The following is a 144,179-nucleotide window of genomic DNA, read 5'->3' as shown; positions in this document are numbered from 1 at the left end:
GCTGTGGGAGACATTCGGCAGAGCGCAGGTGGACCTGTTCGCGTCCCAGGAAAACGCTCACTGTCCGAACTTTTTCTCCAAGAGCAGGGATGCGCTGGCCCACGTATGGCCCCGACGCCCCCTCTATGCTTTTCCCCCCGTCTTGTTCCTGCCTCAAGTGCTGGAACGAATCAGGGAAAATGGATGCCCAGTGCTGCTCTTGGCTCCGCTATGGACGAACCAAACCTGGTTCACAGTCCTGATGCAGCTGACCAGCACTGCCCCGTGGCCGATACCGGTGAGGAGAGACCTCCTCTCTCAGGCAAAGGGCTCGATTTGGCATCCTCGCCCGGAGTTATGGTCCCTACATGTGTGGGCCATCAACGGGTACCCGCTAACCTCCCGGAGGGAGTGTTAAACACGATCACGCAGGCTAGGGCCCCGTCTACTAGACAGCTCTACTCCTCGAAATGGTCAGTGTTCTCTACCTAGTGTCAAGCTCAGGGCTTTTCACCTGTAGACTGCGGGGTTACGGAAGTGCTCTCCTTCCTTCAGGAGCTGCTGGATAAGGGTAGAACCCCGTCCACGCTCAAAGTATACGTGGCGGCCATAACGGCGTTTGCAAAACCGACGTCTGGCCAGTCACTGGGGAAAAACGACCTCGTCGTGCGATTCCTCAGGGGAGCTCGGAGGCTGAATCCTTCCAGACCTCCCTCAGTCCCTATGTGGGACCTTTCTACGGTTCTGGAAGCCCTGAAAGGTGCCCCATTCGAGCCAATCCATTTGTCAGACATGAAGCACCTGTCTTTCAAAACGGTATTTCTTGTGGCTCTTGCTTCAATGAAGCGCGTGGGGGACTTACAAGCGCTTTCAATAAGCACGTCCTGTATGGAGTTTGGGCCTAATGACTCAAAAGTCATACTCAAACCAAGGCACGGGTACGTGCCAAAATCCCTCAACACACCGTTCAGGGCCCAGGTTATTTCTCTGTGCGCCCTCCCGGTGAACAATGAGGAGGCGGATGCTAATCTCCTTTGCCCCGTCAGGGCGCTGAGAGCTTATGTGTCCCGCTCGTCTGTCTTCAGGCAGACCGAGCAGCTCTTTGTTTTGTTTGGCGGACGCTCCAAGGGACGGGCCGGATAAAAACAGAGCCTATCCAGATGGATAGTCGATGCCATAGCGCTGGCTCACACTTCTAAGGGCCTGCAGTGTCCTTTGGGTGTCAGAGCGCACTCCACGAGAGGCGTGGCCTCTTCGTGGGCGTGGTCTAGTGGGATTTCCTTGCATGATATCTGTATGGCGGCGGGCTGGGCCTCGCGGTCTACATTTATAAGGTTCTATAACCTAGAGGTTCCCGCCTTACAGGCCAAGCTGCTGTCGGTCTAGAATTCAGTACTATCTGTCCCGCTGCGCCGGCGCAGAATGCTGAGTTTTGATTGAGTATCGCTCACTGATCGATGGAACAGCTCCATGGGTGTTGAATAGCCCGTACTTTTGCCCAGTTCAGGCTGAACGCGTTCACCCTGTCTGCGGGATATACTGTTGACATAACTAGCTCCTATGGGATGCTATTTCATGGGGAATGATGCTGGTAGCCTCTCTTCTCCGACTCTCTGTGAGTCTACGGTGATTATGCACTATATGAGCCCCGGGCTACTGCCCTTGGGACTTTGGTGTCGGATCCCAGTACGCACAGCGTCTTACATTGTGTTCCCCATAGCGTAAGATATTACGCAGTATGAGAGATACTCTCGTAAGAGAACGTACTCGGTTACTAACGTAACCTCGGTTCTCTCTAGAGAGGGAACGAGTACTGCGTATCTTGCCGTGCATACAACAGCGCTGGTTCGCTTCAGCGATGAAAACCAGTTTGTATCAGCCTGTCGAGCGTATTTATAGGCCAAGGCCACGCCAATTCTGGCGGGACGCGACGAAATGGGCGCGAAGCACCCCCATTGGATGTCACGTCACGCAGGGCCTCTCTCGATAGGCTTGCTGCTGTTGCCGCAGGGCAGCCAATAGGCGCGCGAGCCGTCTTGCCTATGTCTGCACGCTGCCGCACAGCGTTTTACATTAATCAAAATTAAAGGATAATTTTTGGCTTCAATATCTCGTGGAAAAGAGGTTTTCCCCATAGCGTAAGATATTACGCAGTACTCGTTCCCTCTCTAGAGAGAACCGAGGTTACGTTAGTAACCGAGTACGTTTTGCAGTTTGTATTCACAGATCCATTTAAAAACATCTGTCCAACAAATCTGTTGTTGTTTTGTCTGTTTCAGAGATACTAAACAGAAAAAAGCATGCCATGCCACAAAAGAAAAAATCTGTTCTGAGTTCCCTTACGCATTGTCCAAAACTAACACAGGAGTCCAGATTTTGTCAACTGGTAACATAACGTCTGTAGCATTAGATGTATTTCCATTCCACCTTAGTTCCTGATCAATCCACATCTATAGAGAGAAAATATACTTCTAAAAACACTTTCACTGAGCTAACATTTTTCCCATTGTAAAATCAAATCATTGCAAACATTTGTTAGAAGTTCAGGATTGCTGCTTTATGAGGCTTTAGGGAAAATACATGTGCCTTTTTTTTCTTTTTGGAAAGGGAACATCAAAAATGTATCTACTTACCATGTTTACCTTCACACGGCAGCTTATTTGCAAGTTTTTCGTATCCTAAACATGGTGACATAATTCATTTTTGTGCATGTTAAAATTATTACATTGAAAAAAATTATATTGACAACAAATAAGTTTGTCATATTATCACATTTGAATTTTCGAACATGAAAAAATACAAAGAAATGATAAAAACACTTACAAAAGACATTGTCTCATACTGCATTGAAGTTATGGTTACGTTGACAGAACAATCATTACCCTGTGGTGCGCTCTTCAATTTCTTAGCAATTATTATATTTGCCAGACATCGACTGTTACATGAATCTGTCAAGACTGTTAGACCAGATAAACAAGTTAGAAACATTTATTTTTAAATTAAAAGGCATTGCAGACGTCAACAAAACATTTGACAATCCTCAAAATTACACTAAAACGTCAATAGAAATACAATAGATTACCAATCGAACACGAAAAGATGAGGAACAACAAAGAGATCCTGCGTTGAAGAACCATTTCAGACACTACCAAAAAAAAGAAAGAAAAGCACTTCTCTTATATTCAAATGTCTCTTATGCATATTGTATGTATATATCTATAGTAGTTTAAGAAACAAATAAGAAACTGATAAACTTTACCTTTGCAAGCCAATTTGAATGAATTATTATATTCTCCCAGAATTTCACAAACTTCAGCTGTCACCTCTTTACATGAACAAGCATCAGTCGTCTTTTTAAAGGCTATGAACTATTTGAATACCGTAAGTACCGAGTACCGAGTAACGGAGTAACGGAGTAACGGAGTACCGAATTCCGTAAAAATAATTCCAGGTTTTTACAGGTTTGTGTTTTTCAAATTTGCGCAGAGAACCTATTTCAATGTTTCCGTTCTCGAGCCACCAAACACTGTGGTTGTGCAGATGAACGGCCAGAACACATTAAAGCAAAGAGTATAGAAGTAACAAGAGACGAAACTCCGTTGCAGTTTTGGTAACAATCGCTAGAGGGCGCAGCTGTCGCTCTGACGCCATTTTGGACTGAACCAACGGTTTTACCGTTAGAACAACTGTACAGCATTATGTCTGGAAATAATTGGAAACAAAGAAAACAGTGTTCTGCTATCAACTGCAACAGCTAGCAGTGTACAACCAATCAACTAGCATTTCAAAGATTCCCCAAAGTACAAAAGAACAAACAAAATCTCATATTAAATTTCATCCCACATTTTGTGTAAACTTTAGTTTTTGAGATTCTGATAAGCCTCTGAAAGGGCTTCACAAGGCTATGAGAACAAAAGCAGTTTGCAGTGCAGCGTCAGCTACTGTACCTCCAGGCCCTTCATTCTCTTCTCAGCCAAACACACCAATTTTCCCTTTACCTCTGTACAGATAAAACGTTGTCAAAATAATTCCAGTTCACATGGCCACACGGAGGAGATAAATAATTCTGTATTATACATTTTTAAGGCCAAACAAGTAATTTGTTGAAGTCAATTTGTAAAGAAAGACTACACGTCTGCGCACATATATATTCAAACTCGGAATATGCACGCCGCCAGTGTTTTTACAGGTTTGTGTTTTTCAAATTTGCGCAGAGAACCTATTTCAATGTTTCCGTTCTCGAGCCACCAAACACTGTGGTTGTGCAGATGAACGGCCAGAACACATTAAAGCAAAGAGTATAGAAGTAACAAGAGACGAAACTCCGTTGCAGTTTTGGTAACAATCGCTAGAGGGCGCAGCTGTCGCTCTGACGCCATTTTGGACTGAACCAACGGTTTTACCGTTAGAACAACTGTACAGCATTATGTCTGGAAATAATTGGAAACAAAGAAAACAGTGTTCTGCTATCAACTGCAACAGCTAGCAGTGTACAACCAATCAACTAGCATTTCAAAGATTCCCCAAAGATCCAGAGAGGTAAAGTAGAAAAGGTTTTTATTAACGTTAAAAGGAGCAGCGTACGTACGTCTCCATACGTAAATAGAGGCATGGAGGTGTACAACAGTGAGTGCAGGGAAGTTGTGTGTGATAAGGAAAAGTGCAAAAACACTCTTGTATACATGGTGAAACTATTCAATAGATTCAGAATCCATCATATTACGGTCCGAAAATCGACAACTCTCACAGCCCAAACAGAAGCGCTACAGATTTTTTTTTAAAAGCTGTCATCTGTATATCTGTACATAAACTCTCTCTTTCTGTATCAAATGTAACATGTGTTGTACAAAGTTTTTATCAGTCAAGATGAATTCAATTATAATAAAACTAAAGACTAAAACATATAGAACAGCTAATATACTTACCATTGCCATTCTATTTGTAGTAAATGTGTGCACTTTACTTGCACAATGTTTGATTTGTTGTGTGTAATGCAGCCAGAAATGATGTGATCTACTTACCATCAACAATTTTATTACTGATCATTTTGTGATGTTCTTCTATTACTATTAAATATTCTCTCTTGACTAATGTGTTGTCCCTTTCACCTACTCACTGCTCATTGTGTTCGGCTTTTTCAATGAATTTGTTAATTATATCATGAGGTACATGGGCTGTTGTTACTGGTGTTGTAAAATTGTGCTGTATGAAAACGTCCTGGTTGCGTATGCAACCCACCGTTCCCTGAAGGAGGGAACGGAGGACGTAGTCGACGCGACTGAAATGGGATCACGCTAGGGAGCCTATCATCTTCGAGTACTATTGAACGAGCCAATGTAATTGGCGTGCGTGATTCGCATCACACACTCCGCCCCCGCGGCGCGGGTATAAATACGGAAGTGGATGCACGCACTAGTTGCTTTTCGCTGAGGAGCCGAGAGTAACCCGGGGTCAGCGGTGGTCCAGCGGTAGTGGCAAGGGGACTACGTCCTCCGTTCCCTCCTTCAGGGAACGGTGGGTTGCATACGCAACCAGGACGTTCCCTTTCAGTCGATAACGTCGGACGTAGTCGACGCGACTGAAATGGGATCAACCATTGAACACGCCACTAACGCTGCCACCTTCCAGTGCCTAAACCAAAGCCTCCTGATGCCCCCGCAAACTTAAGGCGGGGAAGGACAGGGCTTAGGCCAGGGAAGTCACTGCTGTTCCTACAGGACCACTGGGAAAGCGTTCCCCGTACGTTGGAAGGAAGGGACGCTGCGGAAGCCACATCCAACCCGAGGGAGGAAATGTGGAGAATACACATATGAACTGGGCGGAAACCGGGCAGTCTAACATATGGAATGTCACTGGGGTGGCTCCAGCCTAAGACGGGGGGAGACACCCCGGACAGTGACGGCAGAGAGACTCTGCCGAGGGAAGACACGGGCTCACCGCAGGGAGCCGTATCGTGGAAGAATACACATATGGGGTCACAGAAGGGACCGCAACATATGGACCCAGCCTAACACAGGTTCCACACTGCTTACGAGTGGTAGGCCTAACACCAGACGTTCCGCACGTCCGACGTCGGAGGGGTGTGGAGGAACTCAACAGGGTTCAATTTTAAGGGAACTCAACTGGAGTAGAAAGGCGCACGTATCCAGTCCATAGGAGGGGAATGGCGCCGCAAGCCGACACTTGAACCGGGCTCACGGTGAAACTGGCTTCATGAGAAGGGAGCCCACGGGAAGCAGCGGTTCAACTAGGTGTCGTCCAGCCCCCAACTCTAGAATCTGTTTAGCAAAGTATATCGTCAACGCCCAGGCGGAGCACTTTACACTCATCATAGAGGAGCTCAACACCTAAGTGGACATGTTGCATCTCGGAACTTTGCCGAAATGAAGGCAAGCACTAAGTGCAACTTTGCATGGAAACAGCCTTCCCTCTCTGCTGAATTCCAACAGATATTTGAAGAGCTGGTCTGAGGTCTATGACTTGCATTCTGTACACGTCCAAGCGAATCGGACAGAGAAGCCAGGGCTGGATCTGCCTCCTCCAGGGCAGCGCTTGCAGGCTCACCACCTGCTCCTATTACGGGAGAGGTAGGAACCTTGGGCACAATCTGAGCCGGGGTCTCAGCTTGTGAGAGTTAGCCGGCCCAGACTCCAGGCACAATACGTTGACCGAAAGCGAGCAAGTCCCTACCCTCTAGTAGAGACCACGCGAGCAGGAGAACTGATATAACAGAATTTTTAACTCACTACCTGCAGTGGCTCAGGGGCGGTCTCTGCAGTGCAGTCGCACCAGGGACAAGGCCCAAGAGGATAAAGAGGGACACAAGGATTTACAAGACCTTGCTCCTCAGGAACCTGACGATCAGAACGTGCTTCTGCATACTTCTGCAACACGATGAGCGTCGTTTAAACACCGAGGCAACATCATTTTGAGGGTGATTTAGGAAAACAGCCTACTGCAACCCATTTTGCAGGAAAGAGAGCACTGAAGTGATCGAAAGCTTTCAGGATCTCCTCAGGGGAGAAGACGCACTCAACGACTAGGTTCCACTTCTAAAGGCGTAAGCACGCTACCCAATTCTAGGGGGTGCTCGCAGAAGTGATGGTAACTAACACATGTTCTTGTGATAGCCACCTGAACCTCCGCGTTCAGATGTAAGACCGCCCGGAATCTCCGGGGGAAGAACGCGTGTGCCATCGTGCCCCGTCCCCGAAAGAGTTTCCAGGGGAAGTCAGGAAGGCTGTTGAAGGGAACCAGGTCTAGTTGGGCCAATGAGGGGCAACTATGAAGACCTGTTCCTCTCCTGACATGGCACGTAGGTGCAAGTGACGGGCGCAAAAGACAGGAGCATTGCTCAACACAACATGTGAAGATCACTGGGCTTCAGGAGCATTTTCTGCTCAGCACTTGGGTGTGACAAGTTCACTGAGCTTCAGGAGCATTCCTGCTCAACACCTGAGTGTGATAAACTCACCGAGCTTCAGGAGCATTTCTGCTCAACACTTGAGTACGAAGAACCTCACTGAGCGACAGGAGCATTTCTGCTCAGCACTTGAGTGTGACAAGTTCACTGAGCTTCAGGAGCATTACTACTCAACACCTGAGTGTGATAAACTCACTGAGCTTCAGGAGCATTTCTGCTCAACACTTGAGTGCGAGGAACTTCACTGAGCACCAGGAGCATTTCTGCTCAGCACTGCGTGTGATGAATTCACTGAGCTACCTGTGATGGACTCACTGAGCTACAGGAGCATTGCTGCTCAACACCAGAGTGCGATGAACTTCACTGAGTTTCAGGAGCAAATCTGCTCAACATGAAAAGTGATGATTTCACTGACTTGCAGGCGCAAGGCGACCATGAGTCGCAGTCACTTTTAGAAGGCTCACTGGGGTTAAACGCATTTCTGCGGGCCCCTGGGGCCGCTGAGTCCCAGTGTTTGTCCAAGGGTAGTCCGCTCGGTTTACCCAAACACTGGCGGAAAAATAAAACCGGGGGGGGCAACTGAGCGGCCCCGGAATGGTCATGACCCAGCCGGACCCAGGGGATGGAGTCTCCACTTGCCCTGGCTATAACTGTCGTGAGGCTCGATGGCGGCACGATTGAGTAAGCGGGAGGAGTGGAATAAGGCGCCCTCAGAAGCGTCTGACTCCAAGGAGGAGGTGACGGGTGAGTTTGTGACATGCAGGGGAAGCTTGCGCAACGGTCGCAATGTCTAACAACTCGAGGCACGAATGCCCGTGTAGTCGGGGGTCGCCCAGGCCCCCGTTAAAACACGCCCTTTGTACATGGCCGCTCTGTTGAAGAGGGTTTGGCAGCAGACCGGGATGAACTATAGTCACACAGGGTGAGCTGCTCTGCCACGGTCACCTCGGGACTCGATCGTGAAGCTAGCGCTGAAGCGGTCACATATGGAGGGAGCCAAAGGCTGCGATTACCATATACCCCAGGAGCCTCTGAAAGTTCTTTCAGTGGGACCCTTTCTCACTTCAACACCAGCTGAACACATTCTCATTGGAGAGACATGTTGGACCGAGTACCTCTCCAAAACTAGAAAAGAGATACTCAGCCCGTGGGCGAGATTACTCTCTTCCAGTTGACCTGAAGACCCAACGGGCTCTGGAGCACTCGAGGGGAAGGACACTGTACTGATACTCCACCCTTAGACGCAACACACAGGATGGCCTGCGGTGCGGGAGGTAGAGATCTGAAGCACATGTCTTTCAGGTCAAAGCTGCAGACCAATCTTGGGCCAAGATGGTCACGACCCACCACCTAGTAGCACGAAGAACGAGTTTACAACTAGCCTTCGTACCGGCTGGAGGAGCGGCTATATCAAATCCTTCGCCAGCAGGATAAGATAAGCACGCACAAGTCAGGAGCACTGCTCAACACTCGGTGTGATGAATATCACTGAATTTTCAGGAGCACGTCTGCTCAACACCTAATGTGATGACTATCACTGACTTGAGCGGGGTAGCCGAGCCTGAGGTGGGGCAGCAAAGTAGAGAGAGTGGTGTTAGTGTGCTGTGCAACACTTACCTGTCTCCACAAGCGGCAGGGGGCGCGTGAGAAGGCGGATGACCGGGTCCTCGAACGCACCAAGCTGCCTGCTGGCGACCAAGGGGGAGCTGAGGGGTGTAAGGCTATACAGGGTCACACCCGCCAGACTGGCCCTCTTGGGACCCAGGAACAGATGAAATTGCTCTCTCTTTGAAGTGTGGGTACCGCTTGCTCCGCTTTTTTTTTTTTTTTTTTTTTTTTTAGGGAGCCAGCGGCGGAACAGACACACACACAAACAAAGGCTCCACCCGGCCCTCACCCGGGGGGAGGGAGTGATCGTGCCACTCCAAGAGCATCTCATCCATTCCTGGGCGGCCCGCTCCGGAATGCTTTCGCTGTCGCTTGCCACCTGGCTTGGCAGCGCCTGGAGCGGGCTGGGCGTCTCTACTGCGGCCGGCTCCCTGCTGAGGCCTGGGTGGAGGCTGCTGCGGAGGGCCAGCAGGAGCGGCGGCCGGAGAACGCCCACGGCGACGAGCAGGCGGAGGAGCTGCCACCGGCGGCGGGTGGAGGCAGCAGCTGGCCACCGGGGCAGGATGTGCCGGATGACCTCCGTCTGCGCTTGAGCGGCAGAGAACTGTTTGATGCAGTTCTCCACCGCGTCGCCGACCAGCCCAACCTGGGAAATTGGGGAGACCAGGAACCGAACCTTGTCCGCATCCGCCATACCAACCAGGCTGAGCCAACGAAGGGGCTACTGGACCACCAAGGTGGACATCGCCAGACCGATCACGCACGCTACGACACCCGTACCCCGGAGGGTGAGGTCGGATGCAGTGCGGTGCTCACCTATGAGCGCACGGTCTGGATTACCCTCGTGCATGCCATGGGTGCCCTAGCCCATGGCACGCAAGAGGAAGGGGCTTGCCCACAGGCTTTGTAAGCTCTGCCCGTCGGAACGGACGAAACTCACAGGCCCTAGGGGGGAGACGAGGATCCCCCCAAAAGGCAGCGGCCGCCGGACACAGGTGCACCTGTGTCGACAGACCGCTCCAATGGAGGGACACCTCGCAACCCTTCACCGTTCCTCCATCAAGGGTAATGAGGGGGAAAAGCTATTCAGGCAGTTTCTGGCAGAGAAAGATGCTGTTCACCACCTGATAAGCTCTCCATGCATTTCGGGAAAGAAAGGCACTGGGGCGGCGAGCTGAGAACCAGCGCGGCCCGCCCCAAGATACCAAACTCCAGATTCCAACCGAGACTGAACGGGACACGGTGGAGGTTCCACTCGAGCCCGGCAGCCTCGGCGGCCCGTTTCAGCATAGCTGATAATTCTGGATCCGGCTCGGGCAACATTGAACTCCCGGAGGGAGACAATGCAGCCGAGTCATCATCTCCAGAAGTCAGCTCACCCTCTGATGCTGCAATCGGCGTCCTGTCCTCCAGGGGAGCCCCGAGTGAAACCGCTGGCCCACCCATTACAGATGGACCAGCAGACAACACAGGAGGCTCCAGTGGTTGCAGTGGAAGGGAGGAGTGAGGAGCCCACAGGGAATGGTTACCGGGCGGGACATCCAACACTATCCTCCGGTCACCCATCCCACACAGCACCCGAGGGTGGGGCATGGTAATGGGGACTCGCTCTCCGCGAACGAAGGCGAGTCTCGCCCTCAACACTGCGACAGTCATGTTCCCACAGTGAAAACATGAGCTGTCCACAAAAGCTGTCTCAGCGTGCTGTAAGTCCAAACACGTGACACAACAGTTGTGACCATCAGAGAGAGACAGGGAACGACCGCACCCAGAAACGCACGGGCGGAATGACATCTTGAAAAAGACGCAAACGCACCCGTGTTGCTCTTTCAGAAAATAGGACCGTCACCAGTGCCGGAGCACACAGGGAAAAGACCGCGGCAACACTGAACAGAGAACTGAAACAGTGAAGCACTCACTTTTCCGCCCTCTAACCAGCCATCAACACACACAAACATTTAGAAATTTGTTGCTGTTAAAACAGCAGTTGAGAGCTCAAAGCTCGCGATCACCGCTGCACTCGCGCTGTAGAACACCAGCACTGGGAGAGTCTTCCTGAAGAACACCGACACACTCGCTCGTTGTAGACAACAGCACTCTCAGAGACATCAAACGATCGGCTCCGAAGCGAAAGGCAACTAGTGCGTGCATCCACTTCCGTATTTATACCCGCGCCGCGGGGGCGGAGTGTGTGATGCGAATCACGCACGCCAATTACATTGGCTCGGTCAATAGTACTCGAAGATGATAGGCTCCCTAGCATGATCCCATTTCAGTCGCGTCGACTACGTCCGACGTTATCGACTGAAAGGGAACGGGAGTTATCCCTAAAAGTTATTGGGGTAAATAAATAGCCTATTTGACAGCTTCATGCTCTATGCTCATTTTCAAGACGAAATTGTTTAATAAACCGATCCATAAGCATTATTTTGTTGTACATTATTCAACACGCCGTTTTAGATTAGACTATAGAGATATTAAAAACTAGAAACTACTATTTAGTTCCCTTAACCTCTTTTGAATTTGAACCAGTATCGTTCAATTCTATGACAGCTGTGTTGCCTTCAGTCCAAAATGGCGGAGCTGCTGCTCTGCGCATGGGCGCGTTTGTTGCAATGGAACGTTCTGTTGAGTTTCGCCTCTTGTTACTTCTATACTCTTTGATTAAAGGGACACTTCACCTATTTCAACATTAATCTTTATTGAAACTGGGTCATATATACAGTTGAAATGTAAAAGAAATTTTGAATTTGGTGCCTTCTTGACCGAGAAAAGACAAGAACATAACTTAGGGGGGAATTTGTATGTAAGACAACAACAACCACAATGCACCACATTGCACAGCTCCGCAAGCCACACCCACTAATCCAGAGCAGCACCTATGAGGTATCCGCCTATCAGAGAAATTACGGTTACACTTTATTTTGATAGTCACTTTAGACATTCTACTAACTATAAGTAACTTTTCAACTACATGTCAACTAACTGTCATTACAGTATTAGTAGGCTGTAGTAGACTGTCAGTAGACTGTTAGGTTATGGTTAGGTGTTAGGGTTCGGGTTAGGAGAACAAGTTGCCTTGTAGTTGCTAAGTTACTTATAATCAGTAGAATATCTTTGGAGCCTGATTTCTCCTAAGGTTTTTTCTCCATTCTGTCATTGATGGAGTTTTGGTTTCTTGCCACTGTCGCAGGAAGTCCCATATCTTTGTAGAGGGGTTGAAACTACAAACACTCGTTCCTCATTTTTCCAGGAGGTGGGACCCACTCACACTACAGACCTATTACAGATTAGTGGGTGGGACTTCACTCTGAAACTAAAAACTATATCCACCATCTTGTTTGAAATCTAAGCTAACAATCGCTGTGGAGCCAGATATGAAGTTACAACAATGGTGGAAGAACTCAATATGATATGGAAGAAGAGTATTTTGAAAGTCTGATGCTCGAATCAGATGTTCGTGGCTACTTTTGCGAGCCGCAATAAAGCGAAGAGCAGCTGAGGCTGATGGAGGAACAGGAGGCAAAAGATCTGTCGCGGACGAGGAGCCCGGACTGGCTCGAGCTGGGGCGGACTGGTGGTGCATTTGCTCTCGCTGTGCGCTACGGACACAGAGATAGAGTCCGTCTGCTGCAGAGAATCTCAACGATGGCAATTTCTCCTGGACGAAATCTCTGAATCAGACAAGGACACGGACGTTTGTGTTGTGATGTGAATCATCCTAGTTTCGCACCGCATATGTTCTGACTGAATATCCCAGTATCATGCAATAATTCACCTTTTTGAAAGAAATACAAACGAGGAGTAATTCACTAATGAGTTTGCCACCTAACTAGAAGTTTTGTGTGAAATTAATTTCAAACTCTGTAGACGGAAGAGTAATTTCGGTAACACTTTATTTCGATAGTCCACTTTAGACATTCTTTTTATGATGTAACGAGTACATCAGGTGCTATAGGAATTGTTCCTGGTTCTGGGTGACCTAATTTATGCAGCCTAATAATCATTTAACTGATTTGAATAATAGGAATGTACAGTATAGTGTTCTATATGTATGCCAGGTTAAAGAGATTTTTTTTATCTAGATTTAAACTGACAGACTGTGTCTGCCATCCGGACAATGTTAGGAAGATTGTTCCAAAGTTTAGGCGCTAAATAGGAAAAGAATCTACAGCCAGCAGTCGATTTAGATATTCTAGGTATTATCAACTGGCTCAAGAGCTCGCTCAAGTACTGGGGAGCTAAACCATTTAGTGCTTTGTAAGTAATCAGCAATATTTTTAAATTTATACAATGTTTATTAGGGAGCCATTGCAGTGTTGACAGAACCAGGCTAATATGGTCATACTTCCTGGTTCTGGTAAGAACTCTAGCGGCTGTGTTTTGGACCAGCTATAGTTTATTTATCTAAGCGTGCAGGGCAACCACTCATAATAGCCTTACAATAATCTAGCCTTGATGTCATGAACGCATGAACTAATTGTTCAGCATTTGTCATTGAGAGCATATGACGTAATTTAGATATATATTTGAAATGGAAAAATGCAGTTTTGCAGATACTAGACACTTGACTTTCAAATGAAAGATTGGTATAAAAGAGCACACCCAGTTTCCTTACCGACTGCGAAGACTTGAAAGAGGAGCCATTAATTGTTAGACAGTATTCTAGGTTATTACGTGAGGAAGTTTTTTGTCCAATAATTAGAATCTCTTTTCAAATTAGAATTGGAATCTAGAAATTACTAGTCATCCAGATTTTTATATCAGCTATGCATTCCGTTAATTTTGTGAATTGGTAAGTTTCGTCAGGGCGTGAAGAAATATAGAGCTGAGTATCATCAGCATAACAGTGAAAACTAATGCCATGCTTTCTAATGATATCACATTACCGCTGTGCTGCTTGGAAACGTCTGGGGTTGAAGCTTTAGTTTTCGTTAATTTAGCCACTGTTTCAAATAAATACCAACGGTTTTGTTTATTTTCTTCTAATAGGGTTGACAAATAAGCAGATCTAGCAGTTTTTAAGGCCTCTCTGTACGCAATCGTGCTCTTTTTCCATGAAATCCGAAAAAAAAAACTCTCTTACGTGAGGTTCTCTCGTATTGCGTAAGCTAGTTTACGCTACGGGTAAAGTCATCTTTGCTCGAGATATTGAAGCCAAAAATTAACCTTAATTTTGCATTTATTGTCAACGCAGTGCTGGAGCCAGCAGACCTAGAGCAGGCCATCTTGCGTGCACATTGGCTGCCGTGCTGCAACTGCTGCAGCCTACAACTAAGCCTCGCGCAACGTCGTGTCCTCTACGTGTTATAGCCCGTCAAAATGGGGGTGGCTTAGCGCATAAAAGTCAGGCTCGGAGGCTGCGTCACTGATTTCATCATCTTCAGCGAAGCTCTCCACATCGCTGGACTCTGAGAGAAGCCGCCGCCATTGAAACCAGTGACCAGCACGCAGGGGAAAGAGCCTGAGGAAGCCGGCCGTCTTTGCCGCCTTCAGCCTTCCGTACCTGCTATGCCATCCGGCGACGAATATCCTTTTAATGCTATTGCTTTCTGTGAGGTTTCGCCGCTGCGACACTCACTTTCTAAAAGAGCGCGAGGCGTTTTTCTAAAAATGCCTCGCATTTCCTGTGGCTCGTGCAGAGTGACCGCCATGTGATCTGCGCTCTCTGCCTGGGCCCGGAACATGGGAATCGCTTCCACAGTCGACCCTGCGGGCTCGACTCGAGGCCTTCACTGTGGATACTGTCACCCCCCCCTCTGAACCGCGCAAGAAGAAGCGCCGTTCACAGAAGCGAGCGGAGCCTGAGGTCACACTGTAGAGCTCGCAGGGATTACATTACATCCCGCCAGCTTCTCTCTCTCCTTCTCCGCCCCTCCCGGACGCACAGCTGCCAGCTTCGACCCTCACTGCCGCCGCCTCAGGGGACAAAGCTGAAGGAATGGACCCAGGTGACAGCTGTTCCATCCTGACATCGGACACCGAGGAGTGGTTGAGTTCTCATCACTCCGCCTCCTCGATCCTGGAAGGCTATAAAAGCTACTGCAGCGGCGTATTCGGCAGCCAACGAGCCGCTCGCCTGCACACAACCGGCGTTGCTACGGCGACCCAGACAAACCTCTCAAAAGATGGTCAAGTCCCGCCGCGGCCGGACCACCATTGAAACATTTCGCCCTATCAGTCCCCTTAGAAAGGCTACTACAGCGATGTATTCGGCAGCCAACGAGCCGTTAATGAAACCCGCTCACCTGCAAAATCTCAAAAGTACAACGTCTGGTTATCTGGCTCATGCCGTCGTGCTCCAAGTGTAGCAAATGTGCCTACATCTCAGTGTTCACCCCTACACGCAAGCACGTTTCCCCTGTGTCTCTCACACTCACAGAGCTCACTCTCATAAAGCTGTCAAATGCCACTCGAGTGCTAGATGTAGTGAATGTGCCCACAAATCTGTGCTCACACCTACTCGCTGCCCGCTCTGTTACACGGCAACAACAGCCTCACATCAGCCAAGTTATGAATGGAAGTCAAGTGCCCACTCACGAGTGCTCACGCTTACTGACAAAATTTCGCCCCAGGCTCCGCTCGGGCACAATATTATCACAAAACGTTTCCCATTCAAAGCAATCAGGACGCCACAAGTGATACAGCCAGCCATTGCTGTCAGCGAGCCGCCGTATTCGAGATCCGAGGGCGCGCACATGGCTATGAATGTAAGTTACGTGCCCGCTTACGAGCGCTCACGCTTACTAATAAACGCCTGGTGTTGCTCTCGCATCACAAAGTTATCTCAAACGTTCCCCGTTCAAAGCAATAGGGAGGTCACATGTGGAACAGCCAGCCATAGCTGTCAGCGAGCCGCCGTATTCAAGCACTGAGGACGCGCGCGCCGTGCCCATACCTCCGGTTCAGTTTTACGAAGCCCACGAAGTGTGGCGATCGGAACCCGGAGGCTATTCTGCCCATGGCTATGAATGTAATTTACTTGCCCGCTTACGAGCGCTCACGCATCACAAAGAAGGGTATAATGTCTGGTTATCCGCCTCAGGCCGATGGTGTCATAAGTGTAGAAAAGGTGCCCACATCTCAGTGTTCACCCCTACACACAAACACTATACCCGTGTCTCTCGCTCTCACAGAGCCCACTCTCATAAAGCTGGCAAATGCCGCTCGAGTGCTAGATGTAGAGAATGTGCCCACAAATCTGTACTCACACCTACTCGCTACCCGCTCTGTTACACGGCAACAGCCTCGCAGCAGCCAAGTTATGAATGTAAGTCACGTGCCCGCTCACAGGCGCTCATGCTTACTGACAAACACTTCGCCCCAGGCTCCGCTCGCATTAAATATCATCAAAAAATGTTCCCCATTCCCAGTAATCGGGTCATCTCAAGTGATACAGACAGTCACAGCTGTCAGCGAGCCGCCATTCCCGAGATCAGAGGGCGACTTTACGCCGAAATTGCCACACATTGCCACACACATCCGGTTCAGTTTCCCGAGCCCGCGAAGTGCGGCGATCGGAACCCGGAGTCCATTCTGCCCCTAGCTATACATGTAGAAGCAAGGAAGGCTATTCCAGGTGTGTCAGAATGGGTGCTGAGCACAATAAGACAGGACTATTCGCTTCAGTTCGCTCGCAATCCCCCTCTCGCTCTCGAGCATGGACCGAGACGAAAGTGAAATCGGATGTAGCGCATCTACTCTTCGCAGAAATAGCCAAACTGCTGTACAAAGGGGCCCTAGAACCAGTACCTCCTTCTCTGAGCAAGTCAGGCTTTTACAGACGTTATTTTCTCGTACCCAAGAAGGACGGAGATCTAAGACCTATCTTAGATCTGAGATATTTGAACAAAGCTCTCATGAGACGGCCGTTCAAAATGCTCACGCCCGAGCTTCAAATCGAAGCTGGCAGCTGCACGTCCGGGAGGGGCGGAGAAGGAGAGAGAGAAGCTTGCGGGATGTAATGTAATCCTTTGCTTCAAAAGCAAATTCGTCCGAGGGACTGGTTTATCTCTCTCGATCTGAAAGATGCATACTTTCAGATCCCGATAGTCCACCGTCACAGGCCATTCTTGAAATTCGATGGTCGGGCATATCAATACCCCTTCCTCCCGTTCGGCGCGTCTTTGGCACCCCGTACATTTACGAAGTGCATGGATGCGGCTCTCGCCCCCTTGAGAGTGAAAGGGCTGCGAATTCTGAACTATTTGGACGATTGGCTGATCTTAGCACAGTCAGAGATAGAACTGTTATGAAGTCAAGTCAAGTCATCCTCATTTATATAGCGCTTTTAACAATGTAGATTGTTTCAAATCAGCTTTACAGAAAACATAATTTAAGGTAACAGAGATTGGTTTGGTTTTATAGTGGCTCTTGAAAAATGTTTTTTCCAGCTGAAGTTAGTTTTGATTGATTCACTTCCGTCTAAATGATCATTTGTTATTAAATTAGGGGCCGCTAAGACGACACCGTTCTCTCTAAACAGACTTTAAACGTGAACCTGTGATAGACGCTGATGGCGTTCACATGCGCATTAAGAATTGATTATATAGTTATGTGCGTTTGAATATATGTGCGCAGGTTAGTAATTCCTTACAAACCATGCCTAAACAAACTACTTGTTATCTCACAGAACAGTGCTTCTCAGCCATCTGGAAAGCTTGGGCCTCATGGTCAACTGGACCAAGAGTTCATTACTGCCCAGTCAGTAAGTTTCCTTTCTAGGAATAGAACTGGACTCTGTGGCTATGACGGCCCGCCTATCGACACAGCGCGTGCGCCGTGTTCGACACCTGGCCGCGTCTTTCCAGGAGGGCAGCATCACATCTCTGAAGACATTCCAGAGGATGCTAGGCTGTATGGCATCAGCTGCGGCTGTGCTTCAGCTGGGCTTGCTGAGCATGCGCCCACTAGAACGCTGGCTGAATGCCCAAGTGCCTCACCAGGCTTGGGTTTCAGGCTACAGATGAATCAGAGTGACTCAGAGCTGCATTTTGGATCTGCAGCCCTGGTTAGCGGCCGACTGGCACCAGCGGGGAGTGACAATGGGGGCTGTCTCACACCGAAAGGTCATCTCAACGGACGCCTCCAACTTAGGTTTGCCTGTGGTCAGACCAAGAGAGACGCTTCCACATAAGCTGTCTGGAAATGATAGTGGCCGAGAATGCACTCAAACGCTTCCTCCCGTTCATACAGGACCACCATGTGCTAGTCCACTCGTTTCTCCAGGGGAACGGTCCCTGCACCCCCAGACAGTCCAGTTACTGTGGCGCCTTTTCGGCAAAGCGAAAGTCGACCTGTTTGCGTCAAAAGACAATGCTCATTGCCCACTGTTCTTTTCAAAGAACGAGGATGCGCTGGCCCAAATTTGACCCAGCCTCCCACTTTATGCTTTCGCTCCAGTCTCTCTGTTACCACAGGTAATCAAGAGGATCAGGGAAACGCGCCACTCGGTGCTCCTTATATCCCCGCGCTGGGAGAATCAAGCTTGGTTCCCGGAGCTGATGCGGCTGTCTCACACAGCCCCTTGGCCGATTCCAGTGAGGAGAGATCTCCTCTCTCAAGCCCGCGGCTCAATCTGGCATCCCCATCCAGAGCGCTGGTCTCTGCATGTATGGTTAATCAACGGATACCCATTGTCCTGCCAGAAGGAGTGATGAACTCGATTACGCAATCCAGAGCTCCCTCTACGAGGCGGCTTTACGCGTCTAAATGGTCGGTGTTCTCCAAATGGTGTGCTGATAGAGCTCTAGACCCACGAACGTGTGGGGTCCCGGGTTGCTTGGCTTCCTTCAAGAGCTGCTGGATAAGGGGAGGTCCCCATCCACACTTAAAGTTTATGTGGCGGCCGTTGCAGCGTTCGCTGAGTCAACGTGCGGTCAGTCAGTAGGAAGAAACGAGCTTGTCATCCGCTTCCTTAGATGAGCCAGACGGATGAATCCCCCGCGACCCCCGTCGGTCCCATACGGGATCTTTCATTGGTCCTGGTGGCCCTGAAAGCTTTCCCCTTTGAACCGATAGACTCCGTGGACCTAAAGTACCTCTCGCTCAAAACCGTTTTGTTGACAGCTTTATCGTCAGTCAAACGCGTGGGGGATTTACATGTGCTATCTGTTAGTGCTGCGTGTCTTGAGTTCGGGTCAAACTACTCTAAAGTCATCCTTAAGCCAAGACATGATTATGTCCCTAAAGTGTTGGGCACCCCCTTCAGAGCGCAGGTCATTTCTCTTTTGGCTCTGCCAGCATCCGATAGTGAGAGTGATGTTAATCTCCTCTGCCCCGTCAGGGCACTGAGGGCTTACATTACACACTCCGCCTCTTTCAGGCGTTCGGAACAGCTCTTTGTCTCGTTTGGTGGGCGCACCAAGAGTCTCGCCGCCTCGAAACAGAGCCTGTCCAGATGGATAGTGGAAGCTATCGCATCTGCTTATAAGTCTAAAGGTCTGCAATGCCCCTTGGGCATCAGGGCGCATTCCACCAGAGGCGTGGCCTCGTCGTGGGTTTGGTCCAGCGGAATTTCCATTCAAGACATTTGTGAGGCGGCAGGCTGGGCCTCTCAGTCCACATTTGTTAGGTTTTATTACCTGGAAGTTCCCGCCTTGCAGGCTAGACTTCTGTCAGTGTGAGCGTTGTGTATACTCTGCCCAGATTATCGTGTGCAGACTACTCTCACGCGACGTTAGCTCTCCTGGTTGAGCTGCACTATATGGTGAATAGTTATATGAACCGGCGACGCCGCTCTGTATACCCTGTATGTGCTTCTAACACGTGATGGCCTGCACTGCTGGCCACCTGTTTCCCACCTGTCTATGTTCCCCGGGAATTCCTGGGACTCATGAAGTGGAGGCTGGGCACGGCGTTGACAATGGGCTCACGTAGCGTAAGCTATCTTACACAATACGAGAGAACCTCTCGTAAGAGAACGTACTCGGAACGTACATACGTAACCTGGTTCTCTCTAGAAGAGGGAACGAGTATTGCGTAACCCGACCGTGCAGGCACCACGAGCGATTTTCGCTTCAGCTGATGATACCAGTGACGCAGCCTACGAGCCTGACTTTTATATGCTAAGCCACCCCCATTTTGGCGGGGCTAAGATGCGTAGAGGGCGCAAAGCGCCCTCATTGGGCGTAACGTCATGCGCGAGGCTCAGTGGTAGGCTGCAGCAGTTCCCGCACAGCAGCCAATGAGCACGCAAGATGGCCTGCTCTAGGTCTGCTGGCTGCTGCACTTCGTTGACAATAAATGCAAAATTAAGGATAATTTTTGGCTTCAATATCTCGAGCAAAGATGACTTTACCCGTAGCGTAAACTAGCTTACACAATACTCGTTCCCTCTTCTAGAGAGAACCGAGGTTATGTATGTAACCGAGTATGTTTTGTTTTCTTCCAGCTGCGCTCCATTTTTCTGGCTGCTCTCTTAAGGGCCTGAGTGTGCTCGTTGTACCATGGTGTTGGACTATTTTCTTAGTCTTCTTTAAGTGCAATGGAGCAACTGTGTCTAAAATTCTGGAAAAGAGAGAGTCAAAAGTTTATGTTGGAATATCAAGTTCTTCAAAGCTATCTGGGATGCTGAAGAGATGAAACTGGGCAGGAATATTATTATTAAAGCAATATTTAGTGGCAAAGTGATAGGTCTAAAATATTTGTAACACGGAGTCGGCTTTGCAGCCTTGGCTAAATGAAGTTTACACAAGACTAGATAGTGATCTGAGATGTCATCACTCTGCTGCAGAATTTCAACAGCATCAACATTGATTCCAGGCGATAATATTAGATCTAGAGTATGATTACAACAATGAGTAGGTCCTGACACGTGTTGTCTAACTCCAGTAGAGTTAAGAATGTCTTTAAATGCCAATCCCAATGCATCTTTTTCATTATCTACTTGTGTATTAAAATCACCAACAATTAGGGCTTTATCTGCAGCCAGTACTATCTCTGATAGAAAATCAGCAAATTCTTTGATAAATCTGTATGGTGCCCTGGTGGCCTATATACAGTAGCCAGCACAAATCTCAAATGTGATTTATAATTTACACTAGATAGTGTTACATTAAGCACCAACTCTTCAAAATAACTATATTTAAAACTAGACTTCTCATTTATTCTGAAGATATTACAATAAATTACAGCAACATCCCCTTTGCCTTTCAGACGAGGCTCATGTTTATAACAGTAATCTTGCTGGGTGGACTCATTTTAAGTAATGTAATCGTCTGGTTTTAGCCAGGTTTCTGTCAAACACAGCACATCTAGGTTATAATCTTCAAGATCAAGCAATCAATAATGATCAAGGCCTCGATCAAGCAATCCATCAAGGAATCTCACCATTGTTGAGATTCATTTGCTGATTCTTAATATCTCTATGTGTGTCTAAAGATTTTCTTTCCAATAATGTTTTTTAAAAATCTAATTCAGAATTTCTGATCTGTTGCATCTTTGTTTCTGGTAGTGATGTTACATTTGACACTGAAGCTTCAAAGCGCATATCGAGTATGCAGCGCAATTTCTCATGAAAGTCCATGCCGGAGCGCGTATTGTTTTTAGAGAAACACGTGATCAACAAAAAATGAAGCCTCACTTTCTTTCCAGTCACGTGAAACTTCACTTTGCGTGTCGGAATGTTTGAACCCAGACCACTACTCTACAGGGTTTTTGGAAATTTAAGTCCATTTATAATTTTTTTTTAATATATATATATATATATTATAAATAAGCCTATAGCCTATGTTACATGATCAAATATTCTGACATATAAACAGCATAGAAACCATGAAATAATTAGACCACCATTTACTTGCATCAAGCAACTATATTTTTATAATTAGTATTAATATAATTGTTACATATAATTTAATTTTAATATAAAAACTTTAATATGTTAATTATATTATCAGAAAACTGAACATTTAACATAGTCAGGCTTTAATTTGTGTTTAATGGATAAAACAACGGAGGTGAAATATGCTGCGCACTCAGGTTTATGGCTGCTATAAATTTGACCTGCCACAAGATGGTGCTGTTTTCGACACTCTTGATGCTTCGAATCTTTTTCCCGGAACAATCAGGGGAAAACATCAGTGCTTCATAAAGCTTTGTTTGCCCATCCCTAGTTTCTGGTTCTCTTTGCAACAAATTATGTGTTTTGATCAACACTATTACAAAGACCACAAACTCACATAAAAAGTCAAGATTCAAACTAAAGCAGACACTGATCACCGTAACGGTGCTCACATATTTTTGCAAAAAAATCAATATCTAAACCTCGGTTAATGCTCAATAGGAACTTCTGTACACATCTGAAAGAAATAAAGTAAATCTGGTTAGTAATAAATGAAGTTGGAGAGATTTAATGTATTTTATCTTCAGTTGATTTCATCTAAGGCAGTGGTTAAAGTCAGGTGTTCATCACTAATGCTCAATCATCACTTAATTAATCACTGAATTGTATCATTAACTTTACAGAATGTTGAAGTAACACTGAATCAGAGTCAGTGTGGGACCATATGTACTAGCAGAGTTAAATTAACACATGGGATTTTGCTGTGCATATTCTTAATCTTAATTTATACTACATTGTTCAATAGTAGTTTCAGGTCTCTGTTAAAGGAATAGTTCAGCTAAAAATGAAAGGTCCCACTTTATAAGAAGTGGCTTTATAGAAGCCGTATGTAAGATTGTGGCCAAAACTGGTACTGCAATCACTTTCAAATTACTGTAGAGTGGTGTATCCCCTCCCTGACTCGAGGTGGCCAGATAGGCTGCAGGATCTAGCAGGAACGTAGGCTGCTACAAGAAGCTTCCAATGGCAAGTGACGAGTCCTACACAGTGATTTTTTTTCTCCTGTTAATTATGTTTATGCTTCAAATGAGAGATGTTTTGCAAAGTAATTATATATCGCAAAAATTTACTAATGCCGATTAGACCAATATAATCGTAAAGATGTACGCTCGTATGTGACAGTACATTGTTAGAACAGTAGCTGTTAGTCTAGCTTTTAACGGTATCTGTCATTAACTTAAGTACAAGCACAAGCCTCTGTCACTGTGTGTAACCGATATCAAAGATACAGCTATTCATTTAGCTGACGGTATAAGTGAAAGCGATCAGCTGTACTTTTTTAACTTACCCTGCAGTACACGTCCATAAAGCTAAAATATGTTATGTGAAAGATTACATGTCATTCTATTATTTTTGGCTGTAGAACTTGCATGATAAACAAGTAGGCTACAAAACGTTCCAAGTGGGACAAATTATTCACATGATAGGCTTCAATGTGCTTTTCATTGGTGTTATGGACGTTAGAAAAAGTTATTTTACCATGGAATTGTGCCTAGTGCTAATGTTGTTTTCCTCAGCGTCTCAGCATAATGACAAAGAAACGGGCTCTGATAATGCATTGCTAATGTTAGCAATGACGACTCGCCGTTTTTATTACCCAAACAATTCCTTACCTTTTCAATTCGATGACCCACCTCCCCCATATTAGCTAACGTAACGTTACTTTGCACGAACATGCATAACTTTGTTCGACTGTCATGAATATTTGAAATGTCCATTTACATCAAGTACAAGTTAGCCAAACATAGATGAATCTTACCTGTCCATGAGAAAATTAGCAACGTTGGCGTCTGTCTTCAAATTCTCCTCCGTTTTAAGCCGTCTCCATCTTTCAACGCGTCCGAAAATTAACTGTAACTCCGCGAATACTTGTCATACAGGCACGAGAGATTTTTCTTTATGAAGCTCTATGAAATTTATCCGATTCCGACACGTTTGTAGCTGCAGCTGTGGTAACTAGAGCAGAGCTGGCAACACTACTAACTTCGTGATTGGTAAATAGGTGGAGGGTGGCGCATCAGACCAAAACACAACATGACAACATCAACATCAGTTGAGGGCTGCAACTTCACTTTTTAAGTGACAATATCCTGGCCGGACTACTGTTGTCAGTGATATAAGTATTTGAAATGAACATGATTTCTTAATGTCTAGTGACATATCAGGGCCATTTTATGTACTTATTGTGTTCAGGTTGTATTGTAAAACACTTTTGCTGTTATTGAGATGTGATACAGATAAGGTTAGGGACAGGTGTGGTGGTATGGGTCGGTTTAAGGGTAGGTTAAGATGTAAGGAAAGGGTCAAATGTGTAATTACAAATGTAATTACATAAATTAATTAAAACTGTAATTACATGCAGGTATTTTCAAAATATAAGTACAATGTAAAAACATGCATGTACACAATAAGTCCATTGTTTCAAATTATTAATTTCATTAAGTACAAAGCCACTTAATATAAAGTGGGACCAAATTGAAAAACAAACAAAACATGCCTCCTTTGAATGCAAACGGAGAAAATATGTCCATATTCATTGTAACTGCAAGGGAAAAACACACTAGTTTAATCTTTACAAAATTCTGTTTGTGTTCCCAAAAGAAAGTCATAAGTTTGGAACGACCAAAGGGTGAATCACGCTTTTACTGCAAATGCCAATAATGGCTCATTTGACCACATCCAAGTCCAGCCAGGCCTTCCTCCAAACAGAGCCGATTCACACGAAAGATCAGAACAGGTGACTGATATTTGCTAACTCATTATGTCAGTGAGGTTTTTTTCCGTGTGTGATAATGAAGGGAACAACAGTGCATTTAATCTTGTTATTATAGCTGCTAGCAGAACAACAGTCAGTCTTCTCAGATTACACACACTTTCCTCTGTAAGAAAACATACTCCTCATTGGAGAGTTGTGTAGATTAGATTTCGCCTCAAGCATGTTCTGTCCAGAGTGTTTAATGTCAACTTAACGATATACAGTAAAATTATGGTTAAATAGTAAATTTCATATATGTATATATGTATATAAGTGTGAAGTATATATACACTTCTCCTTCCTCTCATCCCCGTAATATTTCTCTGAGTCAGTACAGTAAGGTTTCAGCTTATATACACCACTGAACGGCTTTCAACTTCCCTGTAAGTAGCAAAACATGTTGCTTATCTTTAAAATGGAATGTATACCTCATGCTTACACATGGTACAATCCACCTTCCAAATTAAGAAACTTTCCCTCTGTGTATACATTCATGGTACATTTGCGTCAGTTGAAGCATTCCTTTCCTTGTAAAGAACACGCTAACTGTACACATTTGAAGCATCATCATCTTTAGTGGAACATCTCTGCTCAGACAACATGTTACTATCATGAAACAGAAGGATTCACAAAGGTAAAGTAATCAACAGGTTTATTTGCTGAAGTGTCGCAATGATGGAAGCAGGTGAGTAACTGATGAATAAATTAGCCAGTGATCTCAATTCCAGCCAGTTGATAATACCTAGAATATCAAAATCGACTGCTGGCGGTAGATCCTTTTCCTATTTAGCACCAAAACTTCCTAACATTTTCCGAGAAGCAGACACAGTCTGTCAGTTCAAAGCTAGACTAAAAACACATCTCTTTGGCTTAGCATTCACATAACACATTTTAGACTTCTATAATTCAATGTTAGGCTGCATAGATTAGGTCAGCCGGAACCGGGAACACCTCCCATAAATCCTGATGTATTTTGTACTTCATAAGGATGGCATCTACGCTAATATTTGTCTCTCTGTTTATCCCGAGGTTTACCGCAGTCCGCCGGATCCAGGCCACGTCCAGATCTGATGAAGGACCTGCGCCTGGACACGATGACAATGCAGTCCTGAAGTGTCCACTAGTTTCTCCCCTGTGAAGGCCTCCTTCCCTTTACCTCTGTACTGATAAAACATTGTCGGGATAATTCCGATTCACGTGGCTACGCGGAAGCGATAAAAAATCCTCAGAGCCAACAGTCACTGTTTTATGCAAATGACCGGCCGGATCACATTAAAGAATTTTCTGTTAGAATGGTGTCGTGAAAGCGGCCCCTAAGTTAATAACTAATGATTGTTGCGACGGAAGTGAATCAATCAAAACTAACTTTAAATGGACAATAATATTATTCAAGAGCTGCTGTAAAGCCAAAACAATCTCTGTTACTTTCATTTCCTATTATCACTGTGAAGCTGCATTGAAACAGAAGTCCATATTGTTAAAAGCGCTATATAAATGAAGGTGACTTGACTTGAATATAGTGTTCATGATGGATATCTGGATGAGTAATGGTCTTATCTGTTGCAGGTTCTGAAATGGAGATTGAGGAAATGACTGAAGATGGATGGAGGAAGCAGATGACTGAAGGCAAATTGTACTGGCGGGTATCGTCGTGCGGGTAAGGAGTCAGGTAAGTGTTCTTTGAGGAGACCAGACAATGGTGAACTGCAGTGGGAAGAGTTATATAGTGCTAGATGATGATCAGTGAAGATTGATGACAGGTGACAGCGATTTCTGTGATTGGGAAGTGTATGCAGGTGAGGGCATGGGAGGATGATGGGAAATGTAGTGAGGAGGTGGTGACTAGCTGGTGACCATGACAGTTACATTACACACATACCTCTACGCCATATATATAACTCATCCCATATCTCTCATCAGCACACATATACAACATACTCTGACTTGTAAAATACATTATGAAATTATTATAAAAAATTAACAAAGAAAAATAATACTAAAAAATAACATTAAACAGTAAATTTTTAGTCTTTTTTTTAGTAAATTTTATATATATGGACTGTGTACTAGCCTGATAAAGCCGTGGTTGGGATAGCAATAATGTCCTCAGTTTTTGAAAGGAGTTCATGAAGAGAGCGGAAACAAAATCAAAATAAAAAAGTTTTCTGCTTCCACAACTAGTCTAATTAGACATTAAGACAAATTACTTCCAGCAGCCCACCAGAACCCAGGGTCATAACAGCACACAAGTCACAAGAAATGTGGGCGATTTTAAGAGAGACCGCTTTATATAATTAAAGACACTAACAGATACGTTCAACAATTACCCTGTTAAATACCAGTCTCCTTTTAGCAATTCTGTAATTTATTTGGAATAACATGCACTGATGAATCATCCACAACATACAATTTTGATTTAATTACATCATTAGTGTACATCATGGGGTCACAAATTACACCATTTCCTCATGCAGTTTAGATTAAGACACATTAATAATAGTTTGAAGAGGGGATCATCAAAATAATGTATTTGTGTTAGTTGTTACAATTCATGCTTCTATCTTTGAATATAGTGGTTTAATACAATCAAAATGGCATCTCACGTCATCTATCATGCAGTAGTTTACAGATTTAACTGGACTGTTAGAATTACAAGTTATGCTATCCTGTGTGGTTTGCCTTGTATTCATTCATCCCCAAGCTTTTTAAATCTATAATATATAAACTTATTCCAATCATTGCCAGTTTTCTACAGATGACGTGCAGCAAACAGAGCAGATCTGAGAAGTTCTGTTCAAACTACAGTGAAGTGAAGGAGATCTATGGGTCACCGTATAAGTAGTAAAAGTGGTAATCTCCAAAATTAGAATTATGCCAGAAGTCTAGATTATTAACCTTACAAATATCTGTCCGGGTGATACTAATAATGATAATGACATAAATTATGTAGATGCTTAGAAAAAACCCAAAGCAGAATCTGTCTAGGCGGTAAGCAAAGGCCACTTGACTCTTTTTCTCCTCTACTTCTTTATCCAAGTTCTCCAAAAAGTACACTATTTTCTGGAGTGAAGCCACCTCTGAAGCCAGATCACCAGACTTTCTTGTAATCACACCTGTATCTGTAAATGCATACCATATTATTCATGTTATTGCAATGTTAACCTAATAGAGCTTCAATTAAAGGTGGTGCGTTTCATTTCTATGCCACTACTGTCATCAAAAGGAGTTGAAAAAATTATTCACTTAACATCTGCAGCACTTTTGCAGTAAAACAGTTTGGTATGATTACAAATTCCTGTCTTAAAGTTGCCTTAAAGGGGTGGTAAAACATGATTTCACTTTTCTAACTTTAGCTAGTGTGTAATGTTGCTGTTTGAGCATAAACAACATCTGAAAAGTTACAGCGCTCAAAGTTCAAAGCAAAGTGTGATATTTTCTTTAAAAAAAATTAATTTCTATGGACTACAGCAAACATCCTGTTTTGGACTACACGACATTCCTCCGGGTTTGCTGACGTCAACATATCCCATTATTTACATAAACCCCTCCTCCGAGAATACTTAATAAGTGGGGCGAGGCCATTTTATATTGCAGTTTTGGAGACGAGTTGTCGCAATGCCGTCGAAACCCTGCTGTTATTTTCACTGGATTGCAGGTCCACTTTGTTCGGCCTTCCTAGGGACGAGGGAGTTAGGGATCAATGGTTAAAATTTATTTTTAACTCGGTCCCTCATAATTATGACCCAAATCTCGCTCTCTGTGCTGAACATTTTACGGAGGAAAGCTTCCTCAATCTTCACGAGCTCAATGCAGGATTCGCACATCGGCTTGTCCTGAAAGATGGAGCAGTTCCAACTTTAAAAACAGAAGCTTTTGTTTACGGGCCACAACCTGTAAGTATGATTTATTGTTCGTCGATGTGTTTTCCTGTAATAGTTCGTGTTGTTAATTGTACGTTGTAGCAAGGAAGTTAACAAATGACAACGCTGTTTGGCTCTGCTGGTTTGTTAAATTCTCATTCATACTTAACGTTATCCGACAAACACCTAACGTTACAAACTTTTCTCTAAACAGCGAACTTGGAATTAGTGTAAATTATTCTTTGATTAGAGCTTTTATGTTTATCTACATGCTTGTTTATCTACAGGCATGTTAAACATGGTTCTGTGTTTGATTTGGCAGCCGATGTTTAGTGTTCGTTTTGGGTTAATAGTTCTGGCGACAGATATTTGTCTACAATCGTTCTAAAAATACAAAAGTAACGGTGGCATACAGTCAGAAACGGTCACTATAGATACGCAGTCTTTACTCAAAAAAATCCCTTTGAGGAGGACTGTGGTATAATTTGTTAGAACGATTATATGAAATTCTTGTTTATGAAGCTTATTTTTTTGTAATTCTATAATAATTAGTACAATTAAATAACAGCGTATCTAAAAAGTAATGAGAGAACAACAACAAAAAAAAAAACCTTTCTGAAACATCGTTTAACAGCCGTTCTTGAACAGGTTCTGCTCGATCATCTTCACTAACGTTTCCCCGGGTCCGATTGGTTTTATTGACGCCATTGTTTATAATACACCAAAGCACAAAGTACCCTAGCAAACTACCGGTAAAGGTAAGGGGTGTGACGTTTCCAGAAAACGTGCACTAGATTGTAAGCGAATCACAACACACTGGGCCAGCTAACCAGTCTGAGCCCATTGCGTAGTTTTGAGGGACTGGCTTCATAGAACCAGGAAACCATCAGACCGTTTTTACAAAGAGGGACAGAGCAGTGTAGAATAAAGGTAAAATATATGAAAAATAATGCAATTTTTTAAAAACGAAGCATAAACACATGTTACAGTGCACCTCACAAACACAATCAAACTTTCGGAAAAATGCGTTTTACCACCCCTTTAAAGAGCATGTTTGTTTCCTTACGTGCATGAACAATATCTGGACCAGCCTAAACATTTGTTGTGTGTGTGTGTGTGATTTGAGCTGAATAAGCACAATTGTTGTTAGATTTTAATCCTGATACTGAAAAATAATTTTGTCAATCAATTATGCAGATTTCGATCAATTTCCCATTTAAATAGGTAAAAGCTTTATTAGCATAAAAGGTGGATGTATATGAATTGCTGTTGGATAAAATTATTTCTAATGCTGAACACCCCATTTTTGCCCAGAAACAGGACAAATTACAGGAGCAAAATGGGTTGCAAATGGCAATACATGTTGACTTCAAGCCAGTATAGAAAAAAGTCGGCATGAAACAGAAGTTGCGAGAGTCTTTTCTTCCCTATTGTATCAAATATGCTTCTCAAATTAGAACAAATGTAGGGCGGGGCTTGATTTTGTCCATGTGGAATTGATTGGATAGTTTGATGGGTGTGGTTTGCTATTGCTGTGATGTCATATGAGTGACAGGTTGCCCCGCCCTCGAGCCAGTTAACAAGAAAAAACGGATAATTCTTGTTTTTTTTATGGAATATTGCAGTATTTATAATAAACAATCAGGGCCGTGCACATACATTTTGCAGGGCAGGTGCTCAAGTGAAAAAAGGGTATCCCTCTTATAATTATTTATGAAAAAAAGTTAAGTTAAATATTGTTGATCATGTTTTAATGAATTACACTATTGAACACTATAGGGCTGTTATACCAATTAAATGACATCAGTATCAACAAAATCCATCTTACCATTTATCAAAATCCATTTACACTGCAACTACAATTGTCTAAATAATGTAGATAAAGAAATATGAAATGTTGTTAAAAAATTAAATGATACTAATGAAACTAAATCTGCAAGTGGTAATAAGTAAATCATAGAATCAATAATTCAACCGATTTGTTCAAACTGGCTGATGCATTCATGAAAGAAGTCACTGACTTAATTAATGTTTTTTTATGAAGCTTTCATGAGCCTTTGTGTTTCCGGTCATCTCTACCTTTCTCCTGATCCAGGCTGTCATGTTGTGTTTTGCTGTTGTTTGATGGATGAATCTTGGCAGAGTGTCGTCTACACAGAAGGAAGCTGTCCTCTACAGACAGACGTGTCAACACTATAGACGTCAGCATACTCACAACCAGACACACCAGACAGAAGCTGAAGTGATAGTCTGTAGAGGAGGAAACAGAGAACAGGCCATTCACATCATGATCTAATACTAGTCTATCAAAACAATGCCTTTTTAAAGTAATGCTTTATGCATAGACAGTGACATAAACACATTTCTCATAAATGCAGGGTGGAAAAAAGGTCCGATCTTCATAATGTACAGTCAAACCAAAGATTATTCCGACACCAGATATATATTTTTTTACTAGTGGGTGCAGGACACTATAGTTCATTTATGTAGGTGAGGAGAGCAAAATAACGTAAACTGTGGCATATTATACCCAAAAATTCCTCATACAGTGGATTACCAGTAAAATGTACAGGTTAAAATTGAAAAATTAGAATATCGTGAAAAAGTTATAATTTTGATGATTATGGCTTACAGAAATGTAATCAAACCAAAAATGTAATCTTATCAAACCCCCAAATTCAAAATCTCAGAAAATTTGAATATTACATGAAATCAATAAAGAAAAGGATTTTAAATACAGAAATGTTGGCCCTCTGAAAAGTAGGCCTATAATCATGCATATGTATATAGTTATATATACTATTAGTTTCACCTTTTAATTTGAATTACTGAAATACATGAACTGTTGCACGATATTCTAATTTTTCGAGTTTCACCTGTATAAAAATTTGGGAGCAAAAATTATTCTGCTACTTTGACCTGACCATGTTTTGCTGAAGTTTTTTTTTTTTAAATTTAATTTAATTGCTAATTCAATCTTTTTCCACCACAGACTGAACAGAATTAAGCATTAATTAGTAATTGGTTGATCTAAATTGGTATTATATAATTGTGTAGTTAAATTTAACAGCTGACAGATATTCAACATAATTCATCTGTGAGAAAGTCTAACAGAAGGACGGACAAAACCAGTGAAATATCAACTGATTTAATAACTCTGAGTTCTTGTCATATTTTATTACCCCTTTAGTATATACCAACCATAGCAAATAAACTGTGATAATGTGAGAAATGTTGAAACTATCTGTATTATTTATTAAAATATATTTCTGTTTAAAAATACAACCTATAATATTCGACAGGCAATTTTCAGTCCATTTCATTTCACTTTACAAATTAGCTTCCACAAATTCAGTGGTTCAAATTCGACAGAAAATTTCATTTCACAACCGGGAACCTCAGGAATAGCAGTAGATTACCTATTCATATTCGCCAATGCAAGCCCTAAAAATAATGCATAGACAATGCATGAAAATGCAAGCAGGGTTAATGCAATGCATATTTTTTTTTCAATTATTGCAATTCAACGTGCTGTTTTATTTCAATTCCATTTTAAATTAATTTTAACCCATAATACCACCAAAAACTGTGTTTTGTTTAAAATGGAGCAGATTTTCTCTCTCTTTCTCTCTGTTGTTTCACTCACGGAGGAGAGGACTGCACCTGCCCCCGTTGGGCAGGTGATCATTGAGGATGAGGAGGAACATGGTGAAGCTCAGGACCAAGGTGACCTTTAAAGAGTTGCGTTCTCCTCCTTCAAATGGCAGAGCAAAACTCACCAGGTCAGCCAGCATTATTAACACACTGGGCAGGATCAGGGTCACAACAGCACCGAATGAGTTAATAGACAATTCGACCTGTTCAAAGACCAAAAGACATTCATTAACAAACTATTATAGGTTAATATCCTCACTTCACAAGCTAAACCATTACTGTCTGTTTTCTTAGACTGGCATCCCACTAGCTGATTTTTCAGTGTAACTTCTTAAAAATAAAGGAAACAAAAGTTTTGTTTGATTTTTTGCAGCATTGTTGTTGTTGGGGGGGGGGGGGGGGGGGGGTTTATATGATTTCAGTTTACACGATTCTAAGTTTTTATTTGTATTTTAAATTATGTAGATTACTATTACTATTAATAATCATATTAATAATACTTCATAATAATATATGAATTTAAACAATTAATTAAAGCTAGCTGAGGAAGGATCATTTCTGCTTTGAGGGTTCAAGGTAACACTGACAAACTCTCTAAACTCAATACTCTTGATAAGAGGGTTGGAATTGAATAATTCAGTTACTTCGAGATAAACGCGCTCTGATGAATCCACAATTTTGTTGACGCTCAAAACCTGCCATTCTCCTCCCGAACTGGGAACCGTAGACACATTATCAGCAATCTGGAGTTTGAGCTCACAAGCTAGATCAAACAAACAAGAGGACATATTCATTACAAATATAACGCCCACCGGGGCCATTGACTAAAGAGCTGCTGTAGATACACCTTAATCAGGCCATGAGATATTTAAATTAAGTCACTGTCATTACAATCAATGCAAACATGTCTCATTTCTAAGTAAACTTGGCTATTATAGACCATATTTACACAACTCTATGTGCTTGGGGTAAAGCATGGAAAGGCAGGCACATAATACACTTCCTAACAATTATTTTCTTACATTTCTGGCTCCATCCATTGATGGCCACAGGACATGATCCAGTCACAAAGGGATAGCTGAATAGGTTGATTTCACAGCTCACCGTCGTGAACAAAACCACCGCATGGGTCACAGTCCCATCCCTCCTCACCTGCACGTCCTTAGTGTACGGCTCCACGGTCGTATCGACTCTGAGAGTGTAGAAAGAGAGAAAGAGATTATGGCATCTTAACTGCGACAGAAATCAGAGCTTATCTCTCACATCAATCAATAGCTAACATCACCTGATCTCATTTTCTCTTAGCTTTTTTGACAACAAATGTGCTTTATCAACACACAATTACAACAGCCAGAGAAATATTAATATTAAAGAGTCAAGGGTCAAGAGCCCAAAGCAAACACTTACCACCATCATGGTGACTTAAAATGCAACTATTGATTTCATTAAAACGGAAATTAAATAAAGTAAATCTGGTTAGTAATAAGTGAAGCTGGCAATGCTGTTTGTAGAGTTGTGAAATCCTCCTCTGCTGAGATATTCAGAGATTTAACGTCTTATTTTCACTTGAGTTGATTTCATCTAAGACTGTGGCTGGAAGTCAGTTGTAGTTCTTGTGTTTCTCGTTCCTTCAGTCATTCTGCTTGTTAACAGCAGGTGTTCATTACTAATGCTCAATCAAGACTTAATTATCCCATTAACTTCAACACTACTTCAGTGGTACTTTAAAGCTCCAGTAGGTAACTTTTGTAAACAAATATTTGTTAAAACTGTCATTATATCCTGACAGTAGAATATGAGACAGATAATCTGTGAAAAAATCAAGCTCCTCTGGCTCCTCCCAGTGGTCCATTTGCCAATTGCATTAATACACCGCTCCCGGTCAGAAACAACCAATCAGAGCCAGGAGGAATGTCTTAGCTGTGTCAATCACGCTCGTGTACGCGCTGATCACACCCCTCTCTTGCACAGCGCAAGTGTGTACCGTTGTTCAAACTCAAGATTGCCAGTTTGCTGCAGCTGTGCTAATGGCAGAGAAACAACCTAAACTGCCAATTTCTCGAGTGGCACCTGCTCATAAAACAAGGAGGTAAAAGGAAAAAGACCGATGACGATAAACAAGCGAAAAAGAAAGAATTCTTTTTCTTTCTTTCTTTCAAAAAGAAGGCCGTAGTGCCGTCCTGATGAAGGTGTGAGTGTGAGTATCGCGAGATTCAAGCAGAGGTGAGATGTGTTGACAAACTCAACAGAACGTGTTTAACACTGGAGGATCTAACGGACTTTGAAATTTTTATTGACGACTACTATAACCTTCTTTATCAAACCATGGATAATACCGATGTGCTCAAACCAGATTCCAAACCAGATTTCAAAAGAAGAAAGAGAGACTCCGCAACGGACACAAATGACCTGCACAACACAGAAGTTAAGGTTAGTGTGCTGGCTAGCATTAATAAAAAACTGGACATACTGGTCACAATTCACGAGAAGTTAAACGATATGCGGAAAAGTCTTGAATTTGCTCACAGTCAAATCGAAACACTACAACAATCTAATCAGGAGTTTCAAACCACAATAACAACACTTACCCAGCAAATGCAAAATGTCACCACAGAAAACAAACAGATGAAAGAAACAATTCTTGACATCCAAACACGCTCGATGCGCGATAACCTCATCTTCTCATCCCAGAAACATCATCCGATAATCCACAGTTACAGATTGAAAACTTCATGCATTCCCAGCTCAAATTACCTGCAGACGTTGTTCAAAATATTACCTTCCACCGAGTTCATCGTCTCGGCAAACAACAGCAGGACAAAACTCGTCCCATCATTGCAAAATTTGAACACTATCAACAAAAGGAACTGGTTAAAAGCAAAGGAAAACTACTCAAGGACACTCATTTTGGAATGAATGATCAATACCCACGAGAAATAAACGAACAAAGAAAAGTTCTCTATCCCATATTAAAAGAAAACCGAAGAAACAACATACGTGCAGTATTAGCAGTTGATAAACTAAATATAAATGGACAATTATTCCGAAGCCATGAAAAAACACCATGGCTTTTCTGAATAAATATACAATATGCTATATGTATAAATACTTGTATTCTTATTATTATTCTTATTATTTTTTATTTATATATTTTTTCCACACCTCTGTAAAACGTACAAAATCTGTTAGCCCAGCGTCTTGATTATGTGCTCACACTCTCTCTCTGCTTATTTGTTTATCCCCTTATTTGATTATCTGTTCTCTCCACAACTTCTTTTTTTCTCCCTCTTTTCTTTTCTTGTTTGACGGTCTCTTTCTCTCTCTCCCTCTCTCACCCTCTCTTTTTTTTCTTTCTTTTTTACTCCCTTCTTTCAATCTCGGATAAGGCATGTGCCTTTCTTTGCATATTGAGTATTTATGTCTTGACCCTCTCCTTGTCTTTGTCTATATGTGTAAAGTCCTCTTGTCCAGTGTCTGTTTGTTAGTTTTGTATTCATGTACAACACCACTACTACCTCTCAGCTCGACACCAAGCAAAAACATTGGGAAACATCTTATATGAGATATGACACACATTCACTCTATATTGACGAGAAATAACAACCATGCCATATTCCCTCAACCAAAACCCTCTATCCCTTTTTTTTTCCTCTCTTGTAGTTCTTATCATTTCATATGGCTCTTAACCTATACGTGCTAGCCCACAACTCTGATACACTTGACATACATACATGCAACCACAATTGATAACATGGAATATCCGTGGCTTCCGTAATCAAACAAAAAGACTTAAAGTAATAAATCATCAAATTGGGGTCAGATGTTTGCTTCCTTCAAGAAACACACTTAACAGAAATATAATCGCAACATCTTAATTTTAAACAATTTGACAAAATATACTCTTCAACATATAATAGCAAACAAAGAGGTTTCTCTATTTTAATAAATAAGGACATCCATCTTTCTCTAAACCAATCTATCATGGACCCAGATGGTAGATTCATCATCATTAATGTAACTATAATTCATACAACATTTACATTGGCAAATATTTATGGCCCTAACAATGATGATCCTTCTTTCTTTCACAATCTCTCCTCCATATTATCCAATTCAAACAACCTCATCATAGCAGGAGACTTCAATACAGTCATCAATCCCACAATTGACCGCTCAAGCACCTCTGGTAACTTAAGAAACTGGCACTCCACTGACATAATAAAGCAATGTACTAGCAATTGATTTGAGGACCAAGTTTGTAGTCAAAGTACGGGCAGGCCATAGTCAATGTAAAGCATATTCTTGATTTTTCGTCCCTAATGTTCCATAACTGTTTATAATCCGCCGTCATCAGTGGTCCTGTTTACTAGCCTGCGCGTTCACGGCAGGCTCCGCTGTGGGGGAGGAGCTGTAGCGCAGCAGAGAGCAAGGCGGTGGGTCCTGTAAATCGTGCTTCTTCAAATTTTAAGTCAACGTTTTCTCAAAACTCCCTACTGCAGCTTTAGTGTGTACACATATGAACACTGAGCGGTATTAATTTAACATGGGCGTTTTTCTGTGTACTATTACATAAATCTTAGCCGTTTCATTTACGTATGACTGACAAATATGAATCACATTCAGTTTATTAATACAATTACATAAATTTTATCTGTTTCATTTATATATTTCTGAAAAATATGAATCACATTCAGATTATTAATTGGTTTATGTTAAAACTATGTAATACAAATGGATCGAAATTTTATATGTAATTCAAATTCAAATACATAAATCTTATGTTTAGAGAAAAAACATTTTTGAGTGCAGGTTTTGTGGCTCAGATAAGATCCAGTTCTGGTTTATTTCTTTGCTCTTGGCTGACATGTGGCATTGCTATGGCCTGCTTGTGGCCCAGATCTGGCAAAAAGGAGCGAGCCGCCCAAGAGCCATCATTCCACTCTGCATGTGGGCCAGATCATCTTTCCACGTGTGACAGATGTGGGCCGGATATGGGCCGAAACAATATTGCTATGTGGTATAACGCCACAGAATATTGTTTCTAAATATGGTGGCAAAAGGTATCTGCCATCTAACACTTGACATATTTCCAAATATTATTTTCCAGGCCGTGTTGATGAATGTGGAGCTCAGTGTATCTTTACCAAAAACTGGTATGATTTCATAGCTACCAACCATAGTTGTTCAGACGGAAAATGTATTTTATGCCTCTTAATAATAAGTGCATTTCTGACATTTTATCTTAACCGTGGCAGAAATTATGTCAGTACTGAATCAATCACTGAATGTGCATCTCTCCGACCAAAAACAGGTCAATTATTATAATATCTGCCATAAGTCTTGAGTTCAACTCACCCATTGTCCAAAACTATCCCAGGAATCCAGATTTTATCAACAGGCAAAATAATTGTTGGAAATCTATATCTCTCATTAATCCATCCAAGATCAGGGTCCATCCATTCCTGTTGGGCAGAAAATTTGTCCAACAGTTTTAGTGAAATAAACAACCTCTCGTTTTGTTTTACAATATAACACAGCTCTTTGAAATGCTTGATTCTGATTGGTCAGTTACAGTATGCTACAGTACATATTTCTTAACACATTAAAATATTTTTAAAATGTAAAATTAAATATTTTATTTCTGAATATTTATTTACTTTGTGCGGGATAAATGTCAGGCAGCCATTATCACTGTTTATGCCTGAAATACTCAATTAGGGATGCACTGATGAACATTTTGGCCAATACCGATAATTCTTTATATTTGAAAACCGATAACCGATAAATCTAAATCCAAATTTACATATCATTTTTGAGAGCCTGATTACAAAACCAAAAGTCTCACCAGCCATGTCCCAAACACACAATTATAATGTTCTCGTTATAGTTTAATGTAGCCGATATGACAGACTTACATGTTGCACTTTATCGTTTTCTTTTTCAAAGTGATTCAAATCATATTTCAAGCAATTCAAAACCATCATGTTGAACAGTGTGTATATGAAGTGTCTAAGCTAAAGGAAATAATACATTATTTATCGGCATTAATAAATCAGACACATTTTCTTACTGGGCTGATAATGATAACATTAAAAATGAACATATATCGGCTGATATATCATGCAGCCCTATACTCAATATTATCTTCTTGTTTATAGAACTGCTGAAAATAAGAAATATCACACTCACAATAATGCTGTTGTATTGAATATCAGCACAGCTGCTGCTGTGCTAAAACTCAGTATAACAGCACTCTTGCTCACGTGATACTTTATACTGTATAATATTTTATAAATGTATTCAGATAATTGAATGTTTACAGGTGACAATCAAGGTGCCAAGCTAAAAGGTTTTTGAAGGAGATTTTAGTGTTATTCAATCATCGCATTTCATTCAAGAACTTGAAATTAACTACTAATAACCTTCAAGAACTTCTCACCATGTTTATCTTGATGCGGCTGGTCATTTCCATGCCCTTTGTATCCTAAGAAATGGTGACAGAATTATGAGATACAGTTGTCATGCAAGTATATTTCTGCTTTTCAAACATAAAAGATGATCAACAAGACAAACATAACACTCACGAACGATAACATCTGATATTGTATGGAAGTGATGTTTACTACGATGGTACAGTTATCGTTCTGTGGCGGGCTGAACAGTTCTTTCTCAACCCGATCGTTCGCCACACAGCGACGGTCACAGGCGGCCTTTGTGGAGTTACCAGCAGCGAACACTATAGGACCAGACCAACATGTTATCAACCACAGGAAAATGAGGGAGTTCACTCATTTAGACATGAAAAAAGAGAACAAAAACAACATATATTATACAATTGAAAATTTTATTTCTGTCCCTGTAATCAAATAAGAAAATTTTTGACAATGAGCCTGTAACTAAAAGCCTTGTTCAGACTGTCAATCCAAATCCATTTGTGTACATATCCGATTGGAATCCCATCATATTTAGCAAGTGTTAACGTTAGTTAAACAAAAATCCAGCTGTTCATTGTTTGTTCAAGCTAGTTCATTACTAATTACTAATGTTATTAGTTACTGCATACTAATGTTAACAAGATTTTAATTAAGTATTAGTAAATGTTGAAATTAACATCAACAAAGATTAATAAATGCTGTATAAGTGCAGTTCATTATTAGTTAATGGTAACTAATGAAGTTAACTAATGAACTTTATAGTAGTGTTATAGTATATAGTATATAGTATATAAGTTATAGTATAGTGTTACCACGGCCATTAACTTGATTGCTCGAGGCTTCGGGTCTCATGCACTACCATTTATTTTAGCTGTTCAAAAAATTGTCTGCTATGCTGTTTGATATTGCAAACTGTGATTTGTTATCATTTTATTTTAAATATATTATTGTAATCATAAACATAAAAATTGTTTTACCATTTACTTTTCTGCATTTTTTTATTCTACCCAACAGAATATAGCTTACCTCCACATTGAAAAGGTAACCAATGAGCGCCACTGGACACACAAATCTGATCTGAACATCTGCGATACACAGTAGCCAAGTTTCAATACAATTTTTGCGTTGATTTGTTTCTTTATCGACAAAGTGATTATGCGTTAAAAAAAGATAGCATTTTTTTTATATAAAAGGCTGCCTTCAGCCTTTTTATATTGATAAAATGTTGTGCGTAATGACGTCATCCATTGTTGTATCGCTAAAAAATTCTGCACTCGAGTCGTTTCCACATAATTTTGCGTATTCCACAAATGATATTGTATCTTTCGCATCCCGAATACTTGTAAATGCAGAGTAATGAGAAATGGAAATTTGTTTACTATTTTCACGAATAAAAAGCCTATTAGTAAGTTAGGAAATGTTAAGATCACAGCGAAGTGGGACAGCTTGTCCGACAGACTGAAAAAACGCTTGGTAATGTTATCTTTAAAATGGGAGCAATAACTGCCTATTCCAAATTTATACACTGTAAAAATATATACATGTATAGTGTTGCAATTAGCTATCACAGCTTAAAAACTACATCAGAATAACTTTTTCAGATTTAACCTAAGTTAACTCAAATATCCAAGTTGTGGCTTAATACTTCACATTTTAAGTTGACTAAACTTAAAGGGTAAGTTCGGTGTTTTACAAGTAAAGCCCTGTTTTAAGATCGTTTCTGATTATTCGAACAGTTAAGATTAAAATTTGGACACATGCTGCTGTCCCGAGAATTTTAGGTTTTTGTGTTAGCACCCCCCCCCCCCCCCCCACTTATACAATGGTTTCATAGGGGCACTGGAACAATCATTCATATAAAAAAAAATCGCTGCAAAAGATGCTTTCCAACAGGTTTTATCGTAGTTTTTGGAAGAATATTAGGTTGTGAGGTGTTCGAAAAATAGGTCCACAGTTTTACAACGAATGGTAAAACACCTAATGGAAAGCATCTTTTGCAGCGATTTTAGCAAAATTACAAAAATATGGATGAATGATGTTTGAGATGTAACCCGTCTTATTTTTTACCAATAGTAATAAAATAGTTGTATATACAATTTAATAATATGAATATAATTTTTTAATGCACCTTTGGATATTACAGAGAAACGGTGCTTTAACAGTAAGACGAACGCAGACACTATAGCTAATTTTGTCATGTGACTCCAAATTTATTTGCGTTACATTTTTTTTACTATTTTTTGTTGTTGTTGGGACATTCGAAGTATCGACATAGGATATATGCGCTAAAGTTAAACGGAAAAAGATGGTGTCGACATTTTCCAAATATTATCGACAATTATTGGATGAAAAGTTGGAAACCTTGCTACACTGTAAAAAAAAAGTCTAAAAATAGAATATCAAGGACTTTTTTTGTTTTACCTGTATTTTGAATGTGCATTGCATTAAGTTATGTTTTAAGGGTTAATGGAAATTTTCCTAAATTACTGGATAATGTCCTGGCAGAAAATTACCAGTATTCCATTTTTTATCTTTTACAGTGTAGTGACAGTCAATCATTTAGATCAGATTCCAATCGGATGAACAAATTATGGGATTTGGACTGACAGCCAAACTCCATATAGTCAGATTTTCTTGCTTCTAGATGGAACAACAACAGTTGGATTTCAAAACACTAAGACATTCTCCAGGCAAACTTCCAGTCAAGTTTTCATTTATTTCACCCCAAATTTGATGCTGGTAAAAACATTTGTCCTGAAAAAAAATGCATTTTCACTAGTGGTCTTAGACTTCAGTCTGTATCCATTTATTAAAATCAAGCTCATCCTTTTAAGAAAGCTTATTCATCGTCTGAATTATAAATATGAGCACATAGATTTTAAATCACTAAGTGTTTTAAATGGAGAGTTTACCAAGTGGAGATGAACAGAGGAAGAGCAGCAAAGAGATCCTGCGGTGAAGAACCATTTCTGCTCCTAAACAACAACACAATTACACATTCTTTTAGCTGAATCTATTTATATAAGAACGTAAAACTGATAACATTTACCTTTGCTAGCAAATGCTGAGAAATTACAAACTTGGATCAGATTCCGACAAACTTCACCCGTGACTTTTTATAGTTTCTGAGGGAGACGAGGACATTTGGCTCTTTTAAAGGGTCACAGCTCTTTGAATATGACATGAATGTTATTATGCAAGGCAAACAAAATATCTGAACCTGAAATGTCTTATTAAATTTGATCCTATATTTTGTATAAGCTTGTCTTGTTATAGGACTATAGATAATGAGATTTTTAAAGATCTCAGCATTCATTTCATTGTTATCATCACAACAGAGCAGTAATTACACGCAGGGCTTTACCCGTCGCACAGTCAAACAGGAGGCCGATCTAAAGTGCTTCACAAAGGCACAGGACAAGGCCATGAGGACAATCACTGCACATCAGCAAACAATATGGGTTTTAATTTCGTTTGATGGCATAGAGGGAGACAACTAGCTAGATTATTAAAAGAATAGCCTCACTTTTCATTGTCCAACGCAGCTACATCATTGTTTTCATGATGAAAGCTCCACATAGAGACCTAGTGCGTTTTGCTTTACTATTTTTCAGCCCAAGTAACTCAATATAATTTTTCATATCTATCTGAAATAACAAAAAGTTGGGTTTTCCTTTAGCTCATTTTTGTTTATGTGTATGGTATTTCCCCATAATCAAACAAAGATTAACAATAAAGGCCCCATTTGGTGGTAATCACTGTAAAAAGTGAAACATTGGATTAACTTAATAAAAATGAAGTAACCATTCACAATAAAGATTTTACATTGACCTGTTCAGAAACCATTCAGTTCAAACTAATTTTCTGCATTTCATGCAAACTCTTTTCTAAAATTTGGTGTAAATCGATATTTTAAATTGGCTTAAATTTAAAAAAAATGTTTTTTTAACAGACTTGATTTCATGCTAACTCTTTTCTGAATTTGGTGTAAATCAATATTTTAAATTGGCTTGAATAAAAAAAAGTGTTTTTAACAGACTTCATCTAAAGATGTATTCATTGCAAGTAATATAAAAGGCTATGCACTTATATCACGGCGGCCGCCATTTTGAAATTTCGTGATCGTAAACGAGGTTGCGGTGGGAGGAAACCGGAAGTGTTCTAGGAGCGACGCTTACGTGAACCAGAAAAGCTAATCGAGCTACCATGGCATATTGTTGTGTACCTGGCTGTACATCCAACCCAGTCTCTTCCTACTGCGTATCTATACCACGAGTTTTCATTTTCATTTGGCGTAGTATTTACACGCCAAAGTCACATTTTGCGTTCATATGGTACGCAAAACCCTCCCGTTAAACTTCTATTGATGGAAAATGCGTGTGCATTGCACGCAGAAATGTATTATAGTCAACGTCATCGTCCCGCCCCTTAAATCGTACGAAGATTCACGATTTCATCTCGTGCAGGTGCCGAAGTCGCATGCAGAAATAGGTTTTTTTTTTTTTTTTTTTTTTTTTTGTACAGAAACTTGACTGATTATCTCTAATGGGGGCGAATATTGTTCCTACATCTAATATTACACGCTTGCTCATAATAATCGGGGGATTGTTTTTACAGTTTAATTCTAAACAATCCATTTCCGGGAAACAAAATGTTTGCAGAATATTCAATAATTCAATTTTAATAATTTATGCTAGTTAGTAGTTAAATATCTGTCTGCTTTATTTATTCTGCTCTCTGCTTTTGTCTTTTTGGCTCATATAGGCCTACACGCATTTTTGTTTCTTTGTTTGTGATTGTATTTGTAATAGTAAAAGTAGCCTACCTACTAATAATAATACAAATAAATGAATAAATTAAAAAAGGTATAATTTGCCCCGAATTTTAGTCCTTCGCTGCTCCAGGAAACACCCACTACCGCTTGGAAACCAATCAAATGTTTAAACATTTTCAGCGCCCTAATCACTGTCATGCCCCTCAATACACAGTGCTCAAGTTCGCCTCTTCCATCTAATCATCAGAATACACAAGTAAGTATTTAGCAAAATAATAAAACATTTCAGTTAAATTTTATTGTAAATGCAAGTGTTAATAGCTTCCGATATCTAATGCGTGTCAATGCTGTCAGTTATTCTTTTAAGTGAGCATGCACATGTAGCCCTACAGTTGTCAGGCGATTAATGTCTGTTTAAAATAATGTATTAAATATTTTAGGATAAAATGTAGTGTAAGAGATTGTTGTGCGCAACGACGACTTTTTATTGATGCATCATATGCTTTCTGGTTAAGTTATGATGAGATCACAATACATGTCTTTACCAGGCATTACGTGTAGATCACAGATATGTGGATTATTCAACCCCCTCCCCCTTTTTTGCATTTGTTAAAACAGAATGTCCAGAGGCTCTTTAGAAGCATCACTTCTTCTTGGAGATGTGTTTCTTGGTCAGATACAGGTAACTTTAGAAATTGTATCTTGAATAATGATTTATTGTACTTATTTTTCTCTGTCAAATAATTTAAAGAAAACTACAGATGAACCGTTATATAGGCTAATATATTATTCATGACAGGCAAGTATAAACTACTTTAAAAATCTGTTAAATATATGATTTGCATTTTAGAAAGTGGAAAAAAATAGTCAAGAGGTCTAAGCCACATCCCACGACTGTAAAGTGGAGGCGAAGGGACAGAAATGGGAATGTTGTAAGGCCGCTTCGAGGAAAAACGGCAATCAAATCAAAACTTAAAGGAAGGCCTCCTAAACACGGTGAGACAGTTGTTCATTTACAGTTATCGTTTAAATTTACTGTTATTTTCAGTTATGATTTATATTTTCTTCCTATTTGATAAATGTGAAGATGTATGCAGTCTGTTTTAATCTTTAAGTGCACTCATTTACATACAGAACCCAATATAAAGAACCCCACAGCATTATGTATTCACATTTCTTTTTTTAAAGCTCCCACCAGTTTGCCCATCCAAGAAGAATTTGTTTATCGAGCAGAAACTGGTAACTGTTTACTAAAGTTATATGAAATGGCAGCTGGTTTATAGAGTTTAGTAATTCTGCCAGCTGCAACATACTGGACATAATTGCACTTTTTTTTATAAATGTGTGCCTTGTATAATATCTCCATAAAAAAAACTGATTGAATTTTCACTGTTTCTTGTTTCTCCTTCAATCAAGTCTCACTCATTGAAGAATTGGGGCACATCCTCGATGACGAATGTGTTCAGTCTGAAGAGGTGTCTTTGGCCACAACCTGGCAAAAGCGGCAATCCTTAAGCCATGAAAGATGGCATATTGCAAGGGAGGCCATGGTTAAAAATCTTTTGGCAGCTGAACATGTTCAGGAATGCATCTGCCAACACTGTTTAAATACTGAGGCCATTGTACGGTGCAGGGACTGTCTACCTAGGCAGTATCTATGCACCATGTGTGATGGAGATGTCCATCAGCACCTACCTCTCCATAACAGGGACTCTATGGCCCATGGGTTCTTCAAGCCATTGTGTCCAACCACTGCAGTGAAGAGACATTCTGAGACATTTGAGTTCTCTGAACAGGGTATGCTTTTCATGTGTCTCATTATTCTTTTCAGTCTGTACTTTTTTAATGGCTGTAGATTAGTGTAAAATTATAATTAACTATATTTAATAAAGATATTAAATTATATAGTTATTTATTTTATGAATCCTGCACTAAGGAGTTTATTATAATTTTTTTGCTTTTGCTTTTTTAGTCCGATATCTTCCGCTACTTTTGCCAGACAAAATCTGTGCCTGTTCAGAAGGTTCATGCAGAGTGATAAGTGGCAAGCCCATTATTATAATTAATTTAAATGGTAAGATGTAGTTTTTCTCTTTATGAAAACAACACATAAAGGTTAATATAAGAACTCAATGCTTGCATGTAATATCTGTGATTGGGACTATTAAAGCTGTTGTGATACATCACTTTTTATTATAGGACGGTACAATCTCACCCTTCCATCACTGGAGTGCTCATGCTGCAGGACAACATGGGCCGTGGGGCTCAGTGATCTCCTCAAGTCTGGCTACTGGCCAGCCTCTATAAATTTTGAGATGGTGTATGAGGTTGGCCTTTTTAGGTCTTTTCTGGACTTAAAACTTTTTGCTCCAGGTCTTTCACGTCAAGCATTCCTTGGAATGCTTGACAGAAGAACAGAGTACAATGGCAGGGTAAATATTGTTATTCAGTGTATACTGTTAACATGCTGTTTGTTCCTTAAAGTTATTGGTTTGGTATTGGTTTATTTCAACAGAGTGGTAAAATATGTGGAGACACATTCCAGAAAGCCTTTCTGGAGTGGACCTTTGCCTTGCATGAGGTTGAGAGGCTTTGTGGTGTCCAGCCATTTAAATGTCCCGCTTGCAGTCCGTCCATGCATGCCATCTCAGTGGATGGTAACAGGAAGCTGTACAGGTTCCATAATGCACATGGGTATGTATTCTCTTTTATTTTTTGTACATTTTGTTGTACTTCTTAACTGTCTACATCATGTTTCTCTTTTTCAATAAAATTAAGGACAGAGAAGGGCTACTTCGATGGCACATTCATAATGAAAGATGATGATGTTTCCTCCTTTGTGGGATATGTTCATGAAAAGACCAAGCATGTAATAACCCTTAACTTATTTTCATATTTTATATTCCAGTCCAGCTACCATTATTGAAATATTAATAATCATTTTAATCGTATGTCTTGTAGACCACAGGTAAAGGGGTGTGTGGCTCCTCTCAATGGAAGGCAGCCAAGGAGTCTGCTAAAAAGTCGACATCCAAGATTGATGAGGAAGGCCTTGAGATTGCTGTGTGCCGACATGGAGGACTTTTAAAAGGCCTAAATATGTTCAGAGGCGAAATATTTGCTTATCCCCTGTTCCTTCAAAACACCCTCTCAAAAGAGAATGTGTCATTCTTCTGCTCAGATGTCGCCTGCAAGTATTGGCCATACTTAAAGAGAGTGGTGGGACACTGTCCAGAGCTAAGGCCTTTATTAAATATGCACCCACTATTATCAGTTATGCATGCCAAAGCACATGAGTTGAGTTGTGAGGTAATATTCTTTCATTACAATAACTTATATTATTAATATTTTTGTGGTATGGACATGCACTTCAACAGCCATTGTTTTTTTATGTTTTTGTTTTTTTTTGTAGATAAAATGGTCTGGAAGAAACCAAGAGGGAGCTGGTCTTACAATTGGAGAAGAGGTGGAGCAAGTCAACTCCTTCTTGTCGAGAGCTGCAATCTGCACTAAATATATGTCCAAAGCTGGTAAAAAATTAGATAAACACTACTTTTAACATATAGTTATTTCTAAGTATAAATGAATCATGACTAACCATTTTTTCATATATTTATTTTGACCAACTATCGAATAATAGCACGTTCAGACATGCTCACTGTTCTTGCTTCTGCATGGAACAAACGGAAGTCTGAAAATCTGGCTAAATGTTTGTCTCAAAGATACATTAAGGTATTTTACGGCTGCAAAAGTCAACCTTGTTTAACATAATTTGAGCAATTATGTCTATTGCATACATTGTTGAACCTTTATAAACCTTTATTATTAAATTAATCTATAGTGTTTTGATATATGTTTAGACAACCGAGAGAATGAAAGTGGAAAGTGAGAGCTTTGCAAGTCTGCAGGCTGAGCTTAATGTCAGTGATGAGGACATTCAGCAGTGTGTCAGTGATGTCCAGCAGTGGGCCACAGGTGATACATTTTGAATGGCCTGTTTTATTTTTTTATGTAATAAAATGTTTGCACATAAGGCAGAATATATCAAATTTGTAATGCTAATTTATTTGTTTGAGATGTAGTATCAGGTGCAAAGGATGACTCTGGACTTGAGGGCAGAATTCGAGGCCTTTATGTCAGCATAAAGCTGAGAAAACATTATCTGTATCATCGGACAGGTCAGATTAGATGATGCTAAAAAAATTATTCACATAAGCTAAGGAATGAACTTGAGTGCTTTATACTAATGTTGTTGATTTATTAGATAGCAACAAGAGAAGGCACAAAATAAGGAGGAGAATTCATGAAGACAAATCAACCTTGGCAGCTGCCATTAAGGACTTCAATGAACAGTCAGTCCACCAACTTCCTTCTGTGGATGAGCTGCTCTCTGCTGATCATTTCCAGTGGCCATGGGAATGCCCTGACACTAGTAATTAACTTTTTAAAAAAAATTCAGTATATTTGATAAACATTGTTTGATATTAATACAGTCCTCAGTGTTTAAAAGATGGTAATTTAAGACCTTCATTAATTGCAGGTAACGGCAACCTCTCAACCAAGAAGATGGTCTTTGACCGGTTCATGTTGCTTTCCCGACTGAAGGAGGAGGAGCAGATCCTAGTGATGGAGGTCAAGCAACACTGGCAATCATTGAAGGAAGCTGAATGTTCCCTGAGGGATCTCTCAATTCAAATTCAAAATAACAGTGAGTAGCCATAATAAAATTCAATAACCAATGAATTGCCGGAATTAAAACATTATGATTGATTTTATTTATCATCTTTAATGTTTTCATTCCTTTTGTGTGTAGACAGTGACTTTGAGCTATCAGAGGAGAGCTCCAATGGACTACTGTGCCTTCTAAAGAGAAAACTGGAAGACCTTCAGTTTCTGCAAAATAATGCTAGAATGTTATACCGACAATGTGTTCTGGGACAGGCATCAGACAACATTCTGTTTGATAGCATTTCTGATGAAGAAACTGAGGCAGTAAACTACAGCTCTGATGAAACAAACAGTGATGAGGACTAAACCTGAACATGTAGAGTGGACAGATACAGAAGAACTATTTTTATAAGCAGTATTTTTAAGCTGTTTATTATTCGAAATATTTGGACACTTTCCATCAATGTAAGATAAAGGTACACACTGCTATACACACCCCTATACAGTATATACAAATTTTTCCTAACAAATGTTTTTTCCCTACTGTAAGCCAAATAAAATACTTGTGCAGTGATCAACAAAAACAGTCTTGTCTTTTATCTCCTATATTTTATCTCTGTTCAGGCAGGTCTTGCATGTGGTGTGCAGATAATTCTGCAGTATTTTCTCCTTTGACTAATACATACTGTTCTGATAAATACTATAACATTTTGTAGTAACAAATTGAAGTCAGTTATAGATTCCAAATAACATGACAAATTGTAGTGTTTTAACATAATTCATTACATTACACATTTAAGGTAATTTAATGGACTACGTTTTGATTACTTTTGACCCAACTCATTTATCACATTGATTTCGATAAGCTAATCTTGTACATTTTGATATAAAAATACAAAGATAAAAGAAAATATATTCCATTCTTCGTTATCAACAACAAGAAGTGCATTAAATTACTTCTTTATTATTATTATTTTTGACTTAATTTTATTATTGACCTAACTTAGTAACTAGAAATCTCGGGGCTTAATTCTAGTAAATATATTATTACTGTATGTAAAAGAGGTTCATCTGACAAAAATTTTGGAGAAACCCTGCATTGCGTGTAAATATGAAATTACATGAATTTGTATGTTTTAATCTGTTTAAAATAAAAAAGCCTTCCGAAGACAGTAATACATGGTTAAATGACTCAGTGAGCGATATTCAAATAATAATGTTTCCACCAGGAGTCGATTAGACATGCCATGTTGGAATTTTGAGAAAACAATTAAAACAGTAAAAATGTAAATCATTTCTGTAAATCCAGTTATTAAATACTGTGTTTTGCATGAGTTTTCAGTGATAGACACATGACTAGTGGCTAATCTGTGAGTGGTACTCCACAAACCTGGAAGGAAGACTTTCTGAATGTATATAATCAGAATGCTTTGTGGAAAGGAATCTTAAAAGATAAAAAAGAAGTAGGGAGAATATACAGTATATTTTTAATAATTTACTGCCATTGTGAGAATAACATGTAATCAATAAAAAGTAACTGTAGTCTAGTTATGAGTATTTTAAAATATAACAATCTAATTACGAGTACTTAATTTTTGGATTCTGATTATGTAATCCAGTAAAACATTGTATACAATAAAATACATAAAAGAGTATGTAGAATTGCATTTTAGGTATAGTAAAAGTCTCTGTATATATTTGTTTGTATATAGTTGTCTTGTGCCACAATCCAGAATCTTCAATTAGCATTTTATTGATAATGTCTTAGGTTAGGGTTAGGGCTAGCACGTAGGGTTGGAGCTGGCCTAATGCAAGTAACCAAGAAAATGTAAAAAATCACCCAGAAAGTGGCCTATTTTATCAGTGTTTATAAACTTGCAACAACTTACATTATGGCAAGTGGTTGAAAAGACAATATAAATGTGACTCAACAGACTTTTGTTCTCCATGATGAGAATACATCTGTGTATGCTTTACTGCCCTACCACCCTCAGGGAAGTTAGGGTTAGGATCTCGGTAAATAGGTAATTTCTTACAACATAGCAACACCACTTTGTTAACTGAATGCATTACTGACGTAATAATAACAGCAACACCTACTTTGCAGCATTAAACGGTTTTTAATATGGGTTAAAAGATTGTCCAACCACAGCGAATCCTGCGGGTGCCAAGGGAAGGTCAGAGCCAACAACCCAGTTGAGCAGATGCGTCACACTTACTTGTACATATATGGTCATTTATGACAGGATCTTCCAGGTCCGTGTGGTGAATGAACAGATTATCATTTAAACATTTATTTGCCCCCATTAAATATCAAACTAAAATGACAGATTGCATTGTGGGGTTAACCTGATGCAGCAAAAGATTTATTGATTACAGTGAAACTCCCCCCCCCCCCCTTTTTTGCTTACAAAAAAATAGACTGATAATTATTAAAGCATTGCAGTATTTCTTGACCGAAGTGCAGCTACTCAAATGAAGTGCTTCTGTAATATTTAGTGTATCTAAAGTGTATTAAAGGTATACATTTAATCACTTCTGTTTCCTGGAAATGGACACTTCAACCTTGCCATTATTATCTCACCAGTTGAACTATAATGAGCATATATATATATATATATATATATATATATATATATATATAATGAGCATATAAAAAAACTATAGTAACATATATACAATGTTATAAGCCTGCAAATAATATTTTTTACAAAACAGTTATTTCCTCCCACAATTTCTTAACTATACATTAACTATAACTTTTTGTCACCCAATTTAATTTGGTCAGAAGGGACGTGTAACCACTATTAATTGAAAAACTTCTGTTTTGTATTATTAAAAGCATTGTTTGACTATTACATTATTGATAATTCTACTATGGTATTTACCAAATATTCTTATGCATTAATGCCGTAATGATACTTCACTAGACTCAACTCACTGGGCCCATTTAGAGCAATCTGTGTCTATGTGCTAATATATGACAATATAATATACCTTGTACATTTAGCCTCTAGTCTAGAGAGAATATGGTTGTTCATATCCATTTATTTACTGAATAGACAAGTATATATATTATACAGTACACACACAATGGGCTTACATTAAAAAATTACTATGTAAGACTACAAATGACTTAATATTTCCTTGAGCCCTTCCTGATTGATAGTTTCCGCAGTGTTGCTGTGGGTTTCCTCTGGGTGCACCAGTGTTCTCCGCACTTTAAAAACATGCAGGTATAGTTAATCAGGAACTAGAGGCTATATTGTGTGTGTCATCTCTGTGACAGACTGGTTACCTATTCAGGTGATGTTATACCTATTTCAGGCATAAAAATGTGGTGGTTTTTTTTTAAGGTCAAAAGATGTAAATGGACATAGTGAAAACATAAACCTTTATTTGTCCACTATAACAGAAACTGTGGTTCAAAAACAAACAAAAAACTGTCTTCATGGACCGGTAATGTAATTAACATTGATTAAGAGTAATCTGAACATGATCTTCAGGCTGCCAGGTGGGTGGCCATGTCTTCTTACTGGAAAAAAGTAAAAACAACAATCAATAAATGAGAAATGTACAGAGGTGATTTAAGTTGCCATGTAGGTTTACTTATTCTTACCAGGATGGACAAGGCAAGCAATGCACCAACACCTCTTTACGTCCCTGTGAATTAGGTAAAAATAAAGAGCCAATTACAAAACAAATCATCATTACATTTCAATCTTTACATATCATTACATCACTTAATACATTTTTAAAGCATTTAACGTAAATCATCAAAAGCTTTTAACAAAGCACCATGGAAAGCTATGTACCATCCTCATGTGGCATTACTGTGGTACAGCAATGCCACCAGCACAAAAACAGAGACAGGTGTACTGTAGCTGCAGGTCGAGTTATGTAAAGTACGTAACGAAGGTGTCATGCTGAAAGGTGAAAGCTACTACAACAGAAACTTACCCCTAACCTTAACACACAGCTTTCAAGACCAATTAAAAAGACCTTTCTCCACAAGCAAAGCTCCAACATACCTACACTTGCAAAAACACACTACAGCAGGTGTTGTCATCTAAGTATGGAATCTGAAATTTGAATTCCAATTCATCATTTAGGATTCTTATCATCTTAACCAAAACTGACCCAAAAATGCCACTCAAGCAAAGCCTAACAGACTGAAGAGCAACTTCAACAACTGCTGTTAACATATTCAAAAGCAATGGAAATACACACCTGAACTCTACATGTTATATAGTTAGATTATATGTTATATTCATACTATACTGTAGAAGCCAACACTGTAGTACTGTACAGAATATTTTATATTAAAATATGAATTTACAATTCTTCACCTTATTAATCATTGTTTGTGTATTGCTGTGTGATCTTCTACCTTATGCTCTTTTTCACTGCCTGTACTCATACTGTAATCAGTAAGCAAATATGAATTCCATTCCAGATGTTTATTTTTTGCAACAAAGTACCTTACACATTAGCATACATTGAATGTGGAGTTATTAACATTACAACAGAGCTAAATCTTTTGGGATACTGATCCATTCATAGTTTGAGCAAAAACATAAATGAATTACTTAATTTAATAAATTATTTAAATAAATGTTCTGTACAAACATCACCGGTATTATGAAACACATAACATTAACATATTGAAGATGCAGAACAATGCCAACCTTTCTGAGACGCGTCTTCGATACAAATTCCACTGGAAATACGTCCAGAGAAGAATGGAATGGACATTCTGTACAAATGTAAAATCTGGTTAGAAGTAAATGTATTACTTACCGGTAACTTGAACAGAGATAGAATGCAAAACTATTTCTAAACATCTAAAAATCTGAACAGAACTGAAACAAATATAAACATCAATATTATGATAACTTTCAAAATGGATGACAATGTGTAATAGACTAGCAATGCAAAGAGCTAACTGTATTGTATAACATTTTATACCTGTGTCCGTCTTTTGTTGGCGCTTTCTCTTTGCTGCCATGTTGACAGCTGATTTGCTGTGAAGGAAAATAATTTTTTAGCCTTAGTTAGTTCAAGTTCACATTGTTCCTTGCTCATTGTACTGGCTTTACCCTTAGTCATTTCACTCTGCGCTCATCTTTGAAATGCCTTTTGGGCATCCAAGTGCAGCTCCTATCTCTCTGAATGGGGAAACATCAAATTCTCCAAAACTGTTAAATTATTACATTTAAGATTAAATTGCAGATTTGAAATCACAAATAAAATCTGACAACAGTCTCATATTTTTTTTGCTATGTTCCTAAAGTATAAAAAACCCAAACAAAGTGCTTTCAGACTGGAGCAGCCAATGTGCTTGAGCAGTCATGTACGCGAATCTCAGAATACTGTCTATTTCTAGAGCAACCGGAGCTTCTAACAGCAGTTGGTGTGACGTGTTAACTTTTCTAAGCAACAATTTGCTCTTTTATTTAGAAGGTTGGATTAATTTGCCAAGTTGGGCATTATTGATAAATAATAGGAGTGTAATGTTTTCATATATCTTGAGTCTTTGCTTCACCCCATCTTCTTCTACTCACCATTCTGGTTTTAATACGACTCCCTCTTTCTCTCTTCTCTCTTCCATTTCATTCATCTTAAGTGCACTGATCATTCTTTTCTCTGCCCGTTTCTTCATCTCCTTTGCCTGTTTAGTCTTTTTTGTCACTTTCATGTCTTCTTCCTCAACAGGTCTCTCTGGTTCTTCCCCTCCACTTTCTGTCTGTTGTTCTTCAATTTGCTCTTTATCCTCCGATCTTTCCTTCATCCTCACTTCTACATTTTTCTCTGATAAAATGCACTCTTCATCTTCTACAGCCTCTTTTAAGTACTGACTCTCTGTCCTATCACCCTCTGTGTCCTCTTGTTCTTTTTCTGGACTTTTGAATCTCTGTTCTTCAACAGGCCTCTCTGGGTCTTCCTCCTCACTTTCTATCTGTTGTTCTTCGATCTGATCTTCCAGTGTTTCCACTTCTACACTGTTTTCCAGTATAATGTTTTCTTCATCTTCTACAGTCTCTTTCAAGTCCTGCCTTTCTGCTTCATTACCTTCTGTGACCTCTTGTTCTTCTTCTGGACTCAAACCTTAAAAAAGTACCATTAAAGTCATATTAAAACACATAAAAAAAAACTTTGAAATAAAGTGCAGTTTAACATAGAAACTTGTATAGCTACAGTACTTAGGCATCAGTGCTTGCAAATACAATTTACCCTGTAAAATATGCTCAAAGAGGATGAGCATTTTTTCCATCACCATATGTCCCTCAGCTGGGAACTCAAAGGGACACTGGACCTCTGCTGTCCACTTATGGGCCTTCGAACATTTCCCTAGTAGAAGAAGAGGAACATATCCCAGAGCTTTCAGCTTCTCCATCTAAAATATATGAACGTCAAACAGTACAGCTTTTAAAAACGGTTCATAATAATTCTGAAAGAAACAGTTAAAAATATGCTTAGCATCATGTGACTCCAAGACAACATGTGTTTTTTCTTGCTTGAAACACAAGTTTCAAGTTTTTGAGGGTTTTTTTTTTTTTTAAATGTCCAGGCTTATTATTTATATTATACCATACACAAATTCTGAAAGGTTATTCAGACTGTATTATTTCAGCAAAAAACAAAAACAAATCAAGGCTTTGCTTAAGTTGAGTATGACAAACTTTCTGCTTTCAATGAACATCAGTTCACTTGGTAGCCATATTTGCAACGCCTCCAGGCAACTTTTTTTAGGTTATGCAAGGCTAACTGCTATTTACTTGAATGGGGAACTCCTGAAATCTCAAAACATATTGTAAAATTATCAATAAAATCGGACACAAACTGTGTCATAAGACTGTGTCAAATAGAGTTAAAAGTGTAAATTTAGTTCAGATTTAGTCATTGTGATTGTGCAGTAGTTCTCCTTTTTCTGGGAACCAGAGCTTCTAATGGCAGCTGCAGTGATGTGTGACTTTACCAACTGCTTATTAGCTCTTTTTTATTTACAAGAGTTCTGCCCATTAGTGGCAAATTAGTGGAAATAATATGAATTACTTTTTATTTGAACTGTCAGTTTACAGGAATTACAATTTATTCATGATCATGTAATGTACTATGTTTATGTATATGTATGTAAAACATTTATATTGTATATAGCCTCCTATATAAAAGTTTTAGTTTAGAACAAAGTGTGAGGTAATTAAATTAGAACTTTAATGTTGAACTTTGCTTACCATGATGGCTAAATTGTCAAGGACTTTGGATTGATTCCGTGACCTAACTGTTGTTTTAGCCCACTGCTGGGCTTTGGCACGAAACTTTGCCAACCGCACTGATTGCTTATTTTTAAAATTAAGCAATTTTCCACACTACAAAAAGAGAAACAGAAATACATTGAGTATTAAAATAAATCCAATGCCACATAAAGAAACAGTGTTAGTTATGCACAATCACCTTAAAACAGGACCGGTGTCGGCAGTTCATCTTAATCTGGCAGTGGGGACACTGGCGTAAGGTTGAACCTGGCATTTTGGACTATGCAAAAACAAAACAAAATGACTAAATTTGACATAGCATAAAAGAAAGACATCAAATACAAAACTTGAATTAAAGATTAATTTATCTTTGATAAGTATATGATATTTGAGAGGTGTGCGTGTATGTATATACATAACACACACACACACATACTTATTAAATACTTTTTTTTTCATTATCATCAAATGTTTTCAGGATTGGCCAAGATAAGAAGCATGTGATTATTGTGCAGGGCTGTTGAATTCTATCTGTGATCTACACGTAATGCCTGGTAAAGACATAAAGTAGTGTGATCTCATCATAACTTGATAACAAAACATGATGCATCAATAAAAAGTAATCGTTGCGCACAGCAAACTCTTACACTACATTTTATCCTAAAATATTTAATACATTATTTTAAACAGACATTAATCGCCTGACAACTGTAGGGCTACATGTGCATGCTCACTTAAAAGAATAACTGACAGCATTGACACGCATTAGATATCGGAAGCTATTAACACTTGCATTTACAATAAAATTTAACTGAAATGTTTTATTATTTTGCTAAATACTTACTTGTGTATTCTGATGATTAGATGGACGAGGCGAACTTGAGCACTGTGTATTGAGGGGCGTGACAGTGATTAGGGCGCTGAAAATGTTTAAACATTTGATTGGTTTCCAAGCGGTAGTGGGTGTTTCCTGGAGCAGCGAAGGACTAAAATTCGGGGCAAATTATACCTTTTTTAATTTATTCATTTATTTGTATTATTATTAGTAGGTAGGCTACTTTTACTATTACAAATACAATCACAAACAAAGAAACAAAAATGCGTGTAGGCCTATATGAGCCAAAAAGACAAAAGCAGAGAGCAGAATAAATAAAGCAGACAGATATTTAACTACTAACTAGCATAAATTATTAAAATTGAATTATTGAATATTCTGCAAACATTTTGTTTCCCGGAAATGGATTGTTTAGAATTAAACTGTAAAAACAATCCCCCGACTATTATGAGCAAGCGTGTAATATTAGATGTAGGAACAATATTCGCCCCCATTAGAGATAATCAGTCAAGTTTCTGTACAAAAAAAAAGAAAAAAAAGAAAAACGTATTTCTGCATGCGACTTCGGCACCTGCACGAGATGAAATCGTGAATCTTCGTACGATTTAAGGGGCGGGACGATGACGTTGACTATAATACATTTCTGCGTGCAATGCACACGCATTTTCCATCAATAGAAGTTTAACGGGAGGGTTTTGCGTACCATATGAACGCAAAATGTGACTTTGGCGTGTAAATACTACGCCAAATGAAAATGAAAACTCGTGGTATAGATACGCAGTAGGAAGAGACTGGGTTGGTACATCTTATCAAAGAAGAGAATGTGATCAATGTCTGTCTTTCCATCGATTCCCGAGTAAACCGGACACCTGTCGCCAGTGAATTGCCAAGATTAGGAAAGACGTTGGACCTTATTTTCAGGTGACGTTAATGTAACAAGCTAGCTAAGCTAGCTTACTGAGATTATAACCCCTAGAATTTCGTAAGTTTAATTACACGTCAACACGCATGTTATTACATTTGTTATCTTAGATCACAGACAACACAAGAGTGTGCTCTAAACACTTCCCCAAAGAGAGCATAGTTAGATCGCTCACCGGTTTGAACAAACTGAAAAACATGTGTGCCGTCCTTGTTTACATGGTGTCACCCCAAGACCAGAAGGCCAATTCAACGCATCCAGAGGTAACGTTAATTGTCAAATAACCAAATAATTTGCTTACCAGCATGACAGAAGTAATAAATGCATTGGTATTACTTGATTTCATTTTCTTGTCGGATGTTCTTTTTACATATATTCGAAATAAACATAATAACAGGGGTGTGAAGTAACGAATTACAAATACTCACGTTACTGTAATTAAGTAGTTTTTTTCAGAAATTGTACTTTTTTGAGTAGTTTAAAATTTTTGTAATTTTACTTTTACTTGAGTACATTTTAAGTGATGTATCGGTACTTTTTCTCCGCTATTTTCCTTCTGTTTGTGGTCGTTACTCGTTACATGCTTGTTTTAAATGTATTTTATTTTTATCCATCAACGTGATTGGATTGAGTAAGCGGTCTCGTGACTGTCATCAAATCCAATTAAGCATAGACAACTTTAACCGCCTATTCCTGCTGTTACTCGTGACTGCTGTGGAAGTGCATTCTTCACGCATCAATCCAGATATCAATCCTCTAATAAGGTACATTTCACATTTCTGCTTAATATGATATTTATATAGGCTGGCCTGTCTACAGGGCCTAACATTTGGTCTGAGGTTGGGGGTATTGCGTGACGAGTTCATAATGCGGTGAATTCCCGCTCCCATTTACTTCAAAATCACATTATAGAGAGACGCGCGTCACGATCTGTGCACTGCCGCGTCTCGCGCTCGCCATGCCGCCAGATTCAGAATCAGTGCACTCTATGAACCATGGCGTTAACTTGAACTGCATTTCTGTCAGTGCGTGACTACAGCTCGTTAATAAACAACGTTTTTTGATTGATCCATTACAATCCGTCGTCATTTGGCAAGTGCACTTGCGCAAAAACATTTTTCATGTTGAACTTTTTTTTGTGTGTGTGTGTGGATGCTGCTTATAAGACCGCTTCACCGAGACTACAGAGACATGCATTTGTGTGTGTGTGTGTGTTTGTTTCTTTTGTAAAAGTTTCCTGGATATAACTTCCCTATTTAATGCACAATTTTCCTTACAAATTATATTATCAGCATTACAATGTGAGTAAATGTAGCCGTGTAAACTGTAATGGATGATGCACCCTTCTAGAACAATGTGCATTTACATTTAAATTGTAACATATTTAATATCATGGAATTAAAGTGTGTAATTAGTGTTATCTCATTATCTTAGCCTTTTTCAGTGCATTAGGTGAGGTAATCTGATAATATTAGTGATTCTCATTTATCAAAACACTAACATTGATACCGTTTTGGAGAGAAATTGGGTATTTTTTAATCTCTCTATTTGATGCATTTTAAAAAGATGGATGATAGATATTCTTCAATCTTTCTAACAAAGAACAAAATATAATGTGAATTACAGTATGTACAATTTTTTTAAATGTATAAATTGTAGGGCACAGTGTTTATTGTAAGGGGTAGAAACTCTACTCACACTACATTTTTTGGAATGTAATGCTACTCTTACTTGAGTATGTTTTTTCAGTACTCTTTCCACCACTGCATAATAATAATGTCTGAGTAGGGATCCTGCTTGTGTCAAAGGGGCAAGACGATCAACATCAGGATCAGAAAGAGAACCATTGTTGCAGTTATGTTTTTAAACCTTAGCTATGACGTTACAGATATGAACTGCTTGAGATTACTGAACTAAGGTCATCGAGAATAATGTTTTGCGATGATTTTGTAGTGTGACTGGTAACTTTGATGAGGAAGAAGATGATGTGGACATTTCAAATCTGCATGAGGAAGTAAAGTGAGTTACCAGCTATGTCGAGTAATGCGTCTAGTAATTGCAGTCATCAATAAATCTATTGTATATCTTAATAAATTGTGTCTTATCTGTTAAATGTAAAACTGAATAAATTAACGATGACAGTCTAAGCCCTTTACATGTTGCTTTATTAAACTGTTTTAACAGCCCGAACACAGACAAATTGATGTGGCATTCACTTAGTCTAGATGGCAAAGTCTATCCTTACTCAAAACCTTTTTAGTCACAAGCCACTGTCAGCAGGACATGCATAACATGGGGCAACTACCTGCTCTTCATGAGGTACACTCTCAATATGGCCAAGTAGGCAGGCTATAGATGAACTAATGCCACAAATCTTTAAAAACACATTCCCCAAAGCACGAGTGGTGCTAGACTGTACTGAGATCCACATCCAAACTGCAAGCTCAAAAGTCCTGAACACAGTCACTCATTAAAAAGGTACCACAACGCTAAAGTCACTGATTGGCATTACTCCTTCTGGGTCAATTAGCCTAGTTAGCAACCTGTACACAGGCTCCATCTCAGACAAGGAAATCACCAAAGAGTCAGGCGTTCTGAGCCTCCTGGAACCAAGCGATGAAGTCATTGCAGATAAAGGGTTTCTTATAAAAGACCTCCTCGCTGACATAAGTGTGAAACTAGTAATCCCAACATTGGGGTCAAGTGGGAAATTCAGTGAAAAGGAAATTTATTACACACAAGAAATTGCTCACCTGAGGATCCATGTAGACAGGGCAATCAGGCGCATCAAAGAATACCACATATTTGACGGCGTGATGCCCCTTTCACTGTGTGGTTCAGTTAACCAGCTATGGACTGTTTGTGCTCTACTTACCAACTTTCAGGGACCTCTCTTTTAATCCTGTGTATCATCTATTTGAAGGGTTACCCAAAACTCATTCAGCAGTTTCTAAACAATGTACATACTTCAAGACTACAATGACTAATAACACAAAATTTCAAATGTTTATGAGTGATAGTATTTTTTGAATCTTTTTCGGTTAAATGCAAAAAGAAAAACTGATTGTGTTCATCTTTCAAGATGATTGTTCCTGGAAAACCTGACATGTAAATATTCCTTATCATTGTTCTTAACACATTGCAGCAGCAGCCCTTTTCATTTTACTGCATAGCTCGCTTTTGCTTTTTATTGAAATGCATTCATAAATGTTTTAAAGCTATGCGTAAAACTACAGTAGTAAATAAGAATGAAATAACTGATGTGACCATTTGACATATCAAAAGGATAGGTCTGTTGCTATTCCATAAGAAAATGGTCAACAATAACATGAAGACTGATTTAGATTAATCCAACTAAGGATTGTTTATCAAATGTCTGTATCTTTACTGCATAAAAACAAAAGTCCCAGTAAATGCACCATTTCCTCCACAAAAACTACAGTGACAAGCTATTTAAAGACATGATTTAGTTGTTTTTAATGAGAACAAACAAATATTATGTATACAGTTCAGTATATATTACAGTGTGATAAGACATTTAATGTGATAACTTTTTGATAAATATTTTTTAATTCATGACAACTTATGTACAATGTATGATTAATCCTGAACCAATAAAAAAATGCATTGATATAACATAGTGCCTTGTTCTGCTTCCTTGAGTAAAACATTTTTTTAAAGTTGTCTTAACATTACAGAAAATGTAAATGACTTAACAGTGGTTTATCTATGAATGTTGCTTACTATGTGTATGTATGTGTGCTTCCTGTTCCTATGGTGTTCTCATCTGCACAGGGCAGTTTTGTTTGCATAGACTCCCATTTCACTGCATCAAAGTGGATCCGCTCTAGATGGTACTCATTGGTGCAATGGACATAAAAAATCACACCACATCATCCATGTGATGCCCATTTGTCCCATTACCTGGCAGTAGCACTCATGGTTGGGTTTAAGGGCGAAAGCACCATCTGGCCCAGCAGAAAGGTATCTGCACTCAACCAAACTGTCCACATCTGGACACTTAATCTCCAGAAGCCCCTGAAGAAGCCCAGCGCTGTCAACAACCTTACGATCCGGTGAGGTACCTAAATGGGTGGCATGAGGATTTATGACAAAGCCACAAGGTAATGTGGAATTACCCGTTACCTGTTCATATTGTACCGCTGCAATGGGCTCCATCTCTAGCCCCCTTTTCATTGCCCTTGTCTGCACAGCCCTCTTCTGTCTTTGCATACTCGCTGCTATACTGTCAAAGTCTGCAATCCTTGAAACTATCCTTTTGAACACAGATGAAGTCAGGCGCTGGGAGCGGATACGGTGCCAGGTCTTGTTTGTGCTCTGCTCCCTTGTTTCCATCTCCAGTGATTCTGCATCAGAGAGGGTGACTGTCATGCCACAGTGGTAATTGCTCTCGTTTTCAGTTAGGGCAGTGGAATATTTACAGGTCTGTGGTGGCAGAGGAAACGATGGGTGATGGTCAGTGGTTGTGTTCAGGGTGAGCTCCTGGTAGGTCAGCACGGATCCACTGGGTAGGTCTTCAAACTCTGTTGCAACTTTGTCCACTGGATGTCTGTTTGATGCTTAGAGTACATGATACATTTGACAATTGCTCCCAATATCAGCAAGATTCTTTTGAAGATCACGAGCAAACTGATCACTTGGTATGGGGACTGGAACAGGGCAATAGAGGTTGGGTATGACACCATCACAACCTCTTCTACATTTCTTTGGGAGTGGATTTGCTGTGGGTGGCTTTAATTTTGAGACTTTTATTGTATTAATAGGTTTTGGGTTGAGGCCTAATGTCCGGGAAGGAACATGCCATGTCTGGGGCAGGGAGGTTTTACTAACTATAGGAGGGACAGATTTGCAGTCCATCTTAAGAAAATGTGCAAGAGTGTACAGTAGTCCAACTTGATGATTGCAGTGACCCTGGCCAGCTTTGCAATTGCACTTTGACTGCCGAATGAAGGGGCCTTCAGATGGAAACTCCACAGCGAAAACAGGTAAACAAACCATAAAAAGTTTATAAATGTTTTTTAACTGATAAAAACTTAAAAATAAGGTTTGAACTTGCAAAGAAAATTCAACACAGTATACAAGCTTTTGTAGAATCGTGGATTTTCAGTAACTGTTAGAGAGGATATATAACCAACCAACCAGCCCCTTGCAACAATTCCTCACAGTGGTGATGTGAAAACCCATGATCCGTTTGAGCTTTAAACACCTGACCCTGCTGGGATTCCCCATACCCCATCAATTGACTGTGCAGGCCACTGTGCAATGTATAATATAGGTTTAGTAATATCCATCCGTTTACCTGTGTATTATTGCTTTTGTATGTTGCCCAGCAGGGAAAATGTGATGTTTTGAAAGCAATCAGGTGCAAATTCGTGTGAACTGAACAGGATAAACTTGAACTTTAATACTTATTGTCTACAAACGTTACCCAAATACCTGTATATTGTAAGTAGTGTCATTTTTTCTCAGTGAGCGAAATGATTTGGCCCTCACAACACAGCCTGTCTCACTCGTCCTGACTGAAAAATCATTTAGCGTTAGCTGGATGACCCTTGTTGTCACAACTATAACATCTAACGTTCGTTTACACAAAATGTAACGCCACCATTACAAAATACAGCACAATTAATTATCAATTTTTTTAAAAAAATTCGTTTAGTGTATCGCAAATCTGGACAATTAAGTTTAGTTGTGACTTACGTTAGGTCTAACCGTATTTTGACACACAGCTTATGACTGGCAAAATCGTTAACTTACCTTCAATATCAGTAATGTAGCCCTCTATCCAGTTGCTGTATCCTTTTAATAATATTGCTCGTGGTATTCGACATCCCTCCTCAGCCCAGTTTTCAACGTCGTTCATCGTGAACCGTGGCAAAAAGTCGAGGTTTGTGGTCCAAGCCATTGTTTTGGCCGCAGTTCCGGGTTTCCGCTTGCGGCGCCTCCCACCACAGCCTCGCTTTCGATTTCAAAATGGCAGCCGCGTGAAATAAGCGTATATTCTCTCAATATATATATATATATATATATATATAGATATAGATATATATCTTAAATGAGTCAGATCAAACATTCTTTTAAATATTTATTAAATCTTGTATGAAAATCTCTGTTTTTAAGATTAGACTTTTTTTTGGCAAAACAAACATTGTTTTACAAATACAAATGGCCGAGAGTCTACAGTCACTGACCGTAGACAACTAAGCGTTCTGATTGACCGAGAGTCTACAGTCACTGACCGTAGACTACTAATCAGATTGCAGAATTTCGTAGAAATTAGTAGAAAGACCCTGCATATATTAGTTCATCGATACGTCACATGTCGACAGTGAAGGCAAAGTTTTGTATTGGACGTCACACGATCTGCATAAAACCCCAAAAACGACTACATTGTACCCCTAATTAAAACTTAATTAATGCATTTAATCTGTCATACCACATTAAACAATAGCATATTCCTCAACTTTTGAACAAAAACATATAATGCATATTATCAAAAGTTAAATATGATGATATGCAATAACTTAAATCAACTATACATGGCTTTCATAAATTGTTGATGGTTATCTGTTTTAAAGCGGTGTGTTTGTTAGTGTTATAAAGTTATTCGTTATATTGTGTAATTCTCATAACTTCTATGAACAGCACAGCATTTTTATAACTGTAGTCTGCATGCTGTCAAGACTTTGCTCAATTCATAAATTATGATTTAGTCCATGCATCATCTACAATGTGCAATAATGTATTTTACATAATGAACTACATAGTAAAGATAAATTGGTCCTTTAGTAATCTATGTAATTGGGATGCTTTAAAAACACTGAACAATGCATATAAATCCGTAAAACATAAAAAAGTATTATGTATATAAACACAGTATACAGTAGTTGTAGACAATAACAGACTGAAAGAACATTTCAAGCATCTAAGATGTAAAACAATTCAGAGCTGTATTCATGTTATTGGGGAACGAAACAATGTATACAACATTTTATAATCCGAAGTGCATGGGAAAAACCGCTGGTTTTTGATTTGTATAACATTAGCGTGACGATTAGAACGAGCGGTTACTATAGTGACATTTAATTAACAAATACTGTTAGTAGCACTAGGCTCATAGAAATGTCCAAATCCATTTAAATGAATATATAGCTATTTAATATTAACTTTAGCTAAATATACAAACATTACCAATAATGACCGGAAAAACCATTCATATTAAACGATATCAAAATTCTACTCACCAAGACTAAAAAATATTTTCTACCCATTTAACTTTTACCACATGTTCAGGGGAGAGCGCGAACGCAGTCCCCCACTATCATAAATTCTGCAGTCGAGATTCCCACATTTGAGGAATTCGCAAAGGTCACCAAAGCCGAAAGTGCAATGGCTAAGTCTCGCCTTGGGAAAACCATCGTCATGATCATGGTGTCTCCCCTGCCAGGTAAGTATGAGTTATATCATATGTCTGAGGGACACTGACTTCAGCAAACACGGGTCTCAGTGACGGTGATGGACACGTCACTCCATACGAGTCACCGGCATCTAGACAAAGATTCCTGTTTTTGTTTCTTTTAAAGTTTTGCTGTTAATTGAGATTTTAATATATCAACAAAAGCAAAAATAATTCGTTTTATTTTGTGGTACACACATCCCGTGATGCAACACAAAGCAAAGCGTCCACCAGCCAATGGAACAACAGATGCTCGAAATCATATGTAAAAACTCAATAATAAGAGTTTTGAAACCTAATTTGAAAGGGGTTAAACAATTCACCCGTTTTTTTGTACACTATTTGAAAGATATTGTTTTTCCATCGGTTTTATTATTAAAAAATAACCATGACTTAAAATACGAGTCATTGTCTACATCACTTCCGGATAATTAAAATAATAAGGGCGCACACAAACTCGCTGTCGCAACATAACTGGAGAGTTTTTTACAGCCTATGATCGAAACACAGGATTGTTCACAACATATATTATTTTAGGAAATGCTACTATTGGAACAATCAGATCTGTGCGTGTTGGTTTAAAACCGTCCGCCAGAGGGCAGCAGATTCGCTCATTCATCCTAAAACCAACGAAGAAGAGTCTCGGTCAGCTGTTGTGTTTTTGATGAGGAACAAACATGTGAACTTGAGTAACAATCAATCGAGTTTCGGTTTAAGTATTTTCAGCAGGGATATATGATATAAACCGTTTTCCGCTCATCGCCGCGAGTATATAGCAGCTGTATGAGTGAAAACAGATAAATGTTCTCTGAATTCAATGAGAAATGAGCAGAAAGCGAGCGCTAATCGCAGACACTTTCTGTTTAATGAAGAGACGCAGATCCGCAGCTGACGCTGTTACCGGAGACAGTCATGGTAAGACCCAAAAACACTTAACATTAAATAGACATTATAAAGTAATGTGCCAGTTAACGTCTGTCCTCCTTAAAATATTACTCATGTTAGGCTCCAGATATAAATATGAATGCATGCAATCAATCAAAATGATTATGTAACGTCACACTGCATCACTCGGCCAATGTTGTTTAATCTCCAACTGTTTTTGTGAGTATTTGAGAGTGACGGGGCAACCTGTCACTCACATGAGATCCACCAATAGCAAACCCCAACCATCCAATCAAAAATCAAGCCCCGCCCTACTTTAAGTAAAATTTAAATATAATGAATGAGCGCTTATGACTCCCTGAACAGTAGTGGTTTTGCAAGCATCTTAAAGTATGTAAATATATTAATATGGTAAGATACACATGCTATTAAAGGCTTAAAATACTACACTCCGGTTTCACAGACTGGGTTTAGATTGAGCCAGGATTAGGCTTTAGTGCATTTAGGGCATTTGAGTAGCTTTTGTAAACGTGCCTTAGGCCGTGTGTCCACCAAAGCGTTTTTTCACGCAGCTGGCGTAAAATTCCAATTGTTTTCAATGGGAGCGCCGCGTTTTTTAAATGCCATGAGCGTAACGAGGCGCTGAGCGTGTATTTAACGCTCAAGCGCTGAGCGCCCAGCGTTTTTTACTGGTCGCCGAGAGTTGAAAAATGTTCAACTTTGGGTAAAACCATAGACTGTAAAAAAAATATGGACGTAGTGTCCGTGACGTCACCCGTAGGTTTCTGAAGAGTGCTTTTGAAGCCTAAAGTAGGCGGGGCCAACCGTCGCCATCTTGGCATCGCGTCAGCTCTCGTCACTCCCGGATAAAAGAAAATGGGCAAAGAGGCGGAGCGTGGGTGGAGCTGAGGTACTAATGCTATGCTACTAGCCTCGTGCTAAAGTGACAGCTGAATGTAGAAGTAAAGCCAATAGTTAAAGTTCATGTTTTTGCCCTTCAAAATACTATAATAATTAAAAGACGTAACTAAAAGTGAGACTATGTTTATCGGGATGCATTATTATTCTGCTAGTTAAAAATGTATTATCATGCAGTAACTTACAATATTGCTCTGAGCTTGTGCGTGTGACAGTGATTCATGCGCATACATGTCAGTCAGTGCGGCATCGCACGTCAAGTTCATCAAGAGCTTTATTCAGTTCAGTTGATTTTAAAATCTGATTTTGGCCGCTTCTCAATTTCTCAAATGGGTTAAACCAAAAATATTACCTCAGAAGTTCAAGTAAATGCACTAGAAATCCGCGCTCATTCAAGGGTGTGTATCTATTGCATGGACGGAGAGAAAGCACTGACACCTGCAGGATTTTCTCACGGTACTTTTTATTTAACACTTAAAAGTTTGAGAGCAACGGTACCGCATAACGAGTGTAGCCTGTACAGTATACTCCAAAAAGCAACGAAATTGTCAGACATCCATTAGTGCATGCGAGGAAAACAACTGGAAATACAACGTTGGTTGTTCTCTCCATACTCGACACCGACAGAATCCAACGGCGTGGGCAAAGGTATAATGCGTGTATTAAATTGTATGAAATAATCCCGAAAAAAGCACAAACACTGCAGAGATGGCAAGTACAGCAGCTGAGGGTGACGTTAACAGAGACAAACGTCGGCTAGCAGTTATAGCAGCCTCAATCCACCAGTCACGCAAGTGGCCACGTCCTTAATTATGCAGAACTTTAAGGCTTAATATAATTTAAACGGATGAGGTGTAAAAAAATTCACCCCCTCACAGTTGTCATGAAGGGCAAAATTAGCTATATAGACCAAAACCACTTTTTGCTCCAGGCTGTAAACATATTTTTTTCTGCTGTAAAATTGGGGATTTTAACATGGGGGAGATACAGATTTGACTCACTTTTGCAGCCTGCCTCAAGCGGTCAGTCGATGAATTGCAGTTTAATTCACTTCCGTGTTGGTTTCAAGAGAGAGACGGGGAGGTTGCCGCTTGATATTTACCCGTCTCACAGTGAAACCGAAAGCAGCCGATGACTGTAAAGACGCCATTTCGGAAGATAGAAAATCAGCAATCGCTTCACATGTGACAGTAAGTTTGTTACATCTTTAATAACTGTAATATTCGATGAAGTATTTGCGGCTAAACAGACCTTATGACGAACTCAACTTTTGCCGCTTGGGTAAAACGCAGCGCTCATGACTGTCACTTTTTACACAGCCGCACAATCACAGTGGAGGAGGGGCGGTAAAAATACCACACGACCAACTGTCATAACATTCTTTCTGTACAACGACATCAACCAGCAGAGCTAACCGAACAAAATGGATGAAAAATAAATTTTTAGTATGAAACGAAATTATCTGCGAAATCAGTTACAAGTAAACTGTGCTGCGGATATTCTGTATCATAGCAACGAATCGTCTCAACTGAAAGAACGCAGCGCTGCCAAAACGCTCTCAAGTGCCCACAGCTAGGCGTTTTCAGCAGAGCGTCCAGCGTTTTCAGCCGGCTAAAAACGCTTTGGTGGACACACGGCCTTAGGGAGAGAAAAAAACTTAACTTATTAGCATCTTGAGTTGAGTTGACAAACCAATGCTTTCAGTTAAAACAGCTCATTTTAATCCTTTGTCTGCGAAACCTATTTCTGAGTTAAAAGAAGTCATACATAAATGTGTGAATCTGATGTAAGTAATGCAATAAAGGTGTTTGTTCAGCAGAAGGAGCAGCTGATATCCGCTCAAGCTTGCAGAACCTTATGACACTGTTTTCACGCAAACTCTTCAACGACAGTCTCCCTCCAGTGGTGCTAAAACACCAGCTGTACAGTTTACACAGCGACAAAACCTCCGTGGACAAGCAGCTGGTGAGACCCGCTTGTGTTCAAGTATTCATCTTCGCAAAGTAGACGCTGGGCTAGATGATTTAATAACGATTTAATAATGACCTTAGCACAGACAGTCATAAGTTATGTGGCCAGTAGCACATTTTTCTTTGAAAACTGGTCATAACTTCAACTTCATCCTTCCTTCGCACTTTGTAACATCTTTCTCTCATGGATTTTTTTGTCCAGAAGGCTTATGTTATTTAATTTTGATAATATTTTTTAATCCATTTTTTTTGGGAGAATATATTATTTTTTTTATTTACCTTTAAATTACTATATTTGATAGTATAAATAGTAGGGGTGTGATGGTTCATGGTTCGGTTCGATATGATACAGCAAAAAGAAAGAAATGGCAGAGAAATTTCCTTGATTTAATTTTAAAAAAATAAAATAAAACTAACATCATAAAATCTTTTTATTTACTTTGAACAATGATAGAGCTACACTTGACCCATCTTCTGGGGTGTCTTCTTATATAAAACAAAAACAGCTCCTAATCATTTTTTAATTTTTAAATTTATTTTAATTTTATTTAATTTTTTTTTATTTATTTTAATTTTATTTCAGTATTATTTTAAGTTTGCAAGGCTCCGGATTAACATTTGAGGGCAGCAATTTTTATTAATGATGTTGATTGAAATAATAACTAAAAAAATGTATTCAAAAATAAATATTTGGGAGTTGAAATGGCAGCCACCTACCGGTTAAAATTGTAATTCAAATTTAAAAAATATTGTGAGTTATTGTGAATAAGTGTGAGGTTTCCTACATCTTGAAACTTTTAGTTTTATAAATGGGGGTAATATTTGAAAGATGATGTTTTGGTCATCAGATAAAAGCGAACAAAAAAGACTTTTGAAGTGCTGGGAAAAGATGTTTGACACACTTGAAAGTATTATACAATTCCGGCCAAACTTCCATGGTTACTGTTAGTAATACTACATTAAATCCATGGTGAATGTTGCCGATCTGTGGACTTAGTTACTGGTTACCTATAACTAGTTCATTCATGGCACAATGTTTCTCCTGGTTTCCACGTCAGCGCTGTTTGATCTAATAGAGGTCTACGGTTAATAATGGAGAAATCTGAATGCTTCTCACTTAGGGTGAGCACCCGTCCCGCTTTGTGCTGTACCGCACAGCATTTTCACCCCTTGTCCCGCACGTCGCATATTGAGAAAATGTCCCGCATTTTCATCAGTCTGTTGGTTTTTAATTATCATTAAGAAAACGTGCATGCGTTCTTTTGCCTTTTTAAGAAAGCATATGAACAATTTTTGAACAATTTGAACAAGCAATGAACAATTGTCCTCTAATGAACAATTTTTAAAAGCTTTGAATCTAAAAAGTAAGCCTGATTACCCCTAGGCTAACTGCTAGCTGGTCAGACTAGCTCTTTACAGTGTTTCTGCAACTGGTTTCTCCTTTTCCTGCTCAGAATGAGCTGAGGGCGAGCGGCGAGCTGTTGATGTTCCAGCTGGGCTTCGACTCAGAGGCTTTCGCTCTGGTGTTTGCTGAAGACTACAGAGCCAAAGTCCTGCAGGGCGAAGCCGGAAGAGAAACGCTGGAAACTGTGGAGAAATTCCTGGATAAACTGATTCCAGGCTGCTCCGATCTGAGCTTCAACAAAGAAAAGATGCTGAAGGAGTTCCTCTTCACGGACTCTGAGATCACGTAAGGACACAAATGCCGGTATGTTGTTCATTAGCCGTGTTTCCACTGACGGGCCAGTGCGAGCCAGGGCTTTAAACGGGTCGGGCCTGGAGCTCCTCAGCGCTTTACAAAAACCCACCCGTAACAAGCCTCTCTGGAACAACGACACACAAACCCTTCATTTCACCAACAAATGGAAGTTTTATCAGAAAACTAATCAGAAAGAAATCCCTGGAAACAGCGAGATCGCAAAACGAACATGATAAAAGTGACCATTTGCTGGCATTTTTTGTTGTTAATGTTTACTTAAAGATTTAAAACCCAAGCATAGATGTTTTACCACAGGTTTACAATAAAATGTGAAACATTGATCATAATTAATTCATTTGTGTAAAGACTGCACATTAGTCACACAGAAATAAAGTGATTTACCTTTATTTCACAAAATAAAGATGACACACATAGCTACTTATTCAGTCTGTTTCTGTTTATTTAGTTACAGGACACTATGTTTATATCACATTTAGAAAGAATGATAATTTCTACAAATGTGCCACCAAAAATACGACCTGAGGAGCTTTAGCACTCTCTCCCAATATAGTTATATTTTCAATCAGAGAATCAGAGGAAGCCCTTGAAAAGCCTGGAGTTGGTTTATTATTTGGTGGAGCTAAATATGGATATCAGACAGTCCGGTATAAAGAGACGAGACAATAAAAACAATAAAAATAAATGCACGATTGTGATAGCCATTATGATTTGTGTGATTTCTTCATGTGGTCATATTTACCATGTTTACTATGGTAATGGTTATTATTTCTGATGGTTTCTGGCTTGCAGGCAGCTGGTGAAGTCGGGCGTCCTCACAGTGAGGGATGCGGGCAGCTGGTGGCTTTCAATCCCAAACTCTGGCAAATTCATTAAGTACTTCATTAAGGGTAGGTGTGTTTACCACAAGACTGACAATCAGCGTTTTAACAATTGCTACTGAATTAGCCGATTTTATAACAGGGCGCAAAGCGGTTCTTGGCATGGTGAAGAAATCCAAATACGGTGAAATCCTGAAGACTGAGCTTGAGGGACGCCGCACAACTTCACATGTTAAATTCCAGATGAAGTATCACATTCACGATATAGTTGGAGCAGAGTTAGTAGAATGGTAAGAGAGCTGTATAAAACATTAGATTTGAGTTATACTCTGATGACTGATTATTGTTTTGTGTTTGTTTGTAGCATACAGACAACATCAGGGACATTATTGCGATACGTGGACGGAAACATCAACTGACCGCTTCACTTGCCTTGGATTGTACAGAATTTAATAAACTGTATAATGTATATATTGCCGTATTATTTTGGTTACAAACAGCAGAATGAATGGTGCACAATATATTTAATAAAAGTTTACCGAACTGCAATTCTCAAATGTACTTTTTCTTTTTCTCTGTCTGTCTTTCTAAATGTTTTTGATTTAATTAACTGAGTTCAATTAACTCTGTTTAGAGCCCACTCTAAAGAGTGTTAAAGTAACTCTGAATCAGGGTACGTTTACACGACAACGATATGCTTAAAACGGAGACTTTTTTTCTTTGAGTTTTCTGCGTACAGACTTTTTCAAAACGATCCGCAAAAACGACTAAAAACGCTGTATTCTGCTGACAGGCCAGTAGATGGCGATGAAAAACTTAAGACCAGTGCTCCTCAATCTGTTTCAATAACGTACCCCCTATCAAATTTTTTCTCAGCCAAGTACCCCCTGACCGGCCCCAATCATTTGAGATAGAAATAAAAGCTATGACTATGATATAGAGTGCCGAAGTTATGACGTCACTTTGTAGGCCAAAACGCGGAAGTGAGTTAGCATTTTAGCACTTCCGGTTCCCTTGCTCTAAAGTCTATGGGTTTTTGAATGGGTTTTTGCTAAATCGCCTGAAATAAGGTCTGTGGTTAACAAAGCCTCTAAATATTTTCACATTTTGATCTATGACATAAAACACACCAGCTATAACCTGCTTGTGGTTTTTTCCAAACTTTATTGTGTGCTTGTGGTTTTTTAAACTTTATATAGGCTTCAAAATGTATACATTTTGGATTAACTTGTTAAGATTATCTTGATAGACAAAACGTGTAAGGGTCACAACTCTTTGTTGAACACAGATCTTATTTTTTGCGATTTTCCAAAAGTCTATGGGGAAAATGCATAGCTTTTCGATCGAGGGAACCCATGCGCCGCTAACTTCCGGGTTGTCCTACAAAGTTACGTCATAACTTCAGCACTCTATAGTAATGTACCTATGACTACGAAGTAGTGATCAGTGACTACTGATTACTACAATCACTGATTGGCTGTGCTGCAGCAACTGCACATCCAATGGCGAAGGTGCCTCTGACGTGTGCGCCAATCAGCTATCAGCCCGTATACACACAGATCACCTATAAAGGGAACCCGAATTCGCCATTCGGCAGGATTAAATCGACTGAAGCGACAACTTGCCATGTTACTACAGTGCGACAGGCTACGCAATACCCGTTCCCTACTCTCAGGGAACCGAGGTTATGATAGTAATCGAGTATGTTCCCTTTCGAGAACGGTCACTTCGTATTGCGTAGCTATAACGTTACACAGTGGGGACGAAATGTAAAACGCCACACCATGAGTAACTTTGTTGCCGTGAATCCCATCAAAACATAACATACCCAGGCATCCTGGTATTGACGGTATTTTGTTGGCTCCACTTTGGATTTCTTTTTTTCTTCATCCACCCCGTTCTCCGCTGTAGTATTGCTACGTTTTAACCAGGATTTCATTTAAATGTCTGTTTGTTTCCAGTAAAGCAACTGGCTTGATTTGATAATTGTGGTGGAATTTTCCTTTTTCCTAATGCTAACCTATAATCTGACTATCCGCTTTCCCTAAAATGCTCACTCTGTAATACTCCAGCTCCCTGCGTCTACAATCGACAACCGCTGAGTTTTTCTTCTAATCCTACCCTACTCAAGCTCTCTTGCGTCTACAGTCGACATCTTAGCTTCGAGTTTTCTAAACTACTCTACTCAAGCTCTCTTGCGTCTACAGTCGACATCTTAGCTTCGAGTTTGCTAAACTACTCTACTCAAGCTCTCTTACGTCCCCAATCGACGTCTTAGCTTCGAGTTTTTCCTTTACCTAACAACTCCTATGCTGCGCAGCTTAAATGACAGACAGACTTCAGTAGATGTCCCTTGAATGCTCTTTATTACGGCCAGGAGTTCTCGAGCATTTCTCAGAGAATCTCCCAAGAATAAAGAAGGCCGGAGGATCTCAGACAATTTCCATTGAGAATCCCACCGAAAACACGGAAACAACAGTTTTTATACAATAGGGAGGTATGGCATAATGACATTAATTTGATTGGTTATTCATTTACAGTCTCTTCTGTTACTGGGTAGAGAAGAATATGTTTTGACGATTACTTCATTGATCACAAGTTCTAACTTAGTCATCTGTCTAGTTTCATTTCCCATATTTGTTATTTATACACACAGTCAGGGGTTCGACACACACACATTCATGTAAAATACAGAAAGTCTTAGGACATGGTTTTTAGAGATTTAGCAGGTTAAACAAGGACAAATATTAAAACATGGTTTTCTTAATATTCAGTTTAAATTTTCCACCACATTCCCCTCTCTGGCCATAAAACAATGGCCAATATTAAATTTAATTCTTCTAATCAATTGTCCATACCTGCATTATTTACCTGCTCCACCGAATCATCACATTATAAGTCAGTGACTTTAACACCACCCGTTATCTCTAATCATTTTCATCAACATCTTTTACTACATTTCGAATCACATTGATCTATTAGGCCTTAACAGGCCGATACTGTTGTTAACTATTTTCCTTAATCATATTTTGTTAGCTTTTAATTCAAGCAGGCGATTGTTTTACTTAGTCAGATCTATTTAAGGATCTGTGTAATAAAATCTAGCCAAAAAGGTTCTATAATCTTTCATTTTTTATCCTTAACACAAATTTCCATAATTGTATTATTTTGTTTCAAATATTTCTCTTTCTCTAGGTTTCAACTGTGTCCCCTACATAATTTGTTTTAACACATGGAAGACCTTTCTCAACAAAACAATAACAACACAATATTTAATTTCTGGAAGCCGAGCTAATAAGCAAGCACTGTTGCTGTATTCCTAGCTTAGACTAGACCCGCAGTCACCTCTCAGATATCAAATACAGACATTAGACAATACATTAAAGGAACATTTCAGTAATCACACTGGTAACTTCTTCAACTAATAATTAATCCATAAATTAAATATGTTTCCCAAAATCAATCCCCTTTTGAAGGTTTTTCTCTATTTTAGCAATTGGAAACATCTAAAATATATATATATATAATGTAGTCATTAGTTCATCACTATAGAAGTTTACCTAATTATCTATTCAGACCTAATCCGGCAAAGTAACTTATCACCTATTCTCTCTTACTAGAGAACAACTATTGCTATTAATATTTTTTTGTAATGTCTTCAGTATAATTGTAAAACCCTCAAGTTTCTTCAAAAGTAATCCCTAGATTATTTATTTTTCAGTAATGTACCTAGTTAGAGTCCCTATAATCTACAAAATTAAAAGATTTTCTTCTTCTTAATTTATATGTACCTAAAATATTTTCAAATTAATCAGTAATTGTTCAAATCTCAGCCCTATATTTAAATTCTCGGTCCTACAGTTTGATTGAACCAAATAAAACATCAATAAATATCACATTATTGCTTCCTAAGCAAAAGCATTGCGGAAGGCATCAGTGATCCAATCTAACCCCCCATCCTGTTGGTTTGTTCTTTGCCTGTTCATCCTGCCACAGATCATCCCGCACCTCTGTCATATCGTCCAGTATTTTGAGATGGAACTCCCATCCTCATCATAAGCTGGAATGAAAGTACAACATTCTTTTCCACATTTAACACAAAACTCCCCTTTCTCCGCAAGAGTTCTAAAACCAATTGGGTGTCGTTTGCAAATTGGAATAATTCATAATGGATTCTATTAATCCAGTTCATTTAGTCAGTTACAGCATTATGGATAAGGAAAACCTTCCAAAACTGAAATGTTTTGGCAATTACACGGCTTTCCTCATAACAAATTTAACCCATAGTGATTTCTTTCAGTGTCAGATGAGTAGTCACGATGAACAGGCAAACTTCCCTTCTCTTTCTACCCTGGTCACATCCTGGAGGAAATTCAAACAGAAACAGCAATATGATCAAAAGCATCACTTATGAATATAAAAACACACATGCTGCACTTGAACACTCAGTTAGACCACATTTGCTCCCAGGTGTGCTGGTCGTCGCGTTGTTGTTGGTGTTTGGGGTTGCTTAGGGCTGGTTCCTGGTTGGTGTAGTTTAAAGGTTAGATGCTTGCACAGAGGTGTCACCGCACCCCAGATAGGACCTTGTTTGTGGAGTGAGCCATTTCCTGGCTGCTTTGACCTGTTAAGGGAGACCTTAACTATTTTTGTTAGTGACAACATGTATTAACATAATCTGCTTGTCTCGCTGGTCGTCCTTTCTGATCAGACCTGTGAAATTTCATGATAAACAGTAACAAGACAATATTTTATACATTTGGAACAGAATCAGTTCTGTTCGATTGGATCCATCATGACATCCTGTAAAAGGAAGAAGTTAACGTGGGGTGGACAGGGCAAGCATCCTTGCTCTCTGCCTTCCCAGAGTTATATGCTGCGCAGGTGTGGCACTGTTTCTTTCTGCCACAACAATAACCCATCTCAGGATAATTAGCCAAAATCATCCATGGCCATTATTTTATTGGGCATAATTTACTCTGTTAGTGACATCAGCAAAAAATATCCTGTATCTTCAAAAAAAACATTGTAAGGGGTTAATATTTCAGTCAATCATTTTTCAATACAGTCAAAGAACAGAACGTTTAGTCCATTTTCAAAGTTCCATTGATCAAGGTTACATCGAGTCAAAAGTTTCTTAGATGGTTAGATCATATCGAAAGTTTGTCTGAAAGCTACATCCTAAATAAAAGGAAGTAAGATTTATTTTGCTCTATTGTTGGATCTAGAATGGAAAGTTAGTCACCATCAGACCTGAAAATGGGAAGTATGATAAAGTTTACCATAAGATAGAAATATAAAATCAGAGTTTTATGGTTAGCACCATAATTAATCTTATCTATTAAAATTTCCATTCATTCACATTCACAAACTTTCTCACACACACACCCCTCTCTGGCCAGAGAATCATACCTTTTTGTCTGCCATAGCAGTTTATGAACTGAATGAGGAATATATATTTTATTAGGAGTGGAATACCACCAAATCCGAACGGTAACAACTTTTACGACAGAAGCTACTGAACGTAGAAACACTGTGGCATTCCCCTTGCGACAGTGTCTAAACGTTAGGATATTAATTCTCAATTGTCCGATGCAGTCACAATGTGTTTTAGTTTAAACACAGTGAACGTAAACCTCAAAATCAAATAGATTAAACACTTTAAAATAATAATAATATAGACCTTCAGTTGCAGTTGAGAGATTCAGCTTCAATCCCTCAAATGCAATTTGTCATTAAATTACACAATTTCAATTTCTCTAAACTTTTTGTTGTTGCTCCTAAGCTATTTAAAAGAAGATTTGGAAATCTTCACACAATTTTCAATCTTTGGACAAAAATAAAACATACATTTATATCTCCTACCCCTGGTGATGACAGCATGTGATTTCAAAAGTTTAAAATTTTAGATTCATTATTCTTATTGAATCCAGAGAATTACCTTTAAATGAAATGGAGTGACCAATATTGTTGCTTTTCTAGCCATGTCTTTTTAGACACCTTATGCCCTATATTTCCCTTTCCAGATAATTCTGCATAGTCAATAACCTATTCATACTTTTACCACTAGTTGGTTAGAGTGATAACCCTCACTGTGCCAAATCCAGCCCCAGTGTTTTAACTGATTGGTGAGTCAATCTCTCACTTCTGCTATTGCTATTGAACTTACTGTAGTAGGGCAGCTGGACTGGTCCTATTGGAAGCAGATTCAAAGTGTTAGTTTAAGAAATATGAAGAATTGCTGAAACCAGTGGATAATCAAAAACAATAATCAAGTTAATATGATAATTAACTAAATTTGAAACGTTCTCTGTAGTGATCATTGAAAATTCAGCACCTGGCCCACAAGTGAGGGGATGGAGGTCTTTCTTTTCTGTGTGGATTGTCGTTCAGTTGACTTGTTGGGCTGATACGTTTGATCATCAGGCTGCGATGGCACTCTCGGTCTGGCTTTTGATTCACCCTGGCACAAAATTCCATAATGTATGGCAAAATTGTCTTTAGGAAAAGTCTCAAGTGAATTGTCACCTCAAGTGAACTGTCTTGAGTTGACCCCTCAGAAGGGTCCACTTCCTCTTTCAGGAGCTGGGGAGCTGAGGGCACCACTTCCTCTTTCTCTCTCCACAGTCATCCAACTGTTCAAGGCTGGTGTCTGAAATTCTTGAACACTCAAGAGAACCGCAAAACTCAAAGTAAACTTATAGTTTAATAACTAAAAATCTCATCTGGTTATCAAGACAGCAGTTCCTCATTTTATCAAAAAGCGTACTTCATTGCGGGAAAAAGCAAGCGTTTCTTCGTTGCAAAGACGCAGGAAAAAAGCAAGAAAACTACTCTTCAGAATACAGTGTATATTGTAAAGAGAATTTCTTTTGTCTTTTCTTCTTTCTTTTTCTTCAAGAAACCAAAATAAAATGACTATATGATGCCTGTTATGTGCTTGTTCAAATCACAATTTATATTTAAATTGGTCACCCAATCTCATTCTCATATAATGCTCAATGCACAAAAATTCTCTTAGTTAAACATAAACCATTTGCTCTTAGAATCTCTGCAATGGATCAATTTTTTTTTTCAAGTTCTTTCACACTGTCTCCCAGGAATAACGGGATACAAATTCTAAACACCTTCAGATAGAAAGTATAATATTTAAACACGTGTTCTTAATATCTTATTATTTATTTATTACTTTAAGAGCACCTAATTGCTCAGTCTTATATATCTCATCAACATAAATAAATCAAAGTTTAACTCACAAAAGTTTCTTTATGATTCAAAATTTCCTAATTATCTCAGAATGTTTCACGGGTGCATATTTCTATTATTATGATTTATAACTTTAACAATTTCTGTAATTTTTTCAAAATGTAAAAATTCATAAATGTTAACAATATTGATCCATGTATCTTGTCTCAACTCTTTCAACTGCATCTTTATATTCTCTCAGAATTAAACCTTTATTCAAACAAAACTTCAAACAAAAAGCAAATTGCAGCTCTACAGCATCTCGGGGCATTTTTCCCTCCCGGATCTGATTTCCAGCATGACAAAGTTGCTCTCTTTGGAAGTTTTATTGACACAACAAATACAATACTCAACAAATACCAATTTGGTTGAATTTAACCATAATCATTGCTCATTGCCCTTAATAGACAATTTAAAAACTTTTTTTTTTTTTTTTTTAAATGTGATCACCAATTTCCTTCAAATATTTTTTCTATCTGGCCACTTAATCTCAATTCTATATGTCGTCGTACATATGTAGCCTATATATTGTTAAATAGGTAAATTTAGTTGACTTTCGTCTTCTCCATAGGATAATGGGATACACCGTTTAAACCTGGGCTCAGCCAGTTTTTTCTCTTCTCTTCTCTTTTTTTTTTTTTCAACAGATCTGGAACATTTTAATTTCAAAACACGTTCCAAAATCTTATCTTAAAAAAATAAAATTTCATACGCACAAAAATGTTTTACTTTACACATCAAAAGGAAAACAAAAACTGAAGTCTGTATATCCTACCTTCCTAAGTTCTTTTTTCTCTGCCCGTCCAGGATGGTCCCTCCGTCGGTGTAGGATCTGCTGCAAATTTGGCAGAAATTAAATCAAAATAATGAGAGATACAAGTTCCTTTTTTCAGAACCTATATCTTGTCCGCTCTTCCGGAACGTCCTTCTCGCCGATGGAGGGACCAATCCTTGAACTCCTGGCTGGCTCGCCAAATTGTGGTGGAATTTTCCTTTTTCCTAATGCTAACCTATAATCTGACTATCCGCTTTCCCTAAAATGCTCACTCTGTAATACTCCAGCTCCCTGCGTCTACAATCGACAACCGCTGAGTTTTTCTTCTAATCCTACCCTACTCAAGCTCTCTTGCGTCTACAGTCGACATCTTAGCTTCGAGTTTTCTAAACTACTCTACTCAAGCTCTCTTGCGTCTACAGTCGACATCTTAGCTTCGAGTTTGCTAAACTACTCTACTCAAGCTCTCTTACGTCCCCAATCGACGTCTTAGCTTCGAGTTTTTCCTTTACCTAACAACTCCTATGCTGCGCAGCTTAAATGACAGACAGACTTCAGTAGATGTCCCTTGAATGCTCTTTATTACGGCCAGGAGTTCTCGAGCATTTCTCAGAGAATCTCCCAAGAATAAAGAAGGCCGGAGGATCTCAGACAATTTCCATTGAGAATCCCACCGAAAACACGGAAACAACAGTTTTTATACAATAGGGAGGTATGGCATAATGACATTAATTTGATTGGTTATTCATTTACAGTCTCTTCTGTTACTGGGTAGAGAAGAATATGTTTTGACGATTACTTCATTGATCACAAGTTCTAACTTAGTCATCTGTCTAGTTTCATTTCCCATATTTGTTATTTATACACACAGTCAGGGGTTCGACACACACACATTCATGTAAAATACAGAAAGTCTTAGGACATGGTTTTTAGAGATTTAGCAGGTTAAACAAGGACAAATATTAAAACATGGTTTTCTTAATATTCAGTTTAAATTTTCCACCACATGATTCAAACTCTTCTCTGATTTAGGTAGTTTACAATCACATTTAAAATAGACCTTTTATATAAAAATGTGGTTTACATAAACATTTTATTAAACTTATTTTCTTATGATATTTTTAGTAATCATGGATGATTTTGTATATCTTTTAAATTAGTTAATAACTTAAATTATTTATTATTATCTTTTATAAATCTCACGTACAGTACCGCAACGTACCCCCATTTGAGAATCACTGCTATAGACTGAACACGTAATATGCAGGTGCATGACGTAAGTTGAAAATGGTGTCATGTAAACAGGCCCTCAGAGTTAAATTTGATATGTATTGTGAAAAATGCTATAAAATATAGGCTACTAGGGGCCGGAATTTATGCCTTGCGCTCAGCACACATGAAGCTTGCCGCAAAGCACTGACAAAAGTAGCCTAATGATTATGGATGTGTCGGGAAACAATAGCAAGGAGGTATTTTAATTGTTTATTAATGAACAAGTGTTTACTAAGTGTTTTGGCTGCAAAGATGATTATTGCGATGCTGACTCGTCATTCCTGCAGTAGTGAACACGCGAGTGCACCTATATGGATTAGGTGATCAAACTATTTATTTGTAATTGTTTTGTTTAAAAGTAGATATATTTTGACTGTATATAGGACTACTTCTCATGTCTGTGAGGCAAGTATACTATACGCTGAGTTTCGGTTCATTTGTGACGTGCTCCAGTTCTTGCAGTCGAAGACGGATAAACTTTCTACTCTCAAGTGTATTCTGTGCGCTTTTAAGTGCCTTATCAGATTTACCGTGTTGCCGGGCTTGGCAGCAATTATCTTGTCGAAAATATTGCATTGCGTGCTTCTGGCATAGGTAGGTACACTTTTGATCATTTCCACATATTTTCTATCTATCTGGGTTGGGACGCTAACACACACACACACACACACACACACACACACACACACACACACACACACACACACACACACTACAGCCTCACGTGCAACGAGCCACGTCTCTGGGCAGCCGCGTAAACATCTCGGGTTACGACTGTAACCCTTGTTCCCTGAGAAAGGGAACGAGAACTGCGTCGAATGACACTTTGGGGGGAACGCCCTTAGCGTAACGCATCTGAAGTATGAATGAAACTAATCCAATCCTGATTGGTGTTGCGTCATGACGTAACATGTGACGGCATACACGGAAGCTACAAAGGGACGCCGGCACACAACAGAGTTAGCTTCTGCGATGAAGCAAGTCGCTCCCATGCAGGGGAATGCGTGGCGAAGGGACGCAGTTCTCGTTCCCTTTCTCAGGGAAAAAGGGTTACAGTCGTAACCCGAGACGTTCCCTTTCGAGGGAACTTGAATTGCGTTGAATGACACTTTGGGGGAACCAGTACCCACTATGCCACAACGCGCCCTGCCTATCCTAGTGTGAAGCTGCTCACAGGCACAATTAGGACAAGAACACAAGAGTGCCAGGCGTAGACGGAATGTCCAGACTGTAAAACCTATTAAAGGTGTGGGGGGTGGCCCATCCTGCTGCATCGCAGACCTCCTGGATCGGGGCCCCCAAGAGGAGGGCTCTAGAGGACGTCATGCCTCTGGTCGAATGAGCCCTTACGGCCAAAGGTGAAGGCAAATTGCGCACCTGGTAGGCCATAGAAATAGCTTGGACAATCCAGTTGCTGATGGTCTGCTTGGAAGCAGGAAGTCCCTTCTTGGGTGACCCGAAACACACCAGCAACTGTTCTGACTTCCGCCATGAAGAGGACCTCTGAATATATAATTTAAGAGCTCTGACAGGGCAGAGCAGATGAAGTCTCTCCTCATCCGCCGTCACGTGAGATAGAGGATGAAAAGTCCGAAGAACCGTAGGCCGTGCCACAGTAGATGGCACCTTAGGCAAATAGCCCAGCCTGGGATGTAAGATGGCTTTAATGTCGCCTGGAGCAAACTGCAGGCACCCATGTAGAGAGCGTCTGGAGATCTCCTACCCTCCTCAGAGAAGTAATGGCCAACAGAAAAATCACCTTTAGGGAAAGGTTCTTGGCCTCAGACGACTCCAGTGGTTCGAAGGGGACCTCGGCCAACCCTTCGAGAACCACCGCCAGGTCCCATGTAGGAACCCTGGTACGAGCCGCAGGCCTCATCCTCCAGGCCCCACGGAGGAAACGTACGAGCAACTGCTGTCTCCCCAGAGGCCCATCACCCAGAGGAGTGTGGAAAACCGTAATGGCAGCCACGTACACCTTGAGTGTGGACGGGGTAAGACCAGCTGAAAAGCGATCTTGGAGGAACTCCAGAACTGAAGCAACTGGGCAGTTAACTGGATCCACCTCACGCTCTCTACACCAATTGGTAAAGACATTCCAATTCAAGCCGTATAATTTCCTCGTGGAGGGAGCTCTAGAGCTGAGTATGGTCTCCACTACTCCAGCTGATATGCTGGCCTCTAGGTACTGTGCCCCCTCAGGGGCTAGATCCACAGTTTCCATAACTCGGGCAAAGGGTGAAATATTGAGATTTTGACTCTCTGGGATGTATGTTGCTCTTAGAGATAACAGTTTCCCTTGGGACCACAGGAGGATCTGATGCGCCAGTCTACATAGAGGGCGAGACCTCAGACCCCCCTGATGGTTTATATAGGCCACTACCGTATATTGTCTGACCTTACAAGGACATGAGGTCCGGCAGGAAGCTCCTTAGAGCTCGGAACACCGCCAACATCTCCAGGCAGTGTATGTGCCAGGAGGAATGATGGTCCTGCCATAAGCCTGTCATAAAGCGGTCGTCCATGACCGCGCCCCAGCCCGTGAGGGAGGCGTTTGTCGAAACGGTTTTCTGGCGACATGACGCTCCCAATACTGGACCTTGGGACAGAAACCAAGCTTTTTTCCACATAGATAGGGAACGAAGGCATCTGCGGGTAACCCTGATCATGCGTAATGGGTTCCCCCTCAGGAAGAACCCCTTGGTTTTCAACCACCACTGGAGGGCCCACATGTGCAGCAGGCCGAATGGAATAATGTTGGACGCTGCTGCCATGAGCCCTAAGGGAACGTGGTTCTCTGGGCTGGTGTCAACACGCTCTTTTTCGTGTTGAGCCTCAACCCCAGGCTTTGGAGCCCCTTTGGATGCCCTGGAGCCTCAGCGGTGCTTGAGCTGCATCCATACATATGGTAAATGTGCGAGGGGAGAGAGCTAGGCCGAACAGAAGAACCCGATATTGGTACGCTTTGTCCCCGAGAGCGAACCTCAGAAACTTCCTGTGAGATGGAAGGATGGATATGTGGAAATATGCATCCTTTAGATCTATCGTGACAAACCAATCCTCGGATTGAATTTGAATCACGATGATGGCAATAGTGAGCATCTTGATCCTGAATCTCCTCAGAGAATGATTCAAGTGCCTGAGATCTATTATTGGACGCAACCCCCCATCCTTCTTGGGAACTATAAAGTAGCGGCTGTAAAACCCGGACTCCCTGTCTGGTTGAGGAATATGCTCTATAGCCTCCTTTACCAGCAGGGAGTTTACTTCTTGTTCCAATACCCGACCCTGCACTGGGTCGACTACAGTCCAGACCGAAAACGATTCTCGATGGGCGGACGCGATTGCTGCCTGGCCGCAAGCCTGTGAGGCAGACAGAGCAGCGTGCGTTCGCTGGAAACCGATGTGTCCCGAAGCGCACTTAACGGCGGGATACAGACATCAACTTCCTGAGGGAAGGCTCTTTCGGTTTCGTTCTCGACACCCTGAAGCGGAGGACCGGCAGGGAATAATCGAAAACCGTTTCCTATGGGCGAACACGAACACTGCCTGGCCGCAAGCCCTTGGGGCGGACATTGCAGTGAGCATTCGCTGAAAACCGATGTGTCCCGAAGCGCACTTGACGCTGGATACAAACACCGATTTCCTGAGGGCTCCATGGAGGAGCGATTCTCGCTCGTCCCTCCACGGGGGGTATAGCCCTGCTATTTTGTCTCGTTTTTGATGCCCTGAAGCGGAGGACCAGCAGGGAAAAATTGAAAAACGATTTTTGATGTACAGAAGGAACGCTGCAATTCCTCAGAATTAAATGCAGCCATAAACTCTGTATAAGTGAAACACGGTCTGAATGGTAGGCTGAATTAAAATATCTAACTTCCTTAAAGTCAGATAATATTTCATCATTTTAATTTCTTAAAATTATGCAGCCATACCAGACAATACTGTTTTGTATTATACGGTCTCGTAATCTACACGCTGCCTCAGCAAACGCAAGATTCGAGTCGTTACAATATATTTGGCTTTCATCCCTCAAGAAGAAAGTCAACAGGTGTGAGGCTGAAACATCCGTCAGCGCACGGATATACGCGTCGAGATATTTCTCAATGAACAGCTGCCAGCACCCTCAGGAGCTGACTGTGAATGCCTCGCACTCAAACAGTATTATTTCACAGATCGTGTGTCCCTTTCATTGCAGACTCTACGCGCTGCCTCGGCAAACGTGAGATTCGAGTCGTTCACAATATGTTTGGTTTTCATCTCTCGAGAAGAAAATCAACGGGCGCGAGGCTGAAACACCCGAAAACGCACGGCTGTGCGCTTCGAGATATTTCTCAATGAACACAGCCAGCACCCTCAGAAGCTGACAGTTCATGCCTCGCGCCAACACATTCTCACACCCCAACTCGTCACATATGGACGCTTGGCCAGGACCCCTTGGCGTCACTTATTGACGCACTGGGTATACCTTTGGCGTCATTTTTCAACGTGCAGGGTAGTCCGATAGACTTCTATAGATCTCTGAACCGGAACCTGTAGCGTTGAAATTTGACGTCTTGGGTAAGCTCACCGCAATGGTCTGCTGCGAATGGGTCGAGAGTCGAGACTGCAATAAATAAAAATAAAAAGGAATAGGCTACAATAAATGATCTATGCCACGGCTAGTATAATGGTGGTCCCCAGATCATCTTTATCTGGCCCTCCAACTGTTTTTTTATGTTTAAAAACCCTCACAATCTGATATCAAAGTGCCCTCTCCGCAAAGGTTTAGCGCGTTCATAGGCAACCGCATTCATTGGTGAGTATAACAACGCTCAGCTGCAGGTAAAGCGGCATTCAGAAGTGAGTTTAACCAAAACAACGCTAAACTGCATGTAGAACGGCATTCAACGGTGAGTTTAACAACGCTCCACGGCGTGTGCAAGTAAGCAGTTTACGCGTTTTCTTGTCAAAGGTAACGTTACTGGCATACATGATGTACACTGCTTTAACTATAGAGCATGCTGGATAACGTATTTTTATCGGAGTTTTGTTTATGTTAATAAATATATATAATGTTTATATAATATATATAATATATAATGTTTTTTTTATTTAAATGTTTTCATTTTTTTAATCCTCTAAATGAATAACGCTGACGTCACTGTATGGGGCGATCCCAAGGTCCATTGCGATTTTCCACTCGGCAAGTAGAAGAGTTAATTAATAGAGATGGATACTATTCTTAAATGTACACATCAAAAACTCTTGAATCAGGACAAGAAGTTATGTTTAGAACCTTTAGATGTGTAAGGTGGCAATTTCTTATGACAGTAAATGATAGAAGACAATATAAAAATATAGCTTGCTGCACCAAATGTGCAGGCTAGCAAAGTTAGCTAATTGAATTCAAGTTTTTGTCAAATTTTGTCGCATATAACGTTAATCTTGTAAGGTAATAGGGGGGATTTTTTTCTGTTAACAACAATTCTTGTCTATTTTTTTTCTAAAATGTCATTAACAATATTAACTTCTCGTTTATTGAACTGTATAAAATGAATATCACATACAATATAGCCCATTCTGGCAACACAGATGAAGAGAATACTGGTGTCAAATCTGTTTTTCTTTAGGACCCTCAAATTTGGCAGCTTCAAAAAATATATTTATTCCTACCCCCCACCACACACACACACACACACACACACACGCGCGCACAAACAAAGGCACTTTTAAGAGCCACGTCCGTCTTGTTAATCTGTACTCATCAGTCTCTCTGTAGCTCTCTCTCTCTCTCTCTCTCTCTCTCTCTCTCTCTCTCTCTCTCTCTCTCTGTTTACATTTATATTTGTTTTATCTGTTCATCTCTTCGTTGTGAGTCTTTCCGTCTGTTTGTGTTTCTGCCCATCACAATGTCCAAGAGTGATTCAAAAATCCAAGAACATCTCATGATCTTGGATAACTTGGTTGATGACCAAGAACTGAAGGATGAGCTCCAAAGTCTTGATGACCTTCTTGGTGAGCTGCAAGAAGAGGAGGCAGCAGCACCAGTGAAGACACCTTAGCCGAGGGTGGAATGGAGAAAAAGAGACATTACTGGAAATATTGTTTATGCGAGGCCAAGATCAAGCAGGAATCATTCAAATAAGGGTCAGTATTGTTTTTCATTCAAGATATATTGTAGATCTACATTGTTTAACCACTTATGAGAGTATATGTTACAATACATGTATAGCTTGATATGGCAGGGAAACAATCAAACCAGAACCAATCATTTGATTTTTTACATAAAAAGTAGATTTATGAAAGATATCACTAGTCTTGGATTAAGTGAAAGACACATTAAAGGAGCAGTATGTAGGATTGTGGCCATAACTGGTACTGCAATCACCTTCAAATTACTGTAGAGCGGTGTATCCCCTTCCCCTCCTCCCTGACTCGAGGTTGCCAGATAGGCTGCAGGATACAGCAGGAACGTAGGCTGCTACAAGAAGCTTTTTCTGTTAATTATGTTTATGCTCCAAATGAGAGATGTTTTGCAAAGTAATTATACATCGCAAAAATTTACTAATGGCGATTAGCCAAATATAATAGTAAAGATGTACGCTCGTATGTGACAGTACATTGTTAGAACAGTAGCTGTTAGTATACTAACGGTAGGTATCTGTCATTAACGTAAGTACAAGCACAAGCCTCGGTCACTGTGTGTAATTGATATCAAAGATACAGCTATTCATTTAGCTGACACTATAAGTGAAAGCGACCAGCTGTATTTTTTAACTTACTCTGCAGTACACGTCCATAACGCTAAAATATGTGATGTGAAAGATTACATGTCATTCTATTATTTTTGGCTGCATGATAAACAAGTAGGCTACAAAACGTTCCAAGTGGGACAAATTATTCACATCATAGGCTACAATGTGCTTTTCATTGGTGTTATGGACGTTAGAAAAAGTTATTTTACCGTGGAATTGCTCCTATTCTGCTTCCAATTCGATTACCCACCTCCTCCATATCAGCTAACGTAATGTTACTTTGCACGAACATGCATAACTTCGACTGTCATGAATATTTGAAATGTCCATTTACATCAAGTAGCCTACAAGTTAGCCAAACATAGATGAATCTTACCTGTCCAGAAATTATTTTCCGTTTTCAGCCGTCTCCATCTTTCAAAGGCATCTCCTATACAGATCCTTGTTTTATTTCGGACTTTGTCACAAAGTATTTCGGATTAATAACGAGTTTATGAGTTTATCAGTTTATCTGATTCGCAACGTTACACTTTTTTTTTTTTATCTGATTCACCTACGTTTGTAGCTGCAGCTCTGGTAACTAGAGCAGAGCTGGCAACCCGGATGCCGCAACACTACTGAACACTACTAAACACAACATGACAACATCAACATCAGTTGAGGGCAGCAACTTCACTTTTTAAATGACAATATCCTGGCCGGACTACTGTTGTCAGTGATATATGTAGTTGAAATGAACATGATTTCTTAATGTCTAGTGACATATCAGGGCTATTTTATGATTAATTAAAAAAAAAAAATATTTCAATTGTGGGCTGTATTGACGTTGTCAGGAAATCTTGTCAAAATGGTTATAATGTTATTGTCAGGGTTCTGCCCTGGCAGCCTTGTCTGTTTTGTTGTGGTTTCATGTTTCTGTGTTTGTCTTGTGTTTGAGCACATGGCTCTGTCTTGTGTTTGCCATGTGCTCCTCATGTCCCGCCTCCTTGTTTCCTGTTACCACGCCCCCTTGTTTAGTCCACGTCTTGTCCTCGTTTCGTTAATTGTGCTCACCTGATCCTCATGTGCTCTGGTCCCTTCATATTGTACCTCTTTCCCTCATGTCTTTGCTGGTTCGTTGTGTGTTGTGAGTATGCACATTGCAGTGTTTTCTGGTTTGTGATTTTGAAATTATCCTAGTGTTTACACAGGTTTGTTATCGTTGTTACTATTTTGTTTTGCTTAAGCTTTAGCACTTGTGCTTGGTAATCTAGTTAGAGAAATATCTTTTTTATACTTTTTAGTTATTTTCTTTAGTTCTTATTTTCCATGTCAAGAGGAAGTCTTGCTTCTCTTCAGCTACTCTAGTTTTTGTCTTAGTAGTTTGCTTTTTATATATTTATTTATCTACTTTTTGTTTCTCTTGTCACTTATCAGGTTAGTTTTGCTTATCTTAATTGTTGCCTTATCTTGTCTTGAGTCTCGTCTTGTATGTTGTTCTATGTGTTTCTGTCCTGTATCCTGAGTTCCCTGGCCACTGGCTCTCAACTGCTTGACTGGTGCAGCTATCCAGTGTGTCGAGCCTCTACCCGGTGGCAAGACTGGAGCTACATCTGAGATCTACATCAAGCTGCATGTTCCTACCTGGTCTTTCCTTCAGAGCTGCCTCTATTACACTCAAGTCATCGCCATCTTGCTGACGGTCTCAGTGGTCATCCATCCTGCCTGTCGTTGTCGTCTGCCTTGCCCTACTGTTTTTACTGTGATTCACTCTTCGAGCCCTGCTGTCTCAAGTCTTCAGTCCTGTTAATAAAGACCTTGTCTGCTCATTTGCGTCTGGGTCCTAAATCTTGCAGAATCCCTAACAGTCATATCAGTTAGCCTGGTTACCATCATACTACATCTTTCAAGTTATTGGTTTTGGCAAGGCTGTGTTTGAAACGGTTTGTTCTTCAGAGTGTTGTCAATGGCCAAACAACTTGTTTCTTTTTAATCTGCTTCTATATAAGCATTCCTATTATCTGCTTCTATATAAGCAGATAACCAATAGTAATTGGACTTCCCAATTAGTTTTGGGAAATAAGTGTACTAATATTTCTCTCTAGCTCTGTTAAACAGTGAGATATATTGTTGGGACAAGTTATAAATGTTGTTTTTATTCTCTACAGCTGATCAGTGGGTTGGAATGTAAATAATTGTTTCTACTTTAAACTTTTGTAGAATACTGATCCTTTCACAGCCAAATGGAGTACACTTTAATATGTTAAAAAAAGAAATGTATATATATAGAAGGAAATTATTGTTTTTGAATATTCCATACTATTTACAGAGTGTTTTCTACAAGATCTCCAACACTCACTAAGTGAATTCTCAGGTGATGAAGCATCACCTCTTGAAACCCCAAGAGATCCTCTTCTGGCTTCCTCAAACTGGAGCAAACGACAGTCTCTTTTCAGAGAGGTGGAGGGCAGAGAGGCACAAGAACATATGGCAACACACATCTGTCAACAGTGTGGGAGTAATCCAGCGGCTGTCCGGTGTTGTGACTGTAGACCACGTCCCTTCTTCTGTGCTGAATGTGATGTCAGCATGCACACCAGACATGTTCTTCACAACAGAGATGCCATGATTGTTGGATTCTTCCAACCATTGCCTCCAACAACTTTCGTGGTGGATAAGGCTCTTTCCCATTGTGGTAAGTTCTGGTTTGTGTGTACAACATGTATATCATTTTCAGAATAGTTAAGCTCATGAGCTTTATTATTTAAATTATGCCTTTTTATCCCTTATTGTTTTATCTTGAATGTATGTGGCTACTCTGTGTCAGTCAGCTTTTTGAGCATATCTTGAGTACTTTTTCAGCAATGTGCTTCATTGCCATTGATCTATTACAATCTTATATTTCTCAGTCAATACAAATTGATTATAATTCAAGTGTACTATATGATCTTTTTCAGTCTGGCTTGTACCTGTGGAGATGCCTGACAAAATCTGTGGTTGTTCACCAGAGTCATTGAGGGTTAGTCCAGGAAAGACTGTTGCTGTGGTCACAATGAAGGGTAAGAATGTGAAGAACTTTATTTTGTCCTGTTTGAGAAGCATTTTAAAAATAAATATATATCCATACGCGACTCCCTAAAAGTTTGACATAGATATAAAACTTTTAAAGTAATTTATAAATTTTACAAAGAACACAAATCCTGGTTTACATTAGTGGATGTGTTTTTGATATTTCCAGGACGACATGATCTAAGCATGCCCGAGTTAATTTGTGAGGCATGCCAAGCCATTTGGACTTCTGGCGTCGCTGACCTAAACAGAAGTGACTACTGGCCTGCAACCCTTCAATTTGCCACAGTTTATGCCACAGATGTCTTTTTTTCATTTGAAGAAATGAAGATGGTGGCACCAGGACTGTCCTGCCAAGCATTTTTAAGACTGCTGAATCAGCGAACTGTCCGCTTTGGTCGTGTGAGTATTTAATCTATCTATCCTGCAGTGTTGTTGATATTTTTGAGTTGTGGTTTGATAAGCTGTTTGATGCTAATGTATTTGTTGTACATTATTAGCTGTTGGTTTCCTTATTTTTAATAGACTGGCAAGATCTCAGCAGACAGTTTTCTGAAAAGTTTTTTTGAGTGGGAGGCTGTGCGATTTGAGTTGGACAATATATGCAAGGAAGAACCCTTCAACTGTCCTGCGTGCACCCCTGAAATGCTTGCAGTTTCAGTTGATGGAAACCGCAAGCATTACCGTTTCAAGAATGCTGCTAGGTACTCCAAACTGTGTATCCCAGTGTTTGTATTCATAGGAAAACATAACTCTTTAATGTGTGAACCAAGAAATCTCATATTATAAATTATCATAAATTCTTGTCCATCACCTATTGTGTTTTTTTTTTTTTTTTTTTTTTTTAGATCTGAGGAACAGGCCATCTTTGAAGTCGTCTTCATAGCCAGGGACGTAAACGTGAGAAGATTTGTGGACCACATTCACAACACAACCAAACATGTAAAATTTTGTAAAACCTCTTTCCGAAGAGTTTGTTTAGGAGAGTCTTATTTTCATCCACCATTTTCCATATTGTAGGTCAGTGGAAGAGGTGTTTGTGGAGGGGAGTGGTCAGCAGCCAGAGAGACCTCACAAAGATCTGCCAGCAAGGTAGACGAGGAGGGATTGGAGCTTGCGGTGTGTCGGCACGGAGTCCTGCTCTGTGCCTTAAATATGTATGGGGGGACATTTTTGCCTATCCCCTGTACCTGCAAGAAAAGCTGGCCAGTAGGCAAATCACTTTTTTTTGTATGGATGTGACCTGCAAATATTGGCCCTACCTCCAAAGAGTTGCAAAAAGCTGTCCAGAGCTCCAGCACCTTCTCAACATGAAGCCATTCCTTTCGGTATTCCATGCCAAAGCCCAAGATTTTAAATGCGAGGTAAGGAAATGTTGCTATGTGATAGAATCGCATTATCTAAACTGAACATCTGTAAACATCTGTTTTTATTTTTGTTTATTGTTTTTTTAATTCTTAACCAGGTGAAATGGAGTGGGGCATATCAGGATGGGGCTCGTTTAACACTGTGGGAGGAGGTGGAACAGTGCAATGCCTTCCTCTCTAGGATTGCAGTGACCACAAAACATATGGTAACATCATATTTTCTGTGTTTGCAGGACGCACAGACATGCTGACTCTCATGGCCATGTGCTGGAATCAGCAAAAGTGTAACAATTTGGCTATCTCACTGACCCGCCGATATCAAAAGGTAATGACATCAGTAGAATTAATTTTACATGTTCAGTATTGCATGTTAGCAGTGTATGAAGCTGTGCATTGAACATTTGGTTCTTGTTTCTTATTACTGTTTGTTATTGTAGACCACAAAAGCTCTGCAAAGCCAGTTACTAAACCCAGAGACCATGAAAGCCCAATTGACAGTGACAGTGAGCCAATTGGAAGACTGGGTGAATGATGTAAAGGATTGGGCTGACGGTAAGGAAATGATTACTTGTAATACATTTAGTCACAAATAATTGTAATTGTTACTGGTATTGTAAAGTGCAAACCACACCTATTTCTTGTCAGCTGCAACAACAACAGCAACAACAACTACAAATGATGCTGATGCCTTGGCCAGCAGAATTGAGGTGCTGGTAGCCAGTATCAAGAGACGTTCCCAGTGTCTCTATAAAGATTCTGATGGCAACAAAGGTCGTGCCAGAATCCTCCGCAAGATCAGGGAGGAGAAGGGAATCCTGACATCCGTTGTGGAGAAATACAACAGAATGGTTCCAATCACAGAAACTCTTTGCTTGGAAACCATTCTGTCTGGTGAGACAGCTTGGCCATGGCAGCTCTCACACAGTGGTATGTACACTAGTCTGTTAACTGCTTCTGACAAATCTGATACATAATGACACACAACCCACAATGCTTCAAATGTCATTCTGCAACCCCATACTATTTTAGAGGTTCTTTGAAGGTTGATGTTTAATACTAATGATTTATTTATTTATCATAAATGCATTCCAGACTCTGTCGATCTAAGGACAAAGAGAAGAGCTTTTGACATCATCATGTCAGTAAGGAGACTTGAGGAGGAGCACACGATTCTTGTTGCAGAGATGGACCACCATTGGAAATCTCTCTCAACTCGTTCCGATACCCTTAGAGAGCTGTCCGGCTTGTTTTCAAGTGAGACAATGAAAACTATATATTTGTAATGAATTACATAAACATAGGGTTGCACTGACAAAAGATTGCTATTATGGGTCAGCCCTAATAAATATACACACAACAATGATGACTGTTTCTAAGACTGGTCTTATATATCCTGTTCCTCTTTTAAGATTCGCAATGTGGCCTAAGTGAAGAGGGTTTGAAAGGTCTGCACAGTGTAAGACTGGAAGAACTTGAAGGACTTTAAGAGAGGGCCACTCTCTGAGAAATCAAAGGAAATTAACATTTGAACTCCCCCTCATGCACTATTGAGACGAAGGTCTCACCTCCCTCGTCCTAATCTACATTTCTGTCCCCCATTCTTCATCCTGGCAGAGGTCTCCCAAACTCACACAAGAATCTAAATGGTTTAATGTGAATGATTATCATCTAGTTTCATACATATTTGGTATTATTTGAAATGTCTCGGTACGACTGGTACAAATGTCTCATTCCCAAAGAAGTAAACCCAAAAGGTAATAAAGTTCTTAGGAAGTTTAGAAATATCTTCCACACCATCCAACACTGGAGGGTGTGTCTTTGAGTTAACACCTTCGACCATTTGACTGAATGCTAATTTTCCACTGCTAGCAAATGGTGACTTACAGGTAAATTTCCACTGTGGATGATGTTTAGATTTGAAATGAGGTCTGGGTATATAATGAAACGCAGCGAGAGTTCAGGGCCTTTTCTATATTTGAGATCGGCCCGTGAGGCTGAGAGTTGCGAGACTCTCAGCCTCACGCATTTCTTGTTGGGTAAACTTCTTCCTCTTTGTTCTAGAGCATTTTATGTTTTGCATTGATTATCCTTGAATTGATTGTGAAATTATGATACATTTACCTGACATATTAAATTGTGACATTTGATTATTCTAATTGACCTTGACATTATTTACATTCAAGAGTTTAAAAGAATAGTAAAACATTCGCTCACATTTAATGATGCACAGATATCATTAAAGCCTTTTCATTTATGGAGTCAGATGAAATAACGAGAAAATACATATGAGAAAATGTTTTGCATTTAACCAAAAAATACTTTGCCGCGAGAAAAGACAGTAACACGCAAAGACCTTCACGGCCAATTTGATTACCGCTATTGGATCGAGTTAGACTGCCTTACAACAGCATCATCCTCAGAAAGCGGCATCAAATCAGAGAAATGAAGGTGCAAGCAAGAGACTGTTACCTGAAAGTTTTGTCTGGAGCAGAGAACATGAGCTTCTTGTACAATGCATCATCTGATGAGTATGACAGTGACTATGACATTTCTGATGATGGACTGTAATCTACAAGACTGTAACACCTTTCATACTTCTGGACAAGTACCTTAACTATGAATATAAAGCATGTAATAAAATCTGCTTTTTATCACCATATAAATAAAATCAAAGTGTAACCTCTTCTTTCACATACATAGAAATGTGTACATGCATGCCTCTACAACCAGTCAGTGGTGGAAAGTAATTGCATTAATTAAAGTACTGTACTGTGTGGTACAGTAACTTTCATTAGTTGAACTGTAGGGTGCTGTATAACCTGTTTAGAGACATGGAAGAAGCAGATTATGAGGAAGAAAACCATAATGATGAGGAGGAATAATCATTATCATGATCACTACGGATCATTCGTTAGACACTACATAAAAAAATTAAGAACAGAATCCAAAACACGCAGTTACCAAAAATAAATGTATCGCAACTTTACGTATAGTAATGGCAAGGTGAATAAATTGTATACTGTAAGCACTGCAAGTATAGTATTGTACTGAATATAGGGAAACGCTTCCTTTTACAGTTCAGTACTTACGTGTACTTACAGTGTACTTACCTAGAAAGTACTGGCTAATATAAGGTAAGTACATAGGCTAGGGGTAGGTTCAGGGATAGTACCTAGTTATTACCAAGTCAAGTCAAGTCAAGTCATCCTCATTTATATAGCGCTTTTAACAATGTAGATTGTTTCAAAGCAGCTTTACAGAGATAAAGATATAATTGAAGGTAACAGAGATTGGTTTGGTTTTATAGTGGCTCTTGAAAAATGTTTTTTCCAGCTAAAGTTAGTTTTGATTGATTCACTTCCGTCTAAATGATAGTTTGTTATTAAATTAGGGGCCGCTAAGACGACACCGTTCTCTCTAAACAGACTTTAAACGTGAACCTGTGATAGACGCTGATGGCGTTCACATGCGCATTAAGAATTGATTCTATAGTTATGTGCGTTTGAATATATGTGCGCAGGTTTATAATTCCTTACAAACCATGCCTAAACAAACTACTTGTCTATAAATTTTGATGCAGAATTTTTATTTTATCTTATCACTTTGGGTAGGTACGCGAACCGAAAAATTCCACAATGATTTATCTGTAGAGTGGTATAGGGATCCTCCATAGGGAGAGGCTAGTTGGCAATTCAGCACTGCATTGACATCGGGTCCAGGCGAAAGTCCTTCGTCAGATCTGGAAACGGCCTGGATCCGGCAGGCTGCGGGAAAACCTCGGGATAAACAAAGACACTAAAATTAGCGTAGATGCCATTCTTCTTATGATGTAACGAGTACATCAGGATTTGAGGGAAGTGTTCCCAGTTCCGGCTGACCTAATCTTAGCAGCCTAATATTAAATTATAGAAGTCTATAGAGTGTTATGTGAATGCTAGGTCAAAGAGATGTGTTTTTAGTCTAGCTTTGAACTGACAGACTGTGTCTGCTTCCCGGACAATGTTAGGAAGATTGTTCCAAAGTTTTGGTGCTAAATAGGAAAAGGATCTACCGCCAGCAGTCGATTTATATATTCTAGGTATTATCAACTGGCCGGAGTTTTGAGATCGCAATAGACGTGAAGGACTATAATGCGTTAAGAGCTCGCTCAAGTACTGGGGAGCTAAACCATTTAGTGCTTTGTAAGTAATCAGCAATATTTTAAAATTTATACGATGTTTAATAGGGAGTCAATGCAGTGTTGACAGAACCGGGCTAATATGGTCGGACTTCCTGGTTCTGGTAAGAACTCTAGCGGCTGCGTTTTGGACTAGCTGTAGTTTGTTTATTAAGCATGCAGGGCAAACACCCAGTAGAGCATTACAATAATCTAGCCTTGATGTCATGAACACATGAACTAGTTGTTCCGCATTTGTCAATGAGAGCATATGACGTAATTTAGATATATTTTTAAGATGGAAAAATGCGGTTTTACAGACACTAGACACATGACTTTCAAATGAAAGATTGGTATCAAAGAGCACACCCAGGTTCCTAACTGACGGCGAAGACTTAACAGAGCAGCCATCAAGTGTTAGACGGTATTCTAGGTTATTACGTGTGGAAGTTTTTTGTCCAATAATTAGAATCTCTGTTTTTTCAGAATTTAGTAGTAGGAAATTACTAGTCATCCAATTTTTAATATCAACTATGCATTCCGATAATTTTGTGAATTGGTGAGTTTCGTTAGGTTTGGAAGAAATATAGAGCTGAGTATCATCAGCAAAACAGTGAAAGCTAATTCCATGTTTCCTAATGATATCTCCTAAAGGTAGCATGTAGAGAGTGAACAGCAACGGTCCTAGTACTGAGCCTTGTGGTACGCCATACTGAACTTGTGATCGATAAGACATCTCTTCATTTACTGCTACAAACTGATAGCGGTCAGATAAATATGATTTAAACCATGCTAGTGCAATTCCACTCATGCCAACATAGTTTTCTAGTCTATTTAAGAGAATGTTATGGTCAATGGTGTCAAATGCAGCACTAAGATCAAGTAACACTAATAGAGAGATACAACCACGATCGGATGATAAGAGCAAATCATTTGTGACTTTAATGAGAGCTGTCTCAGTGCTATGGTGCGGTCTAAATCCTGACTGGAAATCCTCGCAGATACCATTTCTTTTAAGAAAGGAACACAGTTGTGAGGATACTGCCTTTTCTAGTATCTTTGACAGAAAAGGTAGATTTGAGATCGGCCTGTAATTGACTAATTCTGTAGGATCGAGTTGCGTTTTTTTAACAAGCGGTTTAATCATAGCCAGCTTAAAGGTTTTTGGTACGTATCCTAGAGACAAAGATGAATTAATGATGTTAAGAAGAGGATCTATGACTTCTGGAAGCATCTCTTTCAGTAGTTTAGTCGGTATAGGGTCTAACATACATGTTGTCGATTTAGATGAATTAACGAGTTTGCAAAATTCTTCCTCTCCTATGGCAACAAATGAATCAAATTTTACCTCGGGGAGACTATAATGCACTCCCTGATGCGATGCTGTAGTAGACGGTTGCATAGTTATAATTTTGTCTCTAATATTATCAATCTTATAAGTGAAGAAGTTCATAAAGTCATTACTGCTGTGTTTCTTGGAAACTTCTGGGCTTGAAGCTTTCTTTTTCGTTAGTGTAGCCACTTTTGCAAATAAATACCTTGGATTATGTTTATTTTCTTCTAATAGGGTTGAAAAATAAGCAGATCTAGCAGCTTTTAAAGCCTAGCAATCGAGCTCTCCTTCCATGAAATCCGAAATACCTCTAGTTTTGTTTTCTTCCAGTTGCGCTCCATTTTTCTGGCTGCTCTCTTAAGGGCCCGGGTGTGCTCGTTGTACCACGGTGTTGGACTATTTTCTTTAATCTTCTCCTAAGCGCAACGGAGCAACTTTATCTAAAGTGCTGGAAAGGAGAGAGTTAAAAGTTTCTGTTGCAATATCAAGTTCTTCTAACCTATCTGGGATGCTGAGACGATGAAACTGATTAGGAAGATTATTGATAAAGCAATCTTTAGTGGCAGAAGTGATAGGTCTAACATACTTGTAACACGGAGTTGGCTTTGCAGCCTTGGCTAAATGTAATTTACATGAGACTAGATAATGATCTGAGATGTCGTCGCTCTGCTGCAGAATTTCAACAGCATCAACATTGATTCCATGTGATAATATTAGATCTAGAGTATGATTACGACAATGAGTAGGTCCTGACACGTGTTGTCTAACTCCAATAGAGTTAAGAATGTCTTTAAATGCCAATCCCATTGCATCTTTTCCATTATCTACATGTATATTAAAATCACCAACAATTAGGACTTTATCTGCAGTCAATACTAATTCTGATAGAAAGTCAGCAAATTCTTTGATAAAATCTTTATGGTGCCCTGGTGGCCTGTATACAGTTGCCAGCAGAATTCTCAAACTTGATTTATCGTTTACATTATATATTTTTACATTAAGCACCAACACTTCAAAAGAAATATATTTTAAACTAGATTTTTTAGTGGTTTTGAAAATATTACTATAAATTACAGCGACACCTCCCCCTTTGCCTTTCAGGCGAGGTTCATGTTTATAACAGTAATCATGCGGGGTGGACTCATTTAAAGTAATGTAATCGTCTGTTTTTAGCCAGGTTTCTGTCATACACAGCACATCTAGGTTATAATCTGAAATCATATCATTAACTATGAGTGCTTTTGAAGTAAGGGATCGAATATTCAGCAACCCAAGCTTTATCGTTTGCTCATCTGTATTATATCTATTTTTTATTTGTTGAATATCAATTACATTTTTAACCTTAGATCGGTTTGGACGTTTTTTGGCTTTCCAAATTCGGGGAACAGACACAGTCTCTATATGATGATATCTAGGTGAAAGAGCCTCTATGTGATGGGATTTATCTGACCTTGGTGACGCGAGGCCGCTAGCAGACGGTCGGTTTAGCCAGTTTGTCTGCTTCCTGACCTGATCATTACCCAGTGATTGTATTTACTTTAATTAGTATATAGTATGTACATGGGTAACAGGACTGTAAAATGCATATTGTTACCGGATATTGTATAGTATTGAATGTCTTCAGCGCTTGCATACTGTGAAAATACAGTGAAACAACTGCAAAGGACAAAAAGGTTACAGTAAAAAAAGCCTAAATCAAAAGCATGTTACTGTACACTCAGAAGAGTTGTTCAACTGCAAAATCAAGGTCAGTGAAAGAGTGATTCTGCTTCAGCATCATGTCTTCATGTTGGTCCGGCCGGAGGACCTTGTCCACATCACAGACAATGTCATCTCAGGCAAAAGGAAAATCGAAAACAAAAGAGTGATTTATTCTACAAATTAGATTAGGCTATTGAGAATTGGGGGGGGGGTTAGTGTTTTAGCAAATCTGAAAAAGTCTATTTTAAAACATTTGTAAAATATGACTGTATTTTTGTATTCCAAGTTCAGAGTCTTGCAATATGATCAAAACCAAACACAAGCATGATGTAAATATAGAAAAGGTGGGAAAGAAAAAGAATGTGCAGATATAAATGTGACTCAATACAGTTTGTTGTCCATGATGAAGAGAGTACATCTGTGTAGGTTTTACTGCCCTTCCTCCCTCAGGGGTCCCGTAGCACCCCTGGAAGAGCAAAAAAAATGCACGTTCTGCAAAGTCTGCAAATTCAAATTCTGATAAGCGTATTGAAGTGAAAATTGGTAGGACAATTATTTTTGTAATGTTTAATACATAATGTTGATCAGAGATGTCTGGCATACATGGAAAGGTGTTATAAAAGCATTTTAAAAAGTGCTCACAGTAAAATACCAAATTTCAGTCTGATTCTAAAAAATATTTCAAAGAGATTTGTATAATGAACATATTTAGATGTCCCTTTGTACATTAAAGATTGTATTTATTTAATTCCATTACAAAATGTTTTTAAACTACATTACCCATAAGCCTCTATCATTGTATCGATGGGACGGGCGCTGTAAATTGTAGTTCATTGAAGTGTGTAGTTACACTACAGGGTTAGGGTTAGGATCTCGCTAAACGTGTAATATCTTTCAATATAGCAATACCTCATTGTTAACTGATAGTATTACTGACGTCATAACGACAGCAAAACATAGTTTGCGATATGGAGCGCTTTTTATTCTGACCTAAACGTTAGTCCAACCACAGCTTGTCCTGCTGGCGCCATGGAAACGTCAAAGCTACATCACACTTGTCCATATATGGTATTTACAGGCTCTTCCGCCTTTTGATGTACGCAAATCCAGGATATTTATTTATTTTGTTGTTATTTTTCATTGAAAGAAATACAACGCTTAATTTCCATGATCATCTATGTATAATGTATTATTGTATAATGTAATAATAATATATATGTGGGATCTTACAAAAATCCAAACTCTTGATAGTTATTCTTTCATTGCAGTATTTGTTTTGAACAGATGTAAAGAAATCTCTTAATCAAATTCAAAAGGGACTAACAAAAACCCCTTCAATGGAAACTATAATCTAATCAGTAAATTGATGCCATCATGTTCACCTTGAATGCCCACTACCGTGTAGTTCACCTTAGTTTTCCATTTAATGTACCAACATATAAGAAGACTTTTCTTTAACTCCCCCCCCCCCTTCCCTTTGAAGAACACATTGCCCCCAAAGTAAAAACAACATATATATATATATATATATATATATATATATATATTTACATGTTTAATTTTACATTATTTTGCTGTGAATAAATGCAAAGCAAATATAAATAGGTAATTACAATTATAACAATTATGATTATAAATGTAAAAGGAATTAATATCTTATATTGTAATTGAACATTTCAAACAGGACTACAACATTTAAGTGACATTTTAATATATTAAGGAGTATTCTGTTTTTTTTTTATTCATGGCATGGCATACCAAAAAAATAGTTCAAGTAGACTTACATATACTAAAACAATTTTTTTTTTTAAAATAATGCCTTTGGGAATGCCATTATGTCAAACAGCACTAATTTTCTCCCTTATGATCTGTGCAGTTCATGAAAAAGGTTGTTGTTTTTAAACACCATTAAGAAAATAAACACAAAAAGAGACTGGGTATTGTGCAAAAACTTTAATGAACAAAAGCACGAAAATAAAAAGACAGAAAAGAAGAAATAAAACTGCTTGAGTCCAGGTGACTAGGCTATCATGCTGAAAGCTGGTTGGGCTGTGGGGAATTAGGCATAACATGTGGGAATTCACTGTCAGGCTCCCATGTATCATGACCAAGTTTTGCCACTGTAAAATATCATAAGTGCAAAAAAATTCATTAGAACACAGAGAAAACAAATCTAAATCACTGTTGGGTTCAATTTAGATAGTTCATCAAAATGTATTTATGTTTGTTAAAGTAGCATTAACCCTGGTTAAGCCCAGTGGTGGAATGTAACAATACATTTACTCAATTTACTTAATAACAAATTTTAGGTACTTGGACTTAATTGTTACACAATGTTCCATACAGTTTCTGTATATTCAAAGCCATGTATCTCAAAATGTACTGATTTGAATATGTTTCCGATAAACTGAGGGATTAAGTTGTCATTAGTGGGATGAGGAAAATCACATTTCCAGCACATGTACATCAGGATTATCCGTCTTAGAAATACTAAATTTTGACACATAAGTGTTTCAGATGCTGAAAGATTAATTTATGTGTGCATGATGCTACTTTTGTAATGCATTACCGAGTGGATGTCCTGCAGGCTCAATAAATAAGCTAGTTCAGAGCTAGAGCTAGCCACTAGAGTACTTACTAGAAACAGAAAACATGATAATAATAATTTGTTACATGTATGACACCTATGACACCAAAAATGTTTATCGGGAGAGCGTGGTTTTTCCTAACCGCCCAAAGGGACTGTAACAGTCACTGTCACATTTGACTTATTCTTATTGTCAATGCTATGTTCATCCCATCCACTAGGGGACACCAGTAGCACCTTTACCTTATGGATAAAAAGGAAGTAGAAAAGTAAGAGGTAGATTCAGTTTGAGTAACCTCATGGTATATGCTGTTCTCACTAATAATCCTGGCTTGAGAAACGTTTAGTTTGCTTCTCAGCAGTGAGGTTTTTTTTTTCTTCATCTTTTGTGTATGCTTTTTGTGAAGAATTTACAAAAATGTTAATGCATTGTTTTCTTTTGTAGAAGATTTTTGTATTATACGTAACTTACATTGCCTTTGAGTGCTGGATTGGGAGTTTGCAAGGGTGCATGGGTGCAACTGCCCAATGATCTTATTCAAAGACTTCCACACTACAACCAGAAGGACAAATTCTTCCTTTCATCTATACCTAACATTTGCAGATAAGACTGTTCATTCTAAAGACTGCTCACTTTATTAACCCAATTATTCATCAACCTCTTTATGAGGCATTTCACTCTCATCAACTTACACCTTGACTTTTTTGTGATTTATTTAATGTTTGAGTTTGTTTGTTTGGTGTTTATGGTTAATTGTTTTAGGTAAAAATTCAATATATGAGAAAAGATTTTCTTTTTGTTGTCTGATTCATGCCTACCCTGAACACAGTCTCCAGTAGAGAAGAGTGCAAGATTGATTCCCCCCTCATTCTTCTGTAGCAAGCCTGGCTTGAAATAGCTAGGACAGTTATAACACCTGGTAAATTATTAAAAAGTAAAACAATGTGTAGGGTTTTGGTGTTTCCAATTTCTACCTGATTCTATAAAGATCATGTCTGCACAGTGTTCGTCCTGGGACAATTCATTTCATACAGGCAATCAGGAATGATTGACAGTGTGATAATACGGATGATCAAAGTGAAGGTTTGCTTATGTCTGATGATATAGTGAACACAATAAGAACTGCTTTAGCAAAGATAGAAGCAGGAGTGAACCCGACCAACAGCTGAAACTGCGCATACAAATCGCCTTTACCATTCGTTTCCACACACTACTGTATTTGCTGTTCCAAAATCTCCCGATTTTAAGGAGGTATTCTTGCAGGAATTTAAATCCGCTCAGTCAACCAGACTGGATTGTGTTTTGCGTATGTTAGCAGCAATAGAAGGATCAATGACATCTCTAATTTTGCCATCTGACGAAGCATTAAGACAGGAACCAAGATGCCCAAATATGGAATGTAGGCAGACGGACAACTTAATAGGCAAAATATACAATTCATCGGCCTGTATAGGGAGGACTGCTAATATGCTTGCCCACTTACTGTTGGCATTTGATGCATCGCTCAGCTCGCCAGATGCTACAGCCCCAGAACTGGTTAGTGTAGCTCTGCGATCGGTGGGTTTAATAGCAGGTCACTGTGGTAAGGTTATGGGGCTGTTGGTCCAGGTGTGCCGTCAAGTGTGGATAGTGCAATCACCTTTATCTGAATCTTACAGAGCCACTTTACGCCACCAGATATTTGGACCAGCAGCTCAGGAGGCATTGGGCCGAAGACTCGTTGCTTCAGAAGTGCGGAGTCAGCTGCAGAAATTGCGCACTTCATTTAAAGTGCCTGGTTCCGCGCCTTTCTTATTCTATTCATACTTTTCCTCACGCCATCAATGTTCAATGCATGACCCGCCACCAAATAGATCATACAAGGTCCAGCAATCCCAATCCCAATCTCAGCAATCTCCAACCAGATCATATCATAATTTGAGACATATGACGGCGGCCGGTGATAATTCAAGGTGCTCCTGTTCGGTCTGTCTTTAGCCCCAAGGGTATTAACAAAAGTCGTTCAAGCAGCACTTACTCATTTGAAACAAAAAGGCATTTGTGTACTTCCATACCTAGATGATTGACTTCTGTGCGTGCAGAACCCAAGAAAGCTAACAGACAATTTGCAACATCTTCTGGCTCATTTTGCTTAACGGGCATTTATGATCAAACAGACCAAATGTCAACTTATTCCAGTGCAATATATTCAATTTTTGTCTTGCTAAACTCCAGCAATATGTCTGTTTCCCTTAAAAAAATCAGAGCTCAAAAGATTGAGCATATAGGTGATAGGTGTGAGAGGAACTTGGCAGAAGAAACTCTGGTTTCAACAGATCAATTATCTAGAGCTAAAAGTGGCTCTCCTAACAACTAAATAATTTTTTCGAGAGAGTTGACTCACAAACGTGTTGATACGGTCAGACAATGTGTCCATAGTATAAAACATAAATCACCAGGGCGGAACGAGGTCATTGAAGCTCCTTTTGGCTGCGCACAATCTTTGGTAATGGACAGACGCTCATCTATTGTCTCTAAAAGCATTACGCATACCAGGGCGCACGAATCAGGTGGCAGATGCGTTGTCTTGGAGTGAACGTCTGTCAGGAGAGTGGCAACTCCATCCAGATGTAACTCAATTGATTCGTAACACAATTGGGGGAGCAGATGTGGATCTATTCGCGAACAGTCAGTCAACGCAATGTCCGAAATGGTTCTTGCTGAGCAAAGACACAGGCTCACTGGGGCTGGATGCTGTAAAACAACTAGGATTAATATAACTAAAAGGGGATTGAATTACAGCGAATAAGAACTATTAATATGCAAAATTTTCAGAATTAATATTCAACACTTTATCAACTATTCATCCACTGATAAATTGATATTAGGGTACTTTATCAATTCTGGACTGAATATTATCCCGTGGCCTACGGTAATAATATCATAAAAGTATGATCACTGATTATGAGCAAGCCAGGTAACAAAATCTACAGTTTAAGGCAGTAACTTGTAATCACACAGCACAAGACACTTGTATATATGTAAAATCAGCCAAGACTTTATTGAACTACTCTAATACACACAAACTAATCTAACAAAAACACACAAACATTCTGTGATGAGGTTCAGTGTGTGTGGAAGGAAGAAGTCAGGGTCGGCGTGACTGGGACTCGCACTTTATTAATTTAGAAAATGTAAAAAGAAAATAAAAGTTCACCGTAGCCTCAGCTACAGCAACGTTCATAGAACACTCTCTCCGCTGTACCAGCTCTCAGTTCACTCAGACGAACACTCTTCCCGCTGTATCAGCTCTCAGTTCTGTACCAGCTCTCAGTTCACTCAGACGAACACTCTTCCCGCTGTATCAGCTCTCAGTTCACTCAGAAGAACATTCTTTGAGATGTACCAAAGTCCTTTTAGGCAAGTCATGGCCGCCATCTTGGTAACGCCTCCGGGCAGCTATTTTGGACTAACAAGACCAGGCTCCTATCTAAATGAATGGGCAGAGAGTCAGAACTGCACTTTCACCGTGACATAAAACTGCATGAATAGAAACAGCAGTAAAATATGATAAAAATCGCTGAAAAAGTTTGATGACTTTGCCCCAAAATAAGGTTTAAAACGCCTTTTTTCCCACTGGTTATACTTTTACTACGCATGTGCAAGGGTTCTCTCCCTCTCTGTTGTGCGCGTGCTACACGGCTTGAAGCACAGTATGTGCGCGCTCTTGCTCATTCGCTCTAGATTCCGGGAGATTTGAACTACTATGCTGGCATTAGGGAGCCGCTATCAATATGCGGTAGACACTTGGGATGTCTGATATTTACACAACACACACATACACTGTATATCAAATCTGCCGCCTTTTCAAACAGTAACGTTTTTTCCCCTGTCGCAAACCTCAACTATGCGCATGCGTCAGTGGAACCAGATGATAGGCTTAAATGTTTCCTGGCTTGACTGTTAAAAGCAGACGATTGGCTTCCCAGCGGGAGGGGCGGGACATGTGCATACAATCGCCATCTTTGGTGTTACGGGTTTTCCCTATATTTGTTTTGAGGGATGAGTAAGTGGCATGTCTCTATAGAAATTGTCTCTGGCTGTAACAGCTCTCAGTTTGCGTCTCATGTGCGAGTCCCAAGTCCTTCTCTCTCACTCGCTCTCTCATTCCCGCTGGCTTATATGCGGTCTCTCCACGCCAATCACTGCAATCAGACACAGGTGTTCATCATCTGCACTTGACGTACTTGCTCACCGCACAGCTCGCTGGTTCCTCTCCCGCTAAAGACTTCGCAAAACCCCCCTCGCCACACATTCATTCAGCAGTGACAGAGGAAAGTGATGTTATTACGGAGTATGAATGGAGTCCAAAATGTCTAGCGTTAGACACTATTTCTTGACCGCTACCTGAGAGAATCAATATACTAGCAATTCAACCTTAGTTTGTTTGCTTAATAAGAGTTTAGTTAAATGCTTTAATAAGCTAACTTTTATGGTTTAAATATGGTGCATCCTACACAAATCTACTTTATATCAAATTTCTAGAAATCATTTACCCATCAAGTTGGTACCAAATAACATATATTTCCCATAGTTGAGGTAGAAGTTAATAAGGATTTAGCTGTGATAAAGGTTTAACACACAGAACGAACTTAGGTAATATAAAGCATACATGATACAGAAGATATACATATATGAGGCAACATCTGGTGGGTAGTTCCTATAATTGAGGTAGTAAAGTCTACAAATAGGCTGTAATAAATGTTAAACACACAGAAAGAACTCCACAGGTTATATAAAGCATGCATGATACATCAGATATATGTGAGGTAAATACTGATGATCAATTCAGCTTATTGGAAGCAATTTTGAGACTGTTGTTTGTTAAAAACCAGGGAGGTGTCCCTGGTTTAAGTTCTGTGGTGATTCTGGGCCATGGGAACTTCTTCACACCCTTTGTTTCCTAATAAGGCTGTGGATTTATGCACAGGGCTTCTTGGTCACTTGTTTTCGTTTTCGTTTTTGTTTCGTTTACCATCTATTAAAGGGTCCACCAGCCCAGTTACCAATCAGACCAGATCTCCTGACACAATTGAACGGCAAACTGCGGCATGATTAACCTCAGACTGTGAACCCAGAATCACCTGGCCATTGGAAGCGACACTTGCCTTTTGGTCTGTTCGCACGGGGTCAGGGACACTGGTCTGAATGCTTGTGCTCCGTCGACCAGGGCACTATATCAGAACTTCTCATAGATTGGCTCTAATGGGAAGCATAATTTGGTTTTGCTTTTTTTAAAAGGCGCTAACCACTTAAATCTTCCTTGGAGAATTACAATTCCACAATGGGACAGTCTTTGTGTCTTTCAATTTTGAACAATTGTCATCAGCAGATATTAAATTAAAAAACCCTTTTATGATGGCCATTTCTTCCACAAAATGCGTTAGTATATTGCATCTACTCTTGTGGCCCCACAATGTTTTTAGTGTCTACTGGGGTCCAGAAGATTCCAAATTGATGTTGTGGCCAAACCTGGCTTTTTTACTCAAGGTATTGTCGAGTAATTACGCTAAAACACCAGTGATATTATCGCCGTTTCATTCGGTAGACCTCAATGTGTCAGGAGCTTTGTCCTGTAAGATCCCTGTGTCATGAACCAGGGTTCTCTCTGGTTCTTTTTCTCTCTCCCCCCTAATTAGTCTTTCACACACACACATGCCACACACTTTCCACATGCCACTTCCTCGTTCCCTTTTTCATCTACTTCAGCTGTTCCTCATTATTACCAGCAACTGCTCAAATCCTCTTGATTTTGTTTTCTACTTCTAGCCTTCTCTTTTTCCACTTCCTTGCAAGATTATTTTCTATCAACCTGATGTTGGAGACGCCACTTTCTCAGACCCTGTCTGAGTCCTGTCTGATTCCACACTGGATCCCTGTATGGTGATGCCTTTTCTCATTAACTGCCTTTTTACAATTTGATCCGTATTCTGCCTAGTTTATCTGTTGCTGAGAGCTGGTCCTACCCCACGTCCAGTCTCCCGCTGCCTGCTACTGTTACGGTGACTGCCCGCTGACTTCTGCTGTCCAGCCGGGTCCAGCTGTCCAGTGTAAATACTCGCCAAGTCTTCTATTTACCTGTGTTGTTTTTTCAAGAGGAATATTTCTGTTGAACTGCCTTTTGCCCGTTAAGTGGCCGTTTACCTTTGTTACATTAAAGAGACATTATTTACCTGCACTTCGCTCCTGGGTCCTCTCTTCTCCACCTGACACCCTGCATCTTTATGTGGATGGGCCGGCTTCCTGGAGAACTACTGATCAGTTATTTGTTTTGTAGACAGTTATAATGGTTTCTCCCTTATCAAAGAACAGACTTGCTCATTGGATCACAGTGGTTATCACAAGCTCTTATGTCTCTGCCCATAGAATCCTGCCTAATCCAGTGAAATGCCACTCTACCAGTCCCTCCAGGATTTCACAATATTTTTGTGTGATTTTTGCGATCAAAATGACTGATTTTATGGTGGTAATTTCCAGAAATTTGTGAAAAAATGTGAGATTTTTATAATTAGGACATCACATTTACCATAATAGTATTATATCAGATGCACAATAGTCATACATGACACACATCACAAACAAAATGCATAAAGCTTGTTTATTTGGTCTAATCAAATTCATTTTTTTTTAAATTGTGCTGTATTATTGTTGCTTGATTAACATTAACAACACTGACAAAAGCAGGTAAATTAGGTTACTGTCACTTTAAGACATACTACAGTAATGACAAACGTCCCAATCAGTTATAACTGATTGTTTAACGTAAATACTCGCCAAGATGAATATTTTGAAGTATGTGTATTTGTTCAAGCGTTATAAATCGAATTCAATACTGGACAGGCGACGACACTCAGTCAGTCACAGTCACAGTCACTCACACTCACTCACACACACACCAGTAGTATGTTCCTGCACAACTGGAGGCTGCAGTTTCAGGACCCCAGTTTTAGGACCGCAGTTTCAGGACCCTAGTTTTTTGTGACAGCGCCACCTACCAAACTGGATGATGTAGCGGCGGCAGCGGTTTCAGGACCGCAGTTCTAGGATCCAGGTTGTTTAGTTTGTACATAGTATCAAGATCCACCTATTATCTTAAGTCTTGTTAGAAAAATAAAAAATAAATAAATAAATATATATATATATATATATATTAACAAAGAAGATTATGGAATAGAAAAGCTCCTACGGCAGGTGGATTAGAGCAAGTAGCATCAAGCTACATGACAAAATTTAAAATATTAATATTACACTTTTACTTAAAGCTCACTTTAAACCACCATCGAGTATTTGTATCATATTCTGGTCGCGGTTTAAAATGGTTTTAAGTTTTAAAAAAAAGATGTTGAAATGTGTTATATAGCATTTTATATGCAGCTAATGGCTATACCTTGCTTAGCAATACTGTAAACATTCTTTATTCATATGAAAATATCGAAAATCACACACAAACCACATATACTCGAAATCGTGCATTTATTAGCTTCTTGTTTCAGGTGAAGAGATGTGTCTTAGCTTTGTTATCACGAAGGTCAGAATGAGGAAGTGTACACAGCAGTGCGTCATGCAGAAGGGCAGGATTATTGTCACGTTCAGCCACGTGAGATGATTGACAGCTCTATAACGAATAAGAGAGACTCAAATCAGGAAGAGGAGAGATATATCCATAGGCATATCTCACTGTGTTCGCTGTTTGAGCTTCAGATCGCATAATTTAGTGGAACATGAAAATCATTATTTCTCCAAATATGTGCACCATTGGACTAAGAGCCCTGGCGGATGCTGTATGTATGTGAACACAAATAAACCGGAGAAGACGTGAATGACTGCTTTATGAGTGATGATTTCTATTCAAAATAACGAACGTTACAGATTAATAATTTTACACTCCTGTCATGAATTAAGAAATTCACAAATTAATGTCACTGCAAACCAGTTTTATCATAAACAGTGGTCAACTATCGAAGCTGGAGTTTTAAATATTTCTAATGATGCTCAGTTTGTCCAGATCAAATAAGTAAGAGTGTGATGTTTTAACGAATAATGAATGTTGAACAATAATCTGGGGCCGGCCGTCAGTGGTCTTTGCCACGAAAGGGGTTAAATGATGAGTGTTTTCGGTGATCCAGTTCGGTAGGTGGCACTGTAACAGAACACTAGGGTCCTGAAACTGCGGTCCTGAAACTGGGGTCCTGAAACTGGAGCCTCCGGTTGTGCAGGAATACCCTTCTCACACACACACACACACACACACACACACACACACACACACACACACACACACACACACACACACACACACACACACACACACACACACACACACACACTGCAGTCAGAGACAGACTGTCACTCAACGGCTGAAATTAGTTCTCTTTTATGGTATACTGCGCTTTTAAAGCTCCAGTAGGTAGCTTTTGTAAACAAATATTTGTTAAAACTCTCATTATGTCCTGAAAGTAGAATATGAGACAGATAATCTGTGAAAAAAATCAAGCTCCTCTGGCTCCTCCCTGTGGTCCTACTGCCATTTGCAGAAATACACCACTCCCGGTCAGAAACAACCAATCAGAGCCAGGAGGAATGTCTTAGCAGTGTCAATCACGCTCGTGTACGCGCTGATCACCCCTCTCTTGCCCAGCGCGAGTGCGTACCGTCGTTCGTGACTCTCCTGTTCAAACTCGTTCATCCAAATGAACGAATCTTTTTTCGAGTCATTTCGTTCATTCAACGAATGAAATGACTTGAAAAAAGATTTGTTCATTTTGAACGAGTCTTTTTCGGAGTCATTTCGTTCATTCAACGAACGAATGACTCGAAAAAAGATTTGTTCATTTGGATGAACGAGTTCGAACAGGATCACGAACGTGCTTTACAGATCAGAGCAAGGCGAGCATTTGTGCTTATAAAACTTAAAGTTTTTTATTTACAGGTCCTTCTCAAAAAATTAGCATATTGTGATAAAGTTCATTATTTTCCATAATGTAATGATAAAAATTAAACTTTAATCTATTTTAGATTCATTGCACACCAACTGAAATATTTCAGGTCTTTTATTGTTTTAATACTGATGATTTTGGCATACAGCTCATGAAAACCCAAAATTCCTGTCTCAAAAAATTAGCATATTTCATCCGACCAATAAAAGAAGTGTTTTTAATACAAACAAAAAAGTCAACCTTCAAATAATTATGTTCAGTTATGCACTCAATAGTCAATACTTGGTCGGGAATCCTTTTGCAGAAATGACTGCTTCAATGCGGCGTGGCATGGAGGCAATCAGCCTGTGGCACTGCTGAGGTGTTATGGAGGCCCAGGATGCTTCGATAGCGGCCTTAAGCTCATCCAGAGTGTTGGGTCTTGCGTCTCTCAACTTTCTCTTCACAATATCCCACAGATTCTCTATGGGGTTCAGGTCAGGAGAGTTGGCAGGCCAATTGAGCACAGTAATACCATGGTCAGTAAACCATTTACCAGTGGTTTTGGCACTGTGAGCAGGTGCCAGGTCGTGCTGAAAAATGAAATCTTCATCTCCATAAAGCTTTTCAGCAGATGGAAGCATGAAGTGCTCCAAAATCTCCTGATAGCTAGATGCATTGACCCTGCCCTTGATAAAACACAGTGGACCAACACCAGCAGCTGACATGGCACCCCAGACCATCACTGACTGTGGGTACTTGACACTGGACTTCAGGCATTTTGGCATTTCCTTCTCCCCAGTCTTCCTCCAGACTCTGGCACCTTGATTTCCGAATGACATGCAAAACTGAGCAACAGTCCAGTGCTGCTTCTCTGTAGCCCAGGTCAGGCGCTTCTGCCGCTGTTTCTGGTTCAAAAGTGGCTTGACCTGGGGAATGCGGCACCTGTAGCCCATTTCCTGCACACGCCTGTGCACGGTGGCTCTGGATGTTTCTACTCCTGACTCAGTCCACTGCTTCCGCAGGTCCCCCAAGGTCTGGAATCAGTCCTTCTCCACAATCTTCCTCAGGGTCCGGTCATCTCTTCTCGTTGTGCAGCGTTTTTTGCCACACTTTTTCCTTCCCACAGACTTCCCACTGAGGTGCCTTGATACAGCACTCTGGGAACAGACTATTTGTTCAGAAATTTCTTTCTGTGTCTTACCCTCTTGCTTGAGGGTGTCAATGATGGCCTTCTGGACAGCAGACAGGTCGGCAGTCTTACCCATGATTGCGGTTTTGAGTAATGAAACAGGCTGGGAGTTTTTAAAAGCCTCAGGAATCTTTTGCAGGTGTTTAGAGTTAATTAGTTGATTCAGATGATTAGGTTAATTGCTCGTTTAGAGACCCTTTTCATGATATGCTAATTTTTTGAGACAGGAATTTTGGGTTTTCATGAGCTGTATGCCAAAATCATCAGTATTAAAACAATAAAAGACCTGAAATATTTCAGTTGGTGTGCAATGAATCTAAAATATATGAAAGTTTAATTTTTATCATTACATTATGGAAAATAATGAACTTTATCACAATATGCTAATTTTTTGAGAAGGACCTGTATTTTTTAAATGACCGATCGTTTCACTAGATAAGACCCTTATTCATCGTCTGGTATTGTTTAAAGCCCTTTGAAGCTGCGCTGAAACTGTCATTTGGTCCTTGAAACGTTTGTGTCCTATTGAAGTCCATTATATGGAGAAAAAGCCTGGAATGTTTTCATCAAAAAACGTAATTTCTTTTCGACTGAAGAAAGAAAGACATGGACATCTTGGATGACATGGGGGTGAGTAAATTATCAGCAAACTTTTCAAATTTTCAGGCTAAGTCAACATTTTCTCAAAACTCCCTACTGCAGCTTTAATAATTATTTTTAGTACCATCGAGCATATCATACTTTTTGTTATGTCACTCAATCATGTTAAATGAGTATTCCAAAGAGACCCGGATGGTCTACTATATCCGGTCAGAGTCCGAAGTGCAGATCGATGCACACTCTAACGGCTAATATTGCCCACAACCCATCGCGCGTTGGACGAGGATTCGGTTAGAACTACAAACACGAGTGAAAAGTGTTATAAATCTACAGACATGGAGGACGCGCGCGAGTCCAGCGGTTGTGTAGAGACGTTTAGATAAAGGGGTTTAAGTGATTAATTATCAGTATAACCTGACGAAAATTTATTTATTCAGTGTTGGCTACATTATATTGCATCTGCAGCAGCATTGTGAACTTTTATAAAGATACGTTTATAGCCATTAAATTTTAAATGCAGCATTACATTTAAATTGCAAACACATGAGGAGAGTGAGAGTCTCCGCATGAAAGACCCACGACTTGCAGATGAACGAGCTACAACATTTCTCTCCGAAACGGTAAGAAATTATATTAGATTGAATGGAGGATTTTAACTGTGACGAGATGATTGACAGGGCAGTTTACGGTGATGCATGCGACAGAGCTGTCCGTTAAAGATGACGAAGTAGTATGTCCCAAAGCTTGCCTACTCTTTTGCTACACACTCAAAAGTATGTACTTTTTCTTCACAAAAAGAGTACATACTTTTAGGTCGTAGTATAAGTATGCAAATTGGGACGCAGCAACATTTTCTTTCGCCATGTTTCTGACAGACCGCTCACAGACATCACGCGTGCACTGTAAAAAAAAAAAAAAACGTAAAAAATTGGTCAATGACTGGCAGCTACGGCTGCCAAACAAAAACCGTAAAAATAAAATAAAATATCGTAATTTAAATGAAATGCAAAAAACTTTTACAGAAATTGTCCTTACATTTTTTACAGAAAAACACTGTTATTTTACAGCTATTTCCTGAATTATTACGATCAAACACCTTCATTGTAAAAAAATCCCATTAAAAAACAGTCAAATGACTGTCAGCAACGACTGCCATACAAAAACCATAAAATTAATGTAAAATATCCTAATTCAAATAAGTGCAAAATACTTTTACAGAAATCTTCATTAATCTTTTTTAACAGAAACACAGTTAAAACAGTTATTTCACATTTATTTTCTGATTTATTTACTGAAAAACATGCAGTTAATTACATGCATGATTTGCTTTGACTATATACATCACTGCATCAGCAACTACACAGTTACCGTCAGTTAAATTAAGAAACATGCAGCATTCATTAATGTTTCTCTGGCTACTTCAACTGTTTGTGTATGTTGCAGATTTTAAGTGGAAAGGGTCAAAGTGAAACTCTGACAAGATGATCATAACAATGATTAGTTATTGTTGTGTCCTGCTTCATTAATACCATCTGAAGTATATTATCTAATAAAGTTATTCAATAGTAGTTATTAATTATGCATGACAAAACTGCTATGTACAATACTGCAGTGCTGTGATACATTTTATGATGTCATTATACAGAAAATGTCTTGACAGGATCATATAGACTAGGGCTGGGCGATATATCGCATCACATTGTTATGCGCATCTCGTCAGTAAAGCTGGTTCCTTGATTAGTAGTAAATCACCATCACCTGCTTTCATATGGAGCGGCATTTACTCTACAGCACAAACTCCAGTGTTAAATTAACACTCAAGAGTATTAAAGTTAATTAGATAATTAAGTGATTAATTTAGTGATGTTTGAGCATTATTGAAGACACCTGATGTTAACAAGCATAATCACTGAAGGAGAAGATCTCAAATTGTAAGTAACCGTTATGGCGATAAGTGTTTGCTTTAGTTGGGCTCTTAACCTTTATACATTCACTTTAAATTTGTTTGTCTGCTATTATTTATTTATAACAGTCAGATGAACAAAAAAAAGTGTGATCTGATAGTGTTGGTTATGTTCTGGCATAATCATGTGTAAGGCGGGTGCCGAAAAGTCTGGGCCACCCCTGGTGGAAACAAAAGGCTCCTGAGAATTAACATTTGAACCCTCCCTTGCATAATGATATAACAGCAGAATCCGAGACGCAGCACACAGTGCAACTCACACCTCACACCTCACTTGAACAATCCCCCCCTTCTCCTGCTCACCTGAAACTCACTGAAAACCCATGAAATGTTAAATGTGTACAAAATAAGTAACTATGCATGTTTGGTATCATTTAAAGTATCTCAGTGCGCCTGGTAAAATGGTCTCATTCTCCCAACCATAATAGAAAGCTAAAAGAAGTTACAAAATATGAGAAGTAGTGTATCCCTCTAAGGTGTTCCCTCCCCCAGATCCTCCATTCTGATCTCACAGTTGTGAGCCCCTCACTAGGGGACCAAATCTAATTATAATGGCAGACACTACCATTTGGTAAGCAAATTGAATTATCTGGGTTTATAAGGAAAATGGGCAAAAGGTTCGAGGAGTCTGTAGGTTGACTGCCCACACAATCGCTGTGTGTAATTCTGATTGCCAGGTAATACTTTCTACAAATTCCTTGATTTCTGTTATGATATGATCAACTGATGATTTTATTCTCATGAATTGGATTTTGAATTATTGCTTCATTACCTGGTAAATAAATTGTAAACGTTTGATTTTACTCTGATTGACTCTTGAGTTTGTTCTCCCAAGGAGATTATCGGATTCGTATGCTCCCGCAATTCTGCGTCAGATTGGCGACGGCTAATACTTTGTCACTAGTTCAAGTGTACTTGCTTTGTAGAGACGGGGCATTCCGTTTAGGGGTAGCTAACGCGCTGCCTGACCAGCCTAAATTTGGGTACGTCTATTTTACCTCTGTCTTAATTTAATGTAACTTTAGATAAGTGTACGTGAGAGATCACGGGCTTGGCCAGTCTAAACTATTATGAGGAAAGTATCGTTGGTCGACTCATACCTATAATAGGGCCAAAACCTCTACTAAAGTATAACTATTAAATTAAGTTCAAGTGTATGCAATTCAAGGGGACTAAAATAAAAGTATCTCTGATTGTGTTTTGGGTGAATCCGACCGTCTGAGATATTAGCCAAAACCTCTGTTTAGTGACGAAACTGACGAGATTGTGATCGTGAGACCCGCAGTAGATGTGAGGACCTCTAAGCGGCATAGTTTCCTAATCTGAACGGGTAAAACATAATTAAAGAGTTTCAAAAGAATAATCAGACATTCGCTCACTTTTAATGATACCCAGATATCATTAAAACCCTTTTTCATTTATGGAGTCAGATGAAATAACGAGTCAATACATATGAGAAAAAATGTGTTCCATTTAATCTTGTTGTGTTGCGTAAAAGGGAAGACAGTAACACGCAGAGACCTTCACCTGTATTATTGGAAACCCTCATTGGACCAATAAACAGGCTTACAAAGTGGTGACCTCGACGTGATCTCGAAACCAGACGAGCAACGTCTTTCTGGCGCGACATTCAACTTGAACTCTGCCCGGAACATGAGGTTTGAGCTCCTTCTCATCCATCTCCAGCTGCTGTGGTAAGTCAATCTAATTTGCCTTTTAGAAGCGTTGAGGGAGAGATTGTTTGCACTTCACATATAGACACATTTTTAGTACGGGTCGGAATACCCTCTGTTGAGACCGGAACCGAAAAATCCGGTGGGGAAGAATTAGACGGGAAACATGTCTTTTCAGGGAAAGAACAGCAGCAGCGTAGATGAGGAGATAATGGAGATTTTAGGCGTGCAATTGCAAAAGCTCCTTGTTCGATTAAGCGACAAGGGATTAAACTTAAAGTGGAACAACAACGAAATAATATCCTGGTATTCTGCCGAGGGTGCGAAACTAACATCCAAATCAAAATACAAGAAAATTCCGGCTGCTATTGTGTATTTGCTTCGTCGTAACGACCTCGAGACCATAACCGAGAAGGAACGAACGATAGCAAATATCCAAGAAATAGAAAGATTGCGATCTGACGAATTGCAAAAGTTAAGAAAACAAGTCGAAGCGTTCGCGTACGAGCAACAAGGGTGGGCTAGACAGCGCGAGGAAATGGCCACGAAAATTGATCAAATTCAAAGAAAACTTCAAACCGGCAGTAATTACATATCTGCTCTCGAAGATTGCTGTGATAAATCAGGGTTTCCAGTAGCCGCAGTTAAACAAGCAGCACTGGATGAAACCTCTGATCTAGAGACTATAAATGATAACATTAGTGACGATGATGATGACGCCGCATTAGGATACAGGCCACGGAGAGAACCTCGTAACCGAGCTCTCGTGAGCTTGTGGCCCGAAGAGCGAAACCTGCGAAGCCCAGTAAAGACTCGAACAAAATCGAATGACTTGCCAAAGAAATCAGTTAAAATGGCTGTGATTAAAACTATGACGAATGCGGATGATGAAATCACAAAAATCAGCCGCCCATTAACATGCGAAGAATGTTCTAGACATAAACAAGTCGTAGGAGTTATGCCGAGAAAAGGGCCGTTTCAACCCTACTGGGAAGCATTAATGTTACAGGCCACTGTTTACAAATTAGAAATTCGAGATGTATGGCAAATAGCTCTCCTCACTATCCCTGAGGAGCTTAGACCGAAACTCACCGCAGATATGAAATCTGGCAACATAATGAACCGAAACGTTCATGAAACCGACGAAATAATCTACGAGCGTCTTAAACAGGCACTGTTAGACATGAGGGGACCGACGCATGCAGACTGGAACAAAATATTAGAAATCAAACAAGCGAGTAATGAGTCGTTTGAAACATACGCTGAACGGTTATGGGTAACATACAGAGAACACTCAGGCATAGAGAATGTAGAGCGCAACCATGACGTGTTACTACAACTTGTTAAGAACAATGCTGGCATTCCAGTTCAAAAGGCTCTGTCAAATGGCGTCGACCCGGCCGAAAACACGTTCAGAGCAATAGTAGACTGGGGTACTAGGATAGAAAGCAGATGGAGATCAAAACCCCGTAGCGTTGCGTCCGCACAATGGTTAACAGAAGGGAACAGCCCAGGCAAATTTAACCAAAGATCTCCAAGCAAAATGCAATGCCACTATTGCCAAAAGTTTAACCATTTAATGAAAGATTGCCAAAAAAGAGAAAGAGATTTAAAAGAACAAGCAAAACTTTGCCAAAAAACGCCCTCTAGTGACGACTCGGACCTGTACAAACAATTCGCGAATTTCATCACGGAGTTTAAAAAACGAAAAAGTCAAAATGGCGACGCCCACAGCGCGAGCGGAACGACTGAAAAACATCATAACCAATAGGGGTACGTGGCCTCCATCGCCGTAGGGAGCATAATTAAGAGTGGAAACCGAATAAAAATAAGGGCTAATTTAGGAGGCCGGTTAGCTAACGTACTTATTGATTCTGGCGCATCTTGCTCCTGTACAGACATTCCCCTACCTTTAGCCAACGAAACTATTCAGGTCACAGGCATCGGCGACACGTCAATGATTGCGACAAAAACACAGCCAATTGAACTCGATTTAGGCGTGACCGTATTGAAAGAACCCCTCTGGTATTTACCTAATAACAGTGAAGGGACTGTGCTGGGAATGGACATTATGCGAAAGTATGGCTTTGTAATTCACTGCTTTGAAAAACAAATTGAATTGAAAACAGACAAAGCAGTAAAACAGTGCCCACCAAAAAACAGAACGAACATTATGTCCATATCCACCCCAGATCCCATTCAACAGATGGTAAACAAACATGATTGCATTTGGGCTACACATGAACATGACTGCGGTCTCATTGACTTTGTTGTGTGCATTGAGGGGGAGCCCCCTCCCCCACAAAAACAATACCGCATCAAACCAGAGGCCGAGTCGGCTGTTCATGAAATAGTACAACAACTTGAAATCAGAGGAATAGTCCGTCGATGTAGTTCAACCACGAACTCTCCGTGTTTACCAGTACCAAAATCGAACGGTAAATGGCGTCTTTGCATTGATTATCAGCGTCTCAACAAAGTTTTGCCCAAGGCTACACCTATAGTGGCAAATCCGTCGACATTATTATCACAGATTTCAACACAAGCGTCTTGGTTTACAGTGCTCGACGTAAAGAACGGTTTCTGGTCCATCCCAATCAAACGCGCTGATCAGTGGAAATTGGCCTTCACTGTGAATCAAATACAGTACACGTGGGAACGTATGCCACAAGGTCTCCATAACAGTCCTGCGATTTTTCACAGGGCATTAGAAGACGCGCTCAATCCACTGACAGGGACCGGAAACGTGATTCATTACGTTGACGATATACTTATCGCGACCGAGGGATCAATTGATGATCATTTGTTACTCGTTGATGAAGTATTGTTAACACTCGGCAAAGCTGGCTTCAAATTAAACAAAGAAAAAGCTCAAATCGCACAAAGCGAGGTCCAGTACCTGGGTTACACAATAACGCAAAGCCACCGAGCATTAACAGATGATAGGCGAAAATGCATTGCTGAACTTCCCCGACCACACACGCTGAACGCGTTGCAGAAAGTGCTAGGAACAGCAAACTACTTAAGAGACTTCATTCCAGACTTCGCAAACATCGTCACGCCATTATATTCTCTCTTAAAAGGAAAATCAAAGCCCTCTGACGTCCTTGAATGGTCAGAGGAACACGAAAAAGCCTTTACGAGTCTAAAAGAAAACTTATGCTGTGCTCCCGCGCTCGGTCTGCCGAACCCCAAAAAATCCTTTCACTTACAAGTGGATGTGAATGAAAACACACTAAGTGGCGTTTTAGCTCAAGACCATGCAGGAAAATTGCGTCCGATCGCCTATTACAGCCGAAAGAAATCCACGGTCGAACAGGGTTTCGACCCATGCACTCAGCACGTGCTGGCGGTTCACTGGATGTTGACAACAACTGAACCGGTTGTAGGTTTTCAACCTATCCTTGTGCATACAGTGCACACGCCAGTACAAATGCTGTTGCAGGGCTGAATAAAAGGTGTGTCGTCGCAAAGGTTAGCAAGATGGCTAGCAGACATACAGGCACGTGACATCACAACTGTTAACGACCGAATATTACCTCATTTATTGGGAGATGTAGAGGGCCACCCACACACATGCCAAACCAAACCGGAAGCACAGAGCCCAGTTCATGATCAAGAACTTCCAAATCAGACACTGGTGTACATTGATGGTTCCCGATATTGGCATGATGGCAAATTCCACACAGGATGTGCGGTGTGGACTCCTCACTCTCCCAATTCCGGCACTAACCAATTGCTAATCAAACTATCCGAAAACACATCTGCGCAAGAAGCTGAACTTATTGCATTACTCGAAGCAATCAGATCACATCACGAGCCGCTGTGTGTATACACTGATAGTCGATACGCTTTTGGTGCAGTCCATGATTTTATGGCACAGTGGCAGTTGAGAAAATTCCTCACATCTGCCGGAACGCCGATAAAACATTTTAACATCATAACTTCGATTTGGCAGGAGATTAAAAAACGTGATTCCACACTCTCCGTCGTCAAAGTGCGCGCACACATTAACAAAAATCCAAATGAAAACGAACAAAACAACAACATCGCAGATCAATTAGCTAAATTAGCAGCACAAAAGGGAGATGAATGGAAGCCTGACAGACTGATTGTTCCTGCTGTGAGTGCGATTCAGACTGTTCCTATTGACTTGAAACAGTACCAACAAGAACTGTGGAGTTCTGATGGGGAGCTGACACCGCACCTGCAGCAGGACCAATTAGTCAAGGTCACTGAAGGCATGATTTTAAGAGACGACAAATACATCGTCCCAGAAGCCCTGCAGAAACCAGTGATAAAGTTGTACCACGATTATGCACATGTATCAGCCCCCAAAACACAACAGCTTATACAAAAGAACTTTTGGTGGCCACAGATGGCATCAGACATTCAAAGATGGTGTGACACATGCATCGTATGTGCTACCATTAATCAAGGTAGGACTGGCCGTACAAAACTGTGCAGACCAGAGCCACCCAAAGGACCTTGGGAGTCGCTCCAATTGGATTTTATAGGTCCACTACCCAGTGCCAAAGGGGGATATCGTTATTGCCTTGTGATAATTGACAAATTCTCCAAATGGGTCGAAGCGATTCCTACTCGCAATAACAATGCAAACACAGTGGCACGTGTGATAGCGAACCAAATCCTCCCACTCTGGGGAGCACCAATCCAAATTGAATCTGATCAGGGCACACACTTCACAGGTCAGATAATGAAACATATATGCCAGATGCTAAACATCAAACAAAGATTTCACGTTTCATACAGGCCGCAGAGCTCCGGGATGGTGAAACGCGTTAATCGCACCATAAAAGAAAGCATCTCGAAACAGGTTGCACAACATAAAAACCAATGGATTGATGCCCTACCCACGGTCCTAACAGTATTGCGGGCAACTCCTTCAAAAGCCACAGGTATCAGTCCATTTGAACTCATGACTGGGAGAGTCATGAAGCTGCCCGTCGACCCAGAAATTACCCCAGCAGACCTGGGGCCTCTCGTGATTGCAACTCAACAATCTGTATTAAAGCAATTACGAGACAGACTGGAAGTGCTACATGCACATGCTGCTCTGAAACAACAGCAATCAGACTTAATAAATGATACACAATTCAACCCAAACTCTGAGGTAAAATTCTCAGAAGGAGACATGGTAATGATACGCGTTTTTGTGAAGCAAGGTGCATTCACACCCCGATGGCATGGGCCATATGAAATAAAAGCTGTATGCAACAGCTGTGTGGCCACAACCGTAAAAGGGAAACTGCGATGGTATCACATGTCTCAGTGCAAATCATTTAAAAGTTTGCAGAATAAATAACTAACTGTCACTGTCTTCTCTTCCTGCCTTCCAGGTCGACTGCAGCGATCCCATGGAGGCCGGATGAAAGGAAAGTGTCCGGGTCCACGTGCATCAGACTGGGCCAAAGGGTTTCACTCACACACAACCTGAAATGTGGGAGGTGGGTGTGGAAATTCTCCCAGGGGCCATCCACACCAAAAATCACAGTCGCACCTAAAGAGACAGCTACATGGCCTCCCGGTATAGTACCGGATCCAAATTGCACACCACAAATTTGCTGTAGTTCAGGTAGCACCCACCCACCTTCAGAGAACATTTCGGGATACACTCAAGCACCAAAATTCATGCACAATCTCACTGCCTGGTATCAACTTAAGATAGATACAGGCGACACAATAGGCAACATGCACACTCTACACGAAAACAACAACAATGGCATAGATCCAAAATTGTGCTATTATGTAAAAAATTTGGAACCTGCAACATATAGGTGCACACATACTGAAACACATAATGACACCCATATAAGATTCACAGAATTAATGTATAATCTCACATCGTACACACCTAACGAGCCAAAACCAAAAACTTTTGTGTGGACCAACCGGAAGGAAGGAACATATTGTGTCGGAAAATGTTCACATAGCATAGACAATTTCACCAATCCCCACAACTGTACATGGACTATTACTTATTGTTTTAATTTGACCACCTGTGGATACACTAAACCCAAAAAGTGTCCGGAATTGCACTCAATTCCACCTGGTGGACTGATTAGAGGAAACATCAACAAGACTTTATTACATGATGTAAATTTGATAATGACACATGTAACATACAACATTTCCAACATATTCTCTGCCTACACAAAACATTGTAATATTAATGATGAGTCATATGAATGGCTACAGTCACGAATCGATGATTTAATTTCTGATTACAAAGACAGACTTGCTGTCCAAATTCCACCTACTCGCTCAAAGCGAGACCTACTCAGCAGTATAGCCGGCTTGTTTGGATCAATTAATTCAGCAGCCAACACCTATAAAATAAGCAAACAATCCCAATTCTCCACATGGTTGACAGATCAGATGGCCACTGGTTTTCAACACATCACCAATAGCAATGATAACATTATCAAAGCAGTTCGTTCCGAGGCGCAGGCGCTTCTAACGATCAGCCACACATTGTTCAATCAGACCCGTACCATCGAACGTGACTTAGCCTGCAGATCATATGCACAAGATTTGTTCACTGCAACAAGACAGGAAATTTTAGACCTTCGTCTTCACAAGACCCCTAGACATGTTTTGAATGATTTAATTGAGGTTTTAGACTTGCATAGATGGTTCTCTTCAGAAAAAATGAAAAATATTAAGTATTCAGAACTGTTATCCACAGTTATGATGTATACAGGAAACGAATGTATTGGTTGTATTGGGTTTTTTGCCACTTTTCCTTTAATCCACCCAGATCAAGTTTATCCAAATTCCACTACTATTCGGTCCATTGGCGTGGTAGTTAAAGATCAGGTAATTAAATGGGATCACCTCACTGGATATATGACTTTGAAGGGTACTGAGACCTTATTTACCAGCCGCACTTGTTGCCATGAAACTCACAATTACGTTGTTTGTACATGTAACACCTTGCAGCCTTTCTCTTCCAATGATAGCAAACTCATAAATGTTGAATCTTTGCATGGCCATTCAAATGCTGTTCAAGTGTCTCATACACAGTGGTGCGTCATCAGTGAGATGAATTCGTTCACATATGGAGGACTGACCTGTCCTGCTAATCACTCCTTTTGCTTGGAAGTGACAGAGGATTTTTCTATGGGTCAAATCGACATCCTCGGAAGGATGCCAAAGGACGCCGAGGTCTCCCCATGGTGGGACGACACCTTTTATGAACACGGAACACAAGCTTTGGTCGACACAATGGACTTGGTACAGAACGTCATCCTCCAAACAGAGTACCACCTCTCTCAAGCGCAAGTAGAGACAAACTTGGCGCGAAAGACTGCACAGATCCTGTCTAGCTCATCTACTCGATCGGCACAGACGGCATACACCTGGTGGGACTGGGTACTTCGAGGTTGTGCGGTTGGAAGCGCACTCATATTCTCCTTCACGCTACTCCAATGTTGTTACTTCAGACACCTCATCAGATCAGTCAAAGCATCCACCAACACGATCTTAACTCTCAGCCCCCTACAGCTGCCCACCTTACAAAGACTGAAGTGACACCGCAGGAAACCCTATGAGTGGCCCACGGTGCCAAATGGGGGAACTGTAAGGCGGGTGCCGAAAAGTCTGGGCCACCCCTGGTGGAAACAAAAGGCTCCTGAGAATTAACATTTGAACCCTCCCTTGCATAATGATATAACAGCAGAATCCGAGACGCAGCACACAGTGCAACTCACACCTCACACCTCACTTGAACAATCCCCCCCTTCTCCTGCTCACCTGAAACTCACTGAAAACCCATGAAATGTTAAATGTGTACAAAATAAGTGACTATGCATGTTTGGTATCATTTAAAGTATCTCAGTGCGCCTGGTAAAATGGTCTCATTCTCCCAACCATAATAGAAAGCTAAAAGAAGTTACAAAATATGAGAAGTAGTGTATCCCTCTAAGGTGTTCCCTCCCCCAGATCCTCCATTCTGATCTCACAGTTGTGAGCCCCTCACTAGGGGACCAAATCTAATTATAATGGCAGACACTACCATTTGGTAAGCAAATTGAATTATCTGGGTTTATAAGGAAAATGGGCAAAAGGTTCGAGGAGTCTGTAGGTTGACTGCCCACACAATCGCTGTGTGTAATTCTGATTGCCAGGTAATACTTTCTACAAATTCCTTGATTTCTGTTATGATATGATCAACTGATGATTTTATTCTCATGAATTGGATTTTGAATTATTGCTTCATTACCTGGTAAATAAATTGTAAACGTTTGATTTTACTCTGATTGACTCTTGAGTTTGTTCTCCCAAGGAGATTATCGGATTCGTATGCTCCCGCAATTCTGCGTCAGATTGGCGACGGCTAATACTTTGTCACTAGTTCAAGTGTACTTGCTTTGTAGAGACGGGGCATTCCGTTTAGGGGTAGCTAACGCGCTGCCTGACCAGCCTAAATTTGGGTACGTCTATTTTACCTCTGTCTTAATTTAATGTAACTTTAGATAAGTGTACGTGAGAGATCACGGGCTTGGCCAGTCTAAACTATTATGAGGAAAGTATCGTTGGTCGACTCATACCTATAATAGGGCCAAAACCTCTACTAAAGTATAACTATTAAATTAAGTTCAAGTGTATGCAATTCAAGGGGACTAAAATAAAAGTATCTCTGATTGTGTTTTGGGTGAATCCGACCGTCTGAGATATTAGCCAAAACCTCTGTTTAGTGACGAAACTGACGAGATTGTGATCGTGAGACCCGCAGTAGATGTGAGGACCTCTAAGCGGCATAGTTTCCTAATCTGAACGGGTAAAACATAATTAAAGAGTTTCAAAAGAATAATCAGACATTCGCTCACTTTTAATGATACCCAGATATCATTAAAACCCTTTTTCATTTATGGAGTCAGATGAAATAACGAGTCAATACATATGAGAAAAAATGTGTTCCATTTAATCTTGTTGTGTTGCGTAAAAGGGAAGACAGTAACACGCAGAGACCTTCACCTGTATTATTGGAAACCCTCATTGGACCAATAAACAGGCTTACACATGCTGTGATCTGAAAATTAATCTTATTGAGATAGTTAGGTTTACCTTGTTGGCAACAACTTTTTGATTCTTCAGCATATATGAATATAGGTATGTTTCTTATAATCCAAAATATTTAATAAACATTGTTCTGATCAAAACACTTTCAAATAAATTTATTTAGAAACACAGACATCAATAATCAGCCTGTGGATCTCAACAATGGTGACCATAATAAAGCATGTTGCAGTGGCTGCCACCAATCACAACTCATTAATGGCTCCCATCATGCATTGCGATATGAATAATTTATGATCTGAATTTTCTATGTAATTTACTTTTCCTAATTGAATATTCTGCTCGTCACCATTGTTGAGATTCATAGACTGAATCTTGAAGTCTGTGAGTGCCTAATAAGAAAGCTTTATTTTTTAAGAAACAAATTTTAAGAAATCCTTTTTATTATTTTATTTAGCTAAAATTCTGGATATTTATTCAGAATCACAGTTATGCTGTAACCAACAACATAAATCAAAATCATAAAGTTCAAGTGATGACTGTCATAATATAACAAACACCATCAGATCACTTTTTCTTTGTTCATCTGGCAGTTATAACTCAGATACATCAGCCAAATAAAATCTAAAGTTAATAATATAAGGGTCATGAGCCCAACTAAAGCAACCAATGATCGCCATAACGGTGGCTTACAATTTTAGATTTTCATCTTCAGTGATTCTGCTTGTTAACATCAGGTGTCTTCAATAATGCTCAATCATCACTTAATTATCTCATTAACTTTAACACTCTTGAGTGTGGACTCATATACACTCCCAGGAGTGTTAATTTAACACTGGATTTTTTGCTGTGTACAAAGAGCCATAGTTAACTGACAAGCTGAGCCATATCGCATTAATTATCGCTGGCCATACACCCGCGATATTGATGCAATATGACTCAGCTTGTCAGTTGAATGCCACTCCATCTGAAAGCAGATGAAGGCGATTTACTACTAATCAAGGAACCGGCTTTACTGACGAGATGCGCATAACAATATCGTGCGATATATCGCCCAGCCCTAATATAGACTCACTCAGACATCAATAATCAGCGTATGAATCACAACAATGGTGACAATGAAAAAAAAACTTTTTGGGTTGTCACCATTGTTGAGATTCATATGTTGATTTGTGATGTCTCTATACAACTAAAATAATTGACCAGTTCAAAACTTGTTTTGTGTAACATATATATATATATTTTTTTTAAAATGCAGATTTTTATAATACTGCTACCACAATTCAATTTATAATTAATTAAAGATTTTGAATAAAGCTTAATCCCACCTACATACTCTTTAATCTAAGCTACTATATTCAGAGATTTGAATGACACATCAGTGAATCAGATCATCATATGATGACAAAAACATCTTCAATTAATGATCAAAATCATCTGACATTTTCTCCAACATTTATTTTTATGACAAATGTGTATCAAATATACAGAGAAAGCAACCAGAGAAATACATAAGTTAAAAACCGAAGGGTCATGAGCCCAACTAAAGCAGACACTGATCCCAATCATGGTGACATCAAATTTATTTTAAAGTTTTTAACACTTTATTTAAATTAGCATATTTAAATAAAGTGTAAAAATGTGACTATTTTATTTTGATAATGAACAGGCTGGCAAGATTGAAATGCTGGAATATGTTGTGTGTGAGGCGCCGGCGCGATGGAATAATAAATATATTCTCCGTTATTTTGTACAGGACATCATTCGAAACTGCAGAGTTTTTACTTATATTTGTTTACACTCGCAATAAAACACAACATTGTGCTTTTGTAAAATAAAGAAAACAAACAGACTGCCGTCTCGGGTTCCTTTCCGTCAACTTGTTTGTGAAGTGCCGCGCCTCAATGAACCAAACTCAACAGCATGCAGTTTTTTCTTTCGTTTTATTAATTTATTAATGTTTATTTTGACTGATTTCAGTATTTATTTTCAAGTATTTCTTCAAATGCATAATGCATATAATCCTTCAAACTACGGTAAGGACAATAGCTCAAGCCCCTGTGAGCCAAAAAAAGTATAATTTATGATTATTTTAATAAAAATGATATGGTAACAGGGTTGAAATTTAAGTAACAGGGTTGCGAAAAGTTACAGGGGTTGGATAGATACATTACTTTTGATTAAAGATCAGGTCAATAATGTGACAAATGCTCAGGAACACAAATTCTATTAATTATTTAGCTGAGCTATTTATAATAGATAGTCCTTTATGAGTGGATTGAAGGAGATTCAACCGTTACCTCTACAGGGTTGCAAATTAATACTAATATTAGCTTTTTTCTCATGAATAGAAGCTAGCTGTATAGCTAGCTCTAACTGTCATCTTTAGGACAAACTTACTTAGGCTATGTAAATAATAATAAGAAAACCTTTAAATGTATTTGTCTTAATTCTCATAATAAGTGTTAAAGGGTTGCATTGGTTGGATTGACACATTCAATCAAGGCTAGAAGTTGTATACATGAATATCAGATGATGTCACCAACGTCTCCTCACTGACGTCACTCAATTCTAAAACTTGTCTTCCGCCATCTTGAGTACCTGATTCGGCAAGATCGATACATCAGTCACAAAGGAATTAGAGCTTATTCTCTGGCCGAGGCCGAGCCCGAACTTGCGGGCCGATATTTCCCGTCACTATCCTCGGGCCGGGCCCTTGATCTAGAGATGTGCACTCCCAATGCAAAAGAGTGCGGCGCGGGACTAGATTTGATGGCCGAGTGCGAGCGGCAATGCACTCTCTGTGTGTGTGCGCGTTGCAGGGAGAATAAAACGATTCGCGGGACTCCCGCAAACTGGAAATATCTATGAATAAAACATATCAAACTAATAAATTTTTGCAGAAAAGCAACAAGAACTAAAACAAAATAGAAACTATTTACAGGCCAGAGTTTCCTTTTAAAACACGTTTGCAGCGTTGAGCGATGTAGCCAATCACAGACATACGTGTTGATTTCTTCAACGCAAAGGCCAATCAGAAGCATTTAAGATAGACTCCCCTCACTGCTCAAAACCTCTATGCTCAAAACTGACTTTTTGTTCAGAGCTCTACATGCTGACAAATCCTCTAATTGTAACAAACGAAGTGTATATATATTATGAAAGATTCATTGTGCCGTCAGCTTAATTGATATTAACAGAGATGTGAGATCGCGATTAACTGATGTCATCTTTTTAGGAATTATTATTGCACTTTGCGCGCAGTCAAAATCCTTCAATCATATCATGCCCAACCATGCATGCAGCGGCTTGCTTTTATGTTATAACAGTGGTTTGTGTGTGCAAACTCTCTGTGCAGTGTTCATGTTGTCTGTGGTGAGTGGATGTAAATGATAATGAGCTTACGCTATCTTAGGGCTGTGCGATATCACGATTTATGATCGTGGATTAAAACATATCCACCTTCTGCTTTTGAAGAAATGTCGTAGTATCGTGCATTCTATCAGTTGCAGTTCTGGCGCCTCCGTCTCAGCATAGGCTACAACGCTACGTATATTCACATCAAATGTTAACGCAAAGGAAGGGGACAATGCAGTTCATATAAGTTCATTATTCGCATGTGCTAACAAGTCATTCACGTGTTGATGCGCGGTTCTAACGAGCGCTTTTCTGAGCGCGTACACCGCTTTGCACGCGCACCAAGCCTGTCTAACAACAGCGACAGGTTACTGAACTAAGTTATCTTTCTAGTCTTATTGCGCGAATACTGTCAAATACACACAGGGTTTACATAAACAAAGTTGGTTATGTATAAAGTGAAACAAACAGAGATAATCTGCTTCCTAGCTAATGCCGTCAGTATTGTAGACAGTACCCGGCAGGTACTCAAGATGGCGGCAGTCAACTGGAAAAAGAGCGGATGACGTAAGAGGTCATGTGACTGATATTCATGTATAATAATATGAAAAATCGAAAAGAGAACATACCTTTGTTCTATACATTCTGGCGGCAAACTGCTTATTGGTGTCATTTCCTGTGAATCATGTCACTCACTATTTTTTTCTTCTTCTGCTAGGATAGGTATTTTTTGAAAAAAAAAAGAAAAAAGAAAGCCACCACTACTGGTCACATCTGGTTAGTCTGATTTGCTTAGATTCAGTGAAGTCGTGTCCCAGTCCCACCACTTTTTCTCAGGATCGATAATGTCCCCCACCACTTTTTAAAATATTGAGGCACGGATGTAGGCTAATAAATAAAACATCTCCTAGCAGAGCATTAATTTATTTCGTTATTAAATAAGAGATCTAGCGCTAAAATGTGTTGTTTTTTAAATCAAGCTGAGCGCTATTTGCCGCTGCTATCAGTTGGATGGATACAGTTCTCTTGTGACTCGCGCAGTCGGACGCGCGCTTCAATCTATCGCCGTTGCGGAGACTATCCATTCCGGTGAAATCACATTATAACAGACAGATATGCATTTGTATGCACTTGATGCTCTGCCAGGCCCCAGCACCAACTCTGCTCTGCCAGGCCCCAGCACCAACTCTGCTCTGCCAGGCCCCACCACCAACTCTGCTCTGCCAGGCCCAAGCACCAACTCTGCTCTGCCAGGCCCCACCACCAACTCTGCTCTGCCAGGCCCCAGCACCAACTCTTCTCTGCCAGCCCCCACCACCAACTCTGCTCTGCCAGGCCCCAGAACCAACTCTGCTCTGCCATGCCCCACCACCAACTCTGCTCTGCAAGGCTCCAGCACTATCTCTGTTCTGCCAGGCCCCACCACCAACTCTGCTCTGCCAGGCCCCACCACCAACTCTGCTCTGCCAGGCCCCACCACCAACTCTGCTCTGCCAGGCCCCAGCACCAACTCTGCTCTGCCATGCCCCACCACCAACTCTGCTCTGCAAGGCTCCAGCACTATCTCTGTTCTGCCAGGCCCCACCACCAACTCTGCTCTGCCAGGCCCCACCACCAACTCTGCTCTGCCAGGCCCAAGCATCAACTCTGCTCTGCGAGGCTCCAGCACTATCTCTGTTCTGCCAGGCCCCAGCACTAACTCTGCTCTGTCAGGCCCCACCACCAACTCTGCTCTGCCAGGCCCCACCACCAACTCTGCTCTGCCAGGCCCCAGCATCAACTCTGCTCTGCAAGGCTCCAGCACTATCTCTGTTCTCCCAGGCCCCAGCACCAACTCTGCTCTGTCAGGCCCCAACACCAACTCTGCTCTGCCAGGCCCCAACAATAACTCTACTCTGCCAGGCCCCAGCACCAACCCTGGCCTGCCTAGCAGGCCCAGTTATGCTTCTGCTATCACCAGCTCACCCTTACCCAGCAATGCTATTGCTGACAGCGGCCTACCTTCTCCAGAAGACATCCGGCCATATCCAAAAGCTGGCCCCAGAAAAGCAGCCAGCAAAGGAAGAAAACTACGCAAATCAGAAAGTCTTACTGACACGCCAGTGAAGCAGCAACTAGAAATAGAAAAGAATAAGGCTAAATCTAGCAAAAAGCTGTTCCAAAAGAAAGGGAAGCAAGGGCCAAAATCTGGACCAACAAAGAACAAGGCCGCTAAAAGAAGAAAAATCATACAAGAGTCATCATCAGATGATGAAGAGTGCTTCTGCCTCGTCTGTGTAGAGCCATTTTCAAACAGTCGTCCAAAGGAGACCTGGGTAAAATGTGTAAAATGCAACAATTGATTGAGGCCCATGATGCTTGCACCTCCGGCCAGGCAATTTATGTGTGCCAGAATTGTGACAGATGAGTCTGATTAGTCAGTTCATTTGGTATGACATTCATACCATTGTGATGTATGGTGCTCAGTAAATGTTAGACAGTGTGAAACGTGTGACAACATACCCCGCTCTCCCTACACAGCGTTTGTTATTTTTTGTTAATTTGAATTTACTATTACTTCATTAAAATCTTGCTAACATTAGTCAATGCACTGTGAACTAATAATGAACAGCTGTATTTTTAACTAACGTTGACAAAGATTAACAAACACAGCAACAAATATATTGCTCATGGTTAGGTACATTCATGAACATTCTGTATTCAACATTAATTTCCTTATGTTTTGTGCTGTATTGTCATCTCAAGGTTTTTAGTGTCACAGGACAATGTTGTGAACTATTACTTTTACTTTGCCTAGTAAAACGGGCAAATCTGTTTTATGCTGATCAGAAAAATGTATACTTATCATAGAGAGGCACTTAAGATCATGTAACTAAGATTACTCAGTAAACTCTATTCAAGTACCATCACTTAATCTCCCAAATCCTCTGTCTGCAGCTCTTGTACTATAGGTTTTTATTATTTTAAATATCAGACCAAAATCTGATATGTCCTAACAGAGAGGTCTGATGACTGGATTGAACACAATTCATTTGTTAACTTTTCACTTGATGTATTGCACTTATATACTTTAAAAGCAAAGAAGACTCTGACTGGATCTCACAACACTGGAAGATCTTCATATATAACAGGAACATTAATCATGATCAAGTAATTTTATATATATTTTATTCCCAATTTTGATTTAGAAACTTTCAAATTAATAAAACGTTTACATCACATGTAACTATGTCTTTGAATCTTTTTATTCTGACAAGAACATTTAATAATGCATAGCAACCTCTTGTTGAAACAACTGTCAAAATGGATGGCTTGCAACATTACTGTTTTGAAAGAATAACAGTAGGAATGGTAAGATCACAGTACTGGTTGTCTGCAACTTTATACATCATCCGTCTCGGAAATCTGAAACAATAAAACTACATAATATGGCAGCTTAAAACAAAATAGATGTCTTCTGTGCACGTCATTAAATAGACTACATTATCATAAGTTGAATGTGTGGTGGAGGACATGAAAATCCATCAATACTAAAAATAAATGTTTATGTTCACATGTGGACTAAACAGTAGTTAATAAACTATTGCTTCAACTAATCTCGGACTTATTTAACTTCAGTAAACACACAGAAATGAACCAATCAAACATACCTCTGCTTATGAACTAGTCCAGGCTCTGCTGTAGTCGAAAGCTGATGACGTAACATGCAGGAAGGCCCGCCCTCACGTGATACTGATTGGCCGATTGATAAGCTTAAATCTGATTGGCTAAAGAGTATGACTGGTCTGTGTAGGAGGAGAGTGCTGCCCGGAAAGTCTCAAAAATACACACACACGCATCCAAGGCGATACTCGTACATTTTAAACAAGGTTTTTGTGCACAGTTGTATATCTACGAATTGTGTTTTGCATTTGTGAAATGTATTTTATGAATATATAATTTTATTTTGCGCATATGAATTGGTTTTTGTGAATATAATTTTTTTTCACGCACGTGAATTTTTTTTTGTGTGTACGTGAATTAGGTTTCATGCATGTGAAATTGTCTACGCATGTGTGAATGATGTTTTTTGCGTGAATTATAATTGAGACTATTCTGCTTCCATAATAATTACAATCTCTGTTTTTTTTCAGAATTAAGCAGTAGGATTTTACTAGTCATCCAGTTTTTTATATCAGCTATGCATTACATTAATTGTGTGGATTGGTTAGTTTCTAGCCTGGTTAAAACCAGACCCTACTCAGTCGTAACTTTAGGGTCTGGGGAAGGTTCATTCACAGCTTATTTCCAAAGGGGCATCACCAACGGACGTCGCTCAAATGCCTCTGTAAGCAATTGCATAGACCTTAAAACCAATCAGATCAATCGTCATCTTGTAAAGCCCGCCTCAATGTTTGTGATTGGTGCCTCGATTTGGAGAGATTGGAAATGAGCTTGAATGGGCTCTTCGCCAGACTAACTTGCAGAGCAAATCTAAATTTGACGGAAGTTCGTCTGGGTTTTCCCAGGCTATTTAGTTTCGCCATGGTGTGAAGAAATATCTAGCAGATTAACATCAGCAGTTAAAACTGGTTTTCCAGGTCTTATGAAACTACATAATGCTATCTAACAGTGCAGAATGATTTCTTAAAGAGAAAAAAGTTTATCTTGATAAAACTTCTTTTAAGTAATCGACATTTCTTCATAAACAAAATAAAACTCTTGGGTTTTTTAAAGACAAAACTTTCAAATTAATAAAATTTTTACATCACATGTAACTATGTCTTTGAACCTTTTTATTCTGACAAGAACATTCAATAATGCATAACAACCTCTTGTTGAAACAACTGTCAAAATGGATGACTTGCAACATAACTGTTTTTAAAGAATTACAGTAGGAATGGTAAGATCACAGTACTGGTTGTCTGCAACTTTATACATCATCCGTCTCGGAAATCTGAAACAATAAAACTACATAATATGGCAGCTTAAAACAAAACAGATGTCTTCTGTGCACGTCATTAAATAGACTACATTATCATAAGTTGAATGTGTGGTGGAGGACATGAAAATCCATCAATACTAAAAATAAATGTTTATGTTCACATGTGGACTAAACAGTAGTTAATAAACTATTGCTTCAACTAATCTCGGACTTATTTAACTTCAGTAAACACACAGAAATGAACCAATCAAACATACCTCTGCTTATGAACTAGTCCAGGCTCTGCTGTAGTCGAAAGCTGATGACGTAACATGCAGGAAGGCCCGCCCTCACGTGATACTGATTGGCCGATTGATAAGCTTAAATCTGATTGGCTAAAGAGTATGACTGGTCTGTGTAGGAGGAGAGTGCTGCCCGGAAAGTCTCAAAAATACACACACACGCATCCAAGGCGATACTCATACATTTTAAACAAGGTTTTTGTGCACAGTTGTATATCTACGAATTGTGTTTTGCATTTGTGAAATGTATTTTATGAATATATAATTTTATTTTGCGCATATGAATTGGTTTTTGTGAATATAATTTTTTTTCACGCACGTGAATTTTTTTTTGTGTGTACGTGAATTAGGTTTCATGCATGTGAAATTGTCTACGCATGTGTGAATGATGTTTTTTGCGTGAATTATAATTGAGACTATTCTGCTTCCATAATAATTACAATCTCTGTTTTTTTTCAGAATTAAGCAGTAGGATTTTACTAGTCATCCAGTTTTTTATATCAGCTATGCATTACATTAATTGTGTGGATTGGTTAGTTTCTAGCCTGGTTAAAACCAGACCCTACTCAGTCGTAACTTTAGGGTCTGGGGAAGGTTCATTCACAGCTTATTTCCAAAGGGGCATCACCAACGGACGTCGCTCAAATGCCTCTGTAAGCAATTGCATAGACCTTAAAACCAATCAGATCAATCGTCATCTTGTAAAGCCCGCCTCAATGTTTGTGATTGGTGCCTCGATTTGGAGAGATTGGAAATGAGCTTGAATGGGCTCTTCGCCAGACTAACTTGCAGAGCAAATCTAAATTTGACGGAAGTTCGTCTGGGTTTTCCCAGGCTATTTAGTTTCGCCATGGTGTGAAGAAATATCTAGCAGATTAACATCAGCAGTTAAAACTGGTTTTCCAGGTCTTATGAAACTACATAATGCTATCTAACAGTGCAGAATGATTTCTTAAAGAGAAAAAAGTTTATCTTGATAAAACTTCTTTTAAGTAATCGACATTTCTTCATAAACAAAATAAAACTCTTGGGTTTTTTAAAGACAAAACTTTCAAATTAATAAAATTTTTACATCACATGTAACTATGTCTTTGAACCTTTTTATTCTGACAAGAACATTCAATAATGCATAACAACCTCTTGTTGAAACAACTGTCAAAATGGATGACTTGCAACATAACTGTTTTTAAAGAATTACAGTAGGAATGGTAAGATCACAGTACTGGTTGTCTGCAACTTTATACATCATCCGTCTCGGAAATCTGAAACAATAAAACTACATAATATGGCAGCTTAAAACAAAACAGATGTCTTCTGTGCACGTCATTAAATAGACTACATTATCATAAGTTGAATGTGTGGTGGAGGACATGAAAATCCATCAATACTAAAAATAAATGTTTATGTTCACATGTGGACTAAACAGCAGTTAATAAACTATTGCTTCAACTAATCTCGAACTTATTTAACTTCAGTGAACACAGAAATTAACCGATCAAACATACCTCTGCTTATGAACGAGTCCAGGCTCTACTGTAGTTGAAAGCTGATGACGTAACATGCAGGAAGGCCCGCCCTCACGTGATACTGATTGGTCGATTGATAAGCTTAATTCTGATTGGCTAAAGAGTATGACTGCTCTGTGTAGGAGGAGAGTGCTGCCAGGAAAGTCTCAAAAACACACACACACACACACATCCAAGGCGATACTCGTACATTTTAAACATTCAAAGGTTTTTGTGCACAGTTGTATATCTACGAATTGTGTTTTGCATTTGTGAAATGTATTTTATGAATATATAATTTTATTTTGCACATGTGAATTGCTTTTTGTGAATATAAATTTTTTTCACGCACGTGAATTTTTTTGTGTGTACATGAATTAGGTTTCATGCATGTGAAATTGTCTACGCATGTGTGAATGATGTTTTTTTTGCGTGAATTATAATTGAGACTATTCTGCTTCCATAATAATTACAATCTCTGTTTTTTTCAGAATTAAGCAGTAGGCTGATACATTAATTTTGTGGACTGGTTAAGTAGTAATACGATTCGGCTTATGTCAAAATGATTTATGACCCTATGATTGACAGGTGGGCGGGGCTAACCTTTGACCTTCCGGAGGATGTTCCGGAGGTCCTTTAATGTAGGGATTAACCTTTGACATTCCGGAGGATGTTCCGGAGGTCCTTTAATGTAGGGATTAACCTTTGACCTATCGATCGATCAAGTTGACAGTTGTCTTTGCCCTATTGACCTTTGTATTATACGTCAAGTTGCCAGTTGTCTTTGCCCCATTGATATTGGCCTATTGACCCCGGGGGGGAAATAACTTCTTGCTGTGGGAAATCCCCTCCATGCCAGCCGTGTCGGGGTTAGTGAGAAAATAATTGTTTTAATGTCGCATATAGATTAGAATAAAACATGGGGGTGTCCAAAAAGTAAAATCATCTTACCGTTTCACTATGGTGAAAAAAAGTTCCTCCGAGTGATTCTCTCCTTTTGCATCTGACAGTCTCCGCACTGTGTGTGTGTGCGTCTGTCTGTGAGTGTGTGCGTGACATCCGATATCCTGGCATTCCTGAGCACGCTATATAAATGGGGATAGTGAGAAAAAGAGATTTTCTAATAATGCTACATATCTCACAAACTAAAGTTGAAAAGCATGCTGCTCCTTTAAAATGGTTATAAATTTTAGTCATTTACAAATATCTTACACTAAAGTTGAAAAAGCTTTGATCTTTAAAAGTATATAAATGAAATGTACATTTAGTCATTTAAAAATATCTTACACTAAAGTTGAAACACATTCTGTTCTTTAAAAAGTATATAAATGATTATAAAAAATCTTTTAAAAACAAAAATAAATAAATAAATTTTCACCTGGGTTGAAGAAGTAAATCTACCGCCATGTGTCTGGCCTCGTGGGTATGAGGGTTTGATTTAATGGAAGTTGTGAAGGTTTTATGTTTGAACTTTGACACGAGACTTCGCAGGATCTCCCTCCATATTCCAGAGGAGAGGGGATTGCTGAGGACGGTGGAAGTGAGAAAATATCTCCCAGTAACTAAAGTTGAAACACATTCTGTTCTTTAAAAGTATATGAATGAAATATTTATAAAATTTACATTTAGTCATTTACAAATATAATATTTTCACACTAACTAAAGTTGAAAACGTTCTGTTCTTTACAAGTATATATGAAACGGTTATAACATTTACATTTAGTCATTTACAAATATATTATCTTCACCCTAAGTAGAGTTGAAATACATTCTGTTCTTTAAAAGTATATAAATGATATGATTATATCGTTCATTTTAAAATTAACCATCTTTTCTAAATTCACTGAAACACAGTGCACCAATTAGTTTTGTTTTAGATGAACACAAAATAAAGAAAATCATCTTACATATTCAGAGAATTGAAGAAGTAAATCCCATCACATCATTGTCCATATAACGTATGAATGTATTTATAAAGATGCAATAAGTTTAAAGTTTTGATACAAAATATCCCAAAGTATTTTTCTCCCACACCGGCGTTTTGAAACTCTGTGATTTAGAGTGGAGGAGGAATGGGTGTCTGTGTGCGTGTGTGCGTGTGTGTGTGTGTGTGTGTGTGTGTGTGTGTGTGTGTGTGTGTGTGTGTGTGTGTGTGTGTGTGTGTGTGTGTGTGTGTGTGTGTGTGTGTGTGTGTCAGTGTGTGTTACATGAGACCCTCCGCATTGCTGGGGACAGTGAGAAAAATAAAAGAAGATTTAAATTCAATTCAATGAATTATTTAAAGTCTTAATAAAACGTTGTAATACAGTCGTATCTTCTATTTATCTTTTTAATGATTTTGTTTAATGGTGCTCTAAAGTATAATGTTTATTAATATAGTCATAGCCATAATGATTTTTGTACTGTATCCCGTACACCTAAACACGACCATCACAGAAAAAGGCAGTTTTACATTGTTTTTTACATACTGTTTTAGTCTCACACACACACACTAACCCGGCTCCATAAAATTAACCAATCTCTATTTTTAAATTAAATGATTATAAATAAAGTATATAACTCAATGAATATTAACAAGTATGTTACTAAAATGAATTCAAACTATTTAAACATAGTTTTAGCTAAATGAATTTATATATAAATAAAAAAGTATATAAATATAAAAATACCTTACATTTCCACAGTGCTGAAGATGTAGTTCTTTATGCAATGATAAAAACAGTCCAAAGTCATAAACAAAATTTTATTCCTTTTTTATTCCTTCAGTGATAAACTACAGGGTGAAATGAATGCATGACCCCCTCACAGAGACGAGAGGAGTTACAGGACAGATGAGCCTCTGGGATGTGCCAATGTCATAGCATATGTAAAGTTAGTCTGCTTTCCAGAGTTTTATTCATACTAAATTCATTTGAAATATTAAAAGTTTAAATTAGATCTTTTAAAATTAAAAGACTGTTTAAATCAAAGCTTTAACGTTTTATTAAAATCGTATCTTCTATTTATCTTCTTAGAAGACTTCTGTATGATATAAATGATTTTACATAAATTTAACCTAAGGTATTATTTTTACTAAAGCGTCTGTTCAAAAAATAAAGCAAAAACTGTACTTTGGTATCTTAGATCTTATACAAATTATTTCAAACAGTATTTTTGTCCATGCCGCATGAAACATGTTGTCAAAGTTTGTCACAATGTTTTTTTGTTTTTGTAGTTGTTGTTTTTGTTTTTAAGAAATCCCAGGACTCTACATTGCTCTTATTTAGATTACGTTGTATCATTTATAAAACCACCGTACATTTTCAGAGATGCGATGTACCTTTTTTGGTCCATCACACAGCATATTTAATTTTACTCATCTTAATTCAAAGCATGATCTTACTTTTTCTACGGTAGCTATGATCTATTGCACGTATAAGGTGTATATCATTTTTTACTTTTCTTGTATCTCCCGAACTATCCTTAATCAGTGTGGAAACATACAGGCTGAACCCCTTTACTGAGAATATACTATCGGTTATCTACTCAAAATATATATGTAGAACTTTAAAATGTTAGCATTTGTTGATGCGACAGTATAGTAGGAGGCATGCCCTTTGACCTCCTCCATTTTGGAGGCTTACAGCTTAGTCCTAAAGCGGCTACAGTAATTTATTGCCATGTGTAACCTGAAAAAACAAGAGGTGATAAAAAATGTTAACGATGACCTCATGGCTACGGCTGTGAGAGGACTCCATTCCCTACTGAAAGAACATTGTGGACACACAGCTCTGACGTTTTCCAAGAGTATTTTGCCCAGCCTCTTCTTTATAAACAGACAAGACAAATCATTTCTGGACCAAAAACTTTTGCACATCTTTCAGGCTCTACATGTGCTGTTGTTGGTTGTTTTAACAATTCAAAGAAGATAAAAAACTTTTTAGAAACTGGGTGCTTTGAAACAATTTAAGAACCCTAGAGCTGTTAAACATGTGGTTCAATAACAATGTTCAATATAAACAAGAATCCATCTCTAATGCGACTGAGCTCGTTTCACATATAACTGTTGATAGTTAGGTATAATCGTTAGATAATTTATCAAACGATTGAAATTTACGATATGTTAAAACATTTTGATGATGGGCTTGCACAAAGCATTGACCAGGTCCTTGGCAATGCTTTCACAATTCACACAGTCCAGCAGTTCCCTCATCTTCATCACACAGTCCACCAGTTCCCTCATCTTCATCCGGCGTGTTGGATTCGCTCGCACATTTGCAACTGATCCATTGTGCAAGTCAAGATCGTCAATGATTGGATCAATGTTCTTCATTTTTCCAACCAACTGACTGGTGTTTGCTTTCAGAAACCCTTGATGATCTGAGAATATAAAAATTGAAAAATTAAAACAGGAAAAGGAAAATGAAGGCAAAATGGGGAAAGAATATAAAGATTGAATCTAACCTTGTATTGACCCGTTTCTCTTCTTTCCCAGTCGCCCCTTTTGGACAGTATTTGGCTTTGATCAAATCTGTAGTAAAATAAATAAGTGTCGTAAAATAAAAGGCTATAGTTACATTTCTGAATAATCCAGAAGCATGACACCAGATGAGATAAATTCATCATGGCTTATTCTACAAAACCTGATTCAATAGTACCAAAAATATTTCAAATTTGTACATGACGCAGTTGGATCAGAATGTAAATTTCCTTAAAATTGGTCCCAAATAGTTAACTCCGACTGCTTAATTAAGATTAATTTTATACATTACATAGGCGAAAAACTGTTTTAATAGTTTCTCATGCATCACACTTACAATTTGCCGGTACATTTGATTTGGCAGAAGTCATGTTGATCTCAAAGGGGGAGCCATGAGTTAAACCAGTTATGATAGGCGAAAACACATGGTCACCATCAGATGCAGAGATTTTGCCTGTTCACATAAAATATCTGTCAGTTCATCTGTTCATTATACAGCCAATAGAGTACCTGCCCCCTTTTTCACAGTCGCTGGTTACCGGAAGTGTTTTTACTTCCAGAAAACGCCTGTTGCACTCTATAATGTTTCTCATTAAAAATAAATATAAACCACACTAACATGTTACTTGGATGTCCGGTCGTCCTGCAGTGTTTGCTGTCTCTAGAGAGAGAGAGAAAAGGAAAGACCATGTTATTTTAAATGGAAAAAAATCATGCAATCATCCTATAGGCAGTAACGCAGTTCATTACAGTACAATGATGAAGTTTACAGTTCTTTTCCATTCAGGGGCGCATAATATCATAAATATTGAACCATCTGAAATAAGACGCTGGACGGTGCCCAGCGTCAGAATGTATAACTAAATTATGAGAATGTGTATTGTGAAAAACGCTAGGCTATATAAATAGCTTTGACTTAACTTTTATATATTTTGGTTATCACATTGTGCCATTCATATTTATAGCTTACATTTTAAACAATTTTATCATGCAAAGTGCTAAAAGTTAAAATCAAAGACAAAGTAAAAGAAGAATTAAAAAGTAGCCTACCGAAATTTAAAAAGTAAGTAACTGAAAAGGAATAAAATACAGATTAAATAATTAAATAGGCCTATGCAGATATAACCATGTCTGACTAAAATAATCTAAGTAAGATTTAAAACTGAATAAAAAACAAAACATTTATTTTAAAGTCCTTTATGGAAACCCCCCAGCGGCCAACTACAGTAAAATGTGATTGGTTGGGGGGAAATATATATATATATATATATATATATATATATATATATATATATATATATATATATATATATATATATATATATATATTCTGAAACGTATATGACGTCAAAAACATTTGATATAGAACATATAACAATGTGTAAGAGCAACAAAGCATGCTATAACAGCAATAGCATGTTTAAAACACTAATGAATTATACCGTCTTTTCCTTATGTGTAAACAATCTTTTTAAATAAAACACTGTAGCATAAATGAATTATAAAGACAATACTCACTTTTAGACATGTCTTTTGATGAGGTGGTAAGAGGAGTGAGGGTGCAAAAGTTTTTGGTCCAGAAATGATTTGTCTTGTCTGTTTATAAAGAAGAGGCTGGGCAAAATACTCTTGGAAAACGTCAGAGCTGTGTGTCCACAATGTTCTTTCAGTAGGGAATGGAGTCCTCTCACAGCCGTAGCCATGAGGTCATCGTTAACATTTTTTATCACCTCTTGTTTTTTCAGGTTACACATGGCAATAAATTACTGTAGCCGCTTTAGGACTAAGCTGTAAGCCTCCAAAATGGAGGAGGTCAAAGGGCATGCCTCCTACTATATAGTATCATCAGCCCCCCCCCCCCCCCCAAAGTCTGTTCATGCAGCCTACAGACAAACTGTCGCATCAACAAATGCTAACATTTTAAAGTTCTACATATATATTTTGAGTAGATAACCGATAGTATATTCTCAGTAAAGGGGTTCACCCTGCATGTTTCCACACTGATTAAGGATAGTTCGGGAGATACAAGAAAAGTAAAAAATTATATACACCTTATACGTGCAATAGATCATAGCTACCGTAGAAAAAGTAAGATCATGCTTTGAATTAAGATGAGTAAAATTAAATATGCTGTGTGATGGACCAAAAAAAATACATCGCATCTCTGAAAATGTATGGTGGTTCCCTTTCGTAGTCACTCCGAGTTACGTCGGATGACGACGAATGGGGGTTTCGCCTAGAAAGCCAATCATCTTCGTGTATTATAAAACGAGCCAATGGCGATGAAATGCCATGGGTCTGCAGAATTTGCATAGCGTAACTCCGCCCCACCTCGTGGGTATAAAAGGAGGACGCTCGGCAACATGCAGATATGTTTTCGCTTCGGAGCCAAGAGCTTCTCTTCACTCCACAAGCCAATCCTGACTTCATCTTCTGTGACGAGCGAACTCTCCGGTGTTGGTGTGACGGCGGTACCCAGCGAGTTCACATTGCCTGCGATCTGAGCAGTGATCTGCCAGTCTGTGTGTTTCTCCCTGGTCGCCTCAGCATCGCTGAGTTTTTTCTCTAAAAGAGCTGCACGTGGCACGTCTTTTTAAAGATGTCTCGCCCGTGTTCTTCTGGGTGCGGTCGTTTCCTGTCTTCCTTTGATGGGCACAATCGCTGCTTTGCGTGTTTGGGCTTAGAGCACGCTAAAGCAGCGCTTGTGGATGACTCATGTTCCTTCTGTGGGAACATGGCCATCGCAACACTGAGGTCTAGACTCAATGATCTCATTCGGGAGAGAGTCCCCTCATCCACACCCCGATCTACATCCTCCGCGAGAGGCTGTACTTCGGCTGGTGGACAGGGTGATCTGAGGGTTACGGTGTGGGACAATCCGACGATGCGTCCTCGGACCACGCCCCCCTCTACAGTGTTGCAACCCGCGAGTGCCGCGGTGATTCTACCGGGTTCATCCTTCGATGCCCCGCGTGTTTCATTCGGCGCTCCAGAGGAAGACTCGATGTCGATCGCGGCATCACAAGGCGGGCAAGAGTCATCGGGAAGTGACGATGCGGCTGCGTTGCCTCCTTCTGGAGCTCCAGCGTTGCCCGTATCAGATCCCGAGATGACGGCCATGCTCTCCCGGGCCGCCGCGAGCATCGGGCTTGAGTGGAACCCTCCGCCCTGCCCTGAGCGCTCGCGGTTGGATGATTGGTTTTTGGGTGCGGCTGCCGCCTCACGGCCACAGCCAACCCCAATGCCATTCTTCCCGGAGGTGCATGAGGAGTTGACGAAATCATGGAAGGCTCCCTTGACCTCCCGTGTACGTTCGTCAGCTTTCTCCGCTTTTCCTCCCCTCGATGGGGCAGCCGCCCATGGGTACACTGGGATTCCCCCGGTTGAACGCTCTGTTGCCATGCAACTATGTCCTCAGAGTGCTTCATCTCGTGGTAATCCTAAGCACCCGTCCAAGGCCTGTAGATTCTCGTCCACCTTAGTGGCGAGGTCTCACAGAGCTGCAGGACAGGCGGCTGCCGCTCTGCATGCGATGAGCACCTTGCAGGTCTACCAGGCCCAGCTGCTCAGAGATATGCACGAGGCGGGGACTGACCCAGGGCTCTTCAATGAGCTGCGTGCCGCCACTGACCTCGCTCTCCGAGCGACGAAAGTGGCCTCACGCTCCCTGGGTCAGGTGATGGCCACCTCTGTGGTCCAGGAGCGTCACCTATGGCTGAACCTGGCTGATATGCGGGACGCCGAGCGTACCCGTCTGCTCGACGCCCCCGTATCCCAGGCCGGCCTCTTCGGCGGAGCGGTTGAGGACTTTGCCCAGCAGTTCTCAACCGCACAGAAGCAGTCTGAGGCGATTAAACATATTCTGCCCCGACGGCCTGCTGCTGCCTCCACCCAGCCGTCGGTACAGACACCTCAGACTGCTCGCCGCCGAGGGCGCCCTCCTGTGGCTCCCTCCCCTCCCGCACGGCCCCAGCAGCAGCCTTCACCCGGGACGCGTCGTGGAGGAGGCCGCAGGAAGTCGCCACAGCCCTCTCCAGCCCCGCGCCCCGCTAAACGCCAGGCTAAGCGGCGCTCCTGAGACGGGCTGCTCAGTGATGGTGTCGGTTTTTTCCCAGGAGGTGGTTGCAGGCCCCCTCCTTCTTTTGTTCTCCCGCTGCCCACCCACGCTATTATGGTCAAAGAAAGAATCAATACACCCATCACTGAGCACACAGAGCCGGTTGACAGTGCGCGACGCCCCCGGGCCTCGCCGCTCTCATCCCCCTCTGTCACAGAGTTCTCGGACCGCAGTGTGTGCCGCCTCCGGGCCTCGCCACTCCCGTCCCCCTCTGTCCCGGAGGGTGCGGGCGACAGTGTGTGCCGTCTCCGGACCTCACCACTCTCGTCCCCCTCTATCGCCAGACCCCTGGCAGAGCAGACCCCCGTGGAACGCTGGTCCTTCCCTGGTCTCCTCTGTCAGGACGCGGAGCATGACCGCGCCCCCGCTCCGGGCCGCTTTGCCACCCTCGCCTGGGCTGGTCACTCCGCTTCGCTGCCCCTCCGGGGGGACGCCTGTGGTTCGTATGACCCCGCTGGTTCAGTATCTGACAGCTTGGTTGGAGCTTCCCAGCCTTTCTCGCTGGGTCGCCCGAACTATGAGGCTCGGCTATGCGATTCAGTTCGCACGGTCTCCTCCCCGCTTCAGGGGAGTTCGCTTCACTATGGTCGGTGGCAATGCCCCTATCATGAGAGCGGAGGTTGCTACCCTGCTGGCGAAGGGTGCAATCGAGACTGTCCCTCCAGCCGAGATGAAGTCAGGGTTTTACAGCCCGTACTTCATTGTCCCCAAGAAATCCGGTGGGTTACGGCCGATCCTGGATCTGCGCGTCTTGAACCGCTCCCTTCAGAGGCTGCCGTTCAAGATGCTCACGGCCAAACGCATTTTCGAATGTGTGCGGCCACGGGATTGGTTTGCAGCCATAGACCTGAAGGACGCCTACTTTCATGTCTCCATCTTACCTCGACACAGACCGTTCCTACGGTTTGCTTTCGAGGGGCAGGCATACCAGTACGCGGTTCTCCCCTTCGGGCTAGCCCTGTCTCCTCGCGTCTTCACGAAGATCGTCGAGGCTGCCCTTGTTCCCCTTCGGGAACAAGGGGTTCGCATCCTGAACTATCTCGACGACTGGCTGATCCTAGCTCACTCTCGAGACCAGGTTTGCGAACACAGG

The 144,179-nt window shown here is 40.0% G+C and overlaps 5 protein-coding genes, 2 long non-coding RNA genes and 1 other non-coding gene across 11 annotated transcripts; 4 read left to right on the top strand and 4 right to left on the bottom strand.

Moving 5' to 3' along the window:
• Positions 1-27,018: 27,018 nt before the first annotated feature.
• LOC143738578 (5-hydroxytryptamine receptor 3A-like) lies at positions 27,019-43,883 on the bottom strand. The gene is made up of 10 exons (XM_077230570.1): positions 43,877-43,883; positions 41,470-41,532; positions 38,708-38,910; positions 38,563-38,607; positions 37,479-37,585; positions 33,146-33,315; positions 32,768-32,886; positions 32,116-32,326; positions 30,549-30,719; positions 27,019-27,728 (listed from the first exon to the last, which is right to left on the bottom strand). Exons 1-10 carry the CDS (start codon positions 43,881-43,883, stop codon positions 27,430-27,432), a joined length of 1,395 nt encoding a protein of 464 aa, XP_077086685.1. The 3' UTR covers positions 27,019-27,429.
• A 321-nt stretch (positions 43,884-44,204) lies between these two features.
• On the top strand, positions 44,205-48,441 carry LOC143738565 (uncharacterized). The gene is made up of 15 exons (XM_077230564.1): positions 44,205-44,327; positions 44,520-44,570; positions 44,748-45,128; positions 45,304-45,405; positions 45,531-45,658; positions 45,847-46,025; positions 46,110-46,200; positions 46,293-46,640; positions 46,744-46,861; positions 46,972-47,063; positions 47,192-47,306; positions 47,408-47,509; positions 47,596-47,763; positions 47,872-48,039; positions 48,145-48,441. The coding sequence occupies exons 3-15, from the start codon at positions 44,879-44,881 to the stop codon at positions 48,363-48,365; spliced, it is 2,082 nt and encodes a 693-aa protein (XP_077086679.1). The 5' UTR covers positions 44,205-44,327; positions 44,520-44,570; positions 44,748-44,878; the 3' UTR covers positions 48,366-48,441.
• Positions 48,442-51,423: 2,982 nt separating this feature from the next.
• On the bottom strand, positions 51,424-55,525 carry LOC143738564 (uncharacterized). Its single transcript, XM_077230563.1, has 8 exons — positions 55,455-55,525; positions 55,235-55,369; positions 54,234-54,396; positions 54,072-54,107; positions 52,968-53,023; positions 52,688-52,755; positions 51,619-51,662; positions 51,424-51,534 (listed from the first exon to the last, which is right to left on the bottom strand). Exons 1-8 carry the CDS (start codon positions 55,482-55,484, stop codon positions 51,449-51,451), a joined length of 618 nt encoding a protein of 205 aa, XP_077086678.1. The 5' UTR covers positions 55,485-55,525; the 3' UTR covers positions 51,424-51,448.
• Positions 55,526-64,323: 8,798 nt separating this feature from the next.
• On the bottom strand, positions 64,324-64,488 carry LOC143738703 (U1 spliceosomal RNA). The gene has a single exon (XR_013203953.1). It is a non-coding gene; the product is annotated as a U1 spliceosomal RNA (small nuclear RNA).
• A 451-nt stretch (positions 64,489-64,939) lies between these two features.
• On the top strand, positions 64,940-71,349 carry LOC143738608 (winged helix repair factor 1). Of its 4 annotated transcripts, none has more exons than XM_077230605.1 (7): positions 64,940-65,003; positions 65,312-65,404; positions 68,112-68,257; positions 69,717-69,952; positions 70,772-70,869; positions 70,943-71,090; positions 71,165-71,349. In XM_077230605.1, exons 2-7 carry the CDS (start codon positions 65,314-65,316, stop codon positions 71,217-71,219), a joined length of 774 nt encoding a protein of 257 aa, XP_077086720.1. In that variant the 5' UTR covers positions 64,940-65,003; positions 65,312-65,313; the 3' UTR covers positions 71,220-71,349. The 4 variants fall into 4 exon arrangements, with proteins under 4 accessions (XP_077086720.1, XP_077086719.1, XP_077086721.1 ...); XM_077230604.1 differs by having other exon boundaries at positions 68,109-68,257; XM_077230606.1 differs by lacking the exon at positions 64,940-65,003 and having other exon boundaries at positions 65,110-65,404; positions 68,109-68,257.
• Positions 71,350-89,762: 18,413 nt separating this feature from the next.
• On the top strand, positions 89,763-91,194 carry LOC143738563 (uncharacterized). Its single transcript, XR_013203906.1, has 4 exons — positions 89,763-89,864; positions 90,044-90,276; positions 90,723-90,816; positions 90,895-91,194. It is a non-coding gene; the product is annotated as an uncharacterized LOC143738563 (long non-coding RNA).
• Positions 91,195-115,381: 24,187 nt separating this feature from the next.
• On the top strand, positions 115,382-122,955 carry LOC143738562 (uncharacterized). Its single transcript, XM_077230561.1, has 2 exons — positions 115,382-115,422; positions 120,762-122,955. Exons 1-2 carry the CDS (start codon positions 115,382-115,384, stop codon positions 122,953-122,955), a joined length of 2,235 nt encoding a protein of 744 aa, XP_077086676.1.
• Positions 122,956-138,787: 15,832 nt separating this feature from the next.
• On the bottom strand, positions 138,788-139,391 carry LOC143738561 (uncharacterized). The gene is made up of 3 exons (XR_013203905.1): positions 139,307-139,391; positions 138,954-139,020; positions 138,788-138,869 (listed from the first exon to the last, which is right to left on the bottom strand). It is a non-coding gene; the product is annotated as an uncharacterized LOC143738561 (long non-coding RNA).
• Between the last annotated feature and the right edge of the window lie 4,788 nt (positions 139,392-144,179).

This window comes from Siphateles boraxobius, unplaced genomic scaffold (genome assembly GCF_051911475.1).
Source record: "Siphateles boraxobius isolate OS27281-9 unplaced genomic scaffold, OSU_SipBor_1 15, whole genome shotgun sequence".
NCBI classification, from domain to species: domain Eukaryota; kingdom Metazoa; phylum Chordata; class Actinopteri; order Cypriniformes; family Leuciscidae; genus Siphateles; species Siphateles boraxobius.
Note: the sequence above shows the minus strand (reverse complement) of the source record. Positions and strands in the feature narration are given on the sequence as shown.

What these genes read in the sequence shown, in the direction of transcription:
- LOC143738562 (XM_077230561.1), top strand. Translation starts at nt 115,382, where the DNA reads ATGAGGTTTGAGCTCCTTCTCATCCATCTCCAGCTGCTGTG. An exon ending in ATCCATCTCCAGCTGCTGTG is followed by an intron (nt 115,423 to 120,761) that starts GTAAGTCAATCT and finishes CCTGCCTTCCAG; the next exon opens with GTCGACTGCAGCGATCCCAT.
- LOC143738565 (XM_077230564.1), top strand. Translation starts at nt 44,879, where the DNA reads ATGGTTAAAAATCTTTTGGCAGCTGAACATGTTCAGGAATGCATCTGC. An exon ending in ATTTTGAGATGGTGTATGAG is followed by an intron (nt 45,659 to 45,846) that starts GTTGGCCTTTTT and finishes TTATTTCAACAG; the next exon opens with AGTGGTAAAATATGTGGAGA. An exon ending in TTCATGAAAAGACCAAGCAT is followed by an intron (nt 46,201 to 46,292) that starts GTAATAACCCTT and finishes TATGTCTTGTAG; the next exon opens with ACCACAGGTAAAGGGGTGTG.
- LOC143738608 (XM_077230604.1), top strand. Translation starts at nt 65,314, where the DNA reads ATGAGCAGAAAGCGAGCGCTAATCGCAGACACTTTCTGTTTAATGAAG. An exon ending in TGTTACCGGAGACAGTCATG is followed by an intron (nt 65,405 to 68,108) that starts GTAAGACCCAAA and finishes GTGTTTGTTCAG; the next exon opens with CAGAAGGAGCAGCTGATATC. An exon ending in GGAGCAGAGTTAGTAGAATG is followed by an intron (nt 71,091 to 71,164) that starts GTAAGAGAGCTG and finishes GTTTGTTTGTAG; the next exon opens with CATACAGACAACATCAGGGA.
- LOC143738564 (XM_077230563.1), bottom strand. Translation starts at nt 55,484, where the DNA reads ATGAACTGCCGACACCGGTCCTGTTTTAAG. An exon ending in TTGACAATTTAGCCATCATG is followed by an intron (nt 54,397 to 55,234) that starts GTAAGCAAAGTT and finishes CATATATTTTAG; the next exon opens with ATGGAGAAGCTGAAAGCTCT. An exon ending in TGCTTGCCTTGTCCATCCTG is followed by an intron (nt 51,535 to 51,618) that starts GTAAGAATAAGT and finishes ACTTTTTTCCAG; the next exon opens with TAAGAAGACATGGCCACCCA.
- LOC143738578 (XM_077230570.1), bottom strand. An exon ending in AATATCAGATGTTATCGTTC is followed by an intron (nt 38,608 to 38,707) that starts GTGAGTGTTATG and finishes ACCATTTCTTAG; the next exon opens with GATACAAAGGGCATGGAAAT. An exon ending in CAGAGCGCGTTTATCTCGAA is followed by an intron (nt 32,327 to 32,767) that starts GTAACTGAATTA and finishes GTCTTTGAACAG; the next exon opens with GTCGAATTGTCTATTAACTC.